General features: G+C 44.6%; 2 protein-coding genes, 1 non-coding gene and 2 pseudogenes across 3 annotated transcripts; 1 reads left to right on the top strand and 4 right to left on the bottom strand.

The window, feature by feature from the left end:
* Positions 1 to 978: 978 nt before the first annotated feature.
* On the bottom strand, positions 979 to 61,559 carry PLXDC1 (plexin domain containing 1). The gene is made up of 14 exons (XM_066627627.1): positions 61,285 to 61,559; positions 45,684 to 45,847; positions 35,189 to 35,332; positions 33,330 to 33,399; positions 31,745 to 31,867; positions 28,312 to 28,430; positions 28,039 to 28,138; positions 26,548 to 26,643; positions 20,983 to 21,064; positions 17,480 to 17,540; positions 12,312 to 12,441; positions 4,603 to 4,638; positions 2,627 to 2,790; positions 979 to 1,326 (listed from the first exon to the last, which is right to left on the bottom strand). The coding sequence occupies exons 1-14, from the start codon at positions 61,382 to 61,384 to the stop codon at positions 1,216 to 1,218; spliced, it is 1,500 nt and encodes a 499-aa protein (XP_066483724.1). The 5' UTR covers positions 61,385 to 61,559; the 3' UTR covers positions 979 to 1,215.
* On the bottom strand, positions 14,288 to 14,407 carry LOC136655069 (5S ribosomal RNA; annotated as a pseudogene).
* Positions 61,560 to 68,589: 7,030 nt separating the features above from the next.
* On the bottom strand, positions 68,590 to 86,139 carry LOC136651334 (ADP-ribosylation factor-like protein 5C). The gene is made up of 6 exons (XM_066627620.1): positions 86,075 to 86,139; positions 80,218 to 80,278; positions 79,704 to 79,851; positions 75,003 to 75,086; positions 72,980 to 73,131; positions 68,590 to 70,029 (listed from the first exon to the last, which is right to left on the bottom strand). The coding sequence occupies exons 1-6, from the start codon at positions 86,118 to 86,120 to the stop codon at positions 69,981 to 69,983; spliced, it is 540 nt and encodes a 179-aa protein (XP_066483717.1). The 5' UTR covers positions 86,121 to 86,139; the 3' UTR covers positions 68,590 to 69,980.
* On the bottom strand, positions 81,036 to 81,155 carry LOC136655193 (5S ribosomal RNA; annotated as a pseudogene).
* Positions 86,140 to 105,784: 19,645 nt separating the features above from the next.
* On the top strand, positions 105,785 to 105,856 carry TRNAC-GCA (transfer RNA cysteine (anticodon GCA)). Its single transcript has one exon. It is a non-coding gene; the product is annotated as a tRNA-Cys (tRNA).
* Positions 105,857 to 110,755: the final 4,899 nt, after the last annotated feature.

Raw genomic sequence — 110,755 nt, 5'->3', positions numbered from 1 at the left:
GGCAAAAATGACTTAAACATTACAATAAACATCTTGGTGCACCAAGTGACTCCCTTGATAATAGACTGGGTTCTAATTCCCATTTTAAACATGGCTGTTAATGGGCTCAGAAATAGTGGCAGGTGGACTAAGGGCAAATTTACCTTTTAGTGATAGACCTTGCATTTATCAACAGAACTGTAGTCTTCTTTCATTAAAATAAGGCTAACCTTGCTGCTTTCCACCGATAAAAGTTCCCTGTAGTTCTGCCACTGAAAGCATGGCCAGAATTAGCTCTTAAAATTTCTGAAGCAAAAGCAAAGCAAGCTGAACCCCAGAGCTCATTGTGAGGTGGAGTGGGTAATTCACAGCAGAAATAATGAGTTGTGTTGTTTTTAAGGTCTTGGGCCATGTTTGGCACACATTTTATCCCCTGGCTGATTTAGTTGTCAACAAGGGGTGATTACTGTCAACAGCAAGGCCTCCTTAATTAATGTTTTCTTTCTCCTGGCTTGAATTTATACTGCCATTACAGATAAATATGAAGGTGGCATTTCAGGCCTGGCTTAAGCTCTCCTCAATCCACAAATGTCAGGTGCTACATCTGATAAGTGCTGTGACGACAGTGAGATATTCGAATAGAGCAAGCCAGACTAGCCATTCCATGATGCTATAATTTATTAACCCCAATGTAATCTCTCAAGGGATATTTAGAAGGCAAACTTCAATCTCCCAACTAGAAGGCTGAATTTCCTCCCCCTAATCTCAACCTCTTTTGGATGTCTTGCATATTTTGCTATTCCACCATTTGGGGGGCTTTGCTTAGCATGCATAGGGACACCCTGTTAGTGCATTGGGGCAGATGTACACTTTCTGGTTATCTGTAGCATCTGGTGACAGTGCTTTGCAAAAAGCAGAGACTGCTTTCCACTGGCATGGCAGCCAGCAATAGATGGCTGGTTGATCTGAGGTGGGTCACCACTTTGAAAATTAAGTCCATTGTAGATTTCTCTGTTGATTCATCCAGTGGGGGGGCCCCTGTCTATTTTACATGTTTCTTTGTGCTTTTAGCTCCTTGTTTATCCATTTCAGTTCTCTTTGGGGGACATTTTAAAAACTGTGCTTTCTTTTTCCCTTTGGCCATTTCTTCAGTTGCAGTAATTGTGAAATAAAGAGGAGATATTCAGACTGGAGAGATCCTTGAAGGTGCAGGAGCAATAAGACGAATGGTATTCCTCAGCACTGGTCTGCTTCGACAAATCCCTCCTTTTCATGACCAGAATGCTCCACTTCACTGTATGTTGTGTGGTTTCTGAACTTCATGGCAGGCCATTGGTGCGGCCTCCGCTGTAGCATGAAAAGAAAAAGCACATCAGCATGTGAAAAGAGAAAGTCTTCAGGCACACTCTTTAGGAACACATGCTGAAGCTGATCTAGCTTTTTTTCAATGGTGTAGGAGCTCTGTTGTGCAGATGGAGATCTCCTGCCCAAGAGGCAGGGCTGTCTCAAGACTTCTTGGTGCCTGAGATGGCATGCCAAATGCTGCCCCCTTACCCACTGATATGTCAGTCTCTGTTCTTCCCACTCTCCAGTGTTCTAGCTCAGCATGTTCCTCCCCTCTATATTTACTCTTCCTCTCTGTCCCCCTCTTCCTTTCCATTCCAGGGAGGAGAAGGAGCACTGGAGGCAATTAGGTGCCCCCCCCCCCCATCTGCTGCCTGAGGCAACTGCTTCAATCAGCCTCATGGATAGGCAGGCCCTGCTACAAAGGCTGCCTCATTGACATCAATGGAAAGAGCAGCTGCATGCACAGATCCTGTAGGGTGCAAGAACAATCCCCTCCACTGGGTAGCACAGCCACGCAGGAGCTCTCTCTGTGTGTATCAGAACACACAGATAGTTTTGGACCATGGTGATTATATGGACGCAAGTTCTATTTCAGTGATTTTCTACCTTTTTCGTCTCATGGCACAGTGAGAAGGCACTAAAATTGTCAAGGCACACCATCAGTGTTTTTACATTTGACAAGTCACACCATACTCCTGGCTGGGGGCTCACGTCCCCAAATGGCCCTACTAATATATAACCCTCCTCCAAACTGCCACAACACTCTTGCAGACCATTTGCGGCACACCAATGGGCCGAGGCACACTCATTGAGAATTGTGGGTCTGTTTCATTGAAATCACGTGCATATCTAGGAATGAAAGTTTATTTTCTTTCTTTCTGTTTCTTTCTGATTAGTGTCTGCAAATGCTAAATAGTTCAGGTGCAGGGCCATAGATACCCTTCAGTGCACTGAATTGCCTCCGTCGAGGCCTAAATGGTATGCTGAAAACATGGGGCCAATATATGTGTCTGAATTTCAGCATATACTGAGTCAAGGAGTTAAAGTCTTACTCCCAAAACTGAATCTGGAAAATAATGGAGTTATCTGGGGCAATGGCTCAAGAAGGAAGGAAGGAAGGAAGGAAGGAAGGAAGGAAGACTGGGCTGGAGAGAAAGAGGAGAGGGAATGGGAGCCAAGAGCCTGTCATTTCCTCTCAGAGTAGGAGGAAACTTTCTTGAAGTTGACTATAGTTACGGCAATGCCAATTTTTTTAGAGTAGGCAAACGCTTGGCCTCAACCATGAATTCTGGTCTCTCACCTTGACAAAGAACAAAGCAGCACTGGAGGTAGGGTTGCTACTGATGTAGATGCCAGCAAGGATAATGGCAGCAATGAGCAGAACTGCTAGAATGATCCCTACAATTGTTCCTGTATGGACCTGGGACCCCATTTTCTTCTTAGGAAGGTCATCTTTCAGACCACCTAGGGAAGTTTTAATGGCGGGAGGGAGAGACACAGAGATCGAAAATAACATAATTGTGAATTTCTAGTGTACAGAAATGGCAACAACAGCAGCAGCAGTAACAAAATAAATAAATAAAATGAAAATAAGGGTGAACTTTGTTGAGAACGATCAGAGTGAACATGGAGGCCTGCTACAGAAACACCATGATTACCCATAATGCCATGAGGTTGAACTACCAAACCATTTTGAACTACTGTTTGTAAAGATGTAGCCTTTTGAGATAGGGTCAAGTTCGGGGTATTGCTTTTGGGGACACAATAAAGTTGTTGTGAATTCAGAAACCATTGGCATGTGGGTCCGTTCTTCCCGCCCCCCCCATATATACCTACACATTCTGTGGGGCCAGACTATATGCAAGCAGGTATTGGGAATATGGCAGGTGGATGATCTTGCTATCCAGCAGGAAGCTGAACTGTATGGGCTCCCAGATTTATAAATTTAAGGACACCACCCGTCTCTTCTCAGTGAATCTAAACAACCCAGATTTTTCCCTACCTGGAGATGCCAGAAATTGAGGCCCAGACTTTCTGCATGGAAAGGATATGGTTTATCATTGAGGTCAGAAATTCCAGAGATTGAGCCATAACCAGATTATGATCTGCCCAAGACAAGGGAAGGCCTCTAACAGATCATCATCATCTTGTCTGAAGGAAAACATTAGGCTGTGTGACCAGCTGCATGTGTGGGGTTGCTGATTCCCTGGGAAAACTCTGTGCCTACATGACATACTCAGCCAGGGGAGCCTTAGCATGGATACATAAGTCTCCCAATACCAGCAACTGGGGAATCACAGCACTAACTACCTTTGCAAACTCAGCCAGGAAGTCTACAGGGCAGAGGCATCACTAGAGTTTGCATCACCCAATGCAGGTGCATCACCCCCATGATGGACCACCTCCCATGTAGTGGGTGGGGCAATGCCCTGGGCATTGGGCATGGTGAGGCACCATCGCCCTGCCCCTGCTGGATTTTTTGGCTATAACTTTTGACAGAAAGAGATATTCCAATGCAGATTGTTTCATTGCATTCTGCATGAAAAAAACACATTGAATGATATATATATAACATGATGGTATTATTCAAAAATACCAAGATTTTCATAATTTTGGCCAGCAGTGGTGTTACCCCTCACCCCGTGTGTGTCACCCCCCCATGCATGTCACCCGGTGCAGCCTGCATGCCCCCCACACCTCCACAGCGACACCACTGCTACAGGGCAACAAGATCAGCGGCACATCTACAGAATCCCCAGGTTTTTCCTCTGGCTTCCACTATAACAAAACTTTTCAGTTCAACCATTGGATATCTCATACAGGACACAGATTTGCTACAATGGTGATTCCCTCCTCCATCAAATATCCTGATGGAATAGCTGCACCAAAACAGGAAAACCAGTGTTGTCCAACCAGGTGTTCTCTCAGTGATACATGTAAAGTCCTCAGCACCCCTCCACAATTAGATCATATGGAGTAATTATTATGATTTGTTCGCCACTGACGTAGCATTCAACAGCAGAGGATGATGGTAACTTAGGGGGCTCTGCATATCCCTCCAAGCTCCAATTACGGGAGAATAGATAGGGGGCCTTTAAGGATACTTATAAGCCCTGCCTCTACAGTCCTCCCCAATTTAGTCATATCAAACCCCCTCCACCTTCTAATAGGCCTAGAAAAAATTATAAGGAAGCTGACCTCCTAGCATATATATTTTTTCAGACTTACATAATGTTCAGTACTCCCACAGCAAAAGCCATGAGATTCGGTACTTACCATCTGCTTCTGCATTCTGGTTCAACTTTGTGTCATCTATAGGAAAGAAACAAAAACAAAAAAATAAGAAACATCTCTTCTTATTTCATGGCAAATATGTCTTTAGTGATCTAGTCCTGCACCACTGGCAACTAATAGCAAAGAAAGTCTGGAAACCACAATGGCTTAAATATGGTGTCCATATCAATGTATGGAACTGGCTAGGGAAGGCTCTGTTCCTTCCTTTTACTGCATCATGTTACAGCACAGTTATGCCACTGACTTGCAAGCCATTGAATTTCTCAAGCTTTTGCTTTCCCCTGCCTCCTCCTATTTGTAGTTGTTGTCTCAGATTTGTGTGTTGCTTTTTCATTTAACAGAAACCTCTTTCCAAATGAATAAAGTGATGAAAGTTCAACGGTGAACTGTGTTGATTACTATGTTGGTATAAAGTAGGGGTGGCCAAACCATGGCTTATGAGCCACATGCAGGTCTTTCTTCATGTACACAAAAATATGTTGGCTGAGCTCCTTTTTGCATCACAATTAATATAAAAGGTAAATAAAAAATTTTCAAGCTTCATAATTATTTACTACATATAAATGGAGAGTCTACTGAATTAAAATGTAAGCTTAATGTTCATGATGAGTAAACACAGTGGGCCCTCTATATCCGCAAATTTGGAATCCACAGATTTCACTGTCTGCCGGTGTCCGGATACCCCGTTTCGCTAGATTTCACTATCCGCAGGCCCCACATGGACCCTCCAGAGGCAATAAGAGCTGTGCTCCGGTCACTTCCAGAGGGTGTTCTTGTTTGTTCGTTTATTTATTTTTATTACTTTCCAAAATAAAAACAAACAACAAATATAAACAAATTCACCTCAAAAACGAAAGAAAGTCTTCCTTCAATTGCAAAAGTTATTTGCTTAATATTATCTTAGATATTATAGATAAAGAAAATGATGTGTATTTAGTTATGATATTAACTGCTGTAAGGATTTTATATGCTAGATACTGGAAAGTTATTAAAATTCCAAGCGAAAGATGAATTAATAGAGAAAATAATGAAAGTGGCGGAAATGGATAGGCTTACAGAGACTTTGGATCAACAGCATAAACCGATACAGACAGAGCAATGGAGATCATTTTATGCTTGGTTGAAAATGGAGTTGTAGATGTATAAGATAGGGCATTTAGATGAATATATTGTATACATGATATATTATACAAGATATGGTATGATAGATAAATGATATTAAGAGGCTAAGCTAGAAGAACAAGATTAGAAGATATGTATTGATTGATTAGATATATTGATATATGATTGCCTGCACCCTCCAACGCTGTGTTTTTGTGTTTTTGTTTTGTGTGTGTGTGTTGTGTATGGAGTTTGTGTTCGTTATGTGTTTGTTTATATTTGTTGTTTGTTTTTATTTCAGAGGGGGTTCTGACACCCGAGGAGGCCATGTGCGGCCTCCCCGGCCCTCAGAATGTCTTGTAAGGCCTTCAAGAGATCTTAGAAGGTAATTTCTGGTTTTCAGGCAAACCCAGAAATGATGTTTACAGCCTTAAAAGGCTTTTGGAGGGCCAGGAAGGGCTTCCTCAGCTCTCCTAAGGCCTAAAGGCCTTTAAACGTCACTTCCAGTTTCCTCTGGAAACACACAGCTCCCATTGCCTCCAGAAGATTACATGGCCCCCCAGGACCAATGGATCCCATCATTCACAGGTTTTCTTATCTGCTGAGGGTGCTAGAACAGAACTCCTGCAGATAACACAGGACGTTCTATATACTGAAGTATTTAAATGCTTCTTAAATGTTGTGATTCGCAAACACCTCTCTTGCAGCTGTCAAACATCTAAAGTTTATCATATGTGGCTCTAATGTTAAGCACGTTTGGCCACCCCAGTACATAGTGTGTAAAATGTGATCCTTAAAATGTTGTGTGTTCTTGCTTGAAAGTAAGTAAAATACACTAGCTTCAGTTCTGCAATGTTATTGTCAAAATGCTTATTTAAGCAGCAAAACTACGGAAGGGAAAGAGGAATTTGTGTGCCTTATTAGTTGCTATAAACTAGAGTGACTTTTTTTGTCAGTGAAGATACAGCTTTAAAAGTTGCTTCTTAGTTTTGCATGATGATATGTAGTGTTATGTATGCAAGTTATGCAGGATCGAAATCCTGCATAACTGATTGGCCCAGACTTATTGCTGGCCAATTGGGTGATGGATCAAAATCCTACCATCCGATTGGCCCTCTAGTTAATGTTTCAATTGCACCAATCATGGGGAGTCTGGGCGGAGCTACAGGCTATAAAAGCCAGGGGTGTTTGCCTTGTGTCAGATTCATTGAGATTCATTGCCAGGTCTTGTTCTGAAGATGGAATAAACGTACTGAGCTGTTATCTCCATACCTTCCGTTATTTGCATGGACCCACTATATAACATGTAGTAACAGTTATTTCTAGACAAGTGGTTATATTTTTATTCTGTTTTATATTGCAAGGTGCCTTGCAGACTTTTAAAGGCAAAAGGAGTGATAGGAATATCAGATTTCCATGCCACTTGCAAAGACACCCTAGAAGACATATTTTTGGTTTCCAGCCTATACAGTCCAACTCTTTAACATCAGCTAGTGGAGCAGAGGTTTCAGTAGGATTTGTGTCACCCAGTGCAAGAGCTCAGTCTGCCACCCCTATGATGGACCTCTTCCAGTACCAGACCGTACAGAATAAATTACGATATCATACGCACAGCCTAAATGCAGTGGCATCGCTAGGGTGGGTGTCACCCCATTTGTTTGTTTGTTTGTTTAAATATAGGATAGTACAGGTCACCCAACAAATTAGTAACCAACAAAAAAACCAGTGGCCAACATGATGGCACTCACACAACTGAATATAAGTTCTAATAGTAGCTCTGATACATGGAAATGAGAGCTGACTACTACTAACACCTTAGTGGTTCCCTGCTGTCATAATAACCTCTCATTGGCTCTCAGAACTATCAGTCTCATTGGTCAGCTTTGAGTTAAGCAAATCCACTTTTTGTTACACAAAACCCAGTTGTGTTTTCCTTTTCTCGTTATTTGGCAATAATGTTTTGTAGAATGCAGATATTTCAGTACGGTTTCTTTCATTGCATTCTGCATTAAATTACACATCAAATGATGGTATTATTCGAAAATACCAAGATCATCACAATTTTGGCCAGTGGTGGTGTCAATCCCCCTGGTGCAATGCACACCCCCACACCCCCTAGCGACTGCACTGCAGTGGAGATATTTATGAATTTGATTGATATTCTAGTTATTTGGATCTCATTTCTGTCTTCCACTGTACAGAAAGACAGAAGCCAATGAATTTCTGCCAGAAGATGTTGTTAAGTGTCAGAGAAGAGAAAACTTTCCCTTCCTTCTTTCTAATTCCTTCCAAAGCAGTGGAATGGTACATTGCCTCTTGGCAATGGTACAAGAGGAAAGGATTTATTACCTCTCTGCTGGAATGACCTCAGCAGATGAAGACTCCATTCCCCATCTGAACCAGTAATGTTGGCAGATCAGTGGATGAATGAATGACCTACTGAAAAGGTGAAGCCATGGTCAGCCATGAAGCTTCCTGTGTGACTTGGGGCCTGTCACTATCTCTCAGCCTCACCTACCTCACAGGGTTGTTGTGAGGACAAAAAGAGGGGAGAAACTATGTATGCCACCCTACGCTCCTTGGAGGAAGGGTGCTATAAAAATGTGAAACAAACTAATAAGTCTTCCTAGATAGTCGGCCTATATGTATGGATATATAAGAAAAAGGAAGACTAATTATCTTGATCCCCTTCTGTGGAGAAAATCTTTTTAAAATCCAGGTGTCCTAGAAAATGTTTTCCTTCACTTACATGTATCATACATTGATATACCTAACAATGTATGTCAGTGTTTCTCAACCAGTGGTACAGGCACCACCAGTAGTACTTGTGGGACCTCTGGACACCTGCCACCCAGCAGTGAGACCAGGAACACAATACAACAAACAGCAGTAGGAGGCTCGGCTTGGCAGGCAGAGCTCCAAAGCATGCTTTTCAGCACTCAGAAAAGCCCTCCCATCCACCCTGAGCCTCTTACTGATGTTTGTAGAGTTGCTTCTGGCCTTCCAAACCAGAAGTGGCTGACGATGATGCCATTGGTACATTTCCTCTTGGCAATGGTACAAGAGGAAAGGATTTATTACCTCTCTGCTGGAATGACCTCAGCAGATGAAGACTCCATTCCCCATCCTGAACCCCCAGTGGATACCAGGGTCCACCTTTAAATGCCTTGTAACAATGTATAGAAGCTATAGCGCATTCAGTCACTAGATGGGGTGAATAATTCCATTAGATTCCATTAGATTCTATTATTCATCCCATCTAGTGACTGAATGCAATATAACTTCTATATGAATGCATTCTGGGGCGACAACAGAGGAGCGAAAAACCCGGAAGAGGGTCTTTAAATCTATCTTTAATCCTGAGAAGCTTGCAACCAGTGCATCCTAACAATGTGAAGGTAAGAAATGGGATTTTGGTGCTTTTTTCTTTGTTTAAGGCATTTCTTTGTTTCTTTCTTTAAGGCATTTAAAGGTAGACCTCAGTATCAGGACAGCCTGATTCTTTTATGACTTGCTGCTCTATGCTCTTTTTACCTTTTTACTACTTTTTATCTGACTACTGTTTTTATGATATGTGTTAATATGCTTTTATCTGTTTTTAAATTATGTTTTTAATCTGTTTTAACCTGTTGTAAGCCACCTTGAGTCCCTTCGGGGAGAAAGGCGGGGTAAAAATAAAGTTATTATTATTATTATTATTATTATTATTATTATTGCCAGTTATTGTCCAGTGGTACTTTGAAAATGTGGACCATTTGAAGTGGTACAGCAGAGGACAAATGTTGAGAAACACTGATATATATGTCTTAGGGCACAATCCTAACTCCTTATGTCAGTGCTTTCCAGTACTGACTTAAGGACAATGCAGCTCTGAGGTAAGGGAACAATCATTCCCTTACTTTGAGGAGGACTCCTTGAGTGACACCCAACTGCAGGATGCAGCATACGTCCCATTGGCACCACTATGCCAGTGCTGGAAAGCACTGACATAAGGAGTTAGGATTGCGCCCTAAGAAATACAGGATGCCCAGCCTGTTATGAAGAAGTGGCCAGGCAGGGACAGAGGAGGTGGTGGCAGCAGATTGATTCTGTTCCAGGCACCCTCCTGGGAGGGGAACTATTGAAACTGGATCACAGCAGCCCCTTGCTTTCTCTGCCAGCTGCACCACTGCAATTGCTCATTCATGGCAGCACCAATGGGTGAAGGGGTTGGTCAACACCATTCCAATCCTTGCTTTCTTTCAGTGAGTGAGAAGAGGATCAGGGAGCAGGGTGAAATGGCTGGGTAAGCAGGGGGCTGGAAGAGATGGCAAGCAGGTGTGGGTTGCAGGGCATTCCCACCAGTTTCATGTTTCCACAGTCCACCACTCAAAGCAGCCACTTCATATGGCAACATGGGAGAGCCAGCCCTGCAATCCCTCTTTAAGGAGATTTGTTACCACAAGTGACATTTCCTTGCCATTCATAAGTGTTTACTGCTTCTTACAAATGTACTTAATTTCATATAGTGTAATAAAGAACATAAGAACACAAGAAGAGCCCCGCTGGATCAGGCCAAAGGCCCATCTAGTCCAGCTTCCTGTATCTCACAGTGGCCCACCAAATGCTTCAGGGAGCATTCAAGATTCAACAGTGTGACCAATATTAGTTCTCTTTTGTTCTCAAACTGGCTGAATTTATGAGCTGGCTGTTTTGAATTCTTAAATTAAGATCTGAAGCATATATTGGTGTCCTTTTCTCTCACAGCACTGAGCTGCCATTGTGTCTCCCAACAGGTCCATGAGTGCAATTTCTAGGCAGGCCCAAGACCCAGAACCTCAACTGGCCTCAGACAAGGCAATGGCCTCAGTCAAGGCAATGGCCTTGACTGTCTCAGTCAATGGCAAGGAAATCTTTATGACTTCCACAAATGAAGTTTTCTGTCCTGACTAAGCTGATGGTTTTTTTCTTTTTGTCTCCTTCTATTCATGCTTAACTATCAGTCCAGTCCTATCAGGGACCTACACTCACGTATTTTGTGACCTATCAGTGTAAGTTTGGTGAGCCGTGGAAATTAGGACAAACTGGCAGAGGCCATATGCAGGTGATAGTAGCCCACTGATTCTCCTCCTCCATTGTAGCTGGTAAGTGGGCAGCAGGTGAAGATTGGGGGAGGCTTGTGGGTGCATTGTGGTGGGGAGGAAGCTGGGCCCAGAGAGGGCATGAGTAGGAGGAACTTGGCAGCAGCCGTGCACACTGAATCCTATCCCCCCCTTTCTGGCCCGGACCCACTCCCAAGAACCTCCTCTGACTTACACCACAGAAAAGACGACGGAGGTCCAAGGAGATCACCGGGAGACCAGATGGCTTGCAGAGAGGTAAGTAACAAAGTTTAAAAAAAAAAAACTTTTACTTTTACCTGCCTACCCAATTACATACAATTCATGCTCTGTCAGCATCATGCTGTGAGCAGGCATGGGGTAGGACTGGGCCCAATGTTTGCAAAACAAAAAAAATCCCAAACTTTTTTTCCTGCCAAGGTTAAAAAAATGAATTGGAAAACCATCACAATTCCAGAGGGAGCTCTTCGTTCATCTTTTATTAGCTTTTTGCAAAGTCAACTCTGTCTCAGAAAGAATTCTTTCCTCTTCCTCCTTCATTGCTGAAGGGCAATTACTAATGTTCTTTTCTATTTATTTTAATTAGCAGCTTGCGATAGGGACTATTAAGCAGCAAAATTGAACTGGTACCTACCACTAGTCTCAGAGGAGACGCTCAAATTTGGTGCTAGGCATATTATGCACAAGATCCTGGGGAATAAGGGAGAACTCGTACTGGAGGAAAAATAGTCTAGTTTGGAACAGTGTCCTGCAAGTGGAAGAGTTGAACTTCACTGGAGAATTTCTAAAGTGAGAGGTGTCAGGATTCTGTTTGCAATGCCCTCTAATGACCCAATCCTGTCCATTCTCAGTGCCCAGCAATACAGTGGTGCTCTGTGTTGAGCACGGCTGTCCCCAATGGGTCTACTTCAGTGTTTCTCAATCAGTGGTACGGGTACCACCGGTGGTACTTGAGGTGGTTTCTGGTGGTCCTTGTGGGACACCGGGACACCTGCTGCCCGGCAGCAAGACCAGTAACGTGATGCAACAAATAGCAGTAGGAGGCTTGGTTTGGCATGGCAGCTAGAGCGCCAAAGCATGCTTTTCATGTGCTCAAAAAAGCCCTCCCATCCACCCTGAGCCTCTTACCAGTGTTTGTCACATCATATCTGGCCTCCCTACCCAGAAATGACTGGTGATGACACCATCACCAGTTACTTCTGATGGTACTTCCAATAGGTGAACCAAGCAAAGTGGTACAGCAGGGGGTAAACAATGAGGAATACTGGTCTACTTAGATCTGTCCCAGCCCTTGACGGCAGCCCTCTACTGTCCCTGTCCCCCTCCTTGGCCTGATCTACCAGCCCGCTAGCCCTCCCTCCCTCTCCCCAGTTAATCCAGATGTCCAGTGAGACAGAACCTTGAAGCAGAGAAATTTCATTTTGCCTGTGTGTAATCAGTGCAATCCTACAGACATCCTACAGACTCCGGGCATTTGGCCCTGACTGATACCTTCTGTTGTTAGGCTGTCAACTAAATGAGAAGAAGTGGTGATGTCTTCTCTCAGGGTTGTGACAGGACTGGTGACGGATGAATAGTAATGCTCGTCCTCTTCATAATCTGCACAAGTCTTCTCTTCTGACTGAAATGATAACCAAAGTCAAATATTTAGCAGCTGCTCATGTTTACTATACCCTTTAAAAAGAAATTTGGTATCTTTCTGTCCCACCCTCCTTTCAATGCACTTCAAGTGGCTCACAGTTCAAAAGAATGATGGCTGACAGTGAACAGGCACAGGGCTGGCCCAAGACCTCCTGGCCCTGTTGTTCCCTCTAACAATTCCCGCTGCTGTGCAGAGCCCTTCCATAAACTGTCCAATGGCTGGGCAGGGCCGGGCTTCTGGTCATTTGGTGATGAAGAGGACAGAACAGAAGAGGGAGAAGAGAGTGGCAGCTAGAGTGTCAACTAAAGTGTCAGAGACAGGCCATCAGTGGTATTCTAGCCCACTGCTCTCTTCTCCTTTCCACTTCCTCATCTGCTCCATTCCTGTCTTCCTTTTCCAATGCATGAACTGGGGTGAAGGAGGAGAAACAGCAGTGGAGGTGAACAAGTGAATGCCCTCCAACAAGTTGCTACCTAAAGTGACTAGTTCAGTTGGCCTCATGGAGAGGCTGGTCTAGAACGCACATGATACAGAAGGGGAAAGGGACCATATGGGAAGAGCAAAATAAGCACATTCGTGTCTTCTGGTCCCTGCATGAGACAGTTCTGGGAGGCAAATGGCAATTAATCCCAGCCAGGCTGATAGAGGGGACCTGGCTGGCTCACCACTCCCTCTGCTGTAGCCAGATGGAATGAATCATGTTCCTCAATAAATGGGTTCTTGGGCCACATCAGGTCCTCTCTTGTCAAGCTTCTTTAGCAAACCTACTGTATTGACTCTTCTCTCACCAATCACCATTGCTTCTCTATTTTAGCCACTGACTACTAGAATGCAAGCCCCTCTGACATGGCAGATATGTGTTCAAAAACACACTATTATACAAAAGCACAGGGTCCAAGAGTTCTGGCAGCCACCATGAGCGCCCCAGAACACACAACAGCACACAAAGGGTAGCAGGACTGGCAGGCAGGTCGTCCTCACCATTGCAATTTCAGTGAACACCGAGTTAGATTATGGGATCCTGGGACCAGGGTCTGGGACCCTGTAAAACTGAAATGGTTGTTCAGTGACTGTTCTTTTGTACCTGATTGCATGCTGATGGTTTGTTGATATTTCTAAAATGAGCCATAAGGTTTAGGGCAGTGTTTCTCAAACTGTGGGTCAGGACCCACTAGGTGGGTGGTGAGACAATTTCAGGTGGGACCCCATTCACTTCAATATTTTATTTTTGATATAGTAGACTTGATGCTGCCATGGCATGTGACTGCATTTGGGGAATGTTACGGATCTATACTTTTAACAGGCGACTGTGTGTATGCTTTTAACAATGATAGTTAATGGGACTTACTCCTGGGTAAGTGTGGGTAGGATTGCAGCTGGGCAGCCTAATCCTGAGCTGGAGGGCTGCTGACGGATCCTGCGCCTCCCGTGCTACTGCGGGAGGCTCCTCGGGAGAAGGGGACATTCGTAAGTAAGGGAAGCAGTAAGGGCAGTAAGTAAGTAAGGGAAACAGTAAGGGAAGCAGGCCCGATTAAGGGAAGCAGCCCCGCAATGGGGCTACTCACTTTAGCGGTGACCAAAAGGTTGCCGCTAAAATAAAGGCACTTGTGTAGAGCGAGCAGCCCTGCACAAGCGCCTAGGATCCTGCAGAGCTCAGCTCCGCGGATCTGCCTCTCCCCCCCCCCGACATGCCTCCCCATGCTTATAACCTTGGAAAAAAGGCAAGGAAAAGTCTTGGGACCTGAGCAGACTCTGTTCTTAAGATGACTCCTCTTGTCTGATCTGGTTGGCAACCTTCCCTTCAGTCTCGAAAGACTATGGTATAAGCCTACAGCACCCAGTATTCCCAGGTGGTCTCCCATCCAAGTACTAACCAGGCCTGACCCTGCTTAGCTTCTGAGATCAGACGAGATCAGGCATGTGCAGGGTAACAGTTGCTCTGATTTCAAACAATTGCTGTTCTCCTAACTCAGGCACCTTATCTGTGATTTCCTATCTGCAGTGCCTTATTTTCTTCCCGTTCTTTTTTTGCTTAGGTATAAAATGTTTTTTCTTCCTTTTCTAGTTTTTGCCTTTCTCCAATTACATCATTTCTTCCAATATTTTTTCTTCCAACAACAGCAAAGGGCTGTTGTTGATCCTATATATCATTTGGCCAGTTTTATATTTCCTTCACTGAGTTGTCAGCAGTTGGGGATGGTTATCTGCTGTTCTCCAAATGTATATGCCTGTCAAAAGAACTGTCGCTTACCTAATGTTCAACTTGTTGCCCTAATCATTGCCCAGCAGTTCCTTCCCACTGCAGTTTTTCTTTCTGTCCACAGCCTCCTGCTACCCTTCTCTGTTCCCAGCACTGTCAACTTCACTTATCCCTTGGCGCGCATTAAGAAAACACAGAGATGTGCACTTTTTCTGTTTGTTCCATATTTTCCCCTTTTAAAGCAATCTTCCAACTCTTCAGGCTGTATTTCCAAATGACAGCCTGACTTACTTGTTCCTGGGTTTTGCGGAGTGGAATGGGAGCAAGTAACCCTCAGTCACACTGGCCACATTTTCTGTCGTTCATTCTAAGTCTTCCAACTGTGAGCATGCAGCTGAACAATTTTTCCCACCTCCCAAATCCATGATTTATCTACATACCTCCATCTCCCTCCCTCCATCAGCAGAAACCCAGTCATACCCTTTCTCTAGCCTGAATTGTGGAGATCAAAATAAGTTGGAGAGAAAGAAAATAATTAATAAATATTTTCTTTCAATATTCTGCAGCTCAATACTCCATGCTTTCTTTAACCATGGTGCAGTCAATTTCTCTATGGTGTCTCATGACCCAGCCCCTTTTGCAATTGTTTTTCTGCAAAATGAATTGCATACCTGTCACTGTTGGAATTATATTTACCCCAGTTGCACTGAATGAGAAATTAAATGAGCATGCGTCTGTTTGGTTCAATTTTGTATGTACAAAAGATATTGCTATGATTGACATCTTTTATTTTTGCTGCCATTATTTTATTCCTGTATTGCTAGAAGGAAATTCATCATAAAGGGCTGTTTTTTTTCTTTGCAGCCAGTTTCATGCTCAAGACAACCCATCCAGGTTTTGTTTGGATGGCTTACTTTGGAATACATTTGATCACCATCTTAGAAAGGGGTTAATTAATAATGACGGGATAGAAAGGGTTGGCAAGAGGGGTAATATAAGCGGTTACCTCATTGTAAAGGTTTACTAATCCCTGAGTAACTCTCCTTAGATTAGTAAAGTACAGTGGGCCCTCAATATCCGCAGGGATCCGTTTCTGGACCACACCTGGATACCGATTTCCACAGATAATCGAATCTGCCCAAGAACACCTCTTGGACGTGACTAGAAGGCACTTCTGGTCATGTCTGGGAGGTCCTTGAGGCCCTCCAGATGGGGGCTCGGCACCTGCGCAGAATGAAATCTGCAAGTGCTGAACCCCAGATAAGGAGAGCCCACTGTACACTTTTTGTTCAGACAAGGGCTATGCCCATTTTGGTATCTAGCACATTGTTCCAGCTCGCAACTCTAGCTGTGGGCTGGGAGTTCGTTTTAGGATCAGAGGAAGGAATATGCTCAGTCCAGAGTCAGGATATAAAGGCACTATTTCTCTTAAGTCTAAAACAAAGCATATAAGGCAAAACGAGACTTACAAAGTGTTATTAGGTGGGCTTATGGAGCAATGCAGTGGTGTGCTGATGTCAAAAGCCAAGTAAGGCCAAATCATGACAAGATTATTTAGACTAGGTGCTCACTTATAGGGGAATCAGCACTGATTCGTAAGAAATAAACTAGTTGACAGCAAAGTGATATACAGGTTGAATCTCCGTATCCACGAGGGTTCTGTTCCCAGAATTCATGTGGATGGCAAAAATCGCATTAAAGCAAATCCATTTAAAAAACAATGTCCCTTTGCTCAGTGATTTAAAAACAGCCTTGCTGACCTTTGTAATGCAGGACACAGGCATCCAGCAGATAGTCTTTCTCGAGGCAGCAACCCTTCCCTTGACTGGGAGCCACAGCCCAGGGAAAGAATGGAGGAGGTGATAATCATTTCCACTTAGCATTCTTTCAGGAGCTCAGGGAGAAGGGAGGGGTCGCTTGCTTTGGAGTGAAGCTGTTCTAAGCACCTAGGGAGAGAATGATTGAAGGATTGTCTGCTGGCTGCCCTCTCCTCCATTAACAAGGCTATTGTTAAACATCTTTTTTCCTTTAATTTCAAGGGCCCTTCTCATTATGTTGAGATAAAACTGCAGGTGAAAAATCAGTGGATAATTAGGTTGTACCTGTATATCAAACTATTTCATGGGTTGGCATCATTAGGGGACCTCTTATCAGACACATTTAGAGATAATTGGCCCAGGCTGATGGCAAAACAGGGTGTTTCTCTCATTAAGAAAAGGGTCATCTACAAGATGCAACTTAATTGATAAAGCATAAATATAGCTTGAAGCTTTGAAGCTGACATGCATCTTATAATACTGGCCAAGTGCGGCAGCTGTAGGTCTTTTGTTATGAGTCCAACTTCTCTGGCCTCTTATGAGAACAGCTCAGTAGCACACAGACAGCTCCCAGGACAGCTTCCCAGCTCCTGGGAAGATAGAAGATGGAGGACATGTACAGGAGACAGTTGCAGGCCTTGCACTGGCTGTTACACACATTTGTACACAGGAATGATATGAGAAGGAGTGTCAATAGAAGGAGTGATTAGAAAGGTACTCCAGGTCTCCACTGTTTTCTCTCATTTAAAAGAAACAGGGCACAAGCCTAACCAGGTGTACTCAGAAGTAAGTCCTATTGTGTTCAATGGGACTTACTCCCAGGAAAGTGAGGTTAGAATTGCAGCCACGGACTTGTAGAAAGACCAACCCTGGAATATCTGGGAGATGCCCTTTTGTAACTACTATGAAAGAGGCTGAAGAGGAAGACACCACGGCTGAGTATTTGAGCCAGAACTGCTTTCTTCTTCCATCCTTCCAACATCTTTTATTACAACCTTACCTCTTGGCCACAGCCATATTGCAACCAGTCTTGACGGTATCGGTCAAACCCACTGGAACATCTGTGGGAAAAGGGAATGTAACAAAGAATGCATGTACGTTACAGAATAAACCTCTCCGAAGATGACACTTTCATTGCTAGAGCTGCTTCTCAGGAAATAATAATTAAAGGGGGAATGTTGGAATTATCTGATGTGCCATGGCTGCAAACGAGTCTGCCTGCATAGGTATTACTGTACTTGAGAAGTATGAAATGAGTGATTCAGAGGGAAGACACATGGTAAAAGCACGCCAGTGGTGTTGCTAGAGGGGTGCAGATCACACTGGGTGAAGCACTCGGGGTGACACCACTACTGGCCAAAATTGTGAAAATCTTGGTAGTTTGAATAATGTTAAATATCATTTGATGTGTAACTTCATGCAGAATGCAATTTAACAAATGGCGTTGTTGTCTCTCTAGTCTACCAAAAGATATAGCCAGCAAAATAGCTTGCACCAAGATAAGGGTAAAAAAGTCCAATTACCTCAAGGAACTGCCTCCCACAGGTATAGCTTACTGGCACAGCTGCATGGGGGGGGGGGATTTAACGCCTATCCAACTTTCCAGCACTGATGCAGCTGTGCCAACAGAGTGGCATCCTGCAATGGGGCAGAGTCATGGAGGCCTCCTCAAGGTCCCTTACCTCAGGGTTGTACTGTGGCTGGATTGGCACAGGAAAGTTGGATAGGACTGGGCCCTTCGTTAAGATTGGGCTGTTAGACATGTGGGGGCCATCTTCAGGACCTGAATCAAAGTTGCTTAGCTTGAAAGAGTCAGGGACACTGAAAGCCATGCCTAAGACTTCAAAAAATTCTCTGCGTAGACTTATGCTTAGTACAGTGTTTCTCAAACTGTGGGTCAGGACTCACTAGGTGGGTTGCAAGCCAATTTCAGGTGGGTCCCCATTCATTTCAATATTTTAATTTTAATATATTAGACTTGATGCTCCCAGGAATGTGACTGAATTTGGGGAAATGTTACAGATCTGTACTTTTAACAGGCTACTATGTATATGCTTTTAACAATGATAGTTATTGGGGTTTACTCCTGGATAAGCATGGGTAGGACTGCAGCCTAGGATTGTTAAAAATTTTCCTACTTGATGATGTCACTTTTGGCAATGATATCACTTCTAAGTTAATGACATCACTTCCAGGGGGTCTCAACAGATTGTCATTATAAAAAGTGGGTCCCAGTGCTAAAAAGTTTGAGAACCACAGGCTTAGAAAATCTTTGCTGCTTCACCAGAACTAAAAGCCTATCCTTTTCCAAGATCAGTTAACTATTAAAGTTTCTTTCCCTAAAAATATAATTGAGTAAAGGTACTGAGAAATCTGTGACAGAGATGCCTAATCTGTTCAAGCTGCAGGTCACAGGGTTCTTTGGTGGGGAGCCATGACAGTTAAACCAGTTTGTACCACATATAAGCTCTTATTCAAAGAATGGTGCATTCCCTTCAGAATGCTTCCTGCAGAACTAGCAAGAGTGTGACCATCTGGCCTTGTTCTATGTGGGAGGGCTGGGTTATTTTTAAGTGTATGATTTTATAATCAGAATTCCCAGTTGGGTGTAGTGCACCAGATACATGGAGAATTAAATGGAACAAACAAGAGACCTAAATGGCTTCCCTGTGGAACCGGGGATTCCATTCTAAGGCAGCTAAGCTGGAAGGATCTGGCTGGTTGGGATTTTGTGTGCATGCTGCAGAGGAGCTTATTCTGATTTTCTGAGACATGAAGCTTGGAAAATAGTGTCTATCATTCTGTCTGCCTATCTGTCTATCAAACAGTTTCTGCACAGGCCAAGGCTGGATTTCAGTCCTTTGGATTCTGAGCTCCGGGAATGATACAAACTTTCCAGCTTGTTGCTGTTTGTGTTAAGAAAACATCTGCACAGGAAAATGACCTAAAAATCAGAGATAGGGCATACTGCCAATTACACGAGACTTGAAATGTGGGCTAGTCAGGAATCTTGGACATAAAAGACTTGGAATGGAAAGACTTAGCCACACATCTTTTATACCTTCCCCCACACCAAATAAGTGCATCTTTCAGCTTTGTCAGAAGAAGGCCCAGCCCATCCATGAATCCAGTGGCGTAGCTACGGGGGGGAGTGTGGTAAGTACTGCAGGTGTAAGCAGCCCCTCTCACTTGCCATTGGACTCTGCGTAGGCATTGATGGTAATTCCAGGCATTGATGGTAATGGGCAGGAGATGCCGTTTGGTTTGGTGAGCATCTGCACATTACCGTCACTGCCTGGAATGGCTCTGACAGCAAGTGAGAGGGGCCTGCTTACACTGCTCATTGCAGCACTTAACGCACTGCCCCCTCTGTAGCTTTGCCACTGCATGAACCCATTGAGGTGGTCATCTCAAGAAGCAAATTGACAGGGGATGTCTGTCTCTGCCTGCCCACTCACTTCCACTGTTTTTCCTACTCCTCCCACTCCCTGGATTAGGAAAGGAAGAGGGAGTGGAAGATGCTCTAGCACACCTCTCTCTTATCATCCACATTTCCTCTTCCATTCTGTTCCCTGCTTCCTTTTCCAGTCTAGGGAGTGGGAAGAGCAGGGCTGGTGCATCACCAGGTCACAGGACGCAGCATTTAGCATGCTAGGTTATGGAGCCTGGTCAGCTGCATGTAGATAGGGTGGCCAGAGATGTCACTACAGGGGGATGGTGTGGTAAGTGCTGCAGGAGCCACAACACACCATTGCCCCTCCCTCACGATTGGAGCCATTTTGGGAAGTGTTGGCAACACAGAGGAGTGCCTGTGCATTGCCGTTGCCTTGAATGACTCTGACAGCAAGTGGAAGGGGCCTTTTACATGGGGCATTGCGGTGCCTTCACTACTGACTGCACTGTCCCCTGTATTTATGCCACTGAGAGCGACTGATGATTTTCCAAGTCAGTAGTAAAGAATGAGCATGATGTTTTTACCCTCTGAGCATATACACTGAATCCTCCAACTACTTTTATTCGGAGTAGCACAGCACTACTTGAAAGTTTGACTGGCACTATAGGCAGAGGTGATTCACAGAGCAATCCAAAGCCTATTTACTTGGAAGAAAGTCCCACTGTGTTCAGTGGTGAGTACTGCTAGGAAAGCACACATTGGTTTGTCTCAATTCCCCCTTTCTCATAGTACTTTCAAAAAATTATACCTACTTTTGGAGGTGAATGACATGATGCTAGAGAAGTAAGACATCCCATTGGACATGAAATTGCTAGGACGTAAATATGCTCACACATTTTCCTACAATTACTTTAAAAATGTGATTTTTTAAAAATAGCCACACACACCTCCCCCCCCCCAAGAAGCCATTGCTGCATCTTTGTTCTGTCTTAAATGTGCATCAGTGTTACTGCTCTGTAAGACTCTCAGAATAGGAGACATCCAGATAAAGCTTACTTGGCTCACTGGAGTCCTGAACATATATGCCTTCCCTTATCTGTGTACATTACCTCTGCAGGACATGGCACCAGCTGCAGTTGAAGGTGAGGTCGGATGTTGTGCAGACGTCACAACTCTGGTGCTGGAGGCAAGCTGCAAAGAAGAAAGTGACATAACAGTGCTTCAGTCTTTAATTTCTAAAGTGAGAGGTCTACCTATGAACCTGTCATATGTCGTCAGACCCTTTTTGCCCAATCCTACCCTCCCCCACCATTATTTAATGGGGAGTGCATGAGTAATGACTGCGGCTAGATTTGCTGACACTACACTACCTTTATCACCTACCTAGTACACTTTCGAAGTGATTGTAATTTATACATATAATATAAATTTTGAATAAAAACACATAGAACTGCTTTCTGCAGTTCTAACTTTGAAAAGCGCCAAAATCCAAGAAAAAATAAAACTGTTTTCACCCACCGCTACCTATGGGTCTCCTGGAACATATGACAGCCATTTTGCAGGCATATATCCAAGGACAGAAAAGGGGCACAGCAGCATGGGAAAGAGAGGATAAGAACTGGTCCATGCCAGTGCCACTGAAATCCACCCAGTCCCACCCCTTCCCCTATCCACCCACCACACATCTCCACCAGTGCCAATGAAGCTGCTGCTGCACACACCACACTGCTGCCAGTTTGTGGTAGCACCCCAGAAGGGCAGGGTGGTGGCCCAACTTTTATGCCACCATAAATGCCCTGCTGGATTGTAAGCCATGATGGGTATGTGCAACCTCCTGGTTTTAGAAGTAGGCTATCTCAAAATGCCAGATGCAAGGGAGTGGCACCAGGGTGCACATAGCTTGTCTTGTGTACTCCCAGAGGCATCTGGTGGACCACTGTGAGATACAGGAAGCTGGACGAGATGGGCCTTTGACCTGATCCAGCAGGACTCTTCATGTTCTTAATGCTAGAGGCATCTAGCATCTAGAGGCATCCCAGACCTGGTCCAGCAGGACTCTTCTTCTTATGTTCTTAATGCTAGAGGCATCTAGAGGCATCCCAGAGGCATCTCTTCTTCTTATGTTCTTAATGCTAGACTCTTTCATCTAGCATCTAGAGGCATCTAGCATCTAGAGGCATCCCAGACGACTCTTCTTCTTATGTTCTTAATGCTAGAGGCATCTAGAGGCATCCCAGAGGCATCTGGTGGACCACTGTGAGATACAGGAAGCTGGACGAGATGGGCCTTTGACCTGATCCAGCAGGACTCTTCTTCTTATGTTCTTAATGCTAGTTTTGCCAGCCCCAGTAGCGTTGGGGTCTTTGTCCATCTAGCTCAATATTGTCTCTATTGATTGGTGGAAGCTCTCCAGGATTTTAGACTAAGGTCTTAATCAGCCCTACATTAGTTCCCTGGAAATGCTTGCATGCCTCTACCACTGAGCTACAGCTTCTCATGGTCTTGAGGCTGAAGATAGCCTGGAAGTGGCACTTTCTGTTCTAGAAGCTATTCCCCCATGTCCAAGAAGTGTGGGGTCAGACTGAGGTGCTCTCTCTGTTCATGTGTTTCATAGCTGACTCCTGGCATAGCAAATGGGTTCTGGGTCTGAGCCCTGGTAAGTCTGATTCAAATTAAAGCCTGGGTGTGCTTCCATTATAACACTTATTTCCAAGATGAGATCATGTCAATTCCTGCATAAGCTGTTCTAAGAACATAACGTGTTCTTAACAGTAGATTGACTTCCGAACCTGCATTGTCTGTCAATATATTTTATGTCTGGTACCTTTAACAGTTAGAAAATTTTGTGAGCAGAAGGGTTATTTTGAAAAGCTGGTTCCAACTATTTCCCACTCTCACTTGGCCTGGGTAAATCCTAGATTTCTGAAGGACTGGGGGAGGCTCCAACGTTTCTTATCTTCAAAGTAAAACATTTTCTTTTTCTTAGAATGAACTGGTACAAAGTAATCCTGCAGTTATAAAAAACTGGAAATGCTTGGCCTTGAATTCATCATCACCATCATTTTAAAAAAAAAAGCATCCCAGCCCCCTTCCATTATATTTGGCAGCAGTTTTAACAAGTCTTTTCCCTCCAGGGAAAGCATTCAGCATATCTTTGCAGAAAATAGTTTCTCGCTGATTTCATAGTATCAATCAATCACCTCTTGCTTATCCTCGAATCCTGATTTTTTTCCCCCTTTGAGTCTAACAAGAAGACTGCCAATCTCTTCCAGCAGTTAGGGCCAAACTAGATAATATGCAGGAGAAGTATGAACCTTCTCCTGACTTTTTTTTTTTTTTAAACTGAAAAGCAGCTGCGGATTGCTAAAACCCTTTCTCCCTTCTGCCGGTTGCCTACTTGAAACTGCTCCTCCAAAGCTGTTTTTCCACCTGCGGGAGCAAAAATATGAGGATTTGTCTGTCATCTCCCCATGTCTGTCTGCCCTCAGTCTCTTATGTTCCTCCCTGCAACTTCCACCCATCAACCTTGTACAAATTTCAATCACTAACATTGCCATTATTTTGAATAGAAATGAAAGTATATAAGGAAGAATTAGACGCTGTGCTGCTAAGTGGCCACTGCCTCTACTGTGGTTCCATGTGGCCCCCAACCTGAAGAAGAAAAAGATTGAGATTGAAAGACCAAGAGAACAGGTGGGTGTATGCAGTGGGGTCACGAGGGTTTACATCAGCTGGTATGGGAGGCCAGTGCATCATCCCTATGATGGACTCCATGCAGTGGGTGAGGCAACACCCCAGGCTGTGGGCGTGGTGATGTACCATCGCCCTGCCCTGGCTGTTTTTTTGGCTACAGATTTTGATAGAATAGAGACATTTCGACATGGTGTGTTTCATTGCATTCTGCATGAAATTACTCATCGATTGATATATAACATGATGGTATCATTCAAAAATACCAAGATTTTAAAAATTTTGCTGTGTAGTAATGTACCCCCCTCCCCGCACATCACCTGGTGTGGCCTGCACCCCCTAGCAACTCTACTGGGTGCATGGGGGCTTATTTGTAAGTGAGCACCATATGTGGGCTTCTCAGCCTAGAATTTATATACTACGTATTTTCAGAAAGCAAGGGCCCAGTGAGAGGTGTACTTGATGGCTTCTACACCACTCTGGAACCCTCTGCTTTTAGAAGCTTCTCAAAGACTGGCACTCTGTATCTTTTTGGAAGCTCTGGATCAGTTGATGATACGCTGGCAGCTTGCCTGGGAGGGAAAGGCTGCTCACACACCAAGTCTACCTGAGTGAATAGAGCAATGTGGGAGTTGTCAGCACACAAGAGAGAATAGCTCCCCTTTGATGGGGAAAAAAGATGCAATTATTACTTTCAAAATTTCGTATTTTATCCCCTCTTATCAGAGCGGGTTTAATTTCAATAGAAGCCCATTGTCATACTGCGCTGGCCCTGTATTAGTATAAATTAGCAGCAATGGATGATTCCTGTCTTCCCAAGATGTGCCTTAGAGAACAACTTTCTAACTCTGCTCGGTTGTCCTGGGCTATTTTGGTAAAACAGATCTTGGAGAAATACGACATTGTCACGGACTCTTTACCTTCTTATCTATCTAAAAATGTTAAAGCTTTGGTAAAAGACAAGATTCGACTTTACCATATGAGACGTGACTTATGTGCTATCTCATCTTATTCATCTTGGCTTCCTTTGTACAAGTTATCATTTGTTTCAGAAAATTATCTCTCTCTTTTAACAGTGCCAGCATTGCGCAAAGCCTTTACTGCTTTGCGCTTCCATTGTATGCGGACTGCGGTCCTTGAAGGCAGATATAAAAATACTCCCTATTATCTTAGGACTTGTATTTGTGGTTCTGGTGAAATAGAGGATGTTTACCATTATTTATTAAAATGTCCTTTATACGACCTTCCCAGATCAAAATATTTATTTAATATTATTACTTTGTTCCAAGAGAGATCTATCTTAGCGCTGATCTGTTGGCTCCTTGCTGACTCAGACCCTGATATCACCTATAAAGTGGCTAGATTTGCCCTTGTGGCAAAGAAAATTCGTGCTAATTTCTCGTTGTCTTAATCTTAAATTTTTCTGGCCTCTTTTTTAGTTGGTAAGATCTTGGAATTTACTGAAGCTTGTTCCACCTCTGAACTATTTTAAAATTTTATGTTTTTATCCTATGCTGGGTTTTAATATTCCCTGTTTTATTTGATGTGTTTGGAAGGCTGAAACGTTATTGCCTGCTTTTATGTGCATATTGTTGTATGTGGTTTTTATATTGTAATGACCAATGGTTATATAATAAATTTCTTCATTCATTCATCTTATTTTCATGGAAGCACAGCCTTGATCTCAAATAAATTCCATGTTGCAAAACTCATGCAAATAGAACTTTTACATAAGCAGTTTTTTTTAGACAAATCTGCTGTTTGCATGTTGTTGTAACAGACCCAGTGGCATCACTAGGGTTTTACGTCACCTGGTGCAAGAGGCCAGCGCGTCACCCCTATGGGACCTCCTCTCATGCAGTGGGCGTGGTGATGTACCATAGCCCCACTGCCTGCTGGTTTTTAGCTATAACTTTTGACAGAATAGAGATATTACAGCACGGTTTGTTTCATTGCATTCTCCATGAAATGACATATCAATTGAAATATAACATGATAGTATTATTCAAAAATATCAAGATTTTAAAAATTTGGCGAGTAGTGGTTTCACCCCCCCCCACGCGCGTCACCTGGTGCGGCTCACAGCCCCTGCACCCCGCTAGCGACACCACTGAACAGACCTTAAGCAAGGCCTTTCTGCCTGGGCCAGATTTAGGGAATGTGCATTAAGCCATTTTTGCCCAATGTTGCATATACGCAACAGGGCCCAAATGTATACATCTGAGGGCCAGGCAAAAATGGATTAAGCTAGTAGACCAAGGATTTCTGTTATGATTCTAAATTGCTTCCTAGTGGGATGCTTGGTATTTTTACCCTGTAATATTATTACTTGCTCTGAGCTTTTTGGGTTGGACAGATAATACTATATATTCAAACCCAAAAAACAGATAATGCATTTGTATAATGCTGGTTGCCAGACAGGAGAGTCAAGTATGTTTCTGTTGGGTTTTTCTCTCCATTTTGGTTCTTTGTCCTAATTTCCACTATAGCCATAAAAGACTTCTGAAAGCATTTTTTAAAATCACAGGATTCTTTTCTTCATCGTATTTTTATCCCATTGCAGAACATTTATTTATGGCCTGTATTGCGGCAGTCTCAAACTGCTATTTGGGTTGTCATAAAACACACAACGTGATGGCTTCAATGTATAGCCTTGGCATCTTCTGGACAGGTTTATTCTCTTCCTGGGTATTTATTGACTCAAGGAGAACTTTTTGCTTTCACTGGCATTGGCCTTGTGCACTTAATGCTATTTCTTTAACCAGCTCTTTTGTGATGCATCTCAAAAGAGACATGGAAAGGACACAGTGTGCAAGGGGTAATAGGCTTTTATTCAGAGGATGTTTTTCCCTTTTGCTTGCAGATGGAATTAGAATAAAGCAGTTCCATGAAAAGCCAATCAGATGTTAAAAATGTCTCTTGTTTTACACTGGTTGTCTTTTTTTTGGGGGGGGGAGGTAAAATAGCAGTGCACTGTGACTTACTGGGCAAGGGCACGAACTCCACAGCTGATGTGCTTGTGATCTTGTCAGTGTCCAGTTCCACTCGGTGGTATTCGTAGATGGTCCGACGGTGGGATTCTAAAATATTGGGAGGAGGGGAGAGGAACATTAGATCAGGGCAGGCCTCCATCCTCTGTTTTATGGGGTATAGTCTTGTGTAGCCAACCACTGGTTTGCTCATCTATGGCATTCTAGAGGCTACAAGTCTTTCAGCCCAAGCCAAACTCTCTTCATTAGGCACATCTGGTCCATTCACCTTCCAGTGCCTCCCAACAGGTACATATGTTTAGGACAGGAGCTCCCAACCTTTTTACCTTGGTGATCTACCGTATAATCTGCGGTGGTTCTGGGGCCCACCAAGGCCTGGAAGCTGCAGAACAAAATGGCATGTGACCCAGAAGTTGCTTCTGGGGCACGCCTCTGCACTTATTGGCTGTGTCACACTGGCACAACACATAGATTGGGAACGGGGCGTGGCCAGTGATGTGGGGAAAGTGCCGGCGCATCCCAGAAGTGACTTTCGGGTCACACACCATCTTGTTCGGCAGTTTCCTCTCTTCAGCACGCCCGTGACCACCAAAAGTCAGATCATTACACACAGTTTGGAAAACACTGGTTTAGATTATTTTACTTTGTACTTATTCTGAGTAAGGGGTTGGGGTGGCAGTGTGTTTGAGGACCATGTGCTGTGGATGTCAGGAGACAAATCTGATTTCTTTTTTCCCCTGGAACTGATTGCTCAAGATAAGAGCTGCCTCCACCCATCGAGCAGATAGGATTCCTAACTAGCAATCCAGCTGCTTGCCGGAAACCACTCCACCTCAGCTTTTAGATGAGTAACTCTGTGTCTGATCCAAAATTATACAGCAATTCCTTTCTTCTCTGGAGCTCTCAGAATTGTCAGCTGGCTGGAGCCAGAACACAGGAATTCTTAGCCACCAGACCCACCAAACAGTTAGCCTCAGTCTGGGTCTGCACAAGCTGCAGTATGTCATGGAAATGAGATGGGAGAACGGAATGAACCCCAACAGATTATAAGCGAGAGATACCACCTTTGAATTCTCCCTTTATTAAAAAAAGACAACATCTCCCTGCAGATAGTAAGCTAGCACATCCGAGAAAGGTTCCCACCCGGCCCTTTGTCAACTCTTCTGGTTTTCAAGTTGAAAGAAGTTCTTAGGAGTGCATTCAAAAATCCGACATCCCACTTACAGTCTGAATTGATGCAATTCATTCTACCACTTCATTCTGCTGTATATGCAGAACAAACTGCAGTATGCAGCATTTTTCCATGTATCTGGAACTGATACACATGCCGCTAAATACCCTCCTGCTATATCTCAATCAAGCAGTTGAACAATCATAATCAAATCAGCGTTTAATATTTTGTTGTAATCAGTTCTAGTTACCTTTCAGTTCTGCTTTCTGGGTCTTTCCAATCTCCTCCCTCCCCCTCCATCAGCTGAGACTCACCAGGTGCATCAGGGGAAGTGCTGCGGATCATGAAAGCATCTGAAAGGCCAGCTTTGACAGGGTGTTGTGTAGAACTAATTTCTTGGACTGACATGGGAATCTGGAGCCAGGAAAGGTGAGAGGTTTTAGAAAAATCTCATCAAGAAAACCTTCCATTTTTGTCATTCCTTGGGGATCTCTTCTCCTAAATGGAGAGGTCCTGGCTGGGCCTTAAAGGGCAGGTCAGCTCTCCCATACCTTCCAATTTCTAGACCATAAACTTGGTCCACTCACCTCCTTATAGCCAAAGACAATTCTGCCATCACTGTGCAGAGCTGCCTGGAAGATGAAACAACCTCTATCTTCTTTCCCCTCCAGATATACCTGGTCCCACTGAACCACAAAGACTTTCCCTGTGCAGAGAGAGCAGGAAAGCAAAGTAGGATGACAGCATACAAAAAACAAAACTCTCCCCCCCCCCCGGCCAAATTGGGTTTTTCAATAAAATAACACAGCAAATGTAAAACAAGTGACATTACTTGGAGGTAACATGAGGCAGTACAATGCAGTGGAACTTAAGCAGGTGAATCATTCTAAAATGAACAACACTGAATCACCAATCTAGAACAGATGGGATTTTGTTAACCTAAGAAAGAAAAAGATACCAAGTGGCACTAAAGGATTCAGGCTTGCCAATTCCCCTAGCTAGTCTTGTTTCATGTCAGAGTTTTTTTCTGGTAAGACAATATGCCCAACCCCTTTCATACCACTGATTTAATGTGAGTGCTGGTTTTCCCCTCTAATGGAAAGCAATGTCTAAACATCCCACAATAACTGTATTAAGAACTAAATCTTTATCTAGCAAATTCCTGTAAACCCCACTGTATACAAAGAGAGCAAACCAGGGCAGATGGTATCACAGTGACCACACTTTAGAGGTTTCCGAGAACAGTTTCCCAGAAACTATATTCTACTATACAGGTTCACCACATATGGAAACAGGAGCCTGTATGATGGCACGCACTCCAGCACAGGATACATGTATGTAAGTAACCCATTTTATATAGACTAAGATACTATCTATGAAGTGATTTTAAAGAATGTTCCTGGATTTCTGTAGAAAATGAATGAAATGGCTTATTCCAAATATCATTCCACTCACTACCAGAAATTACAGGCCTCCATTCTCTTTCCCAAACTATTTTAAGGCCTCACATGGACCAAAAATCCACAGGAATCAGGTTATTATACAGGTTGGAAGCAAGGCCTTTAAATAAATAAAGGAGTGTCACTCACAAAAGGGACCTGTTTGCTTGCTCACAAGATGAATACCCCTCAAATTACTCATAAACCTTAAATAAACCTCTCCCTTGCCACTCTATAAATCAAATTCGCATTGATAAATATAAAAAAGGTAGGGGCAATGAAAAAGGGGAAAGCGACAATATCGATTATAGTCATTTGGCCCCTCCATTGCTTCCATGTCAGCATCATGGCACATAAAAAAGAACTGCTAACAGCTCAATCCTAACTGGGCTTTACAACAGTGGAATAGGTGCAGATCTCAGCAAGAGGCAAGCAGACCATTACAGGTAAGTGTCAGAGCAAAATAATAAAAGTAAGTACAGTTAGGGAACAGTGGAGATACTTTAAGTAAAGTATCTCAACTTCACTGTTCCCTAACTGTACTTACTCCAGTGTCACCTTGAAGGGTTCATTGCACCTTTCTGATCCCCAGGATAGTGGGGAGGACTTGACCACACAAAGATGTGTTCTGTGAGGGAGTCAAGGTGAACACTTAAAAGCATGTTTGGACTTGATGTTAAGAAACCCAGGGTTGGTCATCAGTGCATTACCAACCCCAGGGTTGGTCATCAGTGTTTTCATTTGGATTGTTCAAAATCACCTGGGCATCCCTATCCATTCTCTGACCTGATCAGTTGGGCTCAGCTGCCCAATCGGTTGGTACATTTGGCAGGTGTGTTGGCTAGGCTTTGTTGTTCTTGTGGGAAACTGGACAAAGAAGACATAGAATACACAAAATGGCATACCTGTCTGGCCACAGTGGTGTAACTAAGGCCCAAATCCTAACCCACTTTCCAGCACTGGCATAGCTGAGCCAATGGGACGTGTGCGGCATCCTGCAGTTGGGTGGCACTCATAGAGGCCTCCTCAAAGTAAGGGAATGTTTGTTCCCTTACCTCGGAGTGGCATTGCCCTTATGTTGGTGCTGGAAAGTGGGTTAGGATTGCACACTAAGGCATCTGGTTCCCAGGGGAACAAAATTTTAACATCCCCCTACCTCAACCCTCCATAACACCACCCAAATGTTTTTAACACCCCATACAACATCTTAGAGGCCTGAGAAAGGCACTTTCAGTTTTCAGTGAAAACCAAAAGTGCCTTTCGGTGGTCTCTAAGATGCCCCCTTGTGATACCTGGGGCAATGTGCCCCCTGCCCCTCCTTAGCTACACCACTACCTGGCCATGCAGTCTTTCTGCAATGATGCTGATTTCAAAGTGTCTCAGGGAATCCTTTTATCTAACTTTACACAGAGGTCTTTCATCCATTTTTCCCGACCCACACGTGTACACATTTGGTGCCTGTTGCATATATGCAACATTGGGCAGAAATGGTTTAAGAAGAAAGATTTGGGGGAAAAGAAGGAATCAAGAGGAGGTCAATTCTCATAGATGGTAACCCTAGTAACCACTCTTCCAGTCTCTGCTACAGCCATATCACTGGCACACATGCTCACACACCATGCAGTAACTGTGGTAACCAGGCCTCCCTCATCCGCTCCCCTAAACCAAATCACAGTCATACACTCTGCTCTCATTATGCAAACCGCTGTTTGAAACTAGGTTGCAAATCGCACACCACCCACACAACTGCAAAGATGATCAACAGAATCATTTGTGTCCTACATGTCATCTTAAAGAAAACTAAGCGTGAGCAAACTATCCTGATTCAAACCATCCTCAAGTAACTCCAAACAAATCTGGAGCAGGAATGAAATAAAATTAGACACCAATAAAAGTGGAATCCTGCAATCTGCACACAGAGTGGCCACAAAGTCCTTATGCAGGCTTCAGTCCCAAATCCAACATGCACAGGGACTTTGTGGCCATTCTGTAGGCATACGTTGCATGGTTTCCAGCTTAATCTTATGCAAGTCCCATTTAGCTCAATATAATTTTCTACAAGGGAAGTGTGAATAGCATTGCAGGAAGGTCATCAGGAACCCTGTTCCTAAAGTGGGCCAGGCTCTGGGAAACCCACACCAGGGCATGAAGGCAATAGCCCTCCTTTGCTGTTCCTTCCACAGCATACTGTCTCTGACCATGGAGGTTATACATAGCCATAGTGACTAATAGCCAGTGATAGATCTGGCCTCCTCCATAAATGTGCCTAATTCTGTTTTAAAATTTTCCTCATCTGAAGGCACGTGCTGAAAATAGCCACTTTGAGGGCAAGCAGCAGCTTCAAGAGGGTGATTTTCAGAAGAAAAATGTCAAATCTGACCTCTGCAGTTGGAGCTAACCTTACATGCTGCAGTACAGATCAGGGGATCTCTCTCTTGCACACGCACACACAGAGGTTTTTTTTCTCTGAAAATGAACTGGGTTTTGTAAAATCTCATTCTAGTGCAAATGAGAAAGGAGATATGAAGACAGGCAGTGTGTACAAATAGGAGGGGAGCGGGATCTCTCTGCAGGTCCTCACCATTGTCAAAATATCTGACGGTAGAATTGCGGGAGTAGCTAGGGTTGAAGTTGGCCATAAGAGGAGCAACATACTGCGTGGCTGTCAGCATCTGATGAATGACATCTCCCATGAAGATAAAACCTGGCAAGAAACCAATGAAGAAGGAACAAGCCAAATTACAGTGATACCAACACTGCTTCTCGTAGGTATTCAATACAATATACACCACTGCTTTATTGACCAGGTTTCCTAAGAACCCCTGCATCACCACTGACTTTCAATCAAAGACATCAGGGTGGGCGGGGGGAGTCATTGAGGCAGAATGAGGCCCTAATAACACAGGCCAACACACATTTTGCTTCCTCAAACGTTACATCAATTCCTGGGTATATTTGGGGTGCCGATTCCAAAAACGGCATCCATTTTGCCCTATCACATCTAGTTTTGGAGACACAGCATAGCCTCTTTAGTGAATGGTTCAAGCAGGTTCCTCATGAGGAAGCCTACACCATGGCTTCTTCATGAGGAAGCTGCTTGAACCATTCACTAAAGAGGCTTTACTATATCTCCAAAACTAGATGTGATAGGGCAAAACGGATGCCATTTTTGGAATCGGCACCCCAAATTCATATCAAACCACCATAAAGTTTGGGAAAAACTTTTCTGACCCTCAATTTTGTAGGCCTGTGTAATTGGATCAGTACACCAGAGAGATGAGAAGTATTTCAAGACCTGCTATTGTAGTCAAACCTACAGGCTGAAGGTCAGCCCACAAACATATTCTGGCCACCCTCATGCTGGGAAGGAACAATACTGGAACTAGATTGAATTGTTGGAAATAGACTGGATTGGCATAGCTGCCAGCCTGACCACTGAATGAATGGAAGCATCAGCCAACTCCCTGAGTTCAGATGTCACCAAAAGTGGGAGCACTGGAACTGGGCTGGCTGACCAAAAGGAAGCCAGAGAGAGCCAGAATAGATGCAGAGAATAAATGGTGTCAATTTCAAAATGAATGGGGAGATGACCCATGATTTCTTTTGGAACCCACCTCTATTTGCGACATGGGGTACAGCTTTTCCTTTTCCTTACATGTGCAGCTCTTTTCACAAGAGTTGGCAGTGGGCAGCTCCAGGCTGACTTGGACCTTCTCCCAAGGGGGCCTTTCTGCTATCCCCCAACCCAGCAGCCAGCCTCTGCTTGGGTGGAGAGAATGGAGACCCAAGAGTAGAAGAGAAATCCTCGAAGAAATATGTGGTCATTCTCATGCTGGGCAGGCAGAAAAATCCAGACTATGACATATGAGTGAAAAGGAAAATCTCCCATCACTGCCACTTTCATTGCCCTTCTCCCTCACTTTTCAGAAAGAGGAGGGAAGTAGAGCTAATCTTGTTAGCAGGCAAGAATGGGATGAGGGAGAGGTTGGTTCTACACTTCCTGCCTTTGTTAAAGGAACTGGGGATAAAGGCAAGGCATGTATCCAAGTGGCTAATACTGTGTTGTCTTTAAAGCTTTGCTGTACAGTATCTGTGCCCAACCACATTCTCTAAATCTTTGCAAAACAGCATCGCTTATACCCAGTGTGGTACCTGTTAAGGCTCACCTCCTGTTGCTATGGTGACCTGCCGCAGGTAATGCCCATAGAAGGGAAAGTCAAATGACAGGATGACTCTCTGTAGGAGGATAGATGGGAAGAAAAGCATTAAGGCAGAAGGCGTGCTGGGTGGTGTGTCAACCATATTCACAGTTTTCTGAGCAGGTTTGAGATCAAATGGCAGTGTCACTTGGGGTACTGTGAAGGGTCTGCACACATTCTATGTTAGAAAAATAAACCAAATTCTGTGCCCAAGAAAACTACGTATATGATTCATATTTGCATGTACACACTTATGGACATAATGTACCTGTATTCTAATCCACTACTCATAGGGAGATGTTACAGAGAGAACTGAAGCAATACTCCCTGACAACTGATCACTGAAAGTCAGAGGAGGAACCAGAGCAGGACCTCTGGTCCCACACGGAGTCTCTCCAGTGTGCGTCAACAAAATAGCTGGCACAGACTTGAGAAGCCCCATTGAGCCTTGGGGCTTCCCTTGAGGCTTGGAGCTTCCCCCAAGGAGACCTCCGGCGGCTGCCATGGTGCCTTGGGATGCAATAGTAGCCGCTTTGGCACAGCTGCATTCGGCAGTAGCACTGCCTTTCAGGTTGGGTTGCCCAAAACACACTGAATATCCACAATGCTAGGGGCATAAATGACCCCAAACACCCACTTAAAAACATGATATGAAATACAAATACTGTTACATCAGGGGTGCTCAATAGGTGGATCGCGATCTACCGGTAGATCACGAGGCAAAATGAGTAGATCGCGGAGTGCCGACCCCCCCCTTCAGGTGCCTCTGGGAGGAAACGCCAGGAGTAAGGCCCATTGTACTCAATGGGGCTTACTCCCAGGTAAGTGTGGCTAGGATTGCAGCCTCACAGCCTAATCCTAGGCATGTGTACTCAGGAGTAAGTCCTGTTATACTCAGTGGGGCTCAAGGTACACCAACATACATTGTACACATAAATGTTATATGTTATGATGGCACGAACATTGTAAAAAAAACTCTGGTAGATCTCCGGGCCTTGCTGGGTTTCAAAGTAGCTCTCGAGCCAAAAAAGTGTGAGCACCCCTGTGTTACATAGTGATAATGCTACAGTTAAGACAAAGAGGTGCCAGTCTTTCTGTATTTATTTATTATCTATTTACCCTTTCAAGGGTGTATGAGCCAGGATAAATTCCTAAGGTATTAGAGTGCTGTGAGATGCCAGGCAGAAAACAGTAGATGGCAACATAACAGTTGTTTTATGGTGTTACGGTAGTAAGCAATTAGTAAGACTAATTTATATTTATAGAACCAATTTCAAATATATCTCACAGGTTCTTTGAAAAACCACAACTTAACTGAGGTCTATCTAACTCTGGCTACCTCAATAGAATGGAGCCTCCTCCCACCAAGGCAGGTTTAAAAATGTAGAGGTGAGATAACATAGTCTTTTAAGCTTTTTTCCCTTTCATCCTTGTCAGAAAATCCTTGAAATTTTCATCTACTTTTCATGCAAGTGCCTTCATAGCTCAGACACAGTGCCAGGACTGGGTTGCTGGGGGCCCTGGGGAATATTTTTGCACTGGCATGGCACCCTTCCATCATCTGATGGTGCATTGGGTGCTACTACTGCCACCAATGATGAGGCTTCAGGGGTCAGGAAGCCAAGTGTGCGCTGTGATAAGTGTGGGCTTTAGGCCAGTGCCCAACCTGTCCAACTCCTAACATTACGCCCCTGCTCAGACTTAATAATGTCACATCCTCCAAACATATGGAAGAGAAAACCATCACATTTGGTACCAAAGGATAGAGGGAGACAGTTAGACATTTAGCCATTGCATGGGCAGGGCAGGTGAAGAGTTGGGCTCACCGAGGCCTGCCTGTGTGTATTTGACAGGATTCCATGAATCTTGACTTGACTCTTGTTGGCTTCCATCACATCCACCCAGAGTTCCTTGGCTCGTACCTCACCTGGTCCATAAATCCGGGATACATAGTAGCCGTGGTTGTCTTCCTGTATAAAGAGAAACAGATGTAGTTACATTACTGTACAAACTAGACATACCTTTTGCCATTGTGGTTTATCTCCATCACAATGCCAAATTGGAAGCATGAATGTTTGAGTCTTTTCCTAGCCACCTTCCATGTTCTTCCGAAAATACATAATTCTGGTGAATTAGGAAAAAACTTCTCTGTGTGTGTGAAAAAAAAAATTGGGGGCAGTCAAGAGTATCAAATTAACACAAAACTCTAGTTACTACTAACAGCTGCTATCAAAAACAGCTTCTAAAGTCCTTTATGAAAATTCTATAGTGCAATAGCCAACAGCTAATTTAAAAATCTTGACGCCTTTTAGGCTCTCTTTCTATGGCTGTACTATAAAATAACAAAGAAAAGACTTAGTAGGAAAATCTAGCCGGGCCAACGCAAGGCTCAGTGCCTCCTTCGGTGCGGAGGCTCGTCCCAGCTCCACATGCCGGTGCGCCTCTGCGCTCCAGCCTAGCTGACTCCTGAGGAAGCGCAAACATGCCAACCTCCTGGGCCGGTGCGAGGGACCTGCACTGGCCCAAGTGAAGGGCAGGATTGCTCTCTTTGGGTACAAGCCAATAAATACATACATAATTTCAACTATTAGTAATGCAGTGTGCATTGCTGTCATTCAGTGTAGGTCCAACCAGCTCATCAAGCACCCTAAAGAACTTGCAGAGCTATGGCTGTTATGTTGCCTGCTTGCTGGTTCTACCGTTTCCCCTTTAAATGACTCAAGGATAGAGAAAATGAGGGGGAAATTCACTCTTGTACAAGTGAACTAGTTACATCTCCCAAGGAGGCCACTTTATTTCAGTCCTGCAAGGTGGTGATGGGAAACGGACAGAACTTCTATTAATAAAAAAGCCTTTAATGTGACGGGAGCTTTGAGGGCAGGAAGAAGCTCACACAGACCCTGTCCTTGTGAAACAGTCACTTTATGCCTCCGTATCCACCACTTGGGACGGAACCGCTAGAAGGATTCAGTGGTTAACTCTCCCCTTGCCCTATGAATCTGAATTGTACCTATTTTGACAGTAGCAGGAACACATGCAGATGGGCAAGAAGAGGGCAGATTTAACCAGAACTGACAGGTCTACTTGCCATCCACGTTTTGGTCACGTAGACTGTGCCCCAACTCCCAATTACAGAATTTGCTATGCTGGGTCAGTGGCTCGTTTAGTGCTGCGTCTGCTTTTCAGCAATGACTGGTCATGTGCCCCAAGAAGGTTAACAAAGCAGGGCAAGAAAATCCAGTCCATCCATTCCCCAACACTCGGTAAGCAGAGATATTTCATCTCCATGCTTGGCGGCAGGGCTTCTGTTGTGGTTATTACCCCCTGGCCCAGCTCTTCTCTGAATATGTGTTTAATCCTTTTTAAAAAGCCATTTATGCCTCTGGCTGTCACAACTTCCTGTAGAAATAAGTTCCGTGAGGGTTAATTAAATGCACATAACTTGGGGAAGGTCTGCTTTTGTTTTTCAGCTTGCTCACCCACTGAAAAATTTCAGCAGCTAGGTCCAAGTTTTGTTTTGTTTTGGTGTTATTTTGAGACAAGACTGAATAATGGTTCTCTGTTCATTCTCCCTGTGACCTTCTAAACCTGTTATTGTGTTTCTGTCTCTTGAAATTGTCATTCTTATTGCACCATCCAAGTACACAGTGCTTTACAAATGGCAGGTTCCTGCCCCGGGGAACTTACAGTTCTACCCTGGGCTTTTTTGTCTTCACTTGCACCCTTAATGACCATCTTGGCCCTTCTGACTTAGCACCGAAAAACAAGTTCTGAAGCTGCCTTGGCTCAAATTAAGCTCTGTTCTAGCCTAATTTTATTTTGGAATCTGCCCTCGCCCCAAATTATGTGGGTTTCACAGCAAAGTTGCTGAAGGTAGGCTCTGGCCTTCCATACAGGGCTTGGCATGATGAAGGGCCAAGATTCTAACTTTGTTGAAAAGGATTCAGAGTTTGCTGCATTGATGCTTCAAGACAAGAGTGTTAACTGGAGGTCCTGACCCAGTGATCCTGCTTTTTCAGAAAGAAGTTGGATTTGTCAACGAGTTGTTTGGAAACATTGACTCTCCAACTTACTGTTGGCCAGAACAAGTGCTGTTCAGCCTGCAAAGTCACAGTGCTTAGTCCTATGTGAAACGCATTGGCGCTTCATACTGCCCTGGATGTTTTGCCCCAATCTCAGTCTGGCAAGACTGTTGACTCCAGAAAAAATACAATACGTCAGATTCCTCCCTCTCCATTTATTTTTCACATTTTTATACTGCCTTTCCTCCAAGGAACTCATGGTTGTTTCCCTCTTTTCGACCTCACAACAACTCCGTGAGATAGATGAGACTGAGAGAGAGTGATTGGCCTAAAGTCACCCAAGAAGCTTCATGGCTAAGCAGGGATTTGAACCTGGATTTTTCAAGTCTAAGTCAAACTCCCAAACCACTACACCATCCTGGCTCTCATTTTCCCTGGTTCTCACATGCCCTCTGTGGCCCAAATGTCCCTCCCAACAGCCTCACTTGAGTGTTCACCCATGCAACAGGGTTTTGAGTCCACAATTTCCAGTTCCTCCATTTCCCTTTTGGTCACCGTAATCATCGGGCTCCCAGATCTTTATAGCTCTGAGATGCCACCCTCTAGGCAAACTATTTATTTCATTTTTTATTCTTCCAAGGAACTGAGGAATTGCAAAAGAATTGTTTCCAGGGAAGCACCAGGCTAGTTTTCTTCTTGCCTGTAGGTTAGGAACTGAAATTCAATTTAGCAACATCCCATCACAGTTAGAGAAGTTGGCTGGAGCTGTGTAGTGATTTAGATGGTTGGAATTGCCCCCACTTACCCAACTGCAGGGGATGGGAACCTGTTGGAAAAGGCCCCTAACAGATGGCTACCCATCATAACGTCTATTAATTTAAGAGATGCATATCCTGCCTTTTAGATTAAAAAGCTCTCAAAGAAGTATACAACACAATAAAAATAGAGTCATTAAAAGCCGGACGTATAAAACAACAAAACTGCAGGTTTAAAAGATGTCAGCTGATAGCCGTACAGAAAAGAAAGGTCTACTGGCCAATTTAAAAGTTGGTGGTGAAGATGAGAACTGATTATGTCAGCCCAGGAAGGGATCGCCAGGGCCAATGGTGACACCACCAAAACTGTCCTGTTCCTGGATTCAAAACATGACAAAAATATATTATTGGCAAGTCAGGGAGCGGGAAACACCAGACAGATGGCAGAGCCTGGGCAAGTGATCCTTAAGGTACTTTGAATCCAGATTGTGTAGGGCTTTAACTTATTAAAACCGGTCCATTGAACTGGGCCTGCAAACTGGCAACCAGTGCAGATGGACATGTGCCGAAAAGGTGCTCTGCACAAGTTCAGTGGCACTGTCTCCTGTATTACACATTCAAAGCAGAGCCCTGACACTGAAAACAGATTCTGAGCTAAGACTTTTGCAAACATGAAGCCCGAGGGTATGTCAGGTCACAGATTCAGAATGGAGATTTGCTGAAGGAGGGAGTGGAAGGAACTAAAGGCAGTTGTGCAAAATCGGAAAGGTCCACTTGGATAGGCTGCCACCCACGTTGGCCCACTTATTTCTTGTGTGCACATGCATGCTAGGAGCTTCCAAATGTGTTCTCAATAAAACAAGTGGGGGAAAACAAAACGAAAACAGCGAATGTTGGAGATGTGTGGACTTGGCTGCTATCACACTCCAAGCATGTGCTCCATCATGACCTCATCCCTTGGTCATTATTATGTCCCAATCTGCCACCTTGATTTGGTTACAGCAGGAATTAAGAAGAAGAGAGAAATAAAACAAGCAGAAGGGCAGGGGAGAGAGAGAAGGGAAAAAAATTCTGAGAAAGCAAACAAGTTGAAGTGATAATGATTTCAGGCTCTGCAGTCTTGTTTATATGATCTTGCTGACTTTGTTGTTCCACTCCTCTCCCCCCCCCCCCGAAGTATTGCCTAGCCTGAATCCTCTGGCACAATGTTCTTCAACCTGTGGGTTAGGATCCCAATGGGGTAGCAAAGCCTCATTTTGGGGGTCGTGGCAAACTTTCAAAGCCTGTGCAAAAGAGGGCTGGACCCAATCCGATAACGGTACTATCTTATCCAGACTGAGTTCTTGATATAATCCTGCACAGCCTCTTTTAGCTGTCCTGCCTTGTAGCTGCTAAGGCCAGCCTGGCCCATCCTGCTACCACACAGGGTTGTTGTGAAGAAACAAGAGCTAGGAGGAAATAGGGCAGGGGGGGGGACAGGGGATGAGCGCCGATGGGGTGGATCAGGTCCTGGGTGGTGACAGAATTGTCGGTGAGTTCCCAATCTCATACTTTATTTACTGGGGTCGCAACAAGAAAGAGATTGAAGACCGCTGCTCTAGCAAACTCAGGATAGGTAAATTGCTATGCTGGTCAAAAGGGGCTACAAAAAATTTTGTAGGGGCTACAAAATTTTTTAAAAGTAACCTTTTTAATTGGAAAAAGTGGTTGGAATAAGAGCATGCAGATTTCACCGAAATCTTCAACTGCCCCCGTTAAAAGATTTGTGAAATATAGAAACTTGCATGCAGCACCAACCCAAGAAAGGACATTACAGTATTTTGCTCTATGGTGAGGTTAAAAAAAATTCCTTGTAACTCCATCAACACAGTCACTGCTTCAATTGGCTTTCAAGGGCATTTGTCTCCACTAGGTTGATAATAGCGTGTATGTATCCATGAGTAGAAATAAAGGTTCACAGTCCTCACAGGCCATCTTATAAAAAATCTCATTACCATCCCCAACTCTTGAGTTAAAATCAGCACTAAGAATTACTGTAGCATTGGGGAAAATACTTGTCATCGCGTTACATTGTTCTGAGAGAAAATTCCAAGCTTGCTCCTGCTGTGAACTATTTTGACAAGGGGGTAAATAAACATTGAAAACAAGAAATGTCCGCTGCTGAACAACCAATTTGATGATTAATAAATTCCATAAGTTTTTTGATGCCTCCACCAGAGTCGCTGGGAGAAGCGGGTTAATAAGTACTGCTAAGCCCGCTTGAGCACGGCCCATCTTATTGAGTCTATAAGCTGGTAGATGGAAAGTTTGATAATCCTAAAAAAAAATTGGTTCAGTAGACCACGTTTCTTGCAAAAGTATAATGTCAAAGGATGCTAAATAAGTTAGAAATTCCTGGTCGAGGCACTTCCGTTTCCAGCCCGCAATGTTCCAGGACACCAGCTTTACCTGCTTGGGTAAGTGAATGGCAACATCAGGGCTATTAAAAGAGTGGCTATCAGCCGAAAGTTGCCTTAATCACTGTTGAGAAACATTAGAATTCAGTGAAGGCGTAGCGGGGCGCTTGACAGGCTGGCCAGAATTAATTCTTGCGCGTGTATGTGTCAAAAGTGAGCTTAGTGACACAGATGGACAGTGAGCTTTGCAGAGCTGGTATTAGGGGTGCCTGGAGGGAGCAGGGAACAGTGGCAATCCTGGCCCTGACACCATCTGGGGCCATGACTGCAAGCTGTCATCCCCCCACTGGCTAGGCTGCCGTGCCCCCCCCCCACTGGCCAAGCTGCCACCCCCTGCCTCCCTTCTGGAAGCCTTTGAAGAGTTGGGGAGGCTGTGTTCTGCTTCCCCGGCCCTCAGAAGGCCTCTGGACGAAAGGCCCTCAGGGGGCGGCCCTCAGAGTGGCGCACTGGCTGACTGAGTGATGCTGGGTGTGGTGTCACTGGGGGAGGATGGTGGTGTGGTGCCCAGGGTTTTTGTCCCCCTTGCCCCCCCAAGTATGCCACAGGGGGAACTAGTCATACCCATTGGAGGGCCCAGTTGGCTGAACCCTGAATCTTCAGGACCAACTGCAGCAATTTTCAACTGGTGTGCCATGGCACATTGGTGTGCTGCAAAAGGTCCACAGGTGTGGCATGGGAGTTTGGGGGAGAGTAATTTATTAGTGGGGCCTTTGGGGATGTAGGCACCTTGCGGACACTGTGGTGTGCCTTATCAAAAAACTGATGGTCAAAAAAATCTGAAAATTTTAGCACTTTATCAGCACGCCACGAGATGAAAAAAGTCACTGCATTGTGGGATGAATGGCCAGGGCTAGTTTTTGCCTCAGGGTCCACAACTTCTTGGTACTGGCAATGGGGCCTGAGGTTCCCCATAGATTTTGCCACAAGATGACAATGACAGACATCTCTGAAAGCAAAACCAGGTCAGTTCAAACAGCGACAATGTCTGAAGTATGGACAGGAGAAGATGAGAGACAGAGGAAAAATGGTCAAGGAATGCACAGTGAGTGCGGAGCAAATGCTAAATTTAGCCATGAAATAAGAGGCCCCACTTTTCCACAAAGAAGCTATAATCAGGGTCTGACCAATGCTACACCCATAAACTGGCATGTGACTGCCTGCCCCTCATGGCCCACGCATCTTTCCCCACTTTTCCCCTGCTCTGTAGAGTCACCCATTGTCCTCTCAAGATCACCCACAGCTGAGATTTGAGGCAGAGTTCTTGTTCCAGTTGGCTGTGGCTGCTTAAATGATGCCGGCAAACTGCCTTCTCTGGTGCCTCTGCTGACGTTCGGCTTGGAATTAAACTCACCGGGCACCGGCCAAAGCCCTCTCGGCTGGGGCACCTCCCTTACTGGGCTGGGGGCACCTCCCTCACAAAGAAAGGCTACTGCATATGGGGCTCTTCAGTCTAGAAAAGAAGTGCCTGGGGGGGGGGACATGACTGAGGGCGCAATCCTAACCCCTTATGTCATTGCTTTCCAGCACTGGCATAGCAGTGCCAATGGGACATGTGCTGCATGCTGCAGTTGGGTGTCACTCACAGAGGCCTCCTCAAAGTAAGGAATGTTTGTTCCCTTACCTCGGAGCTGCAGTGCCCTTAAGTCAGTGCTGGAAAGCACTGACATAAGGGGTTAGGATTGCGCCCTGAGACATACAAAATTATGAAGGGGATGGATAGAGTGGCTAGAGAGACCTCTCACATAACACCAGAACCAGGGGACATCCCTAAAATTGAGTGCTGGGAGAACAGACAAAAGAAAATATTTATTTACCCAGCGTGAAATTAGTCTGTGGAACTCCTTGCCACAGGAAGTGGTGATGGCATCTTGCCTTAAGAGGGGATTGGAGAAATTTCTGGAGGAAAAGTCCATCATGGGTTACAAGTCATGATAGGTAAGTGCAAGCTCCTGATTTTAGATGTAGGCTACCTCGGAATGTCAGATGCAGGGGAGGGCACCAGGATGCAAGTTGTGTCTTGCTGTCTTTTGTGCTCCCTGAAGTATTTGGTGGGCCACTGTGAGATACAGGAAGCTGGACTAGATTGGACTTTGGCCTGATCCAGTGGGGCTCTTCTTATGTTGTTATGTTCTCTTGGGATGCCGCCATCTCTGCCAGCATAAATGTCCTCCTTCCACTCCTCCCACCTCCAAACCATTTAAAGTTGAAGCTTGAGGGATTTCTTCATTTTAAGAAGAGACCAACATTGGGGCAAGCTGTGGAATCCGTTCCTGGCAGTTTTGAAGGAAAAGGCCCATCAGATGCTTACTGGAGACATGTTAAGTATAGCTTATGTGCAGGACCTTATAAGATAGTCAGATCCTGTTATAAGAAGTGCCCACATAATGACAGGCCTATCAGTAGCTCGGTCTGCAGTAATTAGTAGATGACAAGCAGTTTGGCTTCCTGCAATGTAAGCTTCACTTGCTAATTTCTGCAGATCAGAGATCAGTCGCTAATTTCTGTGTGCTGTTAAAGGGACAGCTACAGTTGAAAAGTTGGCAACCTGAGTCTTCCCCGCCCTCCCCCCACAAATACATGCTGTACTTGACCAACATATTCCTGCTGTGTGTGTTTTTCTCTCTTAAGTCTCCAAATCTCCCCTGAACAACGGATGGTAATGCTCTGGAATGAATCGAATGAGCCATCAGCAGGCCTCGACATTCTGCACCAGCTGTCCACAGCTGGAGTGTGCAAACTCTGCTGCTTCAGCTTGCTGGCACCACACCATCCAAGGGTGCAAGGCGTTTTCCCCCTATTGATTTCAATTCATTAAAATGCACTCCCCTTTCATCGAGATGCGGCACACGCTCTAATCCCAAAGCACAGACCGAATGTGCAATTGATCTCTCCTGCAATCAACCACCTCCTTTGGCCTTCTATTTCCCCCACTTCACGCCACGTGAAAGAGGTATAAATCTTCTCACAAATGATCGGAACTAAACTCTTGCACTTGTCTTCTTCCCAACCATTGCCTCATGCTCCTCTTTCATGATAGGGGCTTTTAACTTGGACCTTCATTGTCCCATTGCACCTGAGCACCCGTTTGCCATAAGCATCTTTCAAGTAGCAATTGCACATATTCAAAGTAAGAGCACAGAGTGGGGTGCGGTAGGGGGTTAAACCCCTGCTTAGTGGGGAAAGAGGCACCTTTTAAGGCAGTGTCCTCTTCTAATTAGGAGAGGGAGAGCAAGTGCCCTTCTTCACCCCAGTGGCTGTTGCTGGAGTCTTCTCTGCATCTTTTTAAAATTATGAGCCCTTTGTGAGTTTCTGAGATTGTGAACCCAAAAGAACCATTTTTATTTCCTAAGTAAACCACTTTGCGGACGAAGTGTTGTTGAAAAGCGGCATATACATATTATTATAGATTTATATATTAAGAACCACCTTTTCCGTCTGTAAAAATGTTCCCTAAAAGGGCATATAGCAATTTTGCAAGATGAGCAATTTGCAACATGAGAAGAGCACAAGGGAAAGGGCTGATCCCAATCTGACTTGCTCCCCATGCAGGCAGTGCCAGAAAGATGAGGGAGCAAGTATTCCCCCGAAGCAGCTCAACCCACTCCCCCCAGATTTGGCCCTCCATTTGGCCCCAGTGGTTCCCGAAAACCAGGCAGCACCTGGGGGAAGTGGGTGATTGCCCCAGTCGCCCCCCCAGTCGCCCCCCCATTCTTCACCTTCAGCCGCCAGCATCTGCCATGTATCCCTGCCACCACCTTTTGCCCCAGCTGGCCACCCCCAGTCCTGCCATTTGAAAAGAGCAGATGCCATTCCACACCTATCCTGCCATATCCTTTCACTGTGCTTTTTTTTTGGAGGGGGAGGGGTCCCTGCTGCCTGCTCCCTCATCTCTCTAGCAAGTGAGCACACCAAACGAAAACAGTGAGGGGGCAGCATCAGACTCACTGATCCCAGATGCTAGGAAGCAGTTGCATAGCTGGGGGGCAGGGCAAAACAGTAAGTACTGCAGGCACTGCAACACACCATATAAGCAGCCCCTCCCACTCGCCATTCCACACTGCCCACCCACCCCCCACATTGCCCACTATTGCTGAACTTCTGTGGTAGCTCAAAGTGCTTTTCTTTGATAACACCAATCCATATATTTTAAAACCAGCAGCATATAAAAAAAACCAGGGCACAAAAAAAAAATTATATGAAAAATGAAATGCAAACGAAATACTGGTCTGGACATCACATAACCTTAGGCATTCTTGGCCCAAGCACAGCAGTTTGTTGCAGTGGGGCCATGGGGTGGCTTCAGGAGCAAAGCAAACTGTGCTATCATAATAGAGTGCAAAGTACAATGTCTACATGTACTTATTTCACTGGCAGGCCATTGCTGCTTTTTCTACAAACACATCCATGCTTTCTTTAGCATAACGGCACCAAAACAAGAGCGCAGAACATTCCGGTCTCCGTGGGGATTTAAGAATGACGGCTTTTGCTAGTTTCTCTTGCTACAGTACCCCTGTTTCCACCTCTCTCTTACTGAGCAATTTTAAGGAAATATAAGAAGTGGAGGGGAAACAGAGACTGGTCACTGGAGACAATGACACCATGCTGTGGGTCAGATTTGGCCAGGGATACTGCCACTTTCTGCCCCTCCCCAGTGGTGTTGCTAGGAGATGTGGGGGAGAAGTGCAAGCTGCACAGGGGAGTGACACCACAGCTGGCCAAAAATTTTTAATGCTTGGTACTTTTGAATAATACCATCATGTTATATATCAATTGATGTGTAATTTAATGCAGAATGTAATAAAACAAACCATGTTGAAATATCTCTGTTCTATGAAAAGTTATAGCCAAAAAACCAGCACAGGCAAGGCAATGGTACTCCATCACGCCCACCGCCTGGGCAATGCCATGTCCACTGCATGGAAGGAGGTCCATCATAGGGGTGACACACCTCTGGGTGATGGAAACCAGACTTCTGTGCTGGGTGATGCAAACCCTCTGTACACCTAAATAATCAAGGAAAATTGCCCTCTTGCCCACTTGCACCAGAAATGCATCCTGATGGCGCACGATTTCTGAAGTGAAACTCACCACAATCCGTGTCTCATTGTCCCGCAAGGTGTCAATGGCTATGCTTCCTCCAATGAAATCTTGACTAATCTGCTTCTTTTTGTCTTCCTGGGAGGCCGCCTGTGTCTTTCGCTCTGCAGACCGCTGCTCTGCCCCTAATGCTGATACAGTTCCCTGAGTCCAACCTGCAGGGTGAGAGTTAAAAGAAAGAAATATTGGCCTCATACTGGAGGAAGACCCTTTAAGGACCAAACTGCCCATTAGATGAAAAGCACCATTTATCTTGCGTTGTGCTCTGTGGTTTTTCTAAATTTGTGGTTGCTAATAGCTGCCAAATTGGGTATGTCTGGGTGAGTGTCATCAGGATTAGGACTATGAGGCAGGAATATTTAACTCTTTCCTGCAGTGCCACGGCCCTGATCAAAATTAGGCCTCCAATGCTACCATTAGCCCCCCCAGAAAAGTTTTCACTGGAATTAGTAGAAAGCTTCTTTTCTGGGTCTGACACTGGCTTCAGAGGGGGAAATCGTGTTGAGAAAATGGCACGGGCACAAAAGAGTTAAATACCTCCTCCCTTGTAGCACACTGGCTAAGAGACTGAGCTGCAAATCACAAGTTTCCCAGTTTGAATCTTGCTTCTGCCATGAACTCACTCTGTGGCCTTAGGCAAGCCACTGACCCTCAGTTTTCCCTCTCTCTATCTGTACTATGGGAATAACAATACTTACTTTATTTTATAGGGTTGTTGTTGTTGTTGGAGGAAATTAAAAATAGTTTCCTCTTTGGGGGGAAGCAGAGTAGCTTAAGCAGCAGACCCCCCCCCTTTGGGTATCACCCCAGGGAACCTCCCTCACCAGGTGTAATGGAAGATCAGAAGATCATCAGGTGGATGATGTGGTGTTGACAGTGATCCCATGTTTTGACAGCTGTTTGACAGCTCTGGGAAGGGCAGGGCTGGCTCCACAGCTGTAATCAATCAAGGCCAATGGAGACTCTGATGGACAGCTGAGCTTCATTTGACCTTGATGAGACTTTGAATGGACGTGACTCATGGACTGAAGAGATGGCTCAGCTGGCTAACTTGGACTTAACAAGGTAGCTCACAGCTGAGCTGAATTTGGACGTAACAAGGGGCTGCAGGATAAAAGGCAGCTTCAGAAGGAGCAAAGAGTGGGCCAAGCAGGATGTTGACCCAGCTGGAAGCTGGCCAAGAGAGCTACCTGACCCAGACCTACAGGAAGAGAGGACTGCCAGGACCCTGCTGGAGGAGACACACTGCTGGAGAGGAGGAACTCTACTGCAGAAGACTGGACTGTGTTTTGGAGACCGGATTGGACTTGGACTGGAGGCTTCAGACGTTACCCCCGGAGTTAAGTGGAGTCTTGGGGAGGGAAAGCCTCTGGACAAGAGGACTTGCAGGGAGTATCTGTGTTTGTAGCAATAAATTCTTGTTATCTGCTATAGATAAGGAGTTCTGTGTTCATTCCATTGCACACTGCAGCTGTTGTTCCTGGAAAAGGAGGGTGTTAATTAGCCAAAAAGCGGGCATTAGAAGGGAGTTGGGATATTTGGCAGAACACCCGGCTGACTGCTAATCAATAAAAAAGACAAAGAGGCAATGGCTTGTTAAAGTTGCAAAAATAAGTTATTTACTTACAGTTCCATTGAGTGTATATTTACAACATCTGATTAGGATCAGAGGTTCAGCTAACACTTAGAGATAGCAAGGCCCTGGAGCTGCCTCGCCCTGCATGCCTTGTGCTCAAGATGGCCTGGGCATCAGAGCCCTGGTGTGCACCATCTTAACAGGTGGTGGTCAGAGGACAAGGAGGAAGTGCTCAGAGGAGAAGGGAAGGATAAAGGGTTAGGGCCACACCCCACAAGGATCACAGAGGGAACAGGTAGAAAGGTCAGAGTCACTGGACCATAGCTTGACCCCTTCTGGACAGCAGACAGAGTTACATCAACTCCAACATTTGTAAGGATCCAAAAGTGCTCTACAAATGTTAAGTATTATGATCAAGTGACAGCCACGTTCAGGACGCTGCCAAAGGGTAACGCCTAAGGACCTCAACCTTTTGGGATGTGCAATTATGTTTGGAAATAGTTTCCCAGCTCAGAGCACTCTTGAACTGGGAAGTGCTCTGGTGTGGGTTCTCTTTAGCTGGTTGCAAAAATCGTGCCAGAGGGATAAATTACAAGAAGTTGGGAAAAGGCAAGCCACAACCGAACCACATCCCATGGCAGCGGCTAAGAAACCAGGATCAGCGCAGGAAGGATGAAAAATTGCATTTTAGACAGTTGTATTGTATTTTGAGTGTTGTAAATAGCTTAGAGGACCCAAGAGTCAAAAAGTGGGATATAAATTGTAGATCCACGGTCCAATCTAGCGATCTACTGCTGTATGACACTTTTCAGTGTCATTGTGTGCAATGGAGCCACTGGCAGAAATAGCTAGAGGCTCTGAACAGCTGCCACAGGCAGACCCAGGCCACATCAGAACAGGTAAGGTGCCCGCAGGGGTGGGCTGAGGTTTGAGGTGAGGAGGCGGAAGGCAGGACACAGTTTGGAGGCTGGAGGGAGTGTATCTCAGTTACAGCAGCATCCTATCCCCGTTTTCACAGCCTGACACACCTCTTGCCTCACACCTTACCTTGACTTATGCCAGCAAAATAACTGGCGTACGTCCAAGGAGATCCATTGTCGACCAGGAGGCCTACTGCGAGGCAAGTAATAATATTTTTATTTGCTTCTTGCTGGCCGTCTGGTCATCCCCCCACCACTGCATGCAGCGGAGGCTCCATCAGCATGGCTGTAGGGCAGATGATGGTGGGAAATAGGAGTGGGCCCACAGACAGGCAAGGGAACAATTGAACAGGATCTCTCCAGTAAACTATGAGGTGGGTTCCCTTTGCATGAGGCACCTGGAGGGAGAGATCCAGGGAAGGATAGTTCCAGGGAAGGATAGGATCCTGAATCGGATAATAATGCTTTCCTTTCTTGCCAGCCAAGACCTGGGTGAATTATACGTTTTCCTGGTCAGAGAATTTTCACCAATCTGCACTGGATTTGTGGAGTGTGACTGCATCACTGACAGAATTCACGGCCTTAAGAGGCGGCAAGGACCACTAGCTTAGATTGAAAAGGGCTTTAGACAAATTCATGAAAAGCATGCCCTACCCATATATTGGGAGGTGAGTGGGCTAGAAGACATGAACAGCAGTGAGGCAATCAGAGGTAGGAGCCCCAAAACATTGAAAGCTTTTAGATGTTTAACCTTTATGCTAGACAGCCTCTCACTACCACATTTAGAATTATGAGGTTGGCTGGCTGGACTTGCAACCACATGTCCCTGATGAGAAAGGAGCCAATGTCACAGCTACCACCAGCTATTCTGGGTTTCCTCTCTGGAACCACCACTTCCGATAAGGATCGCGGTGGCTTTTATTCATCCTACCTCTGCCCACAAAACTGCCTTTAGCTTGTGTGGCTTGCAGGACGGGTATGGGAAACCAGATGTTTTTCAACGATGGAGGGAAGTAAAAGACTGCCTTGGTGGTGCTGATGGGAATGAGCCCAAAGCACATGCCATTTGGGGGGAAAAAACAGGCCATCATGGTAGAAAGGAAATCAACGTTTATAGATCAGAATCTCAGCAGATTTGCTTGTCCTGAAGAGCATCAGGCATATGAACTGTTACATGAGTTTTATTAGATAGAGGCTTCCATCCTACATACACTTACCAGGAAGTAAATCCTTTAAATTCCATTGGACTTACTTCCAAGTAGACATGCCTAGGATTGCACTGAAACAAATGTTCAGAAACCTGAACTGCCAACTTTTGAGTTACACAGATCAATTATGATATTATGTGTGTCACTGCTATTCTGCCCTGTTTCTTCTTAAATTTCAGCTTTGGGCCTTGCAATTTGGATCAGTGGCATAGTTAAGAGAGGAAGATACTCGTACATTGGCCCAGGTACCATTCCTAGAGGGAGTACCAACCTGCACTCTCCTGACGGCAGATCCCAAGGTAGGAGGGTGTCCGGGAGGTGGTCTTAGGTGCAAGGAAGCCACAAGCCACCTCCTTGTCCCTCAGAAAGTCTCTTGGGAGCCTTAGAAAGGCACTTCCTGTTTTCACAAAAACTGGAAGTGCCTTTCTAAGGCCCCCAGAAGGTCTTCTGAAGCTTTCTGAGGTGGCTTCCCTGAACCTCAGATCACCTTCTGGATATCTCCAGGGGGGGGGGGGGTTCTGGGCATCTGGCCCATGGGGGTAGTTAAAACCCTGGGAGGGGGGTTTAAAATTTTTTGTGCCCCTGGATGCCAGATCCCTTAGCTATGCCACTGATCTGAATTATGATTGTAGCACAGAGGGAAGGGGGACCTGTGCGGTGGTGAAAATTGTCCACCCCCAAAGGGATTTGCTTGTTGTTGCCATTATCCTGAGTTTCAGTGGGACAATTTTTGTCAGAACTACAACGTGGATGGAAAAGATGCTGTTGTCTTGGCTGAATCAGTTCCCAATCCCTGCCACCCTGTCTGTAAAAAGAAAAAAAATGGAACAACAATGGCTCTTCTAACATCATGTGTGGTTTGGCACTCACTGAGTCGCAGGTTTCCAAAGCAAAATATCATGACTATATTTCATCAACGTGACTATACTGTTGCTGCTAATATTAAAAATAATAATTCCCCCAGCCGCTATAAAATGTGAGACCCAAAACGGATTACAAAATATCAAATTAATGATCAATTATGGATACAAGCTGCAACAAAATAATAAAATAGCGGCACTGTGTCGTAGGTCCGGTTTGGAGTTGGACAGGAAAGGAGCAGGAAGGTTTAAACAGGAATTATGCTAATTGGGTAATTTTCATTGAGAATAAGACCTCGTTGAAGAAATATGTGACACACGGAATCCCCTCCCCTGCCAGCCGCAAAAACATTACAGAAGAACAACTCTGTGCTGTTGAAATATTTGCTTCCATTGTTTTAAACTTTTATATATATAAACGTATTTATATACATTTAATTTATATTAATTTACGTTTAATTTATACTAAATAAATTTAAAATATTAAATAAAACACGTATGTATGTATGTATGTATGTATGTCCCAGGGGAGACTCAGCAAATCAGAATGAATCTCAATGAGTAACCCTGGCCAGCTCTTAAGTGTCTGGGCTTAAGAGGTCAAGATTTCCAAGCCCAAAAGCATGACTTCCAGACAGCCTTGAGACCAGGCATCATCCTCTTCAAAATCAACTGCTAGAAGCATGGGTAACAATTCTGAATAGATTAAGCAGAATCTGGTCACACACATCTGATAGTTTTACTTAAGTTATTCTGTGATTTAGGTACCCAATTTGGACCTGGGCCTCTGGCATGTGGGGCTGGCATGCCAAACCACACTTAGTCCCACTTCTAACTTGCAAACCTGTAATGTTTGTTTTAATAGTGTAAACCTCCCTTGAGCGCCTTTGCCAAGGCAGAAAGGTGGTATAAAAATGCAGTAAATAAATAAATACACCACTGTTCCTAATTTTGCTAAGGGGGAATTCTTTGTTGAACTCCTGTTAGTGGTTGCTAGAGTTCTTATTCTTTCCTCCCCCAAATCTCTAAATGGTTAAATCATTGGGGGTGTGTGTGTGTGTGTGTGTGTGTGTGTGTGTGTGTGTGTGAGAGAGAGAGAGAGAGAGAGAGAGAGAGAGAGAGAGATGGTGGATGCATTGTGACTCTAGTGTGCATGCTTGTAAATGCAAGTGCATAAACATTAGATACCCACAGTTTGTGATTTCACTCCCTGCCTCTTCTGAAGTTTACTTTTGAATTGCTGATGACATATTGGAAGGCATTTGTATTTATTCTAGCATATCCTTAACAAACAGAACCATCGCCCTCCCGACTTTTAAATCAGCGCAGGACAGGCTGTTGCAGAGTAAATAAATACAGCATACACAGCAGGTGGTGAAGAGCCTTCAACACTGTTTCACAGTGGAGGCGACGGGTCCCACAAAGTGTGAGAACAGGGGGTGCTACAAGCATGTCTCTATTTTCTCTGTGAAATGTTGGAAGGGACGCATTTTTTCTGTGACAGCCTGTCCTGATCTAATTTCTGAAGCAGATTGTGGAAATCAGGTTTCTGAAGCCAGTTCTGAACCCATGAGGGCCTTAGCGCAGTGATTTTCAACTGGTGTGCCACAATACATTGGTGTGCCATAAAAGGTCCTCTAGTGTGCCATGGGAGTTTGGACCACGAAAATAACTGAAAAACACTTCTGGATTCTGTGGCTCTGTTTCTAGGGCAACTGTCTTTCGTAATGAATAGCCTGTCCGTCTTCCTCTGCCAGAGGAAGAGAGGCAGACAATTCACTACTTCAGACAGTTGCCCTAGAAACAGAGCTGCAGAACCCAGAAGAGTCTCCTGGAAGTGACATCACAAGAGGTGAAGACCATAGAGAAGACCATAGATGTCAGTGTGCTATGAGAAGAAAAATCTTGAAAATCACTGGCCTAGGGCATGGGCTGAATGCACGCAATACATCCACCTTCCTGAAGTTAGGAGGGTCTGGGTCTTGTCACTGTCAGGATTCCTTCTTAAAATATACATTTTCTATTAAGCTTGTTGGAACAAGGATCTCCTCTATGGAGAACTTATCATGTGGAGGTGGAAAGGAAGGAAAGCGCCCTACAGGTAGACCACAGCTGTGATACAAGGACATCTGCAAGAGGGGTCTGAAAGCCTTAGGAGTGGACCTCAACAGGTGGGAAACCCTGGCCTCTGAGCGGCCCACTTGGAGGCAGGCTGTGCAGCATGGCCTTTCCCAGTTTGAAGAGACACTTGGCCAACAGACTGAGGCAAAGAGGCAAAGAAGGAAGGCCCATAGCCAGGGAGACAGACCAGGGACAGACTGCATTTGCTCCCAGTGTGGAAGGGATTGTCACTCCCGAATCAGCCTTTTCAACCACACTAGACGCTGTTCCAGAACCACCATTCAGAGCGCGATACCATAGTCTTTCAAGACTGAAGGTTGCCAACTACTGTTGGCACAACACCTTAATCCCCATTCCCTATCATAACCTAGCTTTGGTAAAGGCAACTCAAACACTTCCACATACTTTTCCTGTTTACCCATTGCCCTCCTTTCCTTTTGTTAGTATCCACTTTGTAAGCCCCTTGGGGCAAAGACCTGTCCTCTTATTCCTTCTAAAATGCCATGTCTGTGAATAATGCAAGAACAACAACAACATAGTTATGTGATCTAAGAGAAGCAAGATAAATTTTTAAAAACTGACCATAGAGGAAAAGGTCTAGAGTTCAAAGAGGAAGAATGATTGAGAAGTCTTAAGATCAGAATTTGGCATGGCAGGTTGAATTCTGGTCAGACAAAAGCTTAGCTGGGTAGTATGCAGCCATGCTCAAAGTCAAGGCTTTGGTTGCCCTGCTACTCTCAAGCAATTAATTTGCTTTCCTCACTGCTCCCCTCTGACGCCACATCCAGCCAAATTCATTTTACCATGGGGGAACAGAGTTTAACTCGGTATTAGGAGGACAATGCGTGGCTACCCCGAATTATATCTTCTCCTTTAAGTGATGTGTAAGTGATGTTTTAAAAGCATCTGATATAACATTTTTCCCACTCCACTTTGTGGACTGCTGCTTGTAAGGAAACACTGAGCATGTCACATATTTATTTTACTAAAATTTCCAAGGAGTTGTAGGTAGAAGGCCTACAACAGGGGTGTCAAACATAAAGCCCGCAGGCCAAATGCAGCTTCCAGAAGCAATTTATCCAGCCTCCATTATAATTTGGCTCTTCCAGTTTGATAATTGGGCTCTCTCATATCTTGAAAATATGATCGAAATTGGCACATTTTCTCTTCTGTCATTTGCAGCTAAGGAGTTTCTACATGAGAACAAAGTGCTAATTTCTGGCCATCACTTGCTTAATAATGTCACTTTCAGATTAATGATGTCACTTCCGACCCTCAGCAGGTGCCATGAATGTTAACTTTGGCCCTCTGTATGAAATGAGTTTGACATCCCTGGTCTACAACATCTAATAAGGCCCTCGGTCACCCTCCCTCCCCCTCCTGTGCATGGAGTAGCCAAGCAGAGAGACGGTTCTTTGGCTCCTTCCATCTCTATGGCTTGGCTGCTTTCCTGGTCATTTCCTGGTGTGAAAATATTAAGCCGAGAGACTCTTTATGAAACAGGCGAGCACTGAAAGGACCACGAGATGCCTTCCCGCTGGTCATGCCTTGCTGGTTTTTCCTGTTTACACAGTTTTCCAGCTGAGATTGGGTGGTAAGCAAAGGAGCCAGACAAGTCTGAGATGCTTTAAGTGGCTTTAAGTTGTATTTGCTCTAGAGAAACTTTATTGCGCAAAATGTGATGTTTAGGCCTTATTGACAACTGGGGATGTTGAAATTGTTTGAGTGCTTCCCAATGAACTAAAGTCCCTAAAACTGAGAATGTGTATAATAACCAGAAGCATGTGAAAAAGGGAGTGTGTGTCTATCTGTTTCCCAAATCAAGTGACTCAAAAGCTGTTTGGATGTTACTGTACGCATGGACAGCACTGTAACTTTCAGGTCATCCAGGAAAGTGATGGCAAGCCCCATCACTGCTACTGTTGCAATCTACTGCTCTGCTTCTACTCCTTGGGAGAGCCCGTGAGAGGGCAATGCAGGGGGTTAATTGTATTTAGGCACAGGGTGAAAAAGGGAGCCCTGGAGTCCAAGGCACCAAAATTTCCTGGGATCTTAATCTGGACTTACTCAAAGTGTCTGGACTTTTCCAGCCTCACCAGGACCCATGAGAAGAAGGTGCAGGGGATACACAATACCTGGGCTTGGAGTAAAAAAGGAGGCCCGGGAGCCAACAGCAGGAAGCTGGAAGTGGAGGGGAGCTGGAAATTTCCTGGGATTTCAGAAAATATTTGCATATATTGTGCAAAGACCAGCAGTCACATTTTCTGCAAGCCTACCTAATTTTATGTATCGTAATTTGTAGACATTATGATCCAACGCAGAAGGGAAGGGGCTCCAAAGAAATTTGGTGCCCCCCTGATAAACTTCCTCTCAGAGGCCCTGCTGTGGGAACGGTTTTTATTTAACACTGGGGAGGGATCACCCCTGTGATACTGGTTTCCTAGCATTCTATATCACACACACACACAGAGAGAGAGAGAGAGAGAGAGAGATGTTAACATCCAAACAGGGCTATAGCGTACTGCTAAATGGTTAAGCTACTCCTACGCTAGCTCAAAAACATTAATTTGGTATATGTAATTAGTATATGTGATTATGAGGAAAGTCTGAAGGGGGGATGTTTGTAGATATCTCCCTTTAAACAGGGGATATGAAGTGTACTTCTAGATCAGGAGTGTCCAAACATTTTGGTAGGAGGGCCACATCATCTCTCTGACACTGTGTTGGGGGCCAGGGGAAAAAAAGAATTAATTTACATTTCAAATTTGAATAAATTTACATTATATTAGAGATGGAACCCATATGAATGAATGAAGGTCTTGCAATAGCTCAGGGCCTATAAAAGGCCTTCCATAAAGCAAGGCCAGGCTTTCCTTTGCTGCCGCTGCTGCATCACAGACATGAAACAGCAAGCAGTGGAGGGAGCCCTCGTCCCACAGCTCACGCGAGAGGTCAAGCAGTTGGCCGTCACACTGAGAGCAGTTGCATTAGGCCAGCATGGGCTCCAGCAAGTCTCCGGAGGGCCAGAGGCTCATTGGAGCCTGGGGGCTCTCCGCGAGCTGGATTAGGAGTCCTCAAGGGCCGCAAGTGGCCCCAGGGCCGGGGTTTGGGCACTCCTGTTCTAGATGGTCAGGCTGCTTTTCCATCGAGAAGAACCTTGAAAGCCAGGCTACTTGTAATCCAAGACTCCCTGAATATAAGAAGAGGTGTGAAAGGAGAACATCTGTACATCTTTCCTGCAAAATTGTGGGCATGAATTGTACCCCTAAATGGTTAAGCTACACCCATGTCAATGAAGAAGCTGGATATTATATAGATATAGCCCAAGGCATCCTGATTGCTTAAACATTCTGAAGATGAGCACATTTGTACATTTCTCCCTCAGAACAGAGGACTCAATGACTATCCCAGTTATATCCAGGGTATTTCCGGCCAACCTATGTAGTTGGTGACTCCCAGGGATGGCCCATCCATAAGGGCAATTGAAGAGTTGCCTCAGGAAGCAGATAGGCAGGAACATAAGAACAGCCGCACAGGATCAGGCCATAGGCCAAGCTAGTCCAGCTTCCCATAGCTCACAGCGGCCCACCAAATGCCCCAGGGAGCACACCAGATAACAAGAGACCTGCATCCTGGTGTCCTCCCTTGCATCTGGCCTTCTGACATAGCCCATTTCTAAAATCAGGAGGTAGCACATACACATCATGGCTTGTAACCCGTAATGGATTTTTCCTCCAGAAACTTGTTTAATCCCCTTTTAAAGGCATCCAGGCCAGATGCCATCACCACATCCTGTGGCAAGGAGTTCTACAGACTAACCACATGCTGAGTTGAGAAGGTGCACTTTCTCTGTGTATCTGCCCCTACTGCTCCTTCTACTTCCTGGTTTGGAGAAGGAAGAGGGGGATGGGGAGGAAGAGGAAATGTGGAGGGGTAGAGAGTGCGGAGCAAGAACACTGGAGAGTGCAAGGAGTTGAAGCTTGCACATCATTGGGTAAGGGGGACAGCATTTGGCATGTCGATTCAGGCATCAGGAAGTCTTGGGCTGGCCCTGGTTCTTTCACCTATGCCTCTATGGCGTGGAAAAATCAATAGATTCCATTGCCACCACAAGGACAAGCTGAGAGTAAGCATCCTTCGAGAACTCCCTCCCAGTTATGTGGATAAGTCCCTCAAACCAACCAATAGATTGTAAACTGAGGCAAGGCTCTGATTAATCTCAACTAACACCAGGCAGTTAAAGAGTTAAAGCATACAGAAAGTTCATTATTTGCAGTAAGAAAAACTGGAGGATTACTCGATTGCTTTCGACCAGGTCTTTGTGCCCCTCTGCCACTCAGTTTTAGAGTTCTGTGTTAGTATTCCTGATTTGTACCCACACCAATACTGGAAAATGTTCCGGCATTATACCAACGTATGGGTCATTGCATAAACAGGTAAATTGGCTCTTCTCCCTGAGCCACCATTTTGCAATTGGCTCTACCCACCCAACCTGGACTGCTCTTCACTAAAAAAAAAAAAAAAAATCAGAAAGAGTTTTTGGTGACAGCCAACACCAGCATGGAACTGCTGTTTAGCAACTGTTACCCTGCACATGCCTAATCTCATCTGATCTCAAAAGCTAAGCAGGTTCAGGCCTGGTTAGTACTTGGATGGGAGACTGCTTGGGAATACCAGGTGCTGTAGGCTTATACCAGGGGTATCCAAACATTTTTGCAGGAGGGCCACATCATCTCTCTGACACTGTGTTGGGGGCCGGGGGGAAAAAAGAATTAATTTACATTTCAAATTTGAATAAATTTACATAAATGAATTTATTAAGAGATGGTACATATATGAATGAATTAAAGACTTGCAGTAGCTCAAAGCCTCTAAAAGGCCTTGCACAATGCAAGGCCAGCCTTTACTTCTCTGCCACTGCTGCATCACAGTTGTGAAACAGCAAGTAGTGCAGGGAGCCCTTGTCCTACAGCTCAGATGAGAAGTCAAACAGTCATCCTCATACTGAGAGCAGTTGCCTTGGGCCAGCACGGGCTCCATCAAGTCTCTGGAGGGCCAGAGGCTCATTGGAGACTGGGGGCTCCCCAAGGGCCTGATTGGGAGCCCCCGAGGGCTGCAAGTGGCCCCCGGGCCGGGGTTTGGACACCCCTGGCTTATACCATAGTCTTTCGAGACTGAAGGTTACCAACCATCAGCTATTTCAGCTATACTGTATTCAGCTTGGATTTAAATTGGACCTCTGGGGTTCTTTCCCACTACAGGTGTTACATTAGCACATTGTAGCTAGAACAAAAAAAATCAGCACTGCCTGCTGTTGTGAAGTTGTACACATTTCAGCTCTGCGTAGAACTAACACACATATACGATAACTGTTAGCATTTCATTGCGGTGGGGGGGGGGAGAGATTTTCTGCCAACTGTGGATAATAATTTGTGCATCTGATGATCTGGGCTCTTGCCTGTAAAAGTTTATGCCCCAATAAATTTGTTAAATCTTTAAAGTGAATCTTTATTGTCTTTGTTTCATAGTTTGTGCATATTTTCACTAAATGTGTATCTTTTCAAAGTACAGTAATTTTGGAACTTTGCTACGCATTTCTGGACAGTTCCCTCAACTCTTATGCACCAGGCCAATGCTAGAACATTCTGGTGAGAGAGGGTGAGAGAGAGAGAGAGAGAGAGAGAGAGAGAATTTGGCTGACTGCTCCATTCCCTAGATTCATAAAGGAATACGTGAATGCAACAGAAGAGAGGTGTGGAGGGGAGGAAAGGAGTGCGGGCTACACCATTGATGCTAACCTAGTCCACACTTTCTCTTCAGCTCCATTCCCCTCTTTCTGTTCAAAACCAGAAGAGGAAGGAAGGGGATAAACAGAGATGGGGGTCAGAGGAAGCTAACAAACACCTCCTGTCAATCCACCACCTGCAATGACAGCCTCAGCTAGCCTCACAGATGGGCCAGTTCTAATTAAACAGCATTGCAACATGCACGGTATTTCATCCACTTCTGTTTCGGCATTGCGGCCAAAGGTCAATGATAGACCCTCACAAATGTAATCTCCTCTCCTTTTAAGTGCCATCACCACATCTTGTGAGAGTGAATCCATACCTATCATAACTGAAAACTCATACAATGTCACTGCGGGACATAAACCTAGAAGAAAAAGGATACAAACTCCCTCTTGTTAACAGGTACACTTAGAATTCTCCTTCATCTTCAGAGAAGCTAGTCCTCATTCACATCTTTTAAAAGGTGTCCAACTGCTTGGAAGCCTGTGCACTTTTGCTTTCACGCACATGCACAAAACACAAAGTCAGGCCTGCCTGCTTGTCTTCAGCCTACACTCAGTCCAGGCACAGCGTAATGAAACCTTCATCGGAGTGGTTCTTTCCCTGCACAGGTCACAGTTTCTCACCATTGCTATCACCGTACTGTGAATTTAGCCACATGGCCTTTGCCTCATCAATTCAAAATGTCATGCAGTTGGAGATAGTAATGTATCATCATTTGAGAACGGTGGAGGAGGAGAACTCTTAAGGTGCACAGGCTCAAACAGAAAATAGACTGATCCCAGTGAGTTTGGGCAGATACCCAATAAAGAGCAGATACTCTGTGCACCTTATAGGTTTACTTCCTTCATTCCAGTGTTGGTGCTCTATCTTTTTTTGCCAAGGTAGAATCATTTTCACACACAATATGCATACTTACGTACACGACTCATTGTCAACTACACAAGTACACACACGTTTCAACAGCAGTACTGCCACAACTAGGGGGTTGCACATACTGGGTCATCCCAAGAAGCACTGACAGACATCTCATCACAGTTCCTCTCCTTTGCAACACTTTTTGACTCATGTACATATCAGCGAACAAAACACTGGTTGAGCTGCTGACTCGCACCGCTTCCCAAGCTTCAGAAGGACTGGCAGCCTTAAAACACATTGTTTGAAACATTGTTTGCAAGAGTATCTATTTCAGTATTTGTTTGATGCCTAATTTTTTTTTTAACTTAGTATTTAGAGCAGCCATTTTCAACCACTGTGCCATGGCACATTGGTGTGCCGTGAATGGTCTGCAAGTGTGCCACGGGGGTTTGGAGCAACGTCATATATTAATAGGGCTAATAGGGATGTGAGGACCCCACCGGCAGCATAGTGCACCTTACCAATTCTCAAAAGACTGATGGTGTGCCTTGACCATTTTAGCATCTTCTTAGTGTGCCTTGAGATGAAATAGGTTGAAAATCACTGATTTGGTTGGCAACCTTCAGTCTCGAAAGTCTATGGTATAAGCCTACAGCACCCGGTATTCCCAGGCGGTCTCCCATCCAAGTACTAACCAGGCCTGACCCTGCTTAGCTTCCAAGATCAGACCAGATCAAGCGTGTGCAGGGTAACATTTAGAGATTTGAAAAACTGTTCCTGGGTAGGTCGGTTTGTGATGTCACAAGTCTCCAGCCAATCGGTGCAGAGCATAGCCAGCTTCCACCCCAAATAGACAGAACTGGTTTTCCCTGAGCTTGATCTCTGAGGAGAGGATTGTACATACATAGGCTGCACTTTTGCCACTATAGACATGCTAAAAAAGACTATCCATGGGACTAAGTCAACACAAATAGACTTCTACAGTGGATTTTAGCAGGCCACACCAGTTTCGTGAATGCTTTAACATGAGTCCACATTGCAATCCATCGTAACAGAAAGAAAATCTCTTTACAAAATTGGATAAATGTGGCTAGGAAGTGAGCCGATGTTGATTCAGTTATAGAACCAGTTCAGAACTGCCAGAAGAACACAGTCTCTTTAGTGCAGTGGTTTCCAAACTGTGGGTCGGGACCCACTGGTGAGTCACAACCCCATTTTTGGTGGGTCCCATAGCAGCTGAGCAGAGCCTCCAATGAAAATACAGGCGATGGAAAGATAACTAATTGCCTCAAGCCCTGAGGCTATTCAAAAATCATATAGCCGCTAATTGCCCTGCAAAGAACTCAGCTCCTGCAGTGCGCAAGCATGTGTAAATATAGGGAGAGAAATGTTTGAGCATCTTTTTGGGGTTATTATTACTAGCAAATAAATAAATAATTTCTTTCTAGATGTCTCTTTTTTAAGTCTCGTAAAGCTATGTGGGTCCCGACAGAGTGTCATTTTAAAAAGTGTGTCCCAGCAGTAAAATGTTTGGGAACTGCTGCTTTAGCATGTACAGTGCCTCATGGGAATACACAAAGCTTTGTGCGCAAGTAGATGGCCACATTTGTTGACAACTGAAATGGTGTGTGAGATGCACAGCCGTGACAAAGTACAGACACATCAAAAGACACTAGCAGAAGCACCAAGCTGTATAGACACTTATGACTAGACGTTGTCACTAGTCCCAACATCTGATTGCACAATTGTGCATTTGGATGTGGACAAGAGACATTTGTACACACAAATTGTTCATCTGCACATGTATCAATATCTGCTGCCTTTCTGGCATGCACTTTCCTTTGTCCATATAGGCTCTCATTCAGTTCACAGGTGCACACTTGTGCATGCAGCATTAGGTGCTTTTGCACACCCTCCCAACACTTTTGCACTAAATTGCACTAAGAACTCCTGTCACATTTGCCTGCATACTCTTACATACCTGCGCCTCTCAGCTCTGCTTTCCCAGGGGCTTATCGCTCCCTGTTTACATTACAAGGTGCACCTGTCTATATACATTCACACATGTGCTTCCCATCACAGTTATCACCCCTTCAGGCTGGCACTTCCAAGACTTGTTCACACAGCCTACTTCCACCCACTGCAACATACACTCAAGCAAGCTCTCTGCCATACAGCCAGGCATTCACACTTTCTGGTTCACACTCTGCACATGCACATCGCACAAGAGGTAGTGCCACTGAAGGTGCGTGAACTATACCTGCTTCTTTTCTCTCCTGCGCGGATCCCACTGCCTCCTCCCGCAGTAGGCAGCACAAGACAAGGACCCCCCAGGAAATCTTCAGCAATTCAGGGTGCATCCCTAACCCTTCCAAAGCACCACCTTCTCTTGGCACTAACTTTCCGCTGTGTCTTCCTGGCAGTCACACACCACAGCTCCCTGACCCTCTTCTCAGCAGCTGCCACCTCCAGTCTAGGAGCAAGGAATGAAGAAATCCTGCACGGATCCTGGGCTGTGGTAGAATTTGACTGGCAGAAAATCCAGCATTTAGGGGCTGCAGCAGCAGCAAGCAACTGTCAAAGCTCAGCTGAGCAGGGTTTGGAGAGAGGGAGGAGGGAAGGAAACAGGGAGAGTTGCCTGCCCTCTGGTGGTCACTTCGGGGCATTGTCAGGAGTACAATCACGCAACCCACTTCAATATAGTACAGTCAGTTCTCTTTAGATGCGAATTTGCTTACCTGCAAGCGACCTCCTGTTATCTGTGACTCTGTTCTCATTATCCGCTAATACTGTGCTGGTGCCGCATCAAACGGACAGTGGTATTGGCCCGTGGAGAACTGTCAGACCCCTTTGTGTCTGCTTCCAGACTTGCCCCGCCATCTTGGGCACCATCTTGGGGACTCCAGCTGAAACTTCACAACCCTGGCAATGATGAGAGGCTGATGATCTGAGTGTCTGGAAAGCTACCTGAGGGCTGCTCTGGGACTGGGGCAAGCCAGGAGACAGGTGGAGGAGGAGGACAGCAGGTGAAGCAACCCTCTCCCCATTGCTGAACTGAGGCCTGGTTGTTGGGCCAGCAACCTTCAACGAGCTGAGGGATAGCCAGCATGGAGAAATCACCATAATCATTGCCACAACTTTCAACGCATCAAGGGATATCAAGCACGGAGGAGAAAACATCAGATGCTGGAGATGTAGATGAGCCTTGGTTATCCCCCAGCCCCATAGACTTCAAGTTAAGATTCAGGTTCAAGTTCATAAAGTTCCTAGAGTGTATGGTGAAGAGGGTTCCCTAGGACCTAACCCCATTTTCCCCAGAGGCTAAATGATTCAGTATCTGCTAATTCAGTATCCACTAGGTTTTCCAGGGACCTAACCCTAGTGCTGCGGTTTTCGAACTCTCCTGGAGTTTGAAACCTGCAGTAAGTCCTTGTGGGGGTGGGGGGAGGCAGCGGGGGCTGGGGGAAGGCAGCAACGCAATCCCCAGGATCGTGCCGCTCAGGGGGGCTGCAGGGACTGGGATGTACTCACCAGTCCCTGCAGCAGCCGTCCCTGGGTGCAGGGAGCCCTGTGCGAACCTCTGCAGGGCTCCCCAGGTCAGCAACAGTGAAAGTGAGCGATCGCGCTCTGCCTCTGCAAAACCAGAAGTGGAGCGTGATCGCTCCACTTTCACTGCTGCTGACCTGGGGAGCCCTGCAGAGGCTTGTGCAGGGCTCCCCGCACCCAGGGACGGCTGCTGCAGGAACTGGTGATTGCACCCCAGTCCCTGCAGCCCCATCAGAAGTGAAAGTGGGGCGATCGCGCTCCACTTCCAGTTTAGCGCTTGCCCCACTTTCACTTTGGAAGCCTCGGGGAGACCCGTGGACAGCTGTGATGAATGTAGCCAAGGGGCCCCTGAAGGGGCCCCTGCAGCCCCCTGAGCGGCGCAATCCTGGGGATCGCGCTGCTGCCTCCTCCCTGCCTCCTGGCTGCCCTGCCCCTTAAGGGCAAAGAGGCCAGGGCCCTCAGGCTGGGGCGTCGCAATGCCCCAGCCTGAAAACCTTTGCCCTAGTGAATAACAAATCTGACTGCATAACCACTTTCAGAGAGGTGTAGCTGTGTTACTCTATGGCAACAAATATAACAAAAAGGCCTGAGGCCTCTTAAAGAAGGCTACAACAAATAGAAGAGTTTATTATGCAGCAATAAACATATTGGTCTTTACAATGCCATAAGACTGTCGTGCTATTTTTCCAGAATTTAGTTTAATACAATTTAATACAAATGTCTTCAGGCATTTTCACAATGTGAAAAGCAATTTGTACCAAAATCCATCCGTAAAAACCAACGTTGGCTAGAAAGTACAGCCAAGTTTCTCTTTCACAGCAATATTCACAACATGGCACAGAGCGTGGGAGAGGCTCAAATACACTTTAGTGGCACATGTGTGACGTATGTCATGGATATAAATGGATTTCAGGCTAGATCAGGCACTTTGGAGGAGGTCTGAAGCAATGGGAAGGCAAAACAGCCAGGGTTAGCACTAGAGCTTTGAAATATGGTCAGAAAAATAAATTCTATAATTGAGGGAGAGTCTGGGACAAAAAAACCTTAAAACCCAAAGGACATTGAGAAACTAGGTTTTGGATTTTAGCAAGGCCTTTGCATGGGTTGGACTCAAGATCCCCTCACTTTCCAAGACTCAAAATGAAACATTTTCACTTCTCAATGCTGTTCTTTATTTCTGCTTTAACTGAGAGTGTATAAGGGGAAGTGTTGTTTCAAAAACAATAAGGCTGCAGTTCTATAAATACTTCCCTGAGAGTAAGCCACATTAGACACCAGTAATAGAACATACTTCTGAGTAGACATATGCAGGATTGTGCGGGAAGTCTACGTTGATCCCAAATACTGTCTTTATTTTCTCTTGATGGTTTTTGCTTCTGTTACCACCCATTGGAATGGATGCACTCGGTAAGGCTGACACTTCCCTCCCCTGGGCAGGAAAGAATTTAACAGGCAAAGTCTCCCCATAACTGCACCATCATCCAAGGACATTCTACACTTGTTGAACCGTTGCCTATTAAGCAGTTGTTCAAAAGCACAAGCGCCCAGCCAACAAAAAAGAGGATCTAAATCAGTGGTTCTCAAACTTTCCAGTCTCCAGAGCCCTTTATATTCTTAAAAAGAGTCTTGGGGAGCCCCAGAGCACCAGGATGTGCATGGAATAGTGCAGCACCAAACCCAACACCAAATATGGGTGAAGAACCAGAGTAGGAGGCGGATGAGGAAGGAGACCCACCAACAGGGGAGGCAGGAAGGACAGGCCAACAAATCAGGCATGTGTAGTGTTCTCAGGGAGCCCCAGGGCTCCAAGGAGCACACTTTGAAAAGTGCTGGGCTAGAATATTCCTGAAAGGAAAAGGGCTCTCTTGTAGCTACTAGAGCACCCAACTAATGCTGTGTAGCCTAGCAGTTTACAGGAGTATTTTTTAAAGCCTGCTCAAGGCCAAAAACTTAATTTAGTTGAAGCTTCAAGCATGGTATTCCTTGGTTCCTTTCCAATGGCTTGTGGAAGCTGTGGGCAATAAAGAGAATATAGGCTGCAAGTTTCTGTTCTCGGTGGTTTCTCTAGAAAAATGATGACTTTGAGTTCTTCTGTTTTGGCAAAACATCTTTAATCCATTTCCCTCTGATCTCCTTGGAAGTCAGAGCATCAAGAATAATACTTTCAAAGTCTCCCGAATTCACATGTAGAGACCCCGATTTCTGGACTGTTTGCATAGATGACACCAGAAAAGACAAGGAGGGGAGGGGGAAAAGCACCTCCAACAAAAAGTTTGCCTCCCCTTGTCCCTCCCCCCCCCAAGCTGGAGCTCTATGGTTACTTGAAGGAAGAGCGCTTTTTACATGCTCAAAGTGCTTTACTTCAACATCTCTCTAGTAGTTTCCTCTGGGGTCACTTGCATTCCATTTATTGGCAACAGCATGATGAAGAGAAAGACGACTCTTAACTCCATCCAAATCAATGAGACTTGCATCAGAGGAAATGCAGTGAGGGTCGGAATGTATGTACTGTACTTTGCAATATACAAGTGTTCTTCAACCTTGGGGTCACAATGCAGCTGTGAGGTTATTGCAACTTAAGGGGATGAAAATGGTTGAAGACCACTGGACTAGAGCACCACTAGGTAAAGAGGAATGTATGTGATGTACCTCTTCAAGTACCAGGAGATTGTGTCCCAGTCCTGCTCAGGTTCTCAGCAATTGTGCTAAAATAGTTTTTGCTAGTGCCAGGCTGCATGGTAACACACAGTCCAATCCTATGCACATCTACTCAGAAGTAAGTCCCATTAGATTCAATGGGGCTTACTCCCAGGAAAGTGTGGATAGGACTGGGCTGTTATTCTGCTCTCTCTAAGAAAAATATTTGGTTACAGTGAACAGTGTTGGGATGGCAGGGTAGGCAGTGGGCAGTGACAGGTGGTAGTGATGAGCAGATAAGGTCCTGGTAGGGGGTTGGGATCAACAGGGGGTCCCTGGTCTTTTTATTTTTATTTTTGGGGACTGCAGCATGAAAAAAGTTATACACATGGTTCCTTCCCTCCTTTTATCCTCACAACAACCCTGTGAAGCGGGTAAGGCTGAGAGATAATGACTGGTTATCATCCAAGGTCCACCCACAAAGCTTCATGGGTGAGCAGGGATTTGAACCTGGATCTGCCAACTCCCAAATCACTACTACACAATGTTCTGGCCACTGATTTAAAACCGCGCAATTACTGGGCTCGTTTTCCAAATGTCATATACTTGCATTTTGTTAATATTTAACACAATTTAAAACTTTTAAGTGTACTAAGGCTGCAGTCCTACACAACCTTCAGAACACCTACTGCAACCTTCAGAACACCTGGTTCTTTTCTATTTTTTTTATCGTATGTGAACCTCTTTGAAAAGTCTTGACCTGAAACTGGTTTCTTTCCCATTTTTTAACTTTTGAAACACAGTAGTCCAATCCCACAAAACTGTATTCTTGGTATTCACCCTCCACCTTTGAGCACTCTAATTTTGCTCCTCACAGTTTTTAAATCTCTGAGCAGAGATTCTACTGGTTCCTTGCCTGCTCCTTTTGCAGGCCAGCTCAGCCATCGCGGCAGAGGCAATCTCTTTTGCCAGAAATTCATGCAATTTGCTGGACTTGGTCCTAGTTCTCATTGGAGAGTGAAACCGTGTCTGGATGGTGCCATTTCAACTTGCAGATGGAAACACAATTAAAGCTCAGCCATACGCCAGCCCATAAATCCCCACAAACAGAACATTAGATTTCAAAGACAAGGGCCCCTATCCTAGTTTTCTCCCTGAAATGCTAGTTTTCTGTGTGTGTGGGGGGGGGGGGTTCTTTTAATATGGGAGAGTATTCAGGATTGAGAACTCCCCTAGCAAGCTAATTCTGGCCAGAAGCCCTATCCTCAATTTCCTTGAAGCTGCTTTCCTCACATCCACTCAAGACTAGCTCCAGGTCTGAGGGAACCCCCCCAAAAAAAAATTCAGAGTAGGACTTGCCTTCTCTGTTCTCACTGAATTTTTTTATTGCATCCATGCAACTGAAAGGATCACCAAAAACCTCATATTTGGTTGCTGTCTCCTCCTAGCACTCCCCTGCTCTCCAATACTGCAAATCTTATCTTTATGACAGCAGGGGCTTCTGGGAAAGTAGGATGGATTCAGGAACAGGGAGTACGTCCCTCTAAAGCTACCCAATGTTGTCAGTGGCTTCTGCCCCAAGTCTTAGAAGCAGTGTCCACAGTACTCCATCCTTGCCTCTTAAAGACAGGCCATGAATGAATGATTGTGACATAGACAGGCAGGACCAAATGACATGATTTCACTTAATAAAATGCCCAGGGGTTTTTTCTTCATACTCCAATTCCAGTACATAATATTACACACTTGTTTTACACAGCCCACATAACTTCCTTTTAAATTTTGTTCAAGTGTTGTGAGGATATGGTATTTTCCTTGTGTTGAAACCAAGGAAAATGCAACACTTTTTATGTTCTTATGACACTTCCTCCTCACTCCAAAAACAGTGACTCCATTGCTATAGCGACAGTGACATGGAATGTAGGAGTACTGTACAAGCATCTCATTCACCTCCTGAAATTCTCTCTAATGCAATTAGTCACAGCTTGGAGAAGTTTTTGTGAATTATCAGGGGGTGGGCAAGGTGAGGTAAGGTAAATAGGAACACTTACATGAATTGTAGGATATGGAGATGTAAAGCACAGTACTAATCCTTAAAAATATGTTGGAGCTTAACAGTTTTGTGAATGCCACACCCTTTGTTTCCACATCCCAGATGTGCAAAACAGCTGCTTATGGCATTCTCATCTCAAGCTAGCCTACAGGCAGTAAGAGATCACGACCTACATATAAGGTAGGATATGGTGGGATAATGGACTACACAAATTTAGGCTCTGAGGTTTCACATTTTTGAATGCTCCTTTACAGCAAAAAACCTCTGCAAGTAGAAAACTAGCACAAGAGGAGCCACAACCCAAGAGGTTGGGTTAGACCAATGGTTCTCAAACTTTTTAGAGGCCCAGAGGCTCCTGTCTGATTTATAAATGCCAAGGGGTGTGGTTATAATGGTGATTGGGCAGCAGTGCCCTCCAAGTAGCAGCTTGTTTAACCCTTGATACACATAGCCTAATTTGTCCTGTTTATGCTGGTTTGAGACCATTAAATAAAATCCTACTACTACTATTTGTCCTGTCAATTTCACAAATCACCAAAAATTGGGTCATGATCCACTGGTGGGTTATGCACCCACAGTTTGAGAACCGCTGGGTTAGAATCTTTACCTCCTTGCATGCTAGATTTTTGCTTACAAGGAATTCTTTGCTCTGAAAACGTTTCAGTCTTTAAATCTTTGCTTTTGTCTCTTGTAGTGAACCACATTGCAAGTGTGGTTCAATATACTGTATCAACTGAATCAATACATCAATCAATGGATATAGATTCAAAATAACTTGCCAGGTATTTGTCTTTTGTAGTGAAGTGTTTGGAAAGCCCTGATTTGTAAAACTTTCAACATGTCTGAAGAACAAGAGGTCTGCAGCTATCTTTTTGCCCCATAAGGCTGAGAGGTGATGCGATTCATCTTAATGAATGATTTAAGAAAGAGCTCTTTTGCACAATGCAAAGGTAAGCAGCAGAAATCCTATTAAAGGTGCAAATGAGCATATCATTATGGAGGTTCCTGTGCATTTTGATCAGCCCAGACTGAAGATTTGCTACACCAGCCTAAATACGTACTTAGGATGGAGATGATCAACCCTGGCACCAATGCTTCATAACCCAGACAGGAAGACAGTAGTATTATGCTCCAGTTGTCAACGCACAGATGCAAATATTTAGGGTCTTAATACATCAGGGCAGAACAGGGAACAAAAAAATTGTTCTCCCAGTGATGACCATTGCATAAGCTTTCTTTTCAGGAAAATCTGGTAAATGACAAGGCAAAATGAGACTTAAAAAGTAAACAAACTTTAATTTTTTTTAAAAAGTCCAAACAAGCCATGTTTGGAAATAGTAAAAAAAAAATCCCAACAATTGCAGAATACTTAGATAAGGGAAGGGAAGATATCCTCTGTTCAAGTGTGTCAGAGCCTGCTGTGGACTATACAGTATATTCCTGTACCTTTTAAGAATCTCCAACAGCCTATAATGATGGGGACTGATCATTCCTTTGGAAAAATTGAGGCACTGCAGTTATCTTTGACCCCGTGAAACAACCTACACATGCAGGATAATTTTGCATGCCGAGATGCTGGAATGGACTGTGCCAGACTGGAGAGGCAGTAAATCATGTGTTTTGAATGCTCTCCTATACCACGAACAGCCAAACAGAAAACAGCAAGCAAAGGATTGTACTCCAACCTCCCTGCTATGCTAGTTTTTGACCTGCAAGGAATTTTTTAAAAAGTAAAACATGGATGAGCATTCAAAAGTGGTACTCCCTCATCTGTAGCCCAGAACGGAACAATTCATTGTAACATCTCATTCTGCTGCATAGGAAGCCCCAAAGTATGTGACTTGCTGTGCCGGGGGGGGGGGGGGATTGTAGGTTTTCAGGGCAAGATTGTAGTGGACTATTAAAACACACACATGGAGCTATGATGACTGTTTAGCCCTACATACAAAGAGCTCTTCCCTCAACACAGCTCTCCTTGGATAACATGCCAAGGCAAGTCTTGGCTGTGGAAAAAGGAATCTTCCTAAAACAGCAGCGAGGCAGCTCTCTTCTAATATGAGCCGGTCAGGCAGAAAAGTCAGGACTGACAGAAAGCACCTTGGAGAGGTAATCCCATAAGAATAAGGACAGTCTCAGACTACACGCTTGTCCTCCCAAGAATCTTGGGCACTTTCCCTACTTGGAAAGGAGCCCAGAGGTACAGCGAGAGGTCGGAGTGAAAATTCAAGGCATACTTGAATTCATACTTGAAAGTTCAAGGCATTCCACACTGCCTCTTCACCAGTTGTGGATCCCGTAACGATAAGGCAAAGCAGTTTCTTCGAAAGGAAGGCTGAAGCACAGGCTGTTTTTCTGCTCAGTAGCTTATGCATGATCTTTTTCAGGTGCACGGGGCCAACTGTCTTAAGAGGGTGCTTCGCTGATTTGTGCAGGAGAAAAGACTTCTGTTTCATCCCTCTCCACAACAGTTTGAAGTACATTCCCCCTTCCCTGCATGGCAAGACTGGTCCAGAAGGCTCTCCTCATCCCTTTCTCTGCTGTCACAATTCATATTACCTTCTGTAATATTTCATGTTCTCAAAAAAATGCATACAATTCAGTTCTGGTGGTTCTGGAGAGAAAATCCAGTCAAGGTTCAGCAAGTCCTGAGTGCTTGTAAAATGGAAATAAATAGACAAGGGTTTTCCTCCACCTCCCCTGGGAAGCTTTGGTTGATGAGGTCAGTTGGCTGCAACTCGAGAAATCATCCATTCTAAACCGGCTGGAAGGCTGCAGGGAGAGAGATGATAGGTTAAGTAGGGGAGAATCCAGAATCTGCCTAGTCATTAAGGCCTTCTTTATAGGCTCCCCCTAACAAAGGAGTGCTTAATCAGTGAAAAGTCTATTTCTAAGCTGACACCCTGTGTTAACACCCCTCCACCGAAGACATTTGCCTGGTGCCAACTACGTATAGTTTCAGGCCCACATTTAATTTCTCAAAGTTTTTAAGGAACAAAATGGGTTTAACTGCTATTATTGATATCTTATTGTTTACACTGGTTATTGTTTTATCCCGCATTCAGTGTTTCATTGATTTTACTGCAGGTATACATCAGATTTTTTACTGCAACTTAATGCTGCATCCCTCTTCCCACCCCAATCCTAAATGCCAGGACAGGAGCTCAAAGTCACTCAATACTGTATTTTCTACCTGTCCCCCATTACACCCCATATTCAGTGGCTGTTCTCGTCCAACTGCCATCCCCCCCATTTAATTTTAGATTTGATGTTATAGAACATTTGAAATTTCAAGTAACCAGCCATTTTACACTACACTCAAGATAAACATTGTTAAAATTTGGGAAAAGTCAAATTCAAATCCAGTATCGTAGGTTATGAAATCAAACATCTAAAAGTGATTCAAAATACCTCACCCATTACTGAAGTGATGACAAATTTGTTAATTACAAACAAAACCCTTAAAACAAAATCCAAATTAGAAATAATTGCGACACACACCCCCAATTAACAATAAATGATACAGGTTAATTACCCCTTATCTGGACTGCTTGGGAAGGGAAGATGTCTGGATTTTGGATTTGTCTGGATTTCAAATAATTGCATAAATATAATGGGAAATGCTTCTTCATGCTCTTTTCACTGTCACCCATATGGGTCTCAGCTGGCCTCTTAGTCATTTTTCAGTAACATCTTTACAGGTACACACCACAGAGCTTACAGTCTGTACCTGCACTGTACACGGGTATAAGCACAAGACCTTCTAGTTTCATAATACAGGAAGCTTGTTTAAACGTTCTTGGACAAAAACATCTGGATTTCAGAATAGTCCTGATTCAGGATGTCCGGATAAGGGGTAATCGACCTGTATATCCTTGCAGTCACAAGTCAAAATAACCAAACTGACTATGGAAGCGACACAGCTCCAGTCTTCCTGAAATAATTTAGAAATGGACTATAGATTTCATACAAAATGTCAATGTTTCTTTTTCCAGAAACTATTTTCTGCCTCATTGCCAAATCTGCCAATTGTTCCATCCACATTTGAATCAATGGGTTGTTGCGACCCTTCCGCAGTTGCTCATAACTAAGTGTTTCCATATTCAGGCAGTTGTCGAAATCCAATCTCTTTCTCTTTTTGCTATCTTTAACATTCTGTGGCTATGGGAACCACTCAGCATGCTTGAACCACATCAGGCAGGCTTGAGTCACTCTCCTCCCCTTTTTCTTTTCACAAACTTCTGTATACCTGGGGAAGGGGGTTTCCATCAAGAATGCTGAACCCACAGCCTTTGTTTTGGTAGTTTCATATACAATCTGACAGGTACTCAATCACCTAAGTTTGCTATAACTATATAGGCAAGTTGATCCTGCAACAAATGTTGCCGTTCCCAAGTTGGGGACCACAAGGAGAGTGGTGTGTTACTTTATTCCTTGGATGTATGCCTAATCCTCCTCTTCCTAAACTCCATTTTCCTGTCTTTTTCAAGTTGCACATTTCATTTTAACTATCTCTCCAGCAGCCTTCATCAGCTATAGAATCACACAGCCTGTCCAACTCCTGGAATCTTCGATTTCAAAAGTGTTGGGGTCATTTCCCCCCCGCCACCCAAGTAGGAATGAGAGTTATAGAAAACAATGGAAAAGTCCAGGATTTTAGCATTGCATTGGGCAGCAAGAGCATTTTCCCCCCTCCCAAAAAAAGAGTAGAAAAGATGGGAGTTCCCCGTCCCATAGCCAATGGAATTGTTTAATACTTTCTTATCACTATATGGCACAAACATTTGGAAAGGCCTGTCATGATCAAATGGGTCCCAAGAACTAGATGAGCATTGGGGAAGGGTGATGTTGACAATTTATCTTTTAATTTGCAAATGTTTCTACTTTTGCAGACTAGTGTTCCCCCATCCACCCATGTCCTTGAGTATGTAAAAACCACCATCTTATTTTTAGGTGACTCTATTTAGCATCCCACGTGTCCATTCAACTACCTAAATTTACTGTTACCATATAGATTGTGTTTTAATTCTGTTTTTATGCTTCCCTTTCTGGAAAATGCCTTGCAATGTCCTTCAAATATTAAAAGACAGGGTATAAACAAGTTATAATTAGGTATTTCTTTCAAAGATATCAGCTAATTGGTGAGGGGGCACACGGCATCATTCAAAATGTTTTTAATTGCCTAATTTAATCAACTGCCCAAATGTTTCAGAAAATATCAGGTCTTACTGTGATTTGCAAGCCTCAAACAGAAACACATCAGGATTTGATATTATACATACATATGCAATATTATATATGCATATATAATCTCCTTCCCTTTTCATTTTATTTGGTTCTGTTATGGTTCTGTTGCAATTTTTATTCACAAATAGAGGAAATTTGTGGATTTGATATTTTCAGTTAAAATAATGATAACAAACTTGAGAGCCAGGGTGGTACAGTGGTTTGGGAGGTGGACTTAGACCTGAAAGATTGAGGTTCAAATCCCCCCTCAGCCATGAATCTTCTTGGGGGACCTTGGGCCCGTCACTTTCTCTCAGCCTCACCTACCTCACAGGGTTGAGCTGTGGAGGAAGGGTGGGATAAAAATGTGAAAAATAAACTTGTGTCATCATGATCAATTCTAATCTTGCCAGTGTTTGCTGATTTCATGAGACACAGAGTTCCACAGGTAAAGGACACCAATTTTTCTCAACCTTCCTAGACACACAATACTCACCCCTCTCCTGTGAGTGCACAACATCCTTGAATATGCCATGGGTGGTCTTTGATGGAGCTGAGGGTGAGGAACTTTGAGATCTCAGAGGTAGACATGGAATTTTTTATATCCTGCTTGTTAGCAAATATCAACACAGCTGCATTACGCAGGTCCTGGAGGGATGAAGGAGAAAATTTACCATTCACCTCCAATTTTCACTGCCTCCTTTGGTTGGTTGACCACAACCAAAGAAATAACCCACAAAACTTAAGGCTACAGAGACAATTCAGAGACATTTCCCTAACATAATGCAGGTCACTAGATAAAATAATGCTTCTTCAACAGACTTAAATACTTTTGGGTAGAGGAACACTTTCTCCCCCAATGTAGATCCATCATCAGACACAAGAAATTCACCAGGACTATCTTCACTTACACTTACTATATGTAAGACTAGTTTTAAACAAACTATCTTAAAGCCCAGTCAGGTTTGTTCAATGTTTTATTCCGGGTAAAAAAAAAATTCTCACACACATTCATTCAAATATAACCTCGATTCATATGTAGGCACTTCTGCCCTTTGCATTTTAACACTGCTTACTGTGTTCATTTCTCTTTAATACTTAAGCATACACAAAATATGCAACCTGAAGCTAAAGATTTACTTGGTTAGTTCCACCAGCTTCTGAAAAGCATCCATGCCTGTTCATTTCCTAGCTGCAACCACCACACAGGGCCTGGGCCTATGTCAGATTTTCCCCTCGGTTGTAGTCGTTGTGTTCAACTCTACACCAACCTCTCCTTCTAGGACCTTCACTGCAATGCCCTTTAGGGCGATTTCTGGTTCCTCTTTCAGTTTCACAGACATCCGCTCAGCCTCCCCTTCCCCACACTCCTTACAAAGCATTCCTGCTACTATTGGTTGGCAATAGCACACACTTCTTACAATCCCTGGACCATGTGTGTGGCTTCTCCCAGATCAGCAGTCTCCAAACCACGGACTGCTGTGAAAACAAAAAGCCTTACCTGTTGTCAGCGGAGCTTACCATTCTGTGCTGCCCCATCTTATCCTGCTAGTCGATCTTCTCACAAAGTTGCTCTGGTCAGCCGCTTTCACCTGGAAATCCAGGCGCAAAGCCTGCTGGGGTGACAGGCAGTGGAAGTGACTGCCCAGTGCAACTTTGTGAAAAGATCGGCAGGCTAGATAAAATGGGGCAGCACGGAATAATTGGCACCTGTTGTCCTAGACCAGGGTTTTCCAAACCCCAGCCCAGGGGCTGGATCCAGGGTTGAAGGAAAGCCCTCCACTTCTTGAGCGGAATTTACTGTTCTGCCTCTATGCCGTGTGTTGTCTCAGTAGTTCTGGGCACACTGATGCTCTGGGCAGCTGTGTCTGCCTGGACATCCAGCTGCACAGCTTTCTGGGATGCAAGGCAACAGACATGACTGCCCAGAGTGACCCAGTGCCCAGATCTACTGAGAAAACACATGGCGCAGATGCAGAATAGTAAGCTCCAGTCCGAACAAGGAGCGCTTTTTGGGTGCACAGAGGTTGCGAGTTTTGCGGCCGCTGTCCTAGACAAACCATCCAACCTCTGTTTTGTTGCACAATCTACATTGTTGTCAACATTCTATTGCTGTCAGTCTCCTACTGAGCAGCAAAGCTGTTGGCAAACATTCTATGATATCACAGCAGTTCAGCCAATGGAGGGTGAAGAAGCATCTAGCAGGTGTAAACCAGTTTTTATTTACATAAATAAGATTGAAACACTTTAAATGTAATTACAAATTGCTTAAAATCACACAGCCATACAGTTTTCTCTGTAGTAACACAACATTACGCATGCCTATGCATGTGTTAATGCAGAGAAGGAAAGATACATACATCTATCAGTGCTTTGTGGCAGTTTGGGCTGCTGCAATATAATTTTATCATACCTTGTTATGGCCAGAGTGTCCTACGTTACAGGCTCATGTAATGTAAAACAGCCATGAAACAGTACCCGAGATATGCCACAATGCGTCTTCTGTGGCAGCCACTCACCTCATGAGCCAGCATCTTGTACAGCTCCTCTTTTGTCACTGTCAGCCTCTCACGGTCTGTACTGTCGATCACAAGGATGACAAACTAAAGGGGAGCAGAAAGCACCACATCTATGAGTTGTCTAAGCAACAGAAATCAAAGTCTAGAGGTAGAACTAGCACATTATGGCAGCTGATCGAAGCCACCAAGTGCTATGGCTCAAGTGTGGACCACTCCCACATAATCCTTTATGTCTGAGAATCCTCTATGTCTCCTCTATAACCAGCAACAAATGCTATTCAAATGCACTGCTTATTTTTGCTTTGTATACCTCCAAGGCTTAGCCCATGCATTAAAAATAAGTTTAGGAAACTATCACTGGACCAGCGTTTCTCAAACTGAGGGTCAGGACCCACTAGGTGGGTCGTGAGCCAATTTGAGGTGGGTCCCCATATCAATGTGTATTTTATTTTTAATATATTAGAATTGATGCTACCATGGTATGTGTCTGCATCTGAGGAAATGTTAGAGATCAGCACTTTGAACAGGCTACTACGTATATGCTTTTATCAGTGATAGTCAGTGGGGTTTACTCTCAGGTAAGTGTGGCTAGGATTGCAGCCTTTGGGATGTTTAGGGAAAAATTTTTTAAACTGATCAGCAACTACTTGAGAGGGTTTGGAAGAATCTTTATTTTAAATAAATTTTTAAACTTACACTTATTGCAAACTTTTGATTTAATTAGGGCCCAATCCTGTCTAACTTTCCGTGCCGATGCACCGCTGTGCACTGGAGGCAAGGGAACATTCTCTTACAGTGATAAAAGCCTCCAAGACTGCCCCAACACCATAGGATGCAGCACACATTCCACTGGCATGGCTGCATCAGCACTGGAAATTTGGTAGGATTTGGGCCCTATTTACTCAATCTAATTTAGTCATATGGGTGTGTTAAAAATTTTCCTGCTGGTTCTGGTCATGACATCACTTCCAGGTTAATGACATCACTTCCAGTGCGTCCTGACAGACTGTCGTTCTAAAAACTAGGTCCTGGTGCTAAAAAGTCTTATGATTTTGAAACAAAGAAATGTAGTTTGAGATCTTCGCACTTGTCACATCATTTGCAATGTCTTTTTTAATTTGTGTGTGTTTTTAATAAAACTTTTTTTAAAAAAGGATTTTAAAAAAAGTTTGAGAACCATCGCACTAGACTCCAATGAATCCTTGCCTGTGCTGGTTCAGAATCATAATCAGCCTACCTCAGCATTTTGTTTCCTGAGCCAGCAACCAGCCAGTGGTCCCAGAGATAGTAAAAAGCAGCTGTGGCCATAGTGGCTGACAGACTGAGTGACAAACCAGCAAATCCCCACTTTGAACCTCACCTCTACCACAAGCTCACTGGATAGCCTTTGGCAAGCTACTTCCTTTCAACGTGAACCCAACTGTGGGTAATAATACAGCACTATTTACTTTACAGGTTTGTTCTAACGAGAACATGTGAAGTGTGTTGCACACTTAATATGCTATAGGGACAGTTACGGGGCTGTGGGGTCCAATTGGAAACATTTTTTGTGGGGCACCAGGTTCACAGACAAGGCCTAGAATTTTAGAGATAAAAATAAAATTTATTATAGACTTTATCTCTCTGTGGCAGAATGGAAAGCCATCCAAATGTGCGCTTAAATGTGCATGTGAATTAAGGGACCAAATAGATCGAAGCACATTTTAATATAAAATTGCATACATGTAAGCCTGCAAGTAAACAAATTACCGTAAATATGTAGATTAGCTTTGAAACATAAATAGTTATAAAACTACTTGTGTTAATGACTGTAAAATGATTTAGTAAAAATATTAGTTTTTTATTTTTTACCTTAGCGTGGGGGGACCTTAGGTGTGGGGCCCTTGTGGGAGCAACTGGTCCAGTTGGCTTAAAGCTGGCCCTGATGCTGTACAAATGATGAAGTAGTAACAATAATAATTGTATGCGCCCTACAATCATCAGATGGGGCCCTGCTTATGTTACTGCCGCCATCCAAAACCAAGAGAATGGCAACAAGGTGCAGGGCCTTTTCTGTTGTGGCACCATGTCTATAAAATCAATTCCTAGAAGATCTGAGATCTCTACATGGTTTTCAGCAGGGTTTAAAACCACATCTATTTCACCTGGCTTTTGAGGAAAGGAAGATGCTTCTAGGGACCCCCTTTTTAATCAAGTGTGTATAAGTTTTGTTACTTTGTGATGTTTTTAAGGTTTTCTTTCTGTTTCCAGACGGTTTTTATCTGCTCCTGTATTGTTTTTAATTGCTTTTATTTAATTCCATTTATAACTATTTTTATTGATCTATTGTACACCGCTTAGAGCTCCTGGAAAAGTGGTATAGAATTCTTTTAAATAAAGAAAAGCAGAGAAAAGAAAAGCTCTTTGGTTGAGAAGTCCGAAAGCTTCTATATCTGAGAGCTGCAGCACAGTTGTGGCTAAGGGCTGAGCTGATCAGGAAGCTCCCCATTCAACTCTCACCCTTTCTGTGAACTTAAGAGGTGGCTTTTAGACAAGCCACAATCTCTGCTGGCTTATAGCTGCAGCAAGAAGCTTGAATAACACTGAGCAATACTGGGTGAAACCTCAAAGGCCAGGGAATGGGAGAGGGAGGGCTGAGCAGGGCTTTGAACTGGTTTGAGAGTCTCTCTATCGTTGTCCCTTCATGTGGTTAGCAAAAGCAGCATAAGTTATGCCAACCACTTAAAGCCCTAATTCGTATGGTCCCATGATGTACTTCTTTAGCACTGCTTTGAACAGTAGAGGGGTTGGCGACAGGGGAGAGAATGGCAAAGCATACAGGGCCATGCAGCTTTCTGGACCCAGAAGCAATGTACAGTCTCCATGGAATTTAACAAGGGATTCTAAATGCAAGGGATAAAGTTTATCTTGGGTGGATGAAGTGGGTTTGGGGTTTTCTGGGCTTGTTTTGTTGATCTGCTGCCTGGGCAGAAACAAGAGAAACATACAGATGGATGGTAAAAGAGAGAGAACGAAAAAAAACACATTCCAGAATCTAGAAATGGCAAGAATGTGCACTTGGCAGACTAGGGGACGTGTCTCAGCTTGGTTTTGTTCTGTCAAAGCAGACGGGAGAACTGTGACACATTCAGGGCTCGGTCTAGCTTCTCCCAGTAAAATGTTTTTTTAGTCTCATTCAGAACCAGTGGGAATAAAAGGTCACAAAAAGCACAGCTAAGCAAGAAGGCATAAATGGAGGTTGGCAGGGGAACTAGCAGTGCATGCAAAAAGTGCATCAAAGGGATGGTATACAGAGCACAACTACTTGGAGTCAAGACAGTGCACCAGAACCAGTGTCTTATTAAACAAAGGGTTCATCCTCACAAATTGCAAATAATAAGCTGTATTGCCTCAAACTGCAAGCAGAGACTTCTTTGACTGAATGCTCTTCCATCCAGAGGTATTCCTAGGTTTGGAGCTGCCTGGTGTGGCACTAATCTGCAGAAGCCTGGCAATCCAGAAGTTCAGGGGTGATGTAACTGCATCGTTCAAGACCTTCCAGGCTACTGCCTTAAATGCAAAAAGCCTGTCTCCAGACCACCTCTGTTTGGTGATCTTCGGCTCGTGCTAGGCCCAGTTGCTTCATGTTCTTGCCAGCGAGCAGTAAAAACACAATTGTCACATAGAGGGCAAGGCAACTGGGCCCACAGTGGGCCAAAGATCAAGGAATAGAGGCTCAGGCAGTGTGGTGTCACACCTTCCAAGGGTGACAGCTGGTGCACTCATACCACGCTCACCATTGCTTCCATTCATCCCTGCCAAATACCTGCATTTATACAGTAAAAGCATTCAAATCCTTTCACAGATGATCTTGCTGAAGTTCTTATAACAAACCTGCAAGTCAGGTCAATATTATTGCCATTGTATTGTAGGCTGCCAGGGGGTGAGGGAGAGAAAAAGAGAGAGGCTTTCCTAAAGCTACCTTATTAGCTCATGGCAGAGGCAAGAATTTTATAACTTGTACCTTAGTCTTTGGCCGCTGTGCTCACCCAACTCTCACAGAACCTAGATGTCTGGGAGAAGGGTTCTGAGTCTAACTTCTTCCTGATGTATCAGTTTTCTATGCAGAAAAATCCTTTTTCTCCCACAGGAGCACATTCTGTTCTGTAAGGCCCTGCCCAAGTGGTTCAGTCCAGAGACAAGTTCGCCACTACATCTGCTGTTTATGGTAATTAGGTCAAAATTAAGTCTAAAGTCAGGAGGAAAAGTTTAGAGGCAGCCAATTCTGGAACAGAATATCCCTGAAACAGCTGTAGGAGGAAAGGAATACACCAATTTTAAGGAAGACAGATATATTTTAGCAGTACGTCCTACAGTAACTCTTCTGGTACCTCTGTAGGGCTCTTCCAGGACCAGAACAGATTTAACTCCTTTCCTTCCTAATCATCCATGATGATGGGGAGGGGATGATTCTATCACTTTAGCTCTATGGGCATATTTTCAGGAATGCACCTGCTCTCTACTAAAGTCAACTTGACCTGAGCAGGTTGATTTGTAAGTGGTTAATGGATGGATAGAACTGTGCGCATCAAGGTGACTGATCGATCAGGTTTATGGTGCAGTTGCATCAATGGGTTGGGATTTCCAGATCTTTCCTCCTCCTCTATTCCCAAAATCCATCTTGCTTCCACCACCCAGTACACTGGATCCAACCCCACTCACCTCTGTGTTGGAATAGTATGTGTTCCAAGTAGATCTCAGGGTTTCCTGCCCACCAATGTCCCACATCAGGAAGTGTGTCTTGCGTAACACGATTTCTTCCACATTGCTGCCAATGGTTGGCGACGTATGCACGACCTCATTCATCAAGCTGGTGGAAGACCAGGCCAGACCAGTGAGCTGCTATAGCTCCCTGCAGCTTCCCCCAGCCCCAGAAAATAAGCCATGCTAGGGAATCTAATTGCAGCAATGAACTAGATTTGGAAAGCTGATCAGAACCAAGAGGACAAAAGTCGATCATGAACAGCCCCCAAATTGTAGCAGGAACACATTTTGCACAAATACCCCACATCCCACTGGGTTGGGTTCATTCAGTGCTGTGAGAGAGGAAGTTTGCATATGCCCAAAAGCACCTGTACAACTACAGAGCCATGCTCACTCCTAGTGCCTTGAATTTGATCAGGCCACTTGACCAGCAGACTGAACAAAAATCTAGAGGAGGAAAGGAGATACTCACAACTGATAGAGGATGGTGGTTTTTCCAGCATTGTCCAAGCCAATAATTATCACCTTATGCTCTAAAAGGAAACAAAAAAGCATTTTATTACCAAGCACATAAAAAAGCATTAAGATTTCTTTAACTCATCTATTCTGTTGGGGCATCACATTTTGAAACAATGTTACCAGATTATCAATTCAGAATTTTTGTACTAGCCTCAATATTGGTAGGTTTTACTTAAAAACTAACCAGTTTTCTCTTGCATTCTCCCCCATGTCCTCAGACAATGATGAATCCCTTATTTTTAAGGGCATCATAGTTTATATGGGTGCAAGGGATGCCCTTTCTTTACCCTCTTGCAAAAATAATCAGGCTTTTACACTTCACTAATGGCAATTCCCACAATCCACACAGACAATAAGAAAAGGAAGAGACAAAGAAGCCTCCCCCTGCTTCTATGGTGAGGCCCAAATTCTCCTTTGCTTGGTTGGGGGCAACTACAGCAATAAAGCTGAAAAGTACCACTCTCTCTAACATATTACCCCCACACACACTTTCTTTCAAGTCTCCCATCATATTGCCCTCATCAGCGTTGCACTGAATAATCTGGACACTTGTGTGCATGAGTCTGCACAAGGCCTCATAGAGGCCCTTACTGACTCCTCACCACTGGCCATGCTAAAACACAGATGCAAGTCCTTCTCCCAAACTTTGCATCCTCATACTTCCATGTGCCCCATTCCAGACATCCAAAAGCTATGGCATATGCCAAGCACAGAGCCCTTTACTGTCACTATGCAGGTTGGCAACCTTCAGTCTCGAAAGACTATGGTATAAGCCTACAGCACCTGGTATTCCCAGGTGGTCTCCCATCCAAGTACTAACCAGGCCTGACGCTGCTTAGCTTCTGAGATCAGACAAGATCAGGCATGTGCAGGGTAACCGTTGCTGCTCACTATGCAGACTGGAATGGGTACTGTTGCCATCATGCCCTCACCACCTGATTCCTTTGACCTCCTCTCCTTTTTATCATATGTATATCTCCACGTAGAACCAGAAGCCCAGAGCGACGCTACAATGCTAATAAACTGATCACAGCTTTTGAGGACTTCAATAATAAACTTCACTGGAGCTTCTGAGGACTACAGTCCATCAGATCTTCTGGTGTAATTCTCAGTAAGCAAGTCTGCACATGCACACTCAGGTACAAAGAAAAAAATTAAACACCAGGGTGGTCAAATCTGTATATTGTTTGTGTGCGTTGCATGCATCTAAAAGAAGATAAAAAACTAGTGTACAATTACAAACTGGAGTACAAAAAGCAAACTGGTGTACAGTATATACTGGTGTATATACAAGATAAGGATGTTGTTAACTTGCAATAGCAGTAACTGACGATAACATCATTCACACAGTGCTAGCTTAACTGTGAAATGCAGCGTTTCTCAAACTGTGGGTCGGGACCCACTTGGCGGGTTGTGACCCAATTTCCCATAGAGCCTTCAGTGAAAACACAAGTGATGGAAAGATCAGATAAACTACAGGTATAACCTAATTATCCACTGATTTTTTTACCTGCTGTTTTATCAGAAGATAAGGGCCCTTTAAATTAAAGGAAAAAAGTTGTATAACAATAGCCTCAGGCAGCTGGCTGACAATCCAACATTCTCTCTCCAGGCACTAAGAACAGATTCGCTCCAAGGCAAATGACCTCTCCTTTCCCCCTGAGCATGTGAAAGAAAGATAATCACTTTGCATTCCTTCCCAGTACTGAGCTCTGGTTGAAGGGGTTCACGGGCTTAGAAGCCTTTCTAAGCACCTGGAGAGAGACTGATTGATGGACTGTCTGCCTAATGACTCTGTCTTACATCGAAAAGGTCAGCAAGGTTTTTAAAAATTGCCTAGCAAAGGGACATTGTCTCTTAAATTGATCTGCTTTAATGTGATTTTTACCACCCAAGTGAGTTCTGGGAACAGAACCCTACTGAATAATGTAACTGCCTCAAGCCCTGTAACTATTCAAAAATCAGATAGTGCTAACTTCTAGCAAAGAGGTGAGCTCCTGCATTTTGCAAGGACCTGACCTACTTCAGTTTGCAAGCCCATGTAAATACAGGGATACAAATGTTTGCGGGACATTTTTGCTAGTGTGCTTTTTTCCCCCAAGTCTGTCAGTGGCAAGTAGCGGGGACAGGTGAAAGCTGGGTCACATAACTAAGCCCATCAAGTCTTGAGGTATTCACTGGGGCTGCCTCATTATGAAAAATGGATCGAGTTTGTTGCAAATAAATAAATACTTGTAAATAATAAATTTCTTTCTAGATCATCTTTTCTTAATTCTTTTAAGGTAAGTCCTGGTAAGGTATCATTTTAAAAAGTGGGTCTCTGTGCTAAAATGTTCAAGAACCCCTGGTGAAATGGAATAGAGAAGATTGGCCCCTTGTTCAGGTCAGAGACCAAATAACCACACAATGTTCTAAATGCTGATTCAGCTGATTTGTGCCCTAGACTTCCTTCTGAGTTCTTCTGTTAAGAATGGCAAGCAAATCGCAAGACTTGACCACAAAAAGTTTTAATTTCTCTTCCCCCTCCCCCCCAATACAGCAAAGGCAGCACATCTTGGCATGCAAAAGATGCCTGGAGCATGAGCGAACTCAGCAAAAGTCATGTACTGCCTTTACCGTTTCTTTTTATCCTATCAGCAAAATACAGATTGCAATGGAATGCCTTGTACTCCACCCCAAAGCTCTTTAAAATAAGGTCAGTAACAGAGTACACAGAGGAAACCAGAACAAAGCAAACACACTGTCACTTGATTGGGGCCAAGGTTCGAGGCAAATGCCATTTCTCAATAAATTTGGTGAGTGGTTTCATTTCATCCAAAATCTCAGAAAAGTTGGTTTCAAACTGAAGGCTGTATGTAAGGCCCCCCCCCCTTTTTTTTTCTATAGCAGAGATAAAATTCCATACAAGGTCAGATCAGGTACAAAGAATGGCTTTCTTGGCAAAGTGCCCTTTTTCTATCAAGAAAAAGTGCCGGCAGCAGCTTTATCAGATGAAAAGAATGTTTAGGTTGCTTTGGGGAGAAGGAAGGAAGGAAGCCTTACTCCAAAGGCAAAGAAACAATGGAAAGACTGGGTTGCTCTGAACAGCCAGTAGACCAATCCCAAAGCCAGCTTGAAAGCAACAGTCTGCATGAGCCACATTGTCTCAAACTCCAGGTGGCATTATCAAGAGCATATGCTGGGTCCTGATAGGCTGTGACAATTTGTTTCCACCAAGCTTTCCCCCCCCCTTCCAAATGCAAGCAAATGTTTCAGAAGATGTACACCACACTGCAACTCAAGGTGCTCACGTACTGACATGCTTGCAAATAGTGCTATGCCTTACTGCAAAGGTGCTTTAAACATGAACATGTGCATGACTCACTGAACTTAACTCAGAAAAAATATAGCAACTATGCCTCCAAACAGCCCTAATGCACTAAGATCTCTATTCCTAATGCACAAGGATCTCTATGGGGCAACATGGGGACAGTGTTGCACACACATTCCTCATCTGCTGGATGTGCTCTGCATCCCCCTTCCCTAAACTCTTGCTATGAACTGAATACAGCATATCCCTCTGGTCTTCTGTGAACGTATTTCTACATTCAGACCAAGTTAAGTGGATCAAGGCAGTTGTACATGGAACACATGCATCCAAGTGTGCAACTGAGATCAGATGACAAGCTGTGAATGGTATGCTTGTTTACATTTGCAAGTACTTGCATGTGTTGAGTTCTCATATATCTGCATGCAACCTTTTACATGAAAAATAGATACCCAGAAAACAACCTTCCAAAGCATGTGCTTGTGAGTGTGTTACAGCATGTGGCTGAAATAAGGCAAGAGTCTCACACAGATGTCTTTATGGCTTCATCTCCCCCCCCCCCAAAGTCTTGAGAAATTAGAAGGTCCCTGAACTAGAGTATTTTGTTGAAAGATGGAGAAAAAACACTTAACATGAAACCCTTTCTGAACAAAGAGTGAAAAACTCTCAACACCCTCACATCTGTTTGAGCTCACATGGTGTAACAGAGGCTTCAAGTGCACAGGTGCTATACCCCACAAACCTCCCTGCACATCTACATTTCCTGTGATCATCAGGTGGTGGTGGTTTCATCTCAGATCCGGAACATGGTCTAAAGTTGCCCCCAATGTTTCTGTTGTCCATTTCTTTGCTCTACTTGGTAACCTGGCTTTGAGTGAAAAGTGCGCAAGTATTCTTCCCACCAAATACATCCTAGTTGGTCACTCTCACTTGCATCCTGAATTCTGTTTTCTCTGCTCTTCTGACAAAACTTCCTTCTCTCATCTGTTGCTACTTCCAACCCACACCCTGCAATTATCCCCCCCAGTCCACTAACAGATTCAGGCCCTGGCCTTTGTCTCTCCTAAACAGCCTCAAAGTAAAGAGCAACAACAATACAGAATATTTATTCTGGAAAGTGCACCAGGCATGTACTGCAGTGACAAAATATAGGAGGATTAACCCATTTTTGCCCAGCCCACAGGTTCACACGTTTGATCCCTGTTACGTATATGCAACATTGGGCAAAATGGCTTTTAATTTATAAAGTGGTTCTGCCAAGTCCTCCATAGATGATCTACAACAGCAATCACAGCTCCTACAAGAAATCTCCAAGTTTTCAAGATCTCTCACTGGTCTTCCCACATCTCTCTGTTTAAATAAGATTTCCCATCTCTGTCCCTCATCACAACATAGCAGCTTGTCCCCACACTTACACAAAGTCATCCCCACAGCCAGCACCCAAGTTTTCATACACCAGCTGTGTGTAATCTCTGCCCACACGAACCATGAATACAAAAACACCCCCACCACAAAAGCCATTCCTCCCACAACAGCCAATGAGTCTGCTGTACTGGGAAGATCAGAGCCCCCCATCCCATTTCACCCTCCCATATGGCATTAAATTCCTTGAAAGGAGAAGGGGAGGGGAGAGAAAAAAAAAAGAAGTTGAGGGGGAGGAAGGCAACTGCCAAAGAAAGGACAGCAACACACTCCAAGAATAAAGGACCAAAAAGGGCAAAGAAAAGAGAGTGAAAGGGAGGAGGGGGGAAGATACAGAAAAGGGGGATATACAGAAGGGGAGAGGGGGGAGATACAGAGAGGGGGCATGCAGAAGGGGAGGGGGGAGATACAGAAAGGGGGAGATACAGAAAAAGGGGATACAGAAGGGGAGAGGGGGAGATACAGAAAAGGGGGGAGGGAAGATACAGAAAGGGGGCATACAGAAGGGGAGAGGGGGAGATACAGAAAGGGTGGAGATACAGAAGGGGTGGGGACGATACAGAAAGGGGGAGATACAGAAAGGGGGATACAAAAAGTGGGGAGGGGAGATAAAGAAAGGGGGAGATATAGAAAGGGGGAGATACAGAAAAGAGGGAGACACAGAAGGGGAGAGGGGGAGATAAAAGGGGAAGATATCGAAAGGGGAGGTGGAAATAAAGAAAAAAACAAGCAAGAAAATGATGGAGGAGGCAAAGCAACAGTGGAAGGAGACAAAGTGGAGAGAGAGAAATAAAGAACAAAGAGAAAACGGGAAGGAAACGGTGCCAGGGGAAAGGGGGGTGAGCAGAAGCAGCCAGACAGAAACCAGGCAATAGGTAGAAAAGGAAACCAACAAGGTGGACAGGAGAAAATGGGAGCGAAAGGGCCAGGAGGGCAGGGGGAAAGGGGGAACGCGAAAGCGAAAACAAGGGAGGGAAGAAAGCGCGACCTGGAGAAAGGCAAGGGGAGAAGGAGCCCGGACGAGAGGCGGGGGGCCGAGAGAAGATCAGGGCCCGGCAGTGGGAAGGAGCGGGGCACCCACCGCGGCTCCCAAACACGCCCAGGAGTTTGGCGAAGAGCTGCCCCATCACGACTCCGGCAGCCGTCTCGGCAGACGCCGCTCCGCGCCCGGCTTTATCAGCTCGGCCGGTGACGCGCACAGCCCCAGCGCCGCCCCCGGCCCCGCGCTCCTCCCTGCGCAGGAGGCGTTCAGGGGTGCGGGCAGGTGGAGCCGGGGGTCCGGCGGCGGGAGGGCGCTGTGCATCTGCTGCGCTGCAGCAGGAATGAGAGCCCAAGCCTAGGCATGCAGGCACTTAGGAGGAGGTCCCATTGGAGTCAATGGGGCTTACTCCCAGGAAAGTGCGGATCGGATTGTAGCCTGACGGCCCAATCCTAGCCACACTTTCCTGGGAGTAAGCCCCAAAGACTCGAATGGGACTTACTTCTGAGTAGACATGCATAGGATTGGCCTGTGAGATGGTATGAAGGCTGCTGGCCCATGCACTTGGGCATAGGCTTGCCCTATAAGGCTGCAATCCTATCCATACTTACCTGGGAGTAAGCCCCATTGGCTGCAATGGCACTTACTTTGGAGTAGATGTGCTGAGGATTGGGCCCTAAGTGTCTCTTCCACAGTTCTGCAGTTGTTGTGTGTTTCCCTACATATGTTGCATGTGTCTGTTTAGCAGAATGTCTGAGATGGATCTAGCACAGGGGTTCCCAAACTTTGTAGCACCAGGACCCACTTTTTAAAATGGCACTCTATCAGGACCCACCTAGCTTTATTAAACCTTCAAAAAGGAGGTCAAGAAAGAAATAATATAATAACCAGAAAAAATACCCACACACATTTACCTCCTTATATTTACACATGCTTGCAAACTGCAGGAGCTGAGCTCTTTGCAGGGTAATTAGCATCTACAGTATCTGATTTCTGAACAGCCTCAGGGCTTGAGGCAATTAGCCTTCTGATCTTTCCATCACCCTTTGGCAACCCACACAAAATCAGGTTGTGACCTGCCAGTGGGTCCTGACCCACAGTTTGGGAACCACTGATCTAGCAACATCAGCTGTAGTCTAATAAATAGCCCATGCCACAAAGTCATATGATGTAGCATTTCAAGGCATGCAAAACATTTCACATTAGTTCTTTTCAGGGATGGGGACTCAGGCACTGACTCAAGGACTCAAGAGTTTTACCCGACAAATGAAAAGACTTGCACAGACTCAAGTCAAGACTGGCTTTTGTGTGTACTTATGACTCTGTTTTGTGTGTGTGCTTGCTTGCTTTTTTCTTATTGCCACTTCCACTACTCAACTCGTTTCTCAAAAAGACTCATAAAGTCAAAATGATTCAAAAAATGGATCTGGATGAGTCACAACAGCTGCCTGTTATGACTTGTGGGTGACTCAAATCAAGGGGGACAGAGACTCAGGACTCAACTCCAGATTGGCACTGTGACTCCAGCACATCCTTGGTTATATTCTTAATTGTGGGAGTATCTCAAGCCATCCCTTCAAGTATCACCTAGAAATAAGTCCCAGTGTGTTCAATTGGGCTTACTCATGGGTAAGTGTGCACAGCTGGTACACACCCAGCTGTATCAGAGCCAAATTTGCCAAATGGAGTGGGGGAAGGGAAAGAGGCAATTAAAGGGGGGAGGAGCAGGAGGGAGAAGGGAAAAGCCCAGTTCAGTGCCAGCATTTACCAAACTTGCAGTGGGGGAGCCCAGATCAGTGCAAGATGTCTGTAGTAATTCCCTCCCCCTTCCTGAGAAACACCTCTAAGCAAGACTGACCATGATTGCAAAGGAGGCAGTGCTGGGACTCTTCACAGTTGAAGTCCCCAACGGACTGGCGAGGGCACTCCAGCCCTGCTCCCTTCCCCGCCACACCTTCTCCCCAGCGCCATGTACTAGGCTGGTACTAACTCCCATAAGCATTCTTTATGGCATGCTTGTGACAGTGTGCACCAGTGGTCTGCTGGTACACATTGTTCAGGATTGGGTCCTTACTACACTATACCTAACTATACTATGCTACCCAGCTACAGTGCCCAACTACATTATACCAACTTAACAGTGCAACATACAAAAGTATAAAAAAGAGCAGGCCTGGAAAAGGCTAACCAATTAAAAACCGTGTACTTAAATAAACAGCTCTTCCCAATTAACTGTGCAACAAATGTTCTTTAAAAAAAATTGAAATGCAATAACACAAACGGATGGCAAATGCTATTGTAAAAGGGGCATTTCCCCTTTTCCACTGCTTAGGACAGAATGTATCTTCCAAGTTGCAGTCAAGATGACATGAACGATGATTCATGTTTCATTCAGATGTACAACACAACTCTATTAATGCCTATTGAGAAATAAGCCCCATTGACTTTAATAGGACTTACTCCCAGGTAAATGAGCGTAAGAGCACAGCCCAAATCGTGACTAACAGGGCAAGCCTGTGCATGTCACTAGGAAGTAAGCCCCTTTGAGTTCAAGGGAACTTACTAGGTAAGTGTGTATAGGTTGTGTATGGTGTATAGGTTGTGTATGGGCTGTGACTCACCAGCCAGGGAATCACTCCTCCCTGGCCCCTAAGGGGTGAGGGTGGGGGGTGACAGTGACATGATCCCTGGGATTGTGCTGCTGCCAGGGCCAGACAGGGGTTGTTTCTACTCACAATAGCAAGCACTCATGTCCTGGGGGTTCAGGGAGCCCTGTGAGCACCTCCATAGGGCTCCCAAGGTTGTAAACAGTGAAAAAGTGTTATCAGAAATCACTTCTGGTTTCACACTTTTTTCACTATTTACAGGCTTAGGGAGCCCTGCAGAGGTATCTGAAGGTCTCTCTGCATCTCTGGGACACCAGTGCTTGCTATTGTGAGTAGAAACAACCCCCCACTGGTTCTGGCAACAGCACAATCCTGGGGATGCATCACTACCATCCCCTTACTCCTGCAAAGACTTACTGTGGTCCCAAAGTCCAAGTAGGACTTTGGGAATCACTGGTGTATAGGATTGCAGCTTTGCTTGTGGAGTTTAAAGCAAGTGGATGGAAGGCCGAATCATAGCCAATTTTCCAGCAGGCACCATGTAGCGTTCCCATTTGGAATTCTAGAGAGCCAACAACAGGTCAGACGAGCTAATGGTTCAAGGCATCCTGTCCTCCCGTGCCTGTCCAGTCAATGTGGCTACAGAGGCAGGGGTAGTAGGCCTGACTTTACCCACAGATAGCTTCCTTATCTAAAATGGCTACTCACCAGCAACAATGGGGAATCTACCAAAGATACGATGCTTGATCGTCTTCCTGAATCAACTTAGGGCCCAATCCTATCCAACTTTCCAGCACCAGTGCAGCCGCAATGCAGCCTTGAGGTAAGGGAACAAATGTTTCCATAACTTGAGGAGGCCTCTGTGACTGCCCCACCACCACAGGATACATTGCATGCCCCATTGGCATGTCTGCTCCAGTACTGGAAAATTGGATAGGATTGGGCCCTTATTCAACTCTACTTCATTTTACACTTCCAAAAGACTCCTTGTTTCGTGTTTGTTTGCTTAATATGTTTTGTCTGTTTTGTAATTTTGTTTTGTTCAATATGGCATCCCCTCTCTGGGATTTGCCCCAATAAGTGTGCTAAGTTTGATATGCTGTAAGGAGAGGTCTGTGGAAATTCAATAGGCCTGCATACTCCTACAGCAGGGGTGCCCAAGCCCCGGCCCTGGGGCCACTTACGGCCCTTGAGGACTCCCAATCTGGCCTGCGGGGAGCCCCCAGACTCCAATGAGCCTCTGGCTCTCCAGAGACTTGCTGGAGCCCATGCTGACCTGATACAACTGCTCTCAGCGTGACGGCCAACTGTTTGACCTCTTGCATGAGCTGTGGGACGAGGGCTCCCTCCACTGCTTGCTGTTTCATGTCTGTGATGCAGCAGCGGCAGCAAAGGAAAGCCTGGCCTTTCTTTGTGCAAGGTCTTTTATAGGCCTTGAGCTACTGCAAGACCTTCATTCATTCATTCATTCATGTAAGTTCCATCTCTAATAAATTCATTTATGTAAATTTATTCAAATTTGAAATGTAAATTAATTCTTTTTCCTCCCAGCCCCTGACACAGTATCAGAGAGATGATGTGGCCTTCCTGCCAAAATGTTTGGACACCTCTATCCTACAGTAAATCTACTACCCAATCCTATGAGTGTTTTCTTGGACATAAAGTGTGAGGTTTTTTCCTCAGGTAAGGATGTATAGGAGTGTTGCCTGAAGTGGTCCACCAAAAGATATAATTTTATTTTTCTTGCTCTCTTCTAGTCAGGGCCAACCCAAGGCCTCTTGGCACTTCATGAGGCATGCAAAATGCTGCCCCCTTGGTGACACACCAGCCTCTGCTTCTTTTGCTCCCTGGACTGGAGAAGGAAAAGGGGAATGGAGTAGAAGTGTGGAGGAGAGGAGAGCAGTGAACTACAGCATATCTGACAACAAAATTTTCCAGTTCAGGGAATGGGAGGAGGGGAAGCAGTGGAGCTGAGTGGGTGTATGGAGGGGGAGTCCCTCCAAGTCTGCCACCTTAGACAAATCTCAGTTGACCTCATGAATGTGCCAGCCCAGAACCTAACTACCGTCCTGTTTTGTCTGCTGAACAACACCAGTGTCATTTCAAAACACCCTCTGACTACAGAGAAAACACATCTGACTACAGATGACAGAGCAGAAAACTGAGTCAACTCCCAAATACTGGTTTTGTGTTCTTCCTTCTTCCATATAATGAAACCACAAATACACTTTTTCAAAGCCTATCAGGAAGCACGTGATACGGTTTTGCGGCAGTGTTATTCTTGTAAGGCGAGACAGGAAGTGAGTTTTAATTGGTGACGTGAGCATTGTCGCTTTTATTTGCCTCGGTCTTGCGGAAAATGGTGACTTAAGAGAAATTATTCTCTTTTTTTTTGGTCATTGCTGGAATACAGATGTAATAGATGAGAAAAGTCTTACACTGATATGGAAAATGATCTGTTTTAAGAAATTACCTCAGCATTTTTTTAGCCATGATGCAACCCTGGAACCTGTTTCAGTGCTCAGGGTTCAGGTTTGAGGTGTATGAAATCACAACATCAAAAACACCTGAGCATGAACAGAGTGCCTTACCCACTGAATTATGGAGGGCCCAATCTTATCTAACCTTTCAGTGCTGAAGCAGCTGTAATGTAGCACCAAGGTAAGGGAACAAACATTCCCTTACATTGAGAAGGCTTCCATGCAGTACACACCCCATTGGAACAGCTGCATTGGTGAACTGGGCCCTGAGTTTTTAAAAGGTCTTCCCCCCCCCCCCACACACAATTAAATCCAAGGGAAAAAGAAGGATAGAAACAAAAGATCAGAAAATCAAAGGGAAAAGTGAAGCTTTAGGCAGGTATTTGAAAACTGATAATTATTATTTAAAGTTGCCTCAGAGATTTGCTCAAGTGAAAAAGGACTTCATGTACTCTCCTTTAATGCATCCTGGGCCGGCCTTCTTATGAGGCCAACTGAGGCACTTGTCTCAGGCAAGCAATTTAGCGGGATGCAACCACCTCCATTCGTCCATGTGTAACCACTGCTTCTTCTTTTCCTCCTCCCTCTCCTGGTTTGGTAAAGGAAGAAGGGGATGGAGGGGGAGAGGAAGTGTAGAGGTGGATTATAGTATCAGAGACGCCTCCGTCTTTTCCTTTTCCAAACCGGGGCTGAGTAAAAGCTGACACATCACCTGGTAAATGTAGGGGCTATGTTTGGCTCTCCACCTCAGGCATTGGGGTTTTTTAGGTCAGCCCTGGATTCATCAGATCACCTTTTTTTGGAATGAATTTTCTCTGAGTAAACTATTTTAGCTGCTGTACTAAAGTCAGATAAATGAAGACCCTCTGCCTCTGAGGAAAATAATTTTATTTTTCAAAGTGTGTCAGGCAATCTTCAAATATTAATAAAGTGCTATTTTCAAAATATAGGAGAATCCTGAAGTCTTCATCTGATTACCTTTATTAATTACTAGAACTTGTCTATTCCATCTCTTTGTCCCTTTACACTCCTGAGCTTTGAAATTTAGTTAATTTTTGCCCAGGACTGTCCAGTAAAGTTTCATGGTTGAAACCAGATCTGGATTACATTTTCCCATTGAATATTTTGAATCTTCTTATCTTTGAATAGAAGTTTCCCATGAAACTTACGCTCTCTCCATTTTTGCTTTCCTTAATATTTAACTCAATTAATAGTTCTAAATAACTCAAAAGCTTGCTCATGGCTGAGAACCCATCTACGCTTAACTGGAGCAAGTCCCACTGACTATAATGGGACTTGCTTCTGATCAGACATGTATAGGACTGGGCTCTAAGATTTTGTATCTTTTTGGTTGGTCTGTGTCTGTGCGGTTTCCAGTTAATATCCCTGGATCACAAATCAGATGCCTGTCATACGGCTGTATCTCAATCAGCAGGATAAGATTTGCAGGAATTTATGTGCTAGTCCACAATTTATAGAGTTGAAAAAGATAACAGCTTTGCATCTCCAAAAGCATCTTCCGCTTCTGTGATCACCAGTTAAATAGGATGTAATAGTTCTTCTCATTATGTAGATTGAGACTTAACAGATTAAACTGCAGGGGAGTGAGAAAGTACTTCCCCCACATGCCTGTAAAAGAGATTAGTTTGGAGAGACATCTATGGTCATTTCCACATGAGAATCTACTTTTTCTCTGCAGAAATGTTTTAATGTGCTTTTTAAATGGCGAAATGAAGCTTTGTAAGCTAAAAGAGAGGGGCACTTGGATTTGAACCAGAGACCTCTTGATCTGCAGTCAAGTGCTCTAACCCAACTGATCTCTATCCCAACCTGTAAAACCTCTTCCTGTTTATTTCTTAAAGCAACTCTCATATACCATATACTTATTATATGCATTTTAAATTCCGTTGTAATTAAAGGCCACAAGAAATTATTTCTTTTAAGGAGTAACTGACAGTCCATTATGACATTATTAGTAATAACAGTTCATTATTTTTAATAGCTCACTTTATCCCAAGTCCTGGGGGCAGGTAACTACACCAAAGCAACACCTACTAAAATCATTGGATCAAAGTTACTGTATATGCCTTCTTAAGCCCAGCCACACTAAAGGTGCACCTCAATAAAATCTGGAATATATCTAGGCTTCTAGTTTAATTAGTTTTCAGTGGGAGTTTCACAGCAGTGGGAAAGCTACTGAGAACCAATCTGGACTTGACAATAACACATCTCTTTAAATGTGGGCTGCCCTAGTCACCTATAAACTGGGTCTGAAAAAAAATCACTTTGAGCCACGTGTCACTGGGGAGGAAATGGCTGGCATGGGAGAGTCCAATAGTTATTGCTCTCCAAATTGGATCTCTATGCCCTCGCCTAATATATGATTGGTATGAGGGCTGGCCTGAGACCTTCTAGTGCCTGAGGCAGCATGCCAGTCAGTGCCTCTGCCACCTCTTTCTGCTCTCTGGTTTTCAAAAAGAAAGGGGAGGATGAAACAGAGGAGGTGGTGTGGTGGAGAGTGGTGGTGTATTCTAGCCCACCACGTCTCTGCTCCATCTTTCTTTTCACATCCAAAGAGCAGGAGGACAAAGCATGGTGGGTAGACACATGGAGGGAGGTGTCTCCCACCAGCCGCAGCATGAGGCAATTGTCTCAGGCTATGATCCTATCCATACTTACCTGGGAGTAAGCCCCATTGACTATAATGGGACTTATTTCTGAGTAGACATGCATAGGATTGGACTTAATGTTATGAATTGAACGACCCTTGAGCCGCTGTGTTTAAACAGATTGGCCTGCAGCTGCCAAGTCTGATTTGGCCCCAAGAGTTTAGGTTTGGAGGCCCTTCCTGTCTGGATGATGCACAGCTGGGATACATCCTTTCAGGGCCAGATCCTTACATTTAGGGCCAGAGAGATCAAAAGCAGCACCTTACTGTTGAGCCCTGCAGGTAAGAGGGAACAATACTGCAGTGCTAAGGAGATCTCAAATTGCTTTTGGATTCAACCCATCCCTTTTCTCCTTCTAAGGAAACACATTACAAGGCTACAGCTTAGATGTGTTTATTTGCAAATGTCCAACAGAGAGAGAAAGAGAGAGAAGGGCAGAAGAATAACAATATGTACAGTACTATTTACATTAAATAAATACAGCTATTTAAACACAAGTCGTTTCTTTCTTGTTTAATATTTCTGGCATCTCCAGTCACTTTTTTCTGGCCAGTACTCAGATGATGTCCTGGGAGGGGGGACAGAGAGAGAGAGAGAGAGAGAGAGAGAGAGAACTTTAAAAATTGGACAGGTTTCTTTTGATGCAGTGTTTCATGTCACACAGGGGTCTTCAACAGGTGGCAGAAGGAGACAGAAGATGTAACTTACTCCTAAGCTAACTTGGCAAAGAGACACCTTTTAAAGTGGTGACTCTCATATATTGAGCAGTAAGAGAACAGCTGTCCTTCTTTGTCCTAGAACAGCTTCCCTCCCAGTTTCTGTTGTCTCCCAAGCATTTTTTTTTTTGGACCACAAGCCCCTTGGAGACAAAAGAGCCATTTTTCATTTTTTTTGCCATGTAAACCTCTTTGCAAGCTGTTACTGTTCTTGAACAGCAGAGTATAAATAAATAACGCAAGCCAACACGCATTTTGCTGTCTTAAACGTTTAGACATTCCTGGGTGTATTTGGGGTGCTGATTTCCAAAATGGCATCAGTTTTTCCCTGACATGACTAGTTTTGGAGATAAGGCATGGCCTTTTTAGTGAACGGTTCAAACAGCCTCCTTGTGAGGAACCTTATGCCATGGCTTCCTCATGAGAAGGCTGCTTGAACCATTGGCTAATAAGGCTATGCTATATCTCCAAAAATAGACGTGATAGGGCAAAACAGATGCCATTTTGGGAATCGGCACCCCAAATTCATATAAAACCACCATAAATGTTGAAAAAAGTTTTTCTGACCCTCAGTTTAGCAGGCCTATGTAATAATGTTGCTTTATACCAAGTCAATTAATTGGTCGATCCAGGTCTAATCTTGACCAACAGTGGTTTTCCAAGCAGAGATCTTTCCCAATTCCGCTTATAATAATGATAATATTAACCTGTATAATACTTGTTATTATTATTAACAGTATTTATATACTGCTGTTCAACTAAAAGTTCACAAAGTGAAAAGCATACTTAGAGGGTGCAAAGTGCTTCACAAGTGTTTTAATGTAATCCTTACAACAACCTTGTAAGGTAAATAAAGGGCCAATCCTATCCAGCTTTCCAGTGCTGATGCAGCCATGCCTATAAGGTGTGTGCTCTATGGGGGGGAGGCAACCATGGAGGCCTCCTCAAGGTCAGGGAATGTTTGGTCTCTTTTCTCAGAGCTGCAGTGTGGCTGCATCGGCACTGTAAAGTTGGATAGGATTGGGCCCTAAATATTATCCCCATATTGCAGCTGGGGAGTTGAGGCTGAGAGGGACCAAGCAGCTTGTTTGTGGCCACCTACTGTTACTTAGGGCCCAGTCCTCTCCAGCTTTCAAGTGCTGATGCAGCCATGCTGGGAGGTGTGCACAGCAACCTATGGTGGGGTTATAGTCATTGAGGCTTCCTCAAGATAAGGGAACAAAGCCCTAACCTCAGAGCTGCCCTGGTGCTGGAAAGTTAGATAGGATCGGGTCCTTAAACACTTTTAATTGGAAAAGCATATGTTCTACCAGTGAGCAGCTGCTGGTGTAGGCTGTGGCTTGCTGAAAATGGGTCCCAAGAGTTGAGCCACAGATCAAAGTAAACTGTTCAGGTGCACATTGGTCAGTGAAGCACACCTGACTATGACTGAGGTACCATGTTCCAGAAAGCCTCGCTTAGTGATTCATGCTGGGAATAAGGCACTTTTGTGATGTGTTGCTGCCTCTCTTTCCACCCTCCAATCCACACCAGGTACTTACTCTTGGTTCACAGATGTCCTTTGGCACACTAGCCCTTCTTGGCAAGGGCACACCTGGTTCACACTGAAGGCTATCCCTCCTTGAGGGACGTAGCATCCTTCACCCAAACTCAGCTGTTGTTTGCAAACCATCTCCCCATGGAGGCGAGCACAGCAAGCGTTGGGAGCACAGTCACTATCTTGAAGGCAGCGGGCACCTACAAGGGTTAAAGGAGAGAGGTATAATTTAGAATCCAAATGCATTTTGTTTGCATAGCTTTAAAATTACAGCTGTCCTGCACATTTGGTTTGGTTTCACTTTATTGTTTAAGGAACCATTACAAAGACCTCATAAAGATCATCCTGGAAAGAAAGTAAAATGGAAAAAAAAGAAAAGAAGCAACTCTCCTCAGTCTCTTAGAAGCAGTGTCAAATAACCAGATGATCTTATCTTTTGAAGAACAGACCACCTTAAGTGCATCTCCTGTAAGTCAAAATATTTTTGCCCAGTTGGAATGTGAGTTTATTCCATTTGGATGAAGGTGTCCTCAAATTAATGTTATCACTCAAATTTCAGCAAAACAGAAAAACCAAAATGGTAGGTTTGAATTTTATTTTTTTAAACTCTCAGATTTTGCCAATTCAAACCCACCTTACTGTTGCAAGATTTCATTCAGATTTCTGAGAGCTGGTATTGCATAGTGGCCACCTGAACTATTAATCAATCCTGGGTTGAAATGTCATCTCTTCCATGAAATGCTACGTGGCTTTAGACAAGTCAATCTGTTTCTGTCTCAGCTGTAATAGGGGAATAATAATGCTTTCCTACCTTACAGGGTTGTTGTAAGACTTACAGCAAGACAATGCATGCAAAATGTTTTGAACACTCAAAAGTGTTGTCCAAATGCGATGATTTCTGATGGAAGCCCCTGCTGAAAAATCCTTGGCCTCAAATATGACGTAAGCATTGCTGGACAGCTTGCTTCTCCGTGCCTTACCTTCCTTCCCGCTGGGCACAGTCTGGTGGCATTTGCCAAACATGCACTGTAGTCCTCTGGCACAGTGGGCATCCCCTCGACAGTACTCCCCTTCTTGCTTGAGGTTTAGGCAGAGCCCAAAGTGTCGGTCACAGAAAAAGCCCTGGGGGCAATCCAACTCCTGGCTGCACACAGTGGCCTGCAGGGGGAAAAGATGATGAATGAAAAGAGATAGGATTGGGCATCAGATCTAATGTTGGGAATGACTACACTATTCTGTGGGTGTGTAAATTTATTTGAGTTTACTGCACCACATGTTAGCAAGCACAAGACAGCTTACTATGAAATGCTAAAAATATATTTTAAAATTACACAGTGGAAGATCAGGGGTTGAATCCAAAAACAGTATCCTTCTAGTATCCATGAAATCCTAAGTATGCCTACTCAGAAGGAAGTTTTCACTGTATTCAGAGGGGATCCCTCCCATGTTTAGAATTGTAGCCTTATCACCTCTGAAATCAACAAAACTTAAATAAGCCATGTGTGCAAATGTATGCAAATACGATGGAGATACATCATGCATGCGCATCATGCATTAAACTCATGAAAGGGTACACTTACACATACATGCACACAGACCTGCAAACTCCAGCCTAGTCATACTGCTTGCTCTCTGCCCTTATTATGAGAAGCTAGACTTTCGCATGATGAAAAGGTTAGCGCAACCTGTACTCCAAGCATTGGAAGGGATGCATGCAAGTCACTTACCGTAAGCCCCAGGCTACTCGATGGTCCAGGGTCTTTAGGAGATGCCACCTCATTGGCATTGGGGTTTGGCAAAGAATATATCCATGCCCAGATGTAGCTGTGCACGGAGGGCAAGGCGCAGAGAAGGAAGGACAGAAGGCAAAAGTGGCTCCTCATCATGATAAGTCTGGCTGAAGGAGTTGGCAACAGAGACACTGTCAGAGCAAGCCTGGGAAAGGTTATATAGGCACAGCTATCTCATACCCTGCTGCTAAAGCTCTTGGTCAATTTAATGGGAAGGAGGAGGCAATCAGGGTTTTGGGGCTTAGCATAATGACCTCCTGCCCCTCCAGGAGAGCAAACGAAACCCCAGAAGTCTGGCTCCTGGATTGTGAAGCAATACCCTCTGTCTCCACTTCCCAGACTGCCCAGGCAACGTGAAATATTGGGCAAGAGTGGGTCAGTGTGTGGCATGGAGAGAGCTGTATTGAGTTCATGTCTTTAGCAATCCCATGGCACCAGAAATCAGGTTCATCTTACAAAACGTTGCTCCTGCATATATTTATTTTGGAAACTGTCTAGCCTGCCTTCTTCCTCAAAGGCTGCCCCAGGACAGCTTACGCACAGGATCAGATTGATATAAACACAGGAAGGTCCTACTGACGGCACAGGAAGCTCAGGGTGGGCAAAAAGAATGTGGCAGAGATCGCTTTTTAAAAAAGAAAATGGATTAAATACATTCATCAAGGCCCTTTGATGGCCATAAGCTGCAATAGGTAGAAACGGAACATCCATCTTTGCAGGCTGGGCACTTCCAATGGGTACTGGATACTGAGCTTCTTAGTGGGACACTGCTCATGAACTTCTGGGAGGCACAGGAATACCAAGCCAGATTACCCTGCACATGCCCAATCTTGTCTGATCTTAGAAGCTAAGCAGGGTCAGGCCTGGTTAGTACTTGGATAGGAGACCACCTAGGAATACTGGGTGCTGTAGTCTTATACCATAGTCTTTCGAGACTGAAGGTTGCCAACCATTTGGATATTTGGGGTGATCCAGCTTGGCAATCCTTCTGCTATCTTACATCTTAACTGAGCAAAGAGGCGCCCTGTAAAGTGGTGACTCCCTTATATTTAGCAGGGGGAAGAGCAACTGACCCTGTTCATCCCAGCAGAGCATTATTTTCTATGGTTGATTTTTGAGCTGTCTCTTGTTCTGCCTAGATTATGGGCTCCTTGGAGAGCCATCTTTATTCCTGTGACTATGTGAACTTCTTTGATAGCTTTTGTTGTTGCTAAAGCACATCAGTACCTGTAGTCTGAATAAATTTATAAATAAAGGTCCCTTTCTCTTGCTCTTTTGCTTCTGGTGCAGTGTTTCGTGTACTGAATGGGATGCACAAGAATCTTGGGTATAGCCATAAGAACAGCTCTGCTGAATCAGGCCAAAGGCCCATCTAGTCCAGCTTCCTTTATCTCACAGTGGCCTCAGGGAGCACACAAGACAACAAGATACCTACATCCTGTTGCCATTCCCTTGCACCTGGCATTCTGAGGTAGCCTACTTCTAAAACAAGGAGGTTGCACATACCCCTCATGGCTTGTAACCTATGATAGACCTTTCTTCCAGAAATCTGTCCAATCCCCTTTTAAAGGCATCTAGACCAGACAACACATCCTGTGGCAAGGGGTTCCACAGATTAATCACATGCTGGGTAAAGAAATATTTGTTATTGTCTGCTCTAACTGTCCCAGCACTCAATTTTAGTGGATGTCCCCTTAGATAGCTGTTGTGCTTCTCTTTGCTATTTCAAAAAACAGAGTTGTCTATCCACAGTTGTGATGTGGAAGAGTTGCCTCTGCTCCTGTTTGGCAGTCATAGGAGTTAAACTGAATACTACAGAGAACACAAATGTTAGGAACATGGGCAAGAATATTATGTACTAAGTTTAATGGTAGGCTTCTTGAGTGCCATGCAGGGGCCTGGGTTTGGCATATTTCTACCCTGCCTTTCTGCATGAAAAATGGCTTGCATTCAAATAAAGTGAGAATGTATTGATATAAGCAGAGAGCCCAAATATGCAGAGACAGCAGAAGAAAAAACACATTCAAATGAGGCCACTTTTTAAGACCTAGAAGCTCACCTCTCATTTTTACTGTCCTGGTGGTGGGCAAGGTGGCTGCTAGGTGTATCTTTCTAGGGAGGGCATTCCATAGCTTGGGTGCCACCACAGAGAAGGCCCTATTCCATGTGGAGCCTGCCACAGACTGGACAGTGAAGGAACATGAAGGAAGGCCTCTGGCAGAGCAGTGAAGGTTGTGGGTAGGTTCAGCAGTAGGCAGATCTTGACTCTGTTTGTAGGCTGTTCAAGGCTTTTGAAGTTAAAACCAGCACTTTAAAGGGAGCCTGGTAGTAAATTGGCAGCCAGTGAAGCTGGTAAATGACTGGTATGATATGGTCCAATCAGCTGCCTTGGACAAAATTGAGGTGGCCTCTTCACAGACCAACTGAAGTTTCTGGACTGCCCTACAAGGACACCTCCATGTGAAGAACATAAGAAGAGCCCTGCTGGATCAGGCCAAGAGCCCATCAAGTCCAGCTTCCTGTATTTCACAGTGGCCCAACAGATGCCTCAGGGAGCCCTCTAGACAACAAGATACCTGCATCTTGTTGCCACTGCCTTGCATCTGGCATTCTGAGATAGACTCCCTCTAAAACCCGGAGGTTGCATACTGTCATCATGACTTGTAACTTATGGTGGACTTTTCCTCCATCAATCTGTCCAAGCCACTTCGAAAGGCATCTAGACCAGGTGCCATCACTGCATCCAGTGGCAAGGAGTTCTACAGATTAATTACATGCTGGGTAAAGAAATACTTCCGTTTGGCTATCCTTCCGTTTGGCTAGCCGTTTGGCTATACTTCCGTTTGGCTAATTGTTTCTCTCGTCAATCAATTTTAGTGGATGTCCCCTGATTCGGGTGTGCAAGAGGGGGGGAAAAAAAACTCCATGTTATCCTTCCTATGCATAATTTTATGTGTCTCAAACAGGGGAGCATGCCAGTAGTCCAAACTGGAAGTGAGCAAGAATGCCTGCTGCCTAATCCAGTGTCTCCAGGAAAGGGCTCAGTTCCTGAGAGCCTGGGAAGGCTCAGGGGTAGAGTCAGGAACATAGGAAATGGACTTTGACCATTGCTCCATCTAGCTCAGTACTGTCAACATTTATAGCAGTAGCGAACTCTCCAGGTTTTCACTCTCTTTGTCCTATCTGGAAGTGAACCTGGAACTGCCTGCATGTGAACATGTATTCTATGCCACAGTGCTACTACAACCCTTCCATATTTAGCATGCAGAAGGCCATAGGAACAATTCCTGCTTCAGTGTTTCTAGAACTGTGGGACAGGACCCACTAGGTAGGACACGAGCCAATTTCAAGTGGGTCCCCATTCATTTCAATGTGTATTTTATTTTTCATGTACATTAGACTAGATGTTACTATGGTATGTGACTGCATTTGGGGACATGTTACAGATCTGTACTTTGAACAGGCTGTTACGTACATGCTTTTAACAATGATAGTCAATGGGGCTTACGCTTCAGTAAGTGTGAATAGGATTGCAGCCATTGGGGTGCTTGGGGAATTTTTTAAACAAATCAACAACTGCTTGGGAGGATTAGGATGGTTCTTTATTTTAAATAAATTTTTAAACTTTTTTGTAAATTTGTAAATTTAAAACTTTTAATTTTAAGAGAGCCAGGGCGGTGTAGTGGTTTGGGAGGTGGACTTAGACCTGGAAGATCCAGGTTTGAATCCCTTCTCAGCCACAAAGCTTCTTGGGTGACCTTGGGCTAGTCACTTTCTCTCAGCCTCACCTACCTCACAGGGTTGTTGTGAGGACAAAAGGAAGGGAGCAGCTGTGTACACTGCCCTGAACTCTTTGGAGGAAGGGCGGTATAAAAATGTGAACAATAAAATAAATAATTTACTTAATTAAATTTGATTTTGTTGTATTGGGCTGTTAAAAATTTTGCTTGATGATGTCACTTTTAGCCATGATATCTCTTCTGGTGGGTCCTGTAAGAGTGCCATTCTAAAAAGTGGGTCCTGATGCTAAAACATTTGAGAACCACTGCCCTACTTCCATCAGTTAAGGCAGGGGTGTCAAACATTTCATGTAGTGGCCAGAATAACATTCACGGTGCTTGCTGATGCCTGTAAGTGACATCATTAAGCAGATGACGCCCAGGAAAAAGTACTTTGTTCTCACATAGAAACTCATGAGCTGCAAATGACAGAAGAGAAAATATGCAAATCTTGTTCATAATTTCAAAATATTAGGGAGCCCTATCATCATGCTGGGAGAGCCCAATTATCATGGGAGGGGTGAATTGTATCTGGGGGCCACATCCAGCCTGAGGGCCTTATATTGGACACCCTTGATCTAAGGCATCTCTGATTGCAGACCTGGGTAAAACCTCAGCCAGAGACTCTGGAGAGCTCCTATCAGAATACAGAAGTTAGACAGAATAGACAATATTATAATAGGCCCCTGAAACCAATGCATATTCCTCCCTGTTTACCTCTCCATCCATCTTCTTCTGCCACTTCCCTTGTGAATTATAGATTGTAAGTTCTTTGGGGCAGGAACCTGACCTCCTATACATACTTTGTAAGGTACCGTGCTATGTAAATAAAAAGAGGAATAGCTCCTGTTGTCTGCGGAGTCTCTGCACCTTGCCTTATTCTGCCTCACTCAGCAAATGTTTATCTAAACACATCTCATCACCTCCACCCCACTGCTCATCTCCTCCCAGTGATGGTATTAGTGCCTTTGCTAATGGGGTTGTTAATGGGGTTGCAAATGACATATTTACTTTCCTGATGTCTTTAGCACCTTTTCCCCTGGACAGATTGGCACAGCTGGGGAGGGAATTACTGGGTCTTTGGGCAAACAAGCAAACACAGCAGCTTCCAGGTGCTTATTAGCTGCTTGGAGTGGATTCCTCTGCAATCCCTTGCAAATCTCTAGCAAGAAGATATTTTGACACAGACACATACACATTTACTCTTGGCTCTCAGACCTCTAAGTAGCAGAAAGCCAAAAGGTATATTTGCACTCATTAATAGGTTAATTTTATTATTTCCCCCCCCCATTGGAATTCAGAGTGGTGTATGTGAGCCCCCACCTTTTTTAACCTCACAACAACCCTGTGAGGTAGATAAGGGTGAAGGATAGTAACTAGGTCATGGTCATCCAGCAAACAGGGATTTGAATCCATGTCTTCCTAGTTTACATCCAGCGCACTAACCACTACATCACACTGTTTCTAGCACTGGTACTGTTTCTTTGCTGGTGGAAATAACACTGGAAGTAACTGTATTTCTGAGTAGCAGTTTGATAGTAAACCTACCTACCGCAGACTGATTGCTACTAGACTAGCAAACTTGCTACAGCAGAGGTGGTAGAGCGTTTGACTGCAAATTAAGGCTGAATCCTATTCACACTTACTCCATTGACTATAATGGGACTTACTTCTGAGAAGGCATGCATAGGATTGGGCTCTAAGAGGTTTCCTGTTTCAAATGCAGCTGGCTCCTTCATTATTATTATTATTTTTTTGCTGTAGTAATGGATAACTTCAATTACCTTCACCAATGTTTCTCAAACTGTGGGACAGGACCCACTAGTCAGTTGTGAGCCAATTTCACGTGGGTCCTCATTTATTTCAAAATTTTATTTAGACTTGATGCTACCATGGTATGTGACTGCATTTGGGGAAATGTTACAGACCTGTACTTTTAACATAGGCTACTACGTATATGCTTTTAACAATGATAGTAAATGGAACACTCCTGGGTAAATGTGGGTAGGATTTCCGCCTAGGATTGTTAAAAATTTTCCTGCTTGATGATGTCACTTCTGGTCATGATATCATTTATGGTGGGTTCTGGCAGATTCTCATTCTAAAATGTGCGTCCCGATTTGAAAAGTATGAGATTCACTGACCTACTCACAGACTGTGTGAATTCATGCCCAGGTCATGATAAAGAGAAAATATTTCTAGCTATACTATACTAAATGACCGCACCCTGGAGCAGTTGGTGTTGGAATACCCAGACTTAATCTTATATGGGGCCCAAGATCTAGCGTGAGTTGCAACATGACAATCCTAAACCTGTCTACTCAGAAATAGGTCCTATTGTGTTCAATGGGGCTTCCTCCCAGGCAGGCCTCATGAGAGTGGGTAAAGGGGGTAATTTTTACCTGGGCCCAGGGTCATAAAGGGGTCCCAGGAGCCAAATGAAGGGGCTCAGAAATTTCCTGAGATCTTATATTTTCTGATCCCACCTGGACTTGCTGCCCACATGGGATGCTGGGGATGCTACTGCGGACACGCGGCAGCTGATGTAAGCCATAAGTGACCGACCAAGGAATGCATACACGACACTCCTTAATACAGTGTCAAATCTGAGAGGAAACTGGCCTCCTAAACGTAGATCCTTGGCTTGTGGATTTGCTTACCATGAAGGAGTGTGTAGGAGCTTCGGAAGACAGCTTTGGGCTACAATTGCTGCAGAAGTACGTTTTAGTGCACACTGGACACTTTCCATTCCAGTGTGAGCCTAATTAAGATGATGCTAATTTTCTGCAATGATTTGCTATATTTAAAAGATTTTAGAAAGAAACTTAAAAGCGTGTTAGGTTTTCCATACAACACAATGCTATCTAACTGCTGATGCTGCACGGGCAGGCAGACCAGGGCTCTGCATTCAGAAGCCCAGTAGACCTGGGATCCAAAAACTATTCTGGCTGTTGTCACATTCCTTCTGCCATATTTCACCCCTTGCCTTCCCACTTTAGGAAGGAACCCAAAAGAAACTTTTTACCACCGATAAAATTACTCTCAGAGGCCCTCCTGCCTCATTAACCTTCTAGAGTCCTTTGAGAGTATGTATTTGCATAGAGGTGATCCAATTGACATTGTACAGCTGGACTTCAAAAAGCTTTTGATAAAGTACTGCACCAAAGATTTTTTTCTTTTGCAAATTTAGCAGTCCTTGAATAAGAGGGTAGGTGCTTTTTGGACTCCCTCCCTTTCATAAGAAGAGCCCTGCTGGATCAGGCCAAAGGCCCATCTAGTCCAACTTCCACTCACAGTGGAAGTGGCCCACAGTGGCCCACCAGATGCCTCAGGGAGCATGAAAGACAAGACATTTGCATACTATTGCCACTGCCTTGCACCTGGCCTTCTGAATTTTAGTCGATGTCCGCTGGTTCTGGTGTTGTATATGAAACCCTCATATAATATGAAACCAAGGAGTGGTAGGTATTCTAGACAAACCTGGAAATAAACATTGTTCTATATACCCTACGAGAAACTCCATAGGGGACTGGCTGCCTGGAAGCCAGGCTTATCCACAAGCTGTTTGAGTTGGCTGCAGTCTCTCAGTGATAGTGCAAATAAACTCTGTACGTGATCAGAGGCACGCTTCTTCGCCCATAGAGGCAATGATGTTTTCTTGTTCTAGATCTGTGACTGAGCAACACTCTCTGTGACTCAAAAGTTGTAAAACAGCCAATATCTTCCCAAAAATCTGGACTGTACAATTAGTTAAATTAGTTAAAATTAGTTAATTTTAGTTCTTAAAAATTAACAATTATTTTTTTAAAAATTGCTCTCTTCCACTTTCTCTGCTCCATGTACTACAATTATACCCACATAGCAAGAATCACCCCCCTCCCCCCAAAAAAAACCTCCAGCCCCTTTCAGCATCCTGTGTGCAAATGCTCTGCAAATTGAACAGGCTGCTCAGAAGATGTCTATATACATTGCCTGGGATCCCTTAACTGGTTTGTCTTGCTTCATTTTAACAACCATCCAGTCTGATAATCTGTAGCTCCTAGCAGCCCTTTTGTTTACTGAGCCAATTAGTTCCTGTGTCCAATTAGTTGTTCCTGCAAAACAGATCCTCCACCCAAAGAAATCCCTTTGTTTGCCCTGGCACCCTGCCCAAAGCACTTCCAGTACAGAATGCCTTTGGAATTGCATCAGCTCAGCTGTAAAAGGACCGTGACCAACCCCTTCACACCAGTAGAGGGGGTATAGCTCAGTGGTAGAGCATTTGACTGCAGATCAAGAGGTCCCTGGTTCAAATCCGGGTGCCCCCTCAAGAGTTTTATTTTTTTTAAAGCTTTGTTGTTTAATTAGTAAAATGTTTAGTAAAAGGATTTGACGGTTTTAAGAGGAAATACTGCACCTTTAAATCACAACAAGGCAGTCTGTTTGTTTGTTTGTTTGTTGTGGTGTGTGTGATTGTGTTAGTGTGTGTTTAGGGCACTGTGGGTTTGTGTTTGTTAATTTTAGTTGCCTAAATAAATAAATAAATAAATAAATAGCAACAGGGCATGCTGGTTCAGGAGGCATGGGGAAATGCACAGCAGCTGTACTTTTAACAAGCTACTATGTATATTCTTCTAACAATGATATTAAATGGTACTCACTCCTGGGTAAGTGTGGGTAGGATTGCAGCCTAGGACTGTTAAAAACTTTCCTGCTTTATGGTACACTTCTGGTCATGACATCACTTCTGGTGGGTCCTAACAGATTCTCATTCTAAAAAGTGGGTCCCAGTGCTAAATGTGTGAGAATCACTGGCCTATACGTTTAACCAGTGTTTCTCAACCAGTGGTATGGGTACCACCAGTGGTACTTGAGGTGGTGCCTGGACCTTTGCCACCCGGTAAACTAGGAAAGTGATGCAACGAACAATGGTAGGAGGCTCAGCTCAGTGAGCAGAGCTCCAAAGCTTGCTTTCTGCACGCGATAAAGCCCTCTCATCCAACCTGAGCCTCTTACTGGTTTTTGTCATGTCACATCTGGTCTCCTAACCCGGAAGTAACTGGCAATGATGTCATCACCAGTTACTGCTGCTGGTACTTCAAATAGGTGGCCCATGTCCATTTGGATGCAAAAGGGTAAATGCTGGTGACGGGAGGGGGTGTGTGGCTTTTTCCAAACCCCAGATCTGGCTCACAGGAGAGCCCTGGTATAGAAGAAGGAATTGGGGCAGGTGCAGCTCAACATGGAAGGGTTTAAAAATGGTTAAAAGTATAGGCACTCTCTCCCACTTTGTAACCGGTCACACTATTTATGTGAAGCGATTCCAGGGCCTCAGAGAGGAATTTTATTTGGGGGGGGGAAGGATAAAGTTTCTTTTGGGCCCCTTCCCAAAGGGGGAGGAAAGGGGGTGAACTAGAGCAGGGGAGGGTAGTGACAGTGTGGGAAGAATGGGGGTGGGAAAGGTACAAAACAAGGTGGGGTGAGAGTGGCAGCAGCCATTAAAATCTTTGGAGTTCAAATCTATGAGGAGCCCAGGTCTACCTACCCACACAGCATCAGCAGCTAGATTCAGTAATATGGAAAACCAAACACTTTCCGATCTAAAATCCTGGTTGGATTTGTGCCCTAAGGCTCCAAAGGCTTCTGCGTGAACTGAGCCATCATGGGACAAGTGGAGGGGTCTTCATCAGAAAGCAGGAGATCGGGAGAAGAGAAGGAAGCGGTAGAGTTTCCCAAGGATTTGTACAGCGACCAGTGGTGTCACTTTGGGGGATGCAGACTGCACTGGGTGATAAGTTGGGAGGGGGGTGACACTAAAGGAGGGGAGCTGGAAATTTCCTGACCAGCCTGACCAGGAGGCTAGATCTGCCAAGCAGGTAGAGCTGGGCTCCACATTGGGAAGACTGGTTGACTGGGACACTGACAGTGGGGGGGAGGGGAGAGAACGACTCACACATGGGTATAGCTGCTGTGCCTGTGGGTGGGGGTGATCCCCCCTAGACAGGTAGACCTGGCCCCACGAACCAAAAGGCAGACTCTGCTTAGGAGGGCAAGTTTATATTTTGTAAACTTGTTCTCACACCAAGGATCAATTTTAAAAAAAAACAACACATGGTTTTTTGATTTATTTTTGCACAGTTTGATTTGGAGAAAGAAGAGTGAATGAAAATACAACCAAAAAATGAAGTAGCCCACAGGTAAGAGAGTGGATCAGCAGATCATTCACAGGATCTGATGGAGTAGATCATTCATCAGGAACACAGAACTTGATGTTAAGTTAGGAGTTTGTAAGCTAATTGAGAGGCCCGAACATCAGGCCGGAATGACTTGGGATATTTACCAGTGTGGACACTTGGCCTGTGAGTCTCACCTTACAGTCACTCTTGGGTTCCTGAAGGGAAGACTGAAGCATACGTCTTGGCAGCCTGTTCTGGCTTTCATTGCTGTTCCCCGACTCAGTAGCTGGGAGTGGGGCAGGGTTAGGTAGATGCACTGCCAGCAGAGACAGGTTAAGGCTTCCTCTCAAGTCTTTTCGCTGGTCTGCGAGTAGGCCTTTGACCTACACATCTCTCAGCACTGAACGTATTTCTGGGGGAGAAAAAGAGGCAGGGTAACCAGACATCCTCTTTTTCCAGGACATGTCTTCTTTTTAAACTTCATGTCCTGGAAAAGAACTTACATGTCCTCCTTTTACCTGTGAGCCGGCCCCTGCAGGTAGCACATAACCTTCTTATAATTAATAAATTATAGGTAATAAATTATAGGTAATATAGTTTTACATTTAATAATAAGTAATATAGTGTTTAAATTAACCACATGAAATCAATATACGAGTGTTTTTAGCTTTGACGTGTCCTACATTTTTCTGGAATGTCCTACATTTTGGGGTGGCTTGTTCTCTTTTCTGGTTATGACATCTGGTCACCCTGGAAAGGGATGCCTGTGGACTTGGCTGGTCTCTGCTCATGGTCACACTTCAAGATCTTGTAGCATTTGGCCAAAACAGTCTATGGGCAAAGAGCTCTTGGCTCTTGTCTTTTACTAGACAGGCAGAATACTTTCAAAATATATAAAAGACTTATTATAAGATGGAAAGAACAAGCATAGCACCTGCAAAATCAAATACAGCACTTGAGTTACAGGCAAAGTAAAAGAAAAGAAAACCAGTTTCTAACTCAACAGTCCCTATAAGATCCACTTAGATTGAAACAAGTTCACCTCCTGCACTGGAGAGGCTGTCTGGCTCATGCAGTTGAACCTCATTTTTCCAACTTGCTCGCACAAAGTCCCTGCCAACCTTCCTTTTTTATGAAGGACTTGGGGTTGGGTTTCTGTGATTTCACAGTCCCTTCTCCTGTTGGGCAATGGAAAGGTGCTATCAGGGCTTCCTAAGTGGAACATCCCCTGGGGGCTGGGGATTAGAATAGGCCCTCAGTTTGGCTCTACTTCTCCTAAGAGGCGACTAAACAGCCACCGGGTAGATGGGACTCATCAGCCTGGGAAGGCAGCTCATCTGAGAGAAGGAAAACTCTGATCCCAAACCTCCACTGCCTTGTGGCTACATCCAGTTATGGAAAAGGCTTCAGGAGTCAACCTCGAGGCAAAATCCGGAGCCGGAGTCCCTGAGGCAGTTCATGGCTGAACACAGTCACGTTCTGGCAACTCCTGCGATGCTGCTGGAACCAACCGTATTGGCCTCTGCCTTTCCATTGGACCATTTCAGTGACATGGAGAGGGGGATTTGCTGCATGGGTAACAGCCTATCCTCCATACCTACTTTACCCAGGCTTCACGCACTGGAGAGGACACTCTGTTCCAGAACCACCATTCAGAGCGCGATACCATAGTCTTCCGAGACTGAAGGATGCCAACAAGAAGTGGAACATGAGGATGGCAGGGGAATCAAGAGGTCAGAAGACAGCTGAACAACTCACAGCTGATCTGAGCTCTTGCACAAGGCAACCCCCAGTGGTTGGCCAGGGGCTGAGACCAGACATTCATAGATGTCTTTCTGGATGCTGTGAGTATATTTATTTCTCTGCATTTCTCAGGGTTGCTGGAAGGATGTCATGGAACTGGAATTGGAACTGGAACTTGTCACAGCTTCAGCTGTTGGTGAGGAGCTGCGTCTGATGGACAAGCGCATTCTGAGGCAGTTAAGAGTGTCAGTTGTGGAAGTGGAGTCAGTTGGAATCAGGTGAGAGAGCAAAGCAGTCTCTAGAAACAGGGACTTTTTGTTTGCTTATATGAACTTGTGTTTACTTTAAGAATGTGAGTGAACATTATGATAGTTGTTAACAGGGAATTCAAAGAGGTTATTGTAACACTTCAGATTATTCAGGATAATGAAATTGTTAGAGTTGATTCAGAGCCCAATCCTGAACAGTGCGCGCTGGCTTGCCGCCGGCACACACTGTCGCAAACATGCCATAAGGCACGTTTGTGAGCCTGACTGCTGGATGAGCACACATGCTAGCCCAGCACTGGCAGGCGCTGGGCCAGTGCCAGGCGGGTGCCCAGCCTCTACTGCTCAGCGGTCGCACAGACCGCCAAGCCGCAGCATGGTAAGCAGGGGCGGGGGGTAGGTGGGGAGGCGGTGTTTTGGGGGAGGGGGGAGTAGGTGTGACGGGGAGGCGGGGAAAGGGTGGGTGGGAGGCGTGCTGGAGGGAGGGAGCAGGGAGGGAGGGAGGGAGGGAGGGAGGGAGGCGGAGCTCCACTGGATCCAGAGTGTTTGTGTGGCGCCCTACACGAACGCTTTTACCTTACCGCCGACCTTTTGGTCGGTAGTAACTTGAGTAGCCCCATTGCGGGGCTACTTCCCTTCCCCGGGAGAAGGGGACAAAAGTCCCCTTCTCCCGAGGTCCCGCCTGCGGTAGCCCGTGGTGTACAGGATCTGGCGGCAGCCGTTTTTGGTGCGGCCGAAGCTGAGTGCCATGGGAGCTCAGGATTGGGCTGCCCATTATTGCTGACAGGCAGCAATCCTATAACACTTTCCTGGGAGTAAGCCCCATTTAATATAATGGCACTCACTGTTGAGTTGACATGCCTAGGATTGTGCTCTCATTTGATCCGTCCCACATAAAGCAAAGTTGAGTTTGTGATGACTTTAATACAACGAGGAAACTGCAGGCATTGTTACACAGCTTGTACTACAGAATAGAAAAGCTAACAAGAAGGTTAATTAGATATAGGAAGAGAAGCAACCAATGTTCTAACAAACTAACAAG

This window comes from Tiliqua scincoides, chromosome 5 (assembly GCF_035046505.1).
Source record: "Tiliqua scincoides isolate rTilSci1 chromosome 5, rTilSci1.hap2, whole genome shotgun sequence".
In the NCBI taxonomy this organism is placed as follows: domain Eukaryota; kingdom Metazoa; phylum Chordata; class Lepidosauria; order Squamata; family Scincidae; genus Tiliqua; species Tiliqua scincoides.
Note: the sequence above shows the minus strand (reverse complement) of the source record. Positions and strands in the feature narration are given on the sequence as shown.

What these genes read in the sequence shown, in the direction of transcription:
- PLXDC1 (XM_066627627.1), bottom strand. Translation starts at nt 61,384, where the DNA reads ATGCACCCTGAATTGCTGAAGATTTCCTGGGGGGTCCTTGTCTTGTGC. An exon ending in GCAGGAGAGAAAAGAAGCAG is followed by an intron (nt 45,848 to 61,284) that starts GTATAGTTCACG and finishes CTCACCCTGCAG; the next exon opens with GTTGGACTCAGGGAACTGTA. An exon ending in CTGCTTTGTTCTTTGTCAAG is followed by an intron (nt 1,327 to 2,626) that starts GTGAGAGACCAG and finishes TTCATGCTACAG; the next exon opens with CGGAGGCCGCACCAATGGCC.
- LOC136651334 (XM_066627620.1), bottom strand. Translation starts at nt 86,120, where the DNA reads ATGGGGCAGCTCTTCGCCAAACTCCTGGGCGTGTTTGGGAGCCGCG. An exon ending in GGGCGTGTTTGGGAGCCGCG is followed by an intron (nt 80,279 to 86,074) that starts GTGGGTGCCCCG and finishes GTTTCCTTTTAG; the next exon opens with AGCATAAGGTGATAATTATT. An exon ending in ACCACCATCCTCTATCAGTT is followed by an intron (nt 79,852 to 80,217) that starts GTGAGTATCTCC and finishes GTCTTCCACCAG; the next exon opens with CTTGATGAATGAGGTCGTGC.